The sequence below is a fragment of the Lissotriton vulgaris genome, chromosome 1_2 (assembly GCF_964263255.1).
Source record: "Lissotriton vulgaris chromosome 1_2, aLisVul1.2, whole genome shotgun sequence".
Lineage (NCBI taxonomy): Eukaryota > Metazoa > Chordata > Amphibia > Caudata > Salamandridae > Lissotriton > Lissotriton vulgaris.
In genome coordinates, this window is record NC_141686.1 from 312,580,494 (window position 1) to 312,724,672 (window position 144,179).

Consider the following 144,179-nt stretch of genomic DNA (forward strand, 5'->3'; position numbering starts at 1 on the left):
TGTCCCCAGCTTTGTTCGAGAGAGGTTATCTCACACCACCCAGACATACAGTCTGGCCCCTGTATCCAGCTCTGAGACAGAAGAGAACTCAAGCCTGGCAGAAGACCACACAGCATCAATCCCAAGTTCTGTGAGAGAAAGAAATGCCACCTGGCCTCTATCCCTAGGTCTGCTCCTGCAAAACAGACCTCTCAGTTAGGCCACCAGGCCTTTGTCCCTGGCTGTGGGAGAAAGAGGTCACCTGAAGTCTGCCACATAGGCCACCTGGCTTCTGTCCCCATCTCCATCAGATCGTAAATCATTCAAGCCTAACAAACAGGACTCTGGGACTGGAAGATGGTGCTGCAGTGCTCCAATCCTTATTCTCTGAGAGAAATTGAAGATAAGGCCTAGAAGATAGGAATCCTGTGCTCCAATTCTTGCTATAAGGTACTTGTGATCTCAGAAGAAATAGGGGATACTTATGGGATCTGATCTTGGCAATAAAACCAAGATAAGATCATAACAATCGCTACAAAACCCTAGGCGTTCAATGGAGTCTCTACGAAACATGCGAGCTTGGAAGAAAAAGTGGGGACCAAGCTCTTATTACAGTTCTGAGACAGACTACATAAGAAGTCAAGGGCCTTGGAGTCTAACCCAAGCCAGCTCTCTAAGAGGGAGATGAGATTTCTGTTCTAGCAAGTATGGTTCATAGGCTCCGACTCAGGTCTTTGAAACACGGAAGCTCACTTCTGAGAAAGTGTAGAAATCAAACCTAGAAGATATGCTTGGGAGCCAAGGCTTAGACCTTTGAAGTTAAGTGCCGAAGGACTTGCCAACTGTACACAAAGAGTCAAGTCCGCCACACTACAGGCTAGATGTACAAGTATTCACTTTAGTGAGTCACAAATTGCACCGAATTGCGACTTGCAATTTGCGACTCGCTAAAGTGAATGTACAACAGTGTCTCAGACACAGTTTGTGATTCCCAATGGGGTCGCAAATTGCATGCTTCATCAATATTTATGAGCCAAGTGCAATTTGCGACTACATTGGGAATGGCTAGCCCTCACAGGGATGGTGGCCCGCTGGGGTGAGCAGACCACTAGGTCTGTGACTGCTTTTTGAATAAATACGTTTTTTTCCCCAAATGCAGCCCATTTTCCTTCCAAAAAAACGGGATGCATTTTGAAAAGAAAAAGGAAACTTTTCAGTTTCATTTTTTAAGGGCAGGCTGTGGTCCCTGGGACCACTGCCTGCTGTTAAAAACATTTTTGGCACCCATCCACAAAAGAGAAGGGGTCCCCAGAGAACCTCTTCCCATTTGTGAGTGGCTTACCACCTACTTGAAGCAGATGGTAAACTGCAAGTGTTTGGCAACCGCAAATGCATTCGCAAAACAATCATACATTGCCGTGAGATTCACTATTAGGAAGGGATGCCCTTGGAACACCCCTTCCTAATAGCGGGTCGCAAACCATATTTTAAGAATCAGTAATAAGTTACTGACTCGCAAAATATGGTTTGTGCATGGGGCAGACCGAATTCTGCAGGCGCCAAGGGGCCGAATTCCCGTTTGCACCTGCAAAAACGGTCGTACATCTGCCTCATACATCTTAGCCTAAACAGAACTCTGTAGTAGAGTCGGGGATCTCAGACAATTAACATAAAGCATTCTGTAAGGCCTATGACCACACTTCAAATGTCCATCTTCTCATTCGGTCTGTCCTCGTGTCTTTATTCATTTCAAATGCCTCCTCCCAGCCCAGCTGGCTCACAGCAGAGCAATCATGTCCAAGACACAGTGGGTGCCAATTCCATCAAATGCAGCTGGATCATGAGGCCCTCTCCAGCATTTAGAGTTGTGTGCATATACACATGTGCGAAGGTTAAACTAACAGTCTTTGTCATTAGGAGTTGGTTATCCACTGAGTGTTAGTATCTCCAAGCAAAGCCAGGTACATTGCATATATGCAAGGATGAGAAGGGCGCCCTTTCCTGATCAGGGCTTGGTATGGTAAACCTCTGTGCTGATTAAAACAGACTTTAGGTTTTCCGTATAATTTCTGTACTCTACTGCTAAAACCGCACCTTGTTTACAAAGTGTGGTAGCAAGGCCACTACAAGTAAAATATCGTCCTTGAAGCAGTGTTATTCCCACATTTGGAGAACGGAAGTGTTAGATGCAAGAATACTACTAATGCAAGACACCTAAACAGTGCTTGGTCGGTTCTTCGCGGAGACTCCAGGCTTTGCTTATTGTGGAGATGGAAGTTCAAGTATTAAAAATGCACCTCAGTTACAGCCTCTATGGCATGTTGCTATGCTTTCTTGATCAGGGTATGTATGCTCAGCACATTTACTGTCCTGTGGGATACCGGGGCCATCCAGTGCTGCTGGGCATGGAAGGCTGCAGCGGATATCCAGGGGAAGGGCCTGGATACTGGGGATAGGGAGGCTGCGGGGGGCCGGGGTATCTCTGCATCTGTGGCTGAGTGGGATACGGGCACTGAGACTGGCTGGCTGGGGAGTATGTTGGATAGGGAGGCTGACCACTAGTAGGACACTGGGGATACCCAGGACCCGGACCTCCTGGTGGAGGATAACCCGGCCCTCCTACCCGAGGGTATGAATAACTGGAGGCCACAGGTGGAGAGTAGCCGGGTACTGGGTGGCCTACAGTGTAACTCGAAGCCCCAGGATGAGGATAGGAGAAGTTGGAACCCCCTGGTCGAGGGTGGCCTACAGCCGGAGGAGTCCCCTGAGGAAATGTTCTTTGAGGGCTTGACTGTGAGCTTTGTGGCCCCATATATCCTGGAAACACAGCTGGAACCAAGTTCCCATGAGCAATTGGTCCTGTAGGCATTGGTTGATCCTGGAGAGGGGGGCTTGGGGAGTACGGTAAAGCGAAGGGGGGAGATGAACGGCTGGCAGGTGGCCCTTGAATTGTTAGTGGTTCCACCAACGGTGGCCCTGGGGCTGGATGGATGAAAGGCTGGGTCTGGCTTTCCGACTGCTGCATACTGGGCTGGGCTCCTGTGTCCCGCATCTTCAACAGCTCTTGAAGCTTTTCAACTCTGACTCGACGTTGGTGGGACAGTCGTCTCTTAGAAGAGAAATCCTCCAGAAATGACTCTAGAGAGACGAGGCCTTCTAGAAACTTCTCCGCCATTTCCTACAACAAGAAACATCACAATAAGGAATGGCTAACATGGTAGTCAGAGTTCAAGAAAATACAGAACTGCTAGCATATAGCAAATTCGATCAAAACATTTGATGATAAACTGTGATGAAACTAACAGCAGGTGAACTCTGACACCAGCCCCACACTACTAAAACAAACACCGTCAGTCCAAGAAGAAATGTTTACAGGTTAGACTCAACAAAATTAAACATGGAAGTAATTACTCAGATTCTACAATGTGGCATCGCAATTGCAAATTCAGTACCTCAAAAGGAAGATTTACTAAAACCTAAAGTCAGAACCTGCATTTTTTAGTTAACTTTACATTTCATAGGGAAAAGGATTCTATTTAACAGCATTTAAAAAAAAAACTTTATCAGCGTAATTTCTTACGGTATAATTCCCAGTTTTTCCACTTGACCGCTAAAATCATAGTATTGCGTCAGTGATGATTGATAGCGATTCTCATTGTATGACAAAGGTAGGGGTAAAATGTCTGACTCTGGTGCGAGGTACACTGAGTCTGGAAGAGTAGATGCATATGTATTGAAGTGTTGTAAAGAATCGGATTTCAAGAAAATGAAAGGAAGAGAACTGAGGATGCAGGAAATTTTGGAAAGGGAGGTGGGTTTAAGGGAGGGAGCAGTCTTGCAAAGGTATAGTGGCCAGGAATGGGGGTGGTTTAGTGGGACAGCACCAACAATGGGCATAAGTCTTAATCCCAAGCAAGCAATGTGTGTGCAGAATCAAGCGGTCAATGACATGGGTAAAAGCAGACACCACACAATAAGATTGTAAAGCATACCATTACACTAAATGAGGGAAAGGTTCCCAAGATACATAAAGTTAGGCTGGTGCCACTGGTATTAAGAAAGAAGCTGAAGCAAGAGCTAGTACAGTTATTTCTTGGCTATTGCGGGTATAACAGAAATCATAGACGCTGGGAGTGCATGGCTGCAAGTCCTCTGGCGTTGAAGGTTTGAGCCAAATAAGATGGGTAAATATGAGACACCTTAATCAATTCATGCAGCTGTATCCCCTACTGAACATCAATACGTTATTTGGAATATGAGGCGAGTGCATTTTCAACTTCTCACGAAATAGCTTCAAATGAACAGTGTAAACCTGTGATGTCATTTATCATGCCTGAGGAAGGGTATAGATTATATTGCATGCCGTTTGAGCTGGCATCGTCCTCAGCCATATTTCGGATTGAAGTGCACCAAATTCTTTAAACATGTAAGATTACATATTTTCTCCAAAACACTAATTTATGGAAAGCCCTGCAAGAAGTACAATGAAACTTTAAAGGTGGTGTTTAAAATCTTACGGTAAAGAGGGTTTACCGAGGAGGAGCCAAGCCAGCGTCCAAGATGGCTGCATAGACGCTCGGCTCCGTGAGCCCTCTCACCCCGCACATATATCCTGGCAATTATCCTGAGCCGTAACGGCATATTTAAGTGGGCTAAGGAGAGCTTTCACTTACCGTCTGCTCCGGGGGCTTCTACGAGCGGCAGACCCGGAGAAATGTCCCCAACTGTTCTGAGGCCCTCGCGGTGCTGGGACCGGGGTGTCGAGTGATGGGTGCAGCCGGCCGCGACTGCGACAACAGCGTCCACTGGTTGTGTGAGGAGTCGGCCGGAGGGCGCCGGTGAATTGACGGGCCGATGGCGACAGTGTCGACCCAGTCCACCTAGCGGAGTGCCTCGTGAGGCTGCGTGGCAAAGCAGGGTTGAGGGGAGTGCACAATATCAGCCCCCCCTTCCCAGTTCTGTGTCCGGGCATATTCAAGGATTGCCCCCGGAATCGGCGGGCGGATCCCGGGGAGCGGCAGGGATTTTGTTTAGCCCTTTGCTGACTCTTCTCTGGGGAGCCCGCCCTACATTTCTGAGTCCCGGCTGTGAATCCTGTAACGCCCTAGCTCAGGGCCCGGTCTCTGAGGTGAGGTGAAGGGCGAGGCCGGATCAGCTAAGATGGCGGCTGGCGCCATCCTCCGCGGGCCACATCCAGGTCGAACAGTTGCCGTGCAGATGAGATCAGGGGACTGGTGGCGTGAGAAGGAGCCCTCGTCCAAAGATATATTGGCTGCTCGAACGACCTTGCATGAGACCCTGCTCTGTAATGCCCGGGACTTGGGAAGAAGGATGGCCACCGTTCCATGCGGGCACAGCTCGATCTCAACGGAATGCCGACGTGCCTGCCTCTAGGTCCGTGGAGGGTGCTCCAGCTACACCCAGTTTCCTGGAGCCGCTGAAAGACCCGGCTCATGTGATCGCCCTGGATAGCTCTGTTGTACATGAGAGTGTCTCTTCGGGGCACGTGTCTCATTGGCGGCTGGGGAAACAACGCCGATTAACTTCTTGGGCTGCCCCGGCGACGACTCGGTGCCTGCCGGAATGTGTGCCTCTCCCTCCTTGGATGGTGAGACTGTGTTCGGACTTGGAGATGTCTTCCGGGTCAATATTGACACAAACGGATTTCCGCCATACATGTTCGGATGGGTTTGGGTTGCTGAAGTCCTATGAAGCGATAACTCGGCCTGGCCCGTCCGGATCACTTGGACCCTCCACGCCGCTCTGCATACCGATTGATAAGTGGACGTATGTTGGTTCCATTGATAGACAAGGTCAGGGATGATATCGTCCAAAGTCCACTGGACTTATTGTTTGACTGCGGTGCTTGGGGGACATTCGGCCGGGATTATGTTGTTGGTGTGGTCGGTGATTGATGTTCTCCATGGATATTCTGATCTTGCTTATGGGATGTCTCCTGGGTGCAGGGGTGAGAGGTGGGGCTGGGTGGCAAGATCAAGGGCCTTCCTCCACTTTTCTCTTTTCTTTATCTTTCTCTTCCTTTTCTATATTTCGGGTCTCCATTAGGGCGACAGGCACGCTGCGGGGGGGGGAGGTAGGCCGTGGCCTTCTGCAGGGGTGCAGGGTGGGGGGTAGGGGGGCGGGGTTTGTCAAATTGTTCGTTATTTGTTTCTATGGCCCTTTAGTCTTCTTTCCCTTTTTAGTGTTGTCGTTCTTCATGCCTCCTGCAATATGTTTCGTTTTGAGGGGTGGGGTTCAGCTTTGCTACTGAACGGGTTTGTGCTTACATTTATCCTGATTTGCGTACTTTACCCCCAAGACTTCACTTGTATTTGTACTATTTGCGGATATCCTGATTTATGCTCGTAATTGTAGGACCATGTATGACCGTATGACACCTCTTATTTAGTTATTCCTTATTGTAAAATGAACCTTCATAATCCTGAACTCAGACCTGTGCGCTTGCATATGACTCCTGTCCTATACATTTGTAGGACCCCGGTTTTCGAACTGTTATTACTTTCCACATTGCTCTGCTGTTCTTCTGTTTTGACTAGCAGCCGGCCGGGGTGGTTGTAGGCCCATACCTGTAACTGCTTTAAGTAATAATAAAAGTTCTCAACAAAAAAAAAAATTATAAAAAAAAGAGCGTTTACCATAAAGAAAGAAAAGTGTAAATTCGGTAAAAAAGGAGAGGGGCAGGACTATTTAGGACATCATAAGAGTAGTGAAGGAATACGGTCAAAGTAAAGTCAAGTAAGAGATTATATTGGAGTCCTACAGCCCAGGAACAAGGAGCAGGTATGCTCATTCATTGAGGTCTGAAATTCATGCAGTTTACTGTACAACTTATGAAGGAGGTCAACAGATATATATATATATATATATATATATATATTTCCCAATAAATATACGCGGCGAGGCTCTGCCGCCGAGTACGCACCGGATTGAGATGCGCCCATGGTCTGTGTAACAGCGAGCCAGTCTTAAACGCTTTTGATGCAAAAAGTCACTGTGTCATAATTCAAGGTAGAGGTGAAAGGTTACTGCGACTCATAAGTAGTGAGGGGAACGAAGTCTAAATATTTTCTTGGTAGCTCAACGCTCATACATGTGTGAGATCACCTTTAAAGTGTAGACTGGCCACAGGCTACTAGCAAAACTTGTTGCCACAAAAGGGGCTGGTTGGGCAACAGCTGGCACTGCAGTGTATATTCAGGTTGCAAGAGTAAGTGTCCATAGTGGAATAGGTTGCAAGGGTAGAGACAGTCACGTTTGACTGACTGTCATGCTTGCCACTGAAGGACGGTAAGGGTGATAAGAGAAGTGTGTAGAGGCAGAGGTGAGTGATGTACAAAGATACATTTCTGAGTTGAATAAGTCAAATGTGCTGAATAGGATTGTGTGCTTAGTAAGAAAGACTTCTGATCATACCAAATGGCCCGCCCAAGAAGGATACGCTTGGAGAGTGGGAGAAAAATTAAAATGTCATTTGGGAGTTGAAGTGGCACACAGTTTTAAAAAGTAGGGATTTGTTGGTGTGCATGACTATCTGATGAAGAGGTTTCTGGAAATGGCAGAGGAGGGACACATTGGAATGAGTGTGTTGAAAAGGCATTTAGTTAAGAGAATGATGTGGAAAACATGGTGCCTGGAGCAACTGGTTGCCAAAGACTAATTTATGTCCCCTCAAGAAGCAGTTGCACTGACAAAACGTGGTAAAACATAGCTTGATATTTCTGGTCTATTCTGTATCCAGAGTCCTGAACTGTGTATGTCTTGGTTGATATTGTTCACATTAGCCAAAGGTGGCATTTGAGACACCTGTAGAGAGGAGTAGTAATAAAGTTCTTAGAAGCAATTTCTTCACAGTTGCTGACCAATGATGGAGTGAAGTTGGCATTTGGTTATATGAGGATTTTCCTAGCGTACATCAAGTGAACAGCTTGATGTACCAACCACAGAGCAACGGGTTAGAGGAGAGGTGTAACAGAGCACAGAAAGTAGGTTTGGAACTGTGATTGTTTGAATGGGGGAGTCATGAAGAGGTTAGCATGGCTTACAGTTTTAAATCAAATATGGCAATGGGAGCCACACCGTATAAATTGATGTGCAGAGGTTTAGGGATGCTGAAATGGGTCTCAGAAAGGCTAACTTGTGGCCAACTAATGGACAACAGAGACATCAAAAGAAATCAACGTGATGCAGTTGTGGGGGAAGAAACTGTGTGATCACATACTTTGAGAGGTACTTTATGTGTTGAGCCATTATGTGAGGTAATGTTCATGCAGTGTAATGTATTATCGTTTGTTTTCTTAGTTACATTTGTTCCATGTGTAGGGGAATTAGGTTTACCAGTCCATATGATGATGCTTGGTTTGACTGTATTTTCATTCTAGAATTCTGACGCTGTTGTGGTCTGGTTTTTCAGGGCAGAAGCTGCTGGCAGATGATGCTCTGTGTAAGAACGTTCCCTACTTCATTACATAGTATTCAATCATTTCAAAGTTGAATTCCTTTGTTTCACACACCTACTCCAGCTGATTAGGGGGAACAGCCTTTACGACGCGGCTGTTACACCACGTGCCTTTACAACGCAGTATTTTCAACGAAAGTCGTTACCACGACTTGCGCTGGAGGGCGCTACAGGACAAGGAATTTTTTAATTTACTATCCAACACCTTCCCTACTGTACGTAGGCTGGTGTTGGAATAGTAAATTAAAAAATTCCTAAGTCCGCACCCCCTCCAACGCAAGTCGCGGTAACGACTTGCATTGAAAAAAACCGCGTTGTAACGGCACGCGGTGTAATAGCACGCGTTGTAAACCCGTACATCCACTGATTAGGTGCCTTTTCTCCTTTCATCACCCTTCTGTCAGGCTTATCAATTATCTTTTACACTCTAAAGAAGTATAAAGGTTACAAGCAGCACACTATAAAACTCTAAATTAAGTAAATTAAGTAAATAAGTTGCACTTAAAAATCATCCCAGCTCTTCTCCCTCTTGACTGTATAGCTTCTTGTAAAAATTCTGAAATACTAAACAGATTTCTTTTGGATTTTTAACTACCGCCCCTCCCTCCGTGGCCATTTCTGTTATCTGCCCCCTGGTAGCTGCCGTCCGAGTTCTTATCGCCAAAATCCGTCCAACTTGTTCCCTATATTCATATTGCTCTTCCCTCCTTGCTAAGAAAATTCCTGCTGCTTTTGCGCTATATACTTCACTTACTGCTACTGCGGCTTTAGCCAGGGCTACATTTTGAGTCACCCCCGTCACATCCCCTTTGGCTCCTACAACCTTTACCAGATCTTCCTCCAGACTCACCACAGCCTTAATCTTCTTCTCTACTAGTTCTTTTTGAAGTTTATTACGCCTGAGTGAGTAACTTAAGGTTTCTCCCCTTATGCCAGCCTTCATCCCATCCCAGACAATTGAAGGTCGTGCCGTGCCCCTATTGTGCCCCAAAAAATCTTTTAGCCTATTTTCCATAAGGGCAACATATTCAGCATCTTGTAATAGTGCTCTCTCAAATGACCAAGAGGTTGAATTTATCCGTGCATTTACCAGAGCGACCTCCGGAGCTAGTGGGTTGTGGTCTGACATCAGTCTCGGTAGCTTTTTGACCTTAACTATCGGTAACAACGAGGGGGAGATCAAAAAATAATCAAGCCGAGCTAATATTTTGTGGGGGGCAGAATAGTATGTGCTACCTCCCCCTCCCATAAGCTGCTCCCAAGTATTGATTAAACCGTTATCTACCATAAGATTGACCAATGCTCTATGACTTTTTTTCTTTCTTCCTTTAAACCTGCCCGGATCATCCTTCCACAACCCATCGAGACCATTTATATTAAAGTCGCCACACATTATAATCGGGAGCGGCCAATTAGGCAGCTGTGAATTTATATGGATGAGAGGCTCAGGATCATCGACCATAGGCGCATAAATAGAGCATATGGTGAAAATAAAATTTTGCATTTGAAGTTCGGCCAAGACCCATCGACCATACTTATCTACCTGCTGTTTTTTCAACTTGACAGTGTGTCCTCGTGCCAATATCGCTACCCCACGTGTCCTCGTACCCTGAGTCGTACAGGCCAGTAACATGTAACCCAGTTGTTCCAGTAAAAACTTAAGCGAAAACTCCTTGCAAACAGATTAAATCAGCTTTCAGTGTTTTAAAATATTCTTTCAGCTCTCTTCTTTTTCTGACAGTCATTTAAACCACAAACGTTAACTGTGACTAATACGCATAAAACTTAGATTTTTTATCCCTATTCAGTTTAATAAACCATCTCCATTTTCCCTCTAGCATCTGCAATCCTCTCAAGCCACAGCAATACATAGATCTCCTCTTTTTCTGATGATGAATTTTTCCCCCTTTTTTCCTCCTGCAACAACCAACCCCTCCCCCCCCGCCTCCACCCCCCCCCCGCTTCCCTCCCCCTCAACAAGGCAAGTAGGCTTAAGGCCTCTGTGATAGTGTCTGGCAGTTGCGTTCCCACGTCACCGAGAGTAGAAAAAAGCAAGAAAAAAAAAGGTATACAATCAAGAGGGAGAAGAGCCAGGAGCGGGGGAAATAGAGAGGTATCTGGAAGCGGCCTTAGTAGATAAAATTACTGAGGAAGATAGGAATCGCCTGGAGGCAAAATTCACTCGAGAAGAAATGCAATTGGCCTTGAATGGCCTTCCGTCAGGGAAAGCTGTAGGACCTGATCTTATACCTTTAGAATTGTATAGGAAATTCTTTTCAATATTAGAGGGGGACATCAACATACTTATGGTTTCGATTGAGGATGGAGCTGAGCCGCCTGGATCCTGGGGTGAAGCATCAATGGTGGTTTTCTTTTTTTTTTTTTTTTTAATTTTTGAAAACCTTTATTGTGCATAGCAAGCGTACAATTACGGGCCTACAACCATACAGGCCGGCCTCGAAAGCAATCAATAGCACAAAAAGTACGGATATTGCAACTCAGCAGTCCCAATGAATGTACAAACGATAATTGTCTGAGACGTGGCCAAACTGAAGTGGGACCACCAGGCACAGGATGAATAAGGTTAATTTTTAAAGTTTTGAAGAAAAATTAGGATCAGGTGCATTCAATCCACTAAAAGAAATGGCAGGCAACGAGCCAGCGAGTCATGAGCACGACGAGAAGTAAAATTAACAGCACCAAAGGATAGTGACCCTCAGGATACTAGCACAAGAAAACAGTACATGCTGGCCATCGCCCGCCCCACGGACTCGGAACACCCAAATCCACAAAGATGACAGCAGCGACAGCGGAGAGAATAGGTAACACTACCCCGAAGCACCTGACAACCCGAAAGGAGAGAGAAAGGAGAAAGAAAAGGAAGAGGTAAAGAAGAGAAAAACACAAGAAAAAGGCCCATAGAAACCGAAACTAAAACAAAACCCCTACCCCCTACCCCCCACCCCCCACCCTGCACGTAAGCGGAGGCTACGGCCTACCCCCCCCCCCCAAGCTGCGTGCCTGTCGCCCACAAACCGAACCCGAAGTTTAGAGTAGAGAGAGAAAAAGAAAGGTAAAAGAAAAACGTAATTCACAGAAGAACGGAGGAGGGCCATCGAATATACCCAAAGCACTATACAGTTTCATTCCGGCCGCCCGGTCCCAGACCCCGCGACCAATACAATACCCATAGTTGATATCCCCGGCAGTCCTTCAGTGACCCAGCAGCACAAGTAAAACAGTCCCGACATGACGGGGGGGCACACTCAACCCTGCCCCCTGCGATATGGGGCAACGACGTAGTCCGGCCTCACGGTAGACATCTTGCAGGAGGAAAGCGATCCAAGCATCACGATCCGGGCGGGGGGACGATCAATGTAGTCCATCCGATAGACCGCGGTGTAGGAGTCCGCAGCAGAATCCAGGATAACGCACAACCAAGTTTCTCCGGGATTGGAAGAACCAGTCAGTAGGAGTGGATTCAGGATGAGGAATCGAGACACGCCAGGGTCCTTAGGAGGAGAAACTAGATATGACTTCCAGCTACAGTGCTCTTGCCACACTACATGTCCCGTAACTGCAGCCAGTCCCCAGAATAATTCAGCCGACATCTTGACTGCGCTTGGGTCCCGCACCTGTTGTGTGCCCGTGATGGCCGGAGGGGAGGAACAACAGAGGGCAGCATCAGTAGGAGACACCGTGTCCTGCTCCCGGGAGCGTCCATGTTCAGGCAGCGGTGCAACAGAGGAAATCAAAGCCAGCCGATCTCCCAATACACGAGCAGCAGAATGAAGAGCTGCTCTCACAGTATCCAGGGCGCACATCACATCACTGAGCGACACTGATGCGCCGGAATGAGAGGGTTGAGCAGTCCTTAGCAAGCAGGGCGAACAAAGGCAGCACTGTCCGTCTAGCCATCCACCATTGCCATCCATGGCCAGCAGAGCACAGCCGATATCCAGGCAACAGCACAATCAGTCTTGAGGCACAGGGAAGGCACACGACATGGGAGCAGAGTAGTAATGTGGTATGGCTGGACAGCTGTATCTTCGGTAGCAGCCCAGGGTCCGCTGCTACAGAAAGGGAGATTAGCTTGCAAGATGGCGCCCAGCCCGGCGCGTAGGGAGACAAAGTAGCTGCTAATGTTGCAACCGGGTGAAAAACACGATACAAAGTGTTTTCAGTATCTGCGATGTGCGCGTCCCTGAAAAGCAAGAAAGCACACCGCAGGGAGCAGGACGAGGCTGAAACCGCCGGAGATGGTCCACCGGCCACAGCGGCTGTTGTAATGAGCGAAGCCGACCCCAGGCAGAGAACAAAGACCCAGCCGTAGCCGCGCAGCACGAGGCAGGGGAGAAGTTGTTTCAGTAGAAGCGCCGCCGGGATCCAGACAGAAAGCACACCAATAGATCCGGGGTCTCTTCCCGTTTCCGCCGATGTCGCGTAGTGCAGGATAGGTCGCAGGATGAGGCGGAAAACGGGAGAAAAGCAAGAGGGTCGGCGGAGCCGAGAGATCAGGCGGCCATCATGGTCGCTGGTTAGGCTCCTCCTCTCAATGGTGGTTTTCTTAAAGAAGAATAACATTTCCATTGATCCCGGGTCATACAGACCGATTAGCTTGATGAATAGCGATACTAAGGCTTATTCTAAACTAAAGTATTGGCTAATAGGCTGAACTCGGTAATCTCGCCCCGTCAGCACGGGTTCATTCCAGGCAGGGGTACAGCTGACCATATTAGAAGGGTAATCACCTTGTTTTGACGGAACAACAGCCTCGCGAGTCCCTATATCCCTAAAACTCTTGGACGCAGAAAAAGCTTTCGATAGGGTCTCGTGGGGTTTTCTTTGGGCAACAATGAGTAAACTCAACTTTGGGAAAAGGTGTGTAGGGGGACTGAAAGCTTGATACAGATGCCCGGTTGTAAGGGTGAGAGTAGTGGGGGAACAGAGCGAAAATATTAACATCGAGCGTGGAACCAGGCAGGGGTGCCCTTGCTCACTATTGCTCTTTGCCTGTTATATTGACTCTTTTTTAAGACCCATAGAAATAAACAGGCATATTTGTCCTATTATTTTGAATGGCCTCGAGACTAAAATTTTGGGTTACGCAGATGACCTGGCAATTATGTCACCAGCTCCAGTAACAGAGTCAGCGGAAATAGAAAAAGAGGCAAAAAAATATGGGCTTTTGTATGGGTATAAATTGAACCAGACTAAAACACAAATAGTTATTAACCAATTTGCCACGATAAATGATGAAAGGGTTACAGATTCAGCTGTCTACTTGGGCATTACAATAACATCTAATTCATCCAAGCTGTTTGAGGAAAATTTGACTCCTGTGATTAGGAAGGCCAAACTAGATATGGATAGGATGGATAACCTGCATCTTACAATAATTGTATGCTGCAATGTAATTAAGATGTTATTTCTTCCCAAAATTTTATATTTTTTTCGAACAAATCCTCCAATATTTAATAATAATTGGTTTAAGGACATTGAGTGGGTCTGCAACCAATTTATATGGGCAAAGGGCAAAACCCGGAGGGCCATAAAATTGCTGGCGCTTTCTAAGGAAAAGGGAGGTTTGGCTGTCCCAGATTTTAAGGGATATTATTTGGCAGCAGCCTTGCAGTATCTTAGAGGACTTCTAGGAGGAAACACTAACTATATCTGGCGGGAGGGCATTGGTATACCAGACATATTTGATTTAATGGTTCGAGATTCTAATAAGGGATTACTTACATTCAAGGAGCTAAATTTACTACAAAAGAAAAAAGTTTAAGGTCTTCGCTGCTGCTATATGGTGGTCTATGGTTCGGAAAAAATGAAGCTAGGACGAATGAATTTCTACACACCTTTATATAAGAATGAGCTTCTCCCAGATGTGTTTCATGATCAAGTTATGAAAAGATGGGATAATTCTGGGGTGGGCACAATAGGAGATATTATGGATGACTCTGGTATAATTTCTTTTGAAAGAGCATGTATTATATACGCTAGATCGCAGAGATTTTTTAAAAATATTTACAGATTAGATCAGTAATACAAAGGAAATTGTTAGGGGTTAATTTTAAAAGAGGATTTGATGGAACACATTCAAGATGAGAAGGGCTGCTCAATTTCACAACTATATGGGACGCTGCGTCAATGCAAAGAGGATGATAGGATTAAAGTGGAGAATGAAGCTAAATTTAGTGGGAAATGAGGGGGGGGAGGGGAAATCGCTGCAGTTTACAAACTCTATTGTCAAGGGTGCTAATCTGCAGGCACAATGTTACAAAACTTTTTAGGAATTGTATTACACACCGCACAGAAATGCAATTTTGGAGGGGGGGGTGACCAGCGGGATATCCTGTCCGTATAGCGTACAGGCTGACACAATTCATATGTTAGCTTAACAAATGAGATCATGATTTTGAGTGTTGGAAGAGAAATGCAGGATATTCCGCACCAAGAATTCATATTTATTGCAATGGCCATAATCCGACTTTGCATAGCAACCCTGTGGAAGGATCCTAATCCTCCGTCATATCACCAATGGCTCTCAAGAATCTTATCAATGTATACCCTGGAGAAATATCTATATGAAAAAAAAAGGACGCAAAGCGATGCAGTCCGGTAAACGGATCTGGGCACCGGTAGAGCATTTGAAATTAAGAGTAGAGGGCTAAAAGATAGAAAAATTGCCTGTAAGACGCTAACGGGGGGTGCACCTATAGTATTATAATAATTTTTTTTTTCTCTGTTATCTGTTTTTCTTGATTGTTTTCTGTAATGATTTACTTGCTTTGAGATTTCTCATTGTTTAATGATGAGCATCTGTTGTATGGAATATGTATATGGAACGGGATAACTGTTTGGAATTGTACCATTTGATGATGAATAATAGAAAAAAAAAATTTTTAAATCATCCCACAATGCAAGACTCACATCAGACTCTTCTTCGATGATTCTCAGTTGTTCCTGGAGAGTAGGCAGCATTAATTTGGGATCTACAGTGGCTGCAAAGGAGTCTATATGGAGAGAGAGAGAGATGACGTGAGCGTAAGAGAGACAGGGAATGGGCACGTCAACAAGCACTGAAATTTTGCAAAAATGTTAAAGCAATAGGAGACAATAGTTTCTAGGTGGAGTATTCACACAGGAGCAACTAAATGTCAGAATTATAATTACTGTAGCAGTTTCCTCAAGCAAATGGGTCAAGATCCCAGTAGCGTCAACATAACAGTAGTATTCATGAGCCACAATCTAATGAGCAAAACTGATGAAGTCAGAACTGACACACATTTGGCACATTAATGAAATGTATGAGAAACTACATAATAGATACTGCAACCTCCATCACAAAGGAACAACCCCTACCCCCGAGATGCCCACTGGGCATTGTACAGAGAGACTCAGAATGAAATCCCTGCAGTTTCACAAGACGCCCAGAACGTAATCTGCCCCTGGCATATTAAGAGTTGCATCTGCTATCACACAGCATCTCTTGCACTGTGTAATGCAGCTGGGAGTACCAAGGGATTGACATTTAAAGCCAAGGAGATGAGTATACTTCAACCTATGCCACGGTCTACACTACTCGGAGAATTGCATCAAAATCATGGAATCTGTGGTACTGGTCCTGCTTCTTACCCACAGTAATGATGCTTAAACCTCCTCTAAATCCACATGCTGGGTTTTAACTATTGGTTGGGTCCAAAAAGAACTTTGGTGTCCTTAAACCTACCCTAGTACATAGTCGCTCTCTTTCCATTTTTTACGCCTTGCATGATTGACGTTTTCAGTTTTTTTTTTAAGTTCCATTATTCTTATTTATTAACTTCGGTTTATCGATTTATTTATTTAATAATAGGCTGGCGAGGTAAGAGGCATATGTGGGATGATTTGATCTACGACCTCTCGAACTCGCATACCAATTTTCTAGTACTGGGTGATTTCAACCTCTGGCCTTCTGGCCCCCATGACTTGGCCTTCCGAGAACTGTGTCAAGCCTGTAGCAATATCCAACTTGCTCAACTGGTTCAGGTACCCACCCATGATAGGGGACATATACTAGACTTGGTATTTGCAGATAAGAACTTGGTTGTGGTAGATAAGGTCGAGGCCCAGGGTTGGACCGATCATTCCTTGATTGTTTTGTCCCTTCTTATGCCTGCCCCATGGAGACCCAATAAACCGACCAGCAGGAAGTTGAATCGGCAATGGAGTCGTCTCCTTAGGGAACCGATTCGACCCACACTCCTACCGGGAACCTTTCAGATGGAGGAGAATGTGGACAAGAGCTATGCTTCTCTCTGCCGGCATATTGTATCATCTCTTGATGACCTGGCCCCCTTACGTAAGGTAAGAGACAGGCCCAGGGGCCTAAACGCCTGGTTCAGCGAAGAATTGGGGCACTCCAAACTTCGCTGTAAACAGGCGGAGCGTACATGGAGGAGAGGATACAGGGAGCAGGATAAGGCAGCTTATAAAGCAGCCTTGCACGAATACAAGGCCCAGTTAAGAGCCGCAAAAGCCACGTTTTTGGAAGACACTTTGGCGAAGGCCTCTAACAAATCTCAGACCCTGTTTAGATTGGTCAAGACTTTGTCTGACCCGCCTTGCACGGCGTCTACTATCCCGGCCTCGCAGGCACTGTGCGACTCGCTGGCCCTTGCATTTGAGGAGAAAATCAGGACTATTCTGACTGGACTCAAAAATTCTGAACAATCTGTAACATCCGCAGTCTCTCCTTTGGACCCGTCTGACAACCTGAACTCCAATTGGGCACCTAACAAGGAAGGTATGCCTCAGCTGTCCAGCTTTCCCGTTCCCTCGTTAGAGGAATTTGTTATCCTGGCAAGCAGTGTATCGTCAGGATCACCGCTGGACCCAATGCCTCATAAGATCTGGAAGGCCTTTCAAGATGAGCTTTTCCCTCCGCTGCACTCCATCTGCTGTCAATCATTGACCACAGCGTCAGTCCCAGACAGCTGGAAGTTGGCTATTGTAACACCTCTGTTGAAAAAGGCTTCTCTGGACCCTCTCTGCTCGGCTAATTACAGGCCAATTTCGCTACTACCATTTGCGATTAAAGTCCTCGAAAGATGGGTCACAAGAGCCTTATCCAACTTCCTAGAAACAAATCTGTGTCTGGATGCTGCACAATTTGGCTTTAGGCCAGCGCACGGCACCGAGACGGCCTTGGTCACCGTGTTGGATGATCTGCGAGCGCGAGTCGACAAGGGCAAGTCTGCATTCTTGGTGCTACTTGACATGTCGGCCGCGTTCGACACGGTGGACCATGAAGTTCTACTTGGCCGTCTTCGGAGTGCGGGAGTGTGCGGCCTGGCCCTAGACTGGCTCACGTCCTATTTGGACAACCGACAACAAGCCGTGGCATTACCACCTTTTCGATCAGCCACTAGGCGGGTGAAACAGGGAGTCCCTCAAGGATCGGCAATTAGCCCGATCCTATTTAATATATATCTCCGTCCCTTGATAGCACTGATAAAGTCATTCGGCATATCTGTTGTCAACTATGCCGATGACACTCAGTTGATTTTTTCATTTGAGGGTTCAGAGACTATTTCAAGGGATGTCTTTCACCGTTGTATGGCAGCCACAGCAGCATGGCTGCGAGCCAATGCGTTGCAATTCAACGGGTCAAAAACGGAGGTACTCCACTGCTCCTTGGACCGAACTCCCCGTACACTACCGGCAGATTTCTGGCCAGTGTCCATCCCGGGCTCGGTGGAGGCGGCAGAGTCAGCTCGCAACCTGGGAGTTCTATTCGAACCCAATTTGCAGCTTGATGCCTCCGTAAACAAAACGGCAGCAACATGTATGGGTCTGCTCCGTGCTCTACGGAAAATCTTGCCACTTCTTCCACGGGGCTCCAGAGCTGAGGTAGTCCGTAGTTCCATTCTCAGTAGGATTGACTACTGCAACGCACTACTTCTGGGTGCCCCGAAGATTCTGGTCCTAAAGCTCCAAAGGATACAGAATATGGCCGCTAAACTGGCCTTGTCTCGACCACGGTCCGCCTCTTCATCGGCAGCTTTGGCCGATTTGCACTGGCTCCCAGTCCAGCAGAGAATTGCGTTTAAGGCTCTCTGCCTTGTTTTTAGGGCCCTGCATGGACTGGGACCAATACCTCTTCAGACTCTCTTCCTCTGGTATCAGGCAGCCAGACTTTTAAGATCATCTTCGGCGTTCTTGGCAAAAGTCCCTAAAATTAATAGAACAAGAATGGGTGGTCGCGCTTTTAGTTTTGCGGCTGCCACGCTGTGGAACACTCTCCCCCTGGCATTAAGGAGCTGCCCTGATCTGCTCACTTTTAAAAAGAGCCTTAAAACTTACCTGTTTCCCAGAGTAATGTAGCTTTTTAATAGATGCACGGTTAGGTCTCAGCGCCAGGATACCCTTTGGGTGACAGCTGCGCTCAATAAGCAATAAATACATACATACATACATACATGTGAATTTCGAGGCGCTTTAAACTAAAAAAGGAATAGGTTACCTGCTACTTACCTGTAAGCATCCGTATGTGGCACGCAGTGCTGTAGATTCAGTAGGGTCCCTTTAAAACCCAGGACTTTAAACAAAAAAACGTCAATTTTGCAACAGAGTACAAAACCAGCAAAAAGAATCTGAAGATAAAGACTACATAGAGGCGAATTTTGGGGCTATGATCAACATCATAGTGAATGATCAAAACTCCTCCTACGGCTGATGTCCAGAAGATGTTGTAGGGTGGGCTGGAAGTGGTTCCAATTGGCATTCACTCTATGGCTTCTTTCAACAGGAGCACCTGAACCTCTTGTGAAGCAGCGCGAGATGTTCTGGGCTGAGGGTCTGGGTGAGGGGAATGTTTGGTGGGGTGGCAAGAAGGTCCAGGCAGTAGGTCAGAGGTGATCTCCTTCCTATTTGAGGTTTTCCCTGCCCACGATTGCCTCCATTTAGTGTGTTGAATTGTGAGATTTGCAGTCCAACCTCTGCAGTTTGTCCCTCTCATTCCTTGGTGACAAATCTGTTTTCCCTCCAAATTTCTCCTTTGCTCTGTGCTTAGACCTGTGTGCTAAAACAGTGCACCCCCAGCCACCACTTTGTGTTCACAAGCCAGTGAGGCCAGCCCCCCTGTCTCCGCCCCTCCTCCTCCAGCAATAGGGATTTTCTACATCCGAGGGTGCTTCTGTGAGCTGTTTAATCTGTATTTACTGGAGCCTGTGCACTTCGTTTTTTGGCCAGCAGGGAGAGTAAAGCTTTATTCAAACAGTATTGTTGGATTTCGAGTTAGTGAAGCCTTTACCTGTAGAAGTCCAAAGTTGTGGATTGAGCCCGTCTGTCTCCTAGGAGATTCTGAACAGGAGAAGCAGCTGCCCAGGCCAGCAGACCATTGGCTATTCAGCTACCAGGCAAGTCTGAGCCCTCCTTTCCCACCTGCCCAGGCCCCTTAAGGCCTTGCTGGGTGCACCCCAAATCATTCTCCTCCATCTTGTGAGTTGCAGCCTACATGTGCCCCAGATTGCAGTGAGCTGAGTCCAGGAAGTGCCTCTATCAATATATTTAATCTAAATATACTTACTTCCTTTATGTATCTATATACTTTCAATGTACTTATGGATCTATATATTTATCACTTTCTTCTAATTTAGCATTTTCAATGCACTAGCCTATTTCTCAGCCTATACTTCGCTCAATACATCTTCTAGCCCAACCTTCTGACTCATCTCAAACTTCTTTCTACTACTCCTTCTAAGGCACTACCCTATCTCTCATCTTATACATCTATCAATATATCCTCAACATCCACTCTCTCATTTATCCCAAACCCCATACCACTACTATGATCGCCAAAATAAACCTTTCTAGACTCTCTCCTGCTCTACCCCTCCCCTCTGACTCCTTCCCTCCAAAACTCCTTTTTACTCATCCAAACGCCTCTTCCTACTGCTAAGACCTAAAAAAAAAAAAATCCTTCACTCTTTTAGCCCTCCACTATCTTTTTCAATCAAAATTAACAGACTAACATGTTCACTCCTCCAATTCCATATTCAACTATACTAATATACTGCCCAAATAACTGAATAACATATCTACTACTGAAATTACTTCATATTTATACTATACTAATTTTCAACACTAATCCTTTATGGGTTCCGGAGTGGCGTGCTACTCGCCAGAAAAGCGCTTCAACACCCATCAGGGGTAACAAGTGCTATATAAATGCAAATCTTTCTTCCACTTTTATCCCTCCGCTATCCTTCTCACTCCAAGTAACAGACTAATATCCACCACTGAAATTACCTCATATTTCACCATATTAATTCACCACTAATCCTTTATAGGCTTCCTGAATAGCGTGCGTCAACAAGCGGGCGATAAATAAATACAAACCTTTGTCCTCCTCTATCCTTCTGCTATCCTTCCAAATCCAAATAACTGACTAACCTATCCACCACTTAAAATGCACTTGCATGTTTCACTATACTAATTCAACACGAATCCTCTATGGGTCCCGGAGTAGTGTGCTACCCGCCGAAAAAGCGCTTTGACGCCTCGTCAGGGGTAGTAAGCGCTATATAAATGCAATTACAATACAATACCCCTGAGAGCTTTTCCCTTTAAAAGAGCCTTGTGTGAAACATCCGCCACCCAGCTGGTTATAGCCCTGTTGCCTCCTCTTGTAGGACTTGGGAGGTTCCGGGGAAGTAGCTTTTGAGGCCCATCTGGACTGTTGCCACCGAAAGGACATGCCTTGTTCGTCGGTGTCTTTTTAATTTTTTTCAAGCACTGTCAACACCTGCGGTCCGAAGAGGTGCCCCCCATCGAATGGCAGGTTGAGGAGGATCTGCTGTACCTCTGGCATAAAAATCAGACACGTGAGCCAGGAGTGGCGAAGTAGGATACAGAATTATCACTCCTCTGCCCGTGGTATCAGCAGTATCCATAGCAGGCTAAATGATGGCACTGGGAAGGCCCTGCTTTATTGAACCAGCTATTAGCCCTCTTTGAAGCTTGTCTGGGAGGTGCTTTAAGAGCCCCTCCATCTCCTCCTCCTCCCTGTGGGCCCCGTCATACTTTGAAAGGAGGCCTAATAAATTGGTGATGCGATATGCACGGTCCCACCCACTGCTACTCTTTTCCCCACAGCATCGATCTTGCTCTCCTTGTCAAGAGGCAGTACATCCCCGGTGGCCGGGCTGTAGTGACCACCATGGAGTTAGGTAAGACATTACATGACTCAGCGCAGTGCCAACCGGCGACGTCCGTACAAAGAAAAAGTGTTAGAAACACAAAATACAGATTACTTAGCTTCGGTAATGCACACTTTGGTGGTATCTCTATTTAACTGCAGATATCTCACCCCTAGAATAGTCCCAGGCACTATACTGGATCTGGAGATCTTCATAGCAATCACTCCAACTTGCCACTGGGTGGCGTCATCTGACTGCACAACAACCTCGCATGGCACTCGAAGTGAGAGTGGAACAAGTCATCACCCCGGCGAGCTGATGTTAGCTTCTGCGTTGTTGTTCTGCACTCCGACACCTGTAATTTGAGTTGATCTAGGATCAGAGAGCTCAGAAATCCAACCTTTTTAACAATGTGCATATGTCCACTCCACAAAACAGGGAAGGGCGTGGGGGAGGGGAGTAGGCAAGCAATCTGTGGTTAGAGTATCCACCAAAAAGACTGTTATTGAGGTAAGTTTATCTTGTGATGGCTACGTCCAACTGCAGATTCCACACTTGGATGCCCAAGCAGAATGTCCCAAAATGTAGAGGGTCTGAGGAGTGCACTGAAACCAAAAAGCAGGGCATGTAAACGTTCTCAATCTGCAGATCTAATTGTCAAGGCAGCAGTGTTTGATGAATACCTGCTCCAATGTCCATGTAGGAGTCTGATAGATTTACTCCCCTTGCAAATGCTCGGAATGCTTTAGCTGTAGGGGAATGGGCTACAAGACACTTACTTGGCCAGAGCACAGCAGGTTTTAATACACCGGATAATCCACCTCAGAGTCATCTTCTGTACCGCTGTGAGACCTGTCAGCCTTAGGGTAGTTTTCCCCCCAACATTTTGCATTTCTCCTCCATTTTTTGCTGAACTCGTTTTTGCTGGCCTTGGGACTGCGCTCAATATCACTGCTAACCAGTGCTAAAGTCCCTGTGTTCACCCCTTAAATCATGGTAACATTGTCTTATACCCAATTGGCATATTTTATGTACTTGTAAGTCCTTAGTAAAGTGGTACATGTACCCAAGGTGTGTAAATTAAATGCTCCAAGCGCCCTGCAGCACTTATTGTGCCACCCATTTTAGTAGCTCTCTAAACATTGCCATTGCTGCCTTTGTGTGCAGTTTTAATAACTGCCCTTTCGACCTGGCAAATTAAACCCTTTGAAACACACAAAAGAGGCCATCGCTAGTGGCAGCATCCCAACCCATTGCGTTTTTGCTCACCATGCCATCTCAGCTTGGACCCAACCATATGCAAATCAGTCTCGACCCTGCTCCTCAAGTAACAGTCAAGCCCGAACTGCCAAGCCAGGTCCTCCCTGAACCAAACATCTAACCATCTAACCAATAGAAGCTTCTCCCCACTTCAAAAGGTTCAATTGGGTACTGGATCTCAAACACCACCACGTCAGTATGATTCTGGACCTGTGGATACTCTGCCAAGAAGGACTGCTAAGCTGCTGAAGGACTGACTGCCTGCCGTTGCCCTGAGAAACTACTGCCTTGCTGTGCTAACATGCTGCGCTTTTTCCTGGGTAAGAAGTATTGGACCTGCATATCTTGACTCCAGAGGGACTCCATGGGCGAGATGGCTGGCATTCTGACTTCAGCCTCAGGAACAGAACGCTCCAACAAACTTGCTCTTGCACCTGGACTTAGCCATCTCAGAGTTTACCCTGCCAAGTGGTACCATCCCTGTTCTAGACCCATGGAATTGGGCCTAAGGTGCTCTGCCAGCCTCTGTGGATCCAGTGGAAGCATCGAATCTCTTCTACTGCGTAGCACAACCCTGAGCAGAAACGGTGTATTGCCACTGCTGAGTGAATCGGAAGCGCCGCAAAGACCCCCATTGCACCACAGTGAACCGTTGCATTACAACTACCCGCTGCGCAATGCATCTTCAGTGCAGGTCCTTGCGTCCCTCGTCAGACGAAACATCGAGAAGGACGCCGGACTGCGCATTGCCCCGACTGCACGATGCATCCTCGACTCCGGACTTCGCATTGCAAGCCCTGGTCGATGGGATCTTCGACGTCGACACATCAGGACCTTGCACGGCAGCCTCGCCGCATCCCAGAACCGACATCACTTCAGCTGCACTGCACATCTTGGACGTTGATCCTCGCAATGCCAGGATTTAAGGTACTCTGTTCAGCGGGCCTAATTGGGTCCGTGATACCAGCGCGTGTTTTATCATGGTTGGCCAGAAGTTGTGGCTTGGTCTTAGAATGGCGAGACCAGATATCCACAGTTGTCGCATTACACCCTTTTTGTGCTATTTTCACAAAAATTGAATAGCTCTACTAATTGGATTTTTATAACTTTGGTCTTGTTTTATTCATTAAAAAATGTCTAACTCTGTTGTGGCCTCCTTTTGTGGTGTGCGGTCACTGTGTTACGGTTTGAAGCGCTTTACAAATACTTAGAACATTGCCTCAGAGTTAAGCCGGACTGCTCTGCGCCAAGCTATCAGAGGGTTGAGCCCAGGTTAATTAAGGGGTTTGCTTGTGGCTTCACCCTGAGCAGAATTGTGGTTGATGCTCGAGAAGGGTTTCAACCCCTTCAACTAGTAACCCAATTTCTTACAACCGCCTTTTCCTTTTTGGCAAAGGCAAACTCCATGAACAGCGGATTGTCAACACAATACTCTGTGCACTCGATTGAGAAGCTTAAGGCTCTCTTGAGCTAGAGTTGCAGAAGCCTTTTCTCTTTTGAGGGTCGCAGTGAAGTGCAAAATGGCAATAGGATAGACTTACATGAAAGAGCAATGACACTTTGAGGAAGAAAAAGGTAGCACAGGTCCTCTTCATCAATTTATCAGGGACGAGAGTGGAGTACTTCAGAGCCTATAGCTCACTGACAGCACACAGAAGTGATTGCAGTAAGGAAGACCTGCATAATGGTCAAGGGCTGCAAGGAAGAATAATGTATAGGCTCGAACACCATGCAAATGAGAACCGCAGAAGACGTTAAGGCATCACAGAGAGAATATACAGTGTTCCAGTAGAAACATTTGCGTTATGCCCTTTGGAAAAACTCTTCGCAACAGGTGACTTAACGTGAGAAGGCTAGTCTGGCAAACATTGAAAAAAAAGCTGAAAGGGACCGCATGCTACTTTTAACTGTGCCCACTAGAAAACCTTATTGGCTTGCTATGCCAAACTGCAAATCCTTGTTTACACACCAAACAAAAACATCTGATAAGACTATCTGGATGGCAGAGCAATGACTAATTCTCAAAGGATCGGGCACTACACTTCTGGCCCAACTGAGGGCCGTCAAGACGACCTGGGTCTTCTCTGTTCGATTTTTCTTCAGGATCCTAGGCATGTGAGATAGTGGGGCGTACATGAAATGGAGTCCTGTGTCCGATCAGATAATAAATGAGTCTTGTGGTGGAAACTCCAGCGTTCAGTCTCAATACTGTGTTCTCAGGTGTGGCAAAAAGTTCAAGCCAGGGAATGTCCCACTGGTTGAAGAGGTCTTAAACCACCACAGGATGAAAACTCCATTTGTGATCCACCAGCTGTCGTCTACTCAGTTCATCGGGTATGGCACTCGGAGACCCGAACAAGTGATTCCTCGCAAGAAAAATGCCCGGTTGATCTGGCCACCTCCAAACGTGTAAGATGTCCTGGAATAGGGTCAAAGTCTTCTCTCTGCCCTGCTTGTTCAATTACGACATGGTGGTAGTATTGTCTGTGGAAACCTACACCACCAGCATTAATGTAATGAGCAGTAGGAAGTGTAGGATCTGCTTTCATGGTTACTCCCACTTCTTGCTGGTGTAATTATGTTTTTCTGACTAGTCTGATTGGGATCCTGCTAATCTGTACACCAGTCTCTGTGTCTCTTCCCTAAATTGGATCATATTGTTACTTGTAGGACGCTGGTATTCTGTAGCAGTAACCACCCACTTTTTGCCAGACTACTGATGCACTTTGACTTGATGTGCCCTGGGTCCCTGCAAAACAGGTGCCCAGGGCCAGTGTTCGTTCCCAAAACTGTACTTTGTACCCCCAGTTGGCACCGCTCTTGTCACATGTCAGCCCCTTGTGAAAGGTACTATGGGTACCAAGGGCACTGTGGACAGGGAAGGGCTCTAAGGGCTGCAGCACTTACAGGGCCTCTAAGGGTGGCACAATACCTTTACACACAGTGCCACTGCAGGCTTCGTGTTTTGGTGCAGATCATAGTGAAGAGTCGACATGGCACACGTGTGCCATGCCTACAACCCACGGCCCTGGCATAGAACAGTCACCCCTCTAGCTGGGTGCACTATACCAGTGGTTAGGATACATGGGCATGAGCCCTAAATTCCTACAGTGTCTAAGCCAATTTGTAGACATTGTAAGTGCAGTAATGCCGTTAAGAGTATATGGTGCTGGGAGTTTGTCAGTACGACCTCCACAGCATCGTAATGGCTTTACTAAAAACTGGGAAGTTTGGTATCAAACTTCTCAGCACATTAAACATAATGAAAAATGCACTCAGAGGGCATCTTAGAGATGCCCCTGAAAAACTACCGAGCAATCTGTGGCAGGGGAGCTTCAAAGGCCTTGCCGCCTTTGTAACCCACCCCCAGCCTCTCCTATTAGGAGCAGGACCTCCTCCTGTCTCACCTCCTTTTCGGCAGGAAGACAGGCAGGAAAAATCAGCACAGCCCAGAAGGTGTGCTCACCTCTGCCAACCCCGCCCCTCAGGTGGGGGAGGCGAGGTGAAGCCCACTCTTCAGTGCCCGCCATCTTGCAGATGGCAGGCACACTCCAATCAGGATTAGGGATTGTGCCCACTCACTCACGTGGGGCAAGCACATCAAGGGTGTAGTCACCCTAAAGTCAATAGCCCATTGGCTACTGACCTCGAGACCCCAAAAACGCCCCCTAAATACAGTATATAGGGGGCAGCCCGGAACCTAGAAGGCAGATTCCCGCAACCTAAAAAGAAGGACAAAAGAAGACCCCCAGCAGAGGAGACTGCAGAGAAGAACTGACTTGGCCCCAGCCCTACCGGCCAGTCTGCAGTATCCAGAGATCTGCATCAAATGTGGCTTGGGAGGACTGACTGTCAGTCATCAATAAAGACCGGTTCTGAACAGCAGATCTGTTTAAAAGAAACAGCCAAGAAAGACTCAGAGCACGCTGAAGACAAAGAAACCAGACGCCTGGAACGACCACTGCATCAGACACCTACGGCACGAGTGGCCCACCGGTCCAAGCGAGGTCCCCCAGCACTCCAGAGTCCAAGTCCACCATGAGTTGACTCCTCCAGGACTCCCCAACCTCACCTCCAGCCTCTGCACAGCGACCCCGCCCCCGGTAAACAACCTTTAGAACTAAACTTTTTGTCCGCAGGTCGATACAACGACCGCGTTGTGATTCCATATACCATTACTCCACAAGTCGGAACAACGACTTGCGCGGGGGGGGGTGGGGGGGGGGGGGGGGAGGGTTGGATTTAAAATCCAACACCTTCTCTACTGTCTGCACACATTGGAGTTGGAATAGTAAATTAATTATACTATTCCCAACATCCAGCGCCCCCACTCCGCAAGTCGTTGTTACGACTTCCGCATACCATTACTACGCAGTCGTTGTTACAACCACGTTGTGATTCCCTGCGGACAAAAAGATTGCGGGATAAGGAGGCATATTCCCGCCCCCCCCAACCGGAAGTGGCCCGGTAAGGTGACATCTGACCTCAAAAGACATCCCTGCATCCAGCCGCCCTGTGCCCAGGAGAAGAGATTCAGAGGTGCACCTATGTCCCGAGCCCTCCAACTTACCTGCCCAGCTGTTGGTTCCTCCTGGACGACTTCCTGGACAGAGCCTGCAGCTTAAAACCAAAACCGGCAATCTCCATTGAAAACAGGGCACCCATCGCCAAAACAGTACCCTGAACCTAGTGCCCTGCACCTCTGCGGGTGTACTTTGGGTGCTAACTCTGATCCCCCTTTGCGATCCCCCTTTGCCCTGAGCCTTACACCAGGAGGTTTGCTTCCACAACCTTGTGGCCTGCGCGTGAGCAGCCACCAACTGGAGGCACACTATCCCCCATTGGATAACATTGGGCCTCAGCACTCTCCACCCAGCCGCCCTAGTGCCGCTGAGGGTGTTTCAAGAGTGTAACCTTAACCCTGGGGTAACCCTGATTCTAACCTCAGAATACCAGCTCCCACAAGCAAGTACTCACCTGTTAACCAATAACCACATTTTCTCCATAGGAATACATTGACTTTTTCCTTGAAAATGGTTTCAAGCGTGGAGTTGGTTTTTGTATATGAACTGCTAATATCTAAAAACTACTTTACTTACCTTTTCTCTAGGAAATGTCCCAGTGTGATATCTAGGCATATCATACGGAGTAGAAAAAGTAATCTATAAAATAATCTAAAAAGTAATCAAAAGTAATCTAACAGTAATTTCCATTGTATTCAGAAGTATTTACATACCTGTAACAAAGTCATTTTTATTCAGCTTGCTTGTATTGTTCAACTTGCCTTGAAAAGTACCATTTACACTTACCTGTACCAGTCTAGCTTGGTTGTAGAGACTAAATAGAATTAATAATATTTATTTATTGTTAGAAATGGGATCCCTGGCTGGCCAGGGCTTGCGCCAAAGTCAGTCAGAGACCACCACTCCTAAGTCAGGGCAAGGGAGTTACACGCCAAGATAACCCCAGCTCACCCTCTAGGTAACGTGGCGCGAGCAGCAAGGCTAAACTTGGAGGCGATATGAGTTAAGTATTTGCGCACGCACCCCAGCAACAACACCCAGGGCCCACCACAAAGGAAACTCCACACAAGGTTATATAAAAACAGCCTTTGTATTACACCAAAACACATTAGATAAAACACACTTTACAATGTGCCAGAGGCACGGGCAGAATTTACAGGGGATATTTACAAGACAGGGCCACCTGGACCACTGTCAGGAATCAGCACTTTTATAAGTTAGCACTTTTAGCACATAGAATTAAAACTGTAGCACAAAAATCACATATAGCCCACAACCAGTCACTACTGGTACCAGGTGAGCACCACCTATGCAACCCTCACTACCTTAGGAGATTACACTAGGGAACCTGGGCTCTGCTAGCACCACCTGTACTAGCAAGAAGGAAACCACCTAAGTATCACAATACCTGTAGGGGTGTAAGAACATAACATTCATTCAGAGGTGTAAGGAGGGAAAACACATGATGCATCGCAATACATTCAGAGGTGTAGGCAAAAACACACAGTTGCGCAAAACTCAGATAAGTCACCACCTGTGACAGTCCCTGTGTCCCAATGTCAGGGCCTAAACGTGGCAGTTGCCCACAAAGTGCTGGGCAACTGGTGCAGGGAAAGTTAGAGCAACGTTGGAGCCTCGTGGGCTCAAGAACCACCACCTCTCTGGGCTCCTGGACAAGAAATGGCGCCCTGAGCCTCTCTCAGGCTCTTCAACACGAAATGGGCACTCGAGCCTCGTGGCTCGCAAACAGAAAATGCCCCTGAGCCTCGCAGGCTCTGAACACCGGGGGGGGGGGTTCACGGGCACCGACAATGTGCCCCGACAAGGTAGAGCCTCTCCGGCTCTAAACAACTGCCCCCTGAGCCTCTCTGGGCTCCTTCATCAAACAATTGCTGCCTCTTCGATGGAGCCCCCCCTCCTGGGGACTCAAAGCAGCTCTAACCCCCAAGAGCCTCTGGGCTCGAACAGAATGCAGCCTGAGCCTCCCCTTGCCCGTGCACACTCACCGGGCTCTCAGGCAGAGGCTCCTCGGTTCCTCTGCTCCCGTCGGGTGGGGAACTCCTCCCTTTCGTGCTCCGCCCTGGGCACATGTCCAGGCTCCTCGGCGGGACACCCCGGGGCTCTCTCTCGGTCCCGGGAGCCCTGTGAAGGCAGGCGCCCTTCTCACTCGCGCCGGAGCTCTTCTTCACCGGCACTTCCGGTTGTCCGCTTGTCCCGCCCCCGGCCTGCCTTCCGGGTCGCGGCTGCGGCCAATCGCAGCGCGGCCCTGGGGTCGGGAGGCGGGACAGCGCTTCCTAATCTCCGCCCGGGCCGGCGGCGGTGAAACAGGGGCAATGCCGGGTGGGCACAGGCCTCCAAGTTAAATTTAGAAAGCTATGGTGGGCACTCGCAAATTCAGATTCTATACACAGCAAATTCCGCAAATGCCGGGTGGGCACCGGCTTGGCAGCCCAAAGCGCTCTAAAGCGCCATAAGCAAAATAAAGCGCTTCCAAGCGCTAGGGGTCAAAGAGAAGCGCTTTCAGCGCTAGAAGATAAACAAAGCGCTCCCAGGCGCTAGAAGGGAATCCACAGCGCTCCTAGCGCTAGCAACAATATCCAGCGCTTCCAGGGGCTTCAGGGAGGGTCCAAAGTGCTCCCAGGTGCTGTGAGCACAGCACAGCGCTCCCAGGTGCCCCCAGCAGGGCAGAGTCCCTGCAAAGTTCCTTGTAGGCAGACAGGGGGCAAGGCTGGGCCCAAAGCCAGCACACTGGGTCTCCAAGCAGGGAGACACTCCAAGTGGCGGTCCTCTGGCCCAGCGAAAGCAGCAGCAGCCCCCTCAGGATCCTGGAAGAGAACCATTTCAGTGGGGACACAGCCCCATTTTTATACACCAAATCCTTTGTTCTGGCACAGGGTGGGGGCAGACCCAGTCGCAGCTGGTCCTTGAGTACCCTTGATGGCCCAACCACCCCTTCCTTTCACTGGCAGGGCTAGGGTCATCAGTCACACCACAGGGGGGCGGAGCCAGCATTGTCTGGGGAAAACCCAGCCTCATTCAGGCCACAGGTACACTCCTCCCCAGCCATCAGCATGCTAATCTCCCACTCACCACCGGGCAGACCCATCCAGCCTTCCTGGAGCCAGGCTCACCAGCCAGCTCCAGCCAATCACACGGCAGGCATATTTTACTCTAACATGCCAACTCCCAGAAGTGGCACTTCTACATATGACACACTCATGCAACGCACACCATTGCGAAGCATTCACTCTCACGAGTTCGCACATACCAAACTCGAGAAGGCACGCCTCACACATCAGGAACTACCAGGGACACAGACATTCCCCATGCATTCCTATGGGAGGGCAGGCCAGCCATACTACACGCACGCACTTTCACTCTGGGACCCAGGGAAACGTGCGCAGGGACCCAAAAATCACTAACACAGGGTCACCATTACAAGCAAAAAAGTCTAGGGGTGAACCTGCCATAAGGGCCAAGTCCAACATTTATACAAACAAATTGGTCTGAGTTCAGTCTTTGAGTGTGTGACATCATTTGCTGGCTGAGTGTGTACAACAAAAGCTTAGCACTACCCTCCGATAAAACCTTACTGCTCGACTACACTACCACAAATAGAGAGTAAGGTGTCTACTTTTACCTGTGCCTACCTTTAGGGTTCCACAAGACTCTATGTACACTATACCTCATTTTGGTATAGTATATACAGAGCCAGCTTCCTACAGTAATTAGGTACACCCCAGATTGGCTACTGGTGTACCCTTGTAAGTCCCTAGTATATGGTAATAAGGTACTGGGCATAGGTACACCAGGGGTCCCCCATGGGCTAAAGCATGTATTATGCCACCCATGGGAGACCACCCAAATTGTGACTACAGGCCGGCCATAGCATCCTGTGTAAGCTGTCGCTAGCACCACTTACAACCGATATAAGTTTCCTTATATCGGAGGTCATTGCACTTAAAACCTGTAAGTCACCCTTAAGGCAGACCTTTCAATCCTGAAATCAAGGTGCTCCGTTATAAGTGTGAGGGTGCCCCTGCATGAGCAGGGCACCCCTACAATCCCCAGAGTCCATTCTTTGGGGTTGTAAGTGCATCAACCATTACAATACATAGAGAGGCCATGCTTCATTACGCGATGGATAACTCTAAACTGGCGTTAAGGAACCCTGGCATGTTTGGTATCAAACATGTTGGAATCATACCACCAACACCATATATGGTTTGGAGGTAGGATTCCATGCACCGTATTGCCCCTTGAGGAAGCCATCAGTGCTCCCGGTACCAATCTTCCAGAACCAGACAACATACTATGGTTCCTGCCGACCAGAGACACGAGTGTGCTCTCCTGCTGCTGAGCCAAGTTCGAGCAGGGGAAGGCAGGTCAATAGGTTCCCTGTTACAGGGAGGTGTGACTACCTTCCAGACAGGATCGAGTGTACTGGGCCTAGGTGGGGGTGCTTGCCAGCACCACTAGACTGCTTTGAAGGGCACATTTGTTGCACTCCTTGCACACTCCAGTTCGAACCAGTTTAGGGAGCCGTTGGCTCCCAATCTTGTGTGAAAATAGACAAAAGGGCATGTCCAGCCCCTTCTGTGGGAGGGAGTCCAGAATCATCACAAACTCTTTACTTAGGATACTTAAGGTCTTACCTTTGGGTAGTTCCTTAGATTCGCTGTGGGAAAAGATTCAGATAAGAAACAACTTCATCTTCAACCATCTGTGCACTTTGGACTGCGCTGGACTTTGCTTTGAGAACCGAGACTGCAACTGGGAAGACTCCTGCTGCTCCTGGTCCTGTCGTCCTGCCAGTCTTCTGAGTCGTTTGTGCCTGTCCTCCATACAAGTTCTTTTACGGGCCTCTGGACATCCAAGACACCCAAAGGAATATCCCTTGGAGTGAAAGAGTCACTCACCTGCATCTGCAGGAACCACAACGAAGCTGACCGGTCAGCTGTTCCTGAGCTCCCAAAGACTCTAAAAGGGTCAGCAATACAGGTGGTGGTTCTGCAACTCCCTTGAGGACTGCACTGTCTTCACAGCACGTTTGAAGCCAGTATCCCTCGCAGGAGCAGTACCCTTGTGCACTACGTCGACCTGCCATTGCCAACCCAAGGCTTGTTGACTCTCCTCCAGAGATCTTTGGGCTCCAAGAAGCTCTATTCTCAAGCATCTCCTGCTACCACAATCTTTGTCCTCACTGCACCCTCTACACCGTGGGCCTTCATAATTGGTGAGCTGCTTTAAGTCCTCTTGCTACTCTTATACCATCGGCCCGTGGGTCCTCGTGAGGGTCTTCTTTGGCGCCAGTGGGCTCTCCTGCTTGCTCGGGGCCTGCTCTGACTTACCTGCTTGTGGTGAGCCACTTGGACCTTGCTGGTCCTGACACAGCATCTTTTTCGTCAACTACATTTGCCATTACTACTATTGCCATTGCCAAGGCTTTTTGGTGCTCCCGACTGACACCGAACCCCTGGCTCTTGACATCCTACTTGGGAGAGCTCGTGCATGGCTCCTGGTCTTCCACAGCATCACCTGGTCCACACAGCTGCAGCTCCAAGGTCACTGTCAACTCCCCTGCATCTACGACATCAGTGGGCGTTGGTCTTCTGTGCCTGGTCACTCCTAAGTGTCATAGATACTGTCCCCTCTGCTTTCCGGTACCTCTCATCTTGAATCCACCTTTGGGTTCCATCAGACTATTTCACCTTTTTTGCTAGTGGCATAGGCACTGAAGTCCTCCATAGTGGTCTACAGCGGTTTATGTCGTCACTTAGCACCGGGAACACCGGCTTCCCAGGTTAGGTATCCTGGTTTCCTGGGTATCTGTGAGTTCCATCTTCCACGGGGTTTCGTCAGGGTCCCCTGGAAAGGGTTCTTCTTAAAAACTGCAACCACCACTTACCCATCGACTTGTATTGAGCACGCAGTTGTGTTCACAGTCTGCACACGGCCTCCGTGTGGTTCCTGGGTACTTATCTTGGGTGGTTTCTTGGGTCCCCGGCTCTTCAACGTCTTCTGGGTCCAGTCTCGACTTTGATCGTGGTTCGCATTCCACTTTTAGTATATGGTTTGGTGTCCCCCTGGAGACCACTGTGTATTTGTGCTACGTACGTGGTGTGTATTGTGGTTATATCTCCTGGTAGGAGATACTGTAATATGCTAGTGAGTGTTTATAATAAATACACATTTTTATAACTACACGGTGTGCTTCTTTTTCACTTAGCCTACACTATATAATTAGCACTTGTAAAATAAACTGCTTTAGACTCCTTCTGGACTAAGCCTGATTGCTGGTCTCCACAGCTACCACTTAGCGATCTTTCCATGGTTGTCTAAGACCACTAAAATCACCATAAGGGTTGTCTAGATTAGTGCAGTGTGCTTCACTTGAATACATGTGCACCATAAACTAAGCCAGCCTCCTACAGGAAGCTGGATGGCTCAAAGCTCCAACAGACTTATGTGGATTTTGTGCGGGAGGCCACAGTCTTCTGATTTCCATCTCTCCAAGGTGACCCGGCCCCTACAAGACAGAGATGATGCTTCTGTCACTAATGTGATCTCTGGATGGGGTAAGAAGAGTGGCCAGCCACAAGTCAGGTTTGTGTCTGTTTACCATAACTGAAGATCCTGGCCAGTCTCCTCTGTAATACAGATAGGTTCAGCTTCTGCCTATTGAAGTAATGGGGCACTGAGGCCTGCAGTGCCATGTGCCCTTAAAAGTGTATGTTTATTTGGCGTGTACAAAAAAAAGGCACAAGTTAACTTACTTATAAGACATAGTATATGACACCAGGAGAACCCAGGGCCGGTAATTTAAAAGGTCACATCACTTATTGTGCCACCACGAGTGCGACAAAGTAAAAGCATGTCTCCCAGCCTGCCACTGCAGACTAGCAGAGCAGTTTTGAACCACCAACTCAACATGGCAATGGGGGCGTGTTTCTCTCCCAGCTATGCGTGCTTGCACGTTGGCTGGTGGGAGAAACACGTCCTCATGCAATCTCACAAGGATGACTTTTCTGAACACGTCATCAGATGGTGGCGTTTCATTGATGACGTGTTCGTCATATGGAAAGGCACAAAGGAATCAGCTCTGGATTTTGTCAGTAAGATCAATAGCAACTCCCTGAACTTGGAATTTACAGCACAAGTCAGTGATTTGAAGGTAGAATTTTTAGATGTGGAGGTTTTTGTGGATCATATGAATATTTGCACTAAACTACATCGCAAAGTAACTGCTGGAAATTCCATCCTTCATGCCAGCAGTGCTCACCCTAGGCACCTCATAAAAAGTATTCCTTACGGTGAGTTTTTACGTATTAAGAGGATTTGCAATAGGAAAGAGGATTTAGACATCTATTTGTACGAATCTAGGGAAAGATTCTTAAAATCGAGGATATAAGGCTAAAGATCTGCAATGGGCGCTCGATAAACTGAATATTTGTGTTCCATTAGAGGTTAGCGAAGTAACTGATGTGAATCCTGTTGAAATAACCGTTCCACCACCAGTAAGGTTAATAACTACTTTTAGTAGTCAAGAGCAGGCCATTAGGAAAATTGTCAGTAAACATTGGCCCATCTTACATACTGACATTACTTTATCTCCGGAACTTCTCAATCAGCCCACTATCACTTTTAGAAGAGCACCATATATGCGAGATGCATTAGTTAAAACTAATCCTGAAGTGATTGATAAAAGAAATTGGCTGACTGACAAGAGGGGCTTTGTAAAATGCTTCTCTTGTCGTGCATGTAAGTTCGGAATAAACAAACGGTCCTTTCAGGATCCCTTTTCAGGTTCATTAAATAAGATTAATGGACATTACACCTGTAAAACTGACTGTGAGGTATAGGTTTTAGAATGTACTTTTCATCTTTCATATATCGGTAGTACCAAGCTCCCTGTATTCAATAGGATCCTCCAGCACCTGCGGGCAATCGTGAATTCTGATCAATCATATCCGGTTGCCCGCCATTTTAAACTTGTGCACCAAAATAAATTGGAGGACCTCAAATACTATGTAATTGACTCTGTGCCGAAATCAATAAGGGGTGGAGACAGAGAGAAGAAACTCCGCCAGTTAGAGAGTCAATACATAGTTAGACTTAATACCAAGATACCCAATGGTCTCAATACAGGGGAAGATTTGGTCCATTTTCTATGATTACACCAGCAGTGTTGGTTATATATAAATATTGAATTGTCCCTATATTTGATGTTGGGCTCAACATCAGGTTCCTATCCTCCTTGTTCTGATTTATATTTATGAGATGTTTATCCTTGATTAATCATGGTCTTCTAATGCAAATTGAATGTGTATGTGTGTATATATATGTGAATTTAGGTTTTATATTATGGGTATTATATTTATTGACTGTAATCAATTTTAACATGAGTTTTTATTGATGTTAATTTTATTGATCTTCTAGCTTGTTCTAGTCTGACCAATTGACCTTCTGGCAGAGGATTATCAGTTTTCTGCTAATCTCTGTATATACCATTTATATTGTTGTACTCAATAATGATCCCACTGAGAAAGCCGTATTTTAAAATTCACATATATATATATATATATTGAAAAGCAAAAGCCCTTGAGCTTCAAGAAGGCTGCCTGCACTGTTCTGCCATCCAGCCTGTTAGTGCCTCTGCAGTGCTCACATCTTTCTCTCCTTCACACTGATGTCCACATATTCTTCCGACGCGTTTCGAGGCTGAAAACGCCTCTTCTTCTGGGAATTCATGACGTGAAAGACTGCACATACACCGTGGACATTCAAATGCAATTTATTTGAATCTGGCGCCTCCCTAAGTGGGCGTGGCAATGTTCGTGTCTCCGAGCAGCATTCTGGTCGGCGTAGTTTAGCACGGTGTATTGTAAATTAAAACCTTCAGTAGGCACAGTCTTTAAGTACTGGTTGAATGTCTAATCAAAAAACCTTCAATTTAGGCAGGCGAGAAAGGTGCAGCGCTGGTGATTTCGATGAACAGCGCCCTGCAGAGCCAAGGGATGATACCTCGGCGCAGCTTCTCCCACATACTGTGGAGAAGTGTGGCTCACTGGTTAGTGGAGAAGTGTGGCTCACTGGTTAGTGGAGAAGTGTGGCTCACTGGTTAGAGGAGGCATACCCTGAAGCAGAGGTCAGACCCGGGACCAGGGTTCAATTCCCGACGCGGCAGGGTCTTGAGGCCAATTGTCCACGGACTCGATAATTCTCGCTTCGGTCCCCACTCTAATCACGGGTTCACACTCTGCAACTCTGGGCATTAGCTTGCTTAATCTCCACAACGGCCCCCCCGCGGCGGGATGCCTGGCTTTCAACTTGGGGATGCCCAGTACGGGTTATCTCACAGGGAAAAGCCAGGACGGTTCCCAAGGCAAGCGCCGAGATGCCCTAGGGTAAGTCGAGCGCTATATAAGATCACACATACATACATACATACATGCATACTGCTTCCATCTGTGTGGGACGAATGGAGCCCTTCTTCACGGCCAGGGCAGCCGTGTAGAATGATTTTGAAAAGCAAAAGCCCTTGAGCTTCAAGAAGGCTGCCTGCGCTGTTCTGCCATCCAGCCTGTTAGTGCCTCTGCAGTGCTCACATCTTTCTCTCCTTCACACTGATGTCCACATATTCTTCAGACGCGTTTCGAGGCTGAAAACGCCTCTTCTTCTGGGAATTCATGATGTGAAAGACTGCACATACACCGTGGACATTCAAATGCAATTTATTTGAATCTGGCGCCTCCCTAAGTGGGCGTGGCAATGTTCGTGTCTCCGAGCAGCATTCTGGTCGGCGTAGTTTAGCACGGTGTATTGTAAATTAAAACCTTCAGTAGGCACAGTCTTTAAGTACTGGTTGAATGTCTAATGAAAAAACTTAAATTTAGGCAGGCGAGAAAGGTGCAGCGCTGGCGATTTCGATGAACAGCGCCCTGCAGAGCCAAGGGATGATACCTCGGCGCAGCTTCTCCCACATACTGCTTCCATCTGTGTGGGACGAATGGAGCCCTTCTTCACGGCCAGGGCAGCCGTGTGGAATGATTTTGAAAAGCAAAAGCCCTTGAGCTTCAAGAAGGCTGCCTGCGCTGTTCTGCCATCCAGCCTGTTAGTGCCTCTGCAGTGCTCACATCTTTCTCTCCTTCACACTGATGTCCACATATTCTTCCGACGCGTTTCGAGGCTGAAAACGCCTCTTCTTCTGGGAATTCATGATGTGAAAGACTGCACATACACCGTGGACATTCAAATGCAATTTATTTGAATCTGGCGCTTCCCTAAGTGCATTTGAATGTCCACGGTGTATGTGCAGTCTTTCACGTCATGAATTCCCAGAAGAAGAGGCGTTTTCAGCCTCGAAACGCGTCGGAAGAATATGTGGACATCAGTGTGAAGGAGAGAAAGATGTGAGCACTGCAGAGGCACTAACAGGCTGGATGGCAGAACAGCGCAGGCAGCCTTCTATTTTGCTTCTATATGACTTGCTTAATGAATGCACCCCATGATCATTTGATTTTAATCAATAATAATGTATGGCTAACAATAGCCACATTTCACGATTTGCACATTGGGTATTTTACTATGATCAATTGATTGTTGCTATTAGGATTTGGGCACTTGCCCGGCATTTTTTTCTTGATTAGGATTACAAAATATCCGTAAATTCCTTTCCAATTATTTTTAGCAATATGTCAACTTTGCTTAGCACCTTAGCAGCTATGGAACGTCCAGCTCCAGTGCTGAACGTTCCATTGCGCAGGTGAGGTTCGAACGTCCAACGGCCAACGGCAGCACTCCTGAGGTAGTGGTGCCGTCGGCCGTTGGACTAGGCGCAGCACTTATGAAGTTAAACAATGTTTAATATGAATTGTTGAACCATTGTTTTTCTAAATGAAAATTATTGGACTTATTTTTGCACATATGCATTATGCACTTTATATATGACTTAGTCTGTTTTCCCTCTCTATGTGAAAGATGGGAGGGTCCAAATTGTTTCATGGTATTTATGGGTGGTATTTTTCCTGACACGTCATATGATCAAGGCCGGGGAAACTCGGCTGAAACGAGTCATGTTGTGTGAAGGCTTGAACAAACTGCACTAAGAAAACTTTAAACCTTTTGTGGTGGTCCGTTCCTGGTGAAGCAGTTCGCTGTTAAGGAGTTTGCTTTTCTTTCCAGGATTTGATATAGATATATATATATATATATATATATATATATATATATATATATATATTACCTACTGGCGGTCGCCAGTAGGTATATATAGTTAGGATTTTTTTTAATAGGGATTTCTGAAAATTTTATGTTGAATAACTTTGGCGTTGATGGACGGAATTGGCTGAAATTTTCAGGAAAATGGCACATTTTGTTTGAGCGTCCCCTGAAAGTTTGGGGGGTGAAGGGGGTTCGTCAAGCGGGGGCCGAGAAAAAAGGGGGGTCCCAAAACGTGTTTGTAACATTGAGTTTTCCACACGGCGGTTGGACTCACGTTTAGCCCGAACGGCTGAATGGATTTCCACCAAACTTGGCAAAATTGTAGGGACTGGTACCCCGATGTGCCTTTGCTATGTCTCAAGATATATGCTCCAGTGGTTTTTCCGAAAATTAACTTTAAAAAATATATATTGGGCTATATATATGTTCGAGCCCAAATGTAGCCCAAAGATGGCCACCAGAGACAAAAAAAAACAAATGTAGCCCAAATATCAGCCAGATGTAGCTCAACTATAGCCCAATGACAGAATGTCCCAGAGTGTTCTAAAGAACAACTAGAACGCTAACAGTCTTACTTATGACAAAAGTATGGCACACCTGAAGTCATCTTGATTGGAATAAAGTGGTAACACTTAATACATTTAATTTGAAAAAGAACAAAATGAGGGGTTTCATTTTGCCATAGAAATGATGAATATATATATTTATATTATATATATATATATATATATATATATATATATATATATATATATATATATATATATATATATATATATATATATATATATATATATATATTTTCACTGAAAAAACCATAGGTTATAGACCATATATAGTTAGGAATTAGCATTTACAAAACCTTGAAAATTCACTGAAAAAACCATAGGTTATAGACCATATATAGTTAGGAATTAGCATTTACAAAACCTTATTTTACTCACACAAAACCATTGAAATTCGCATATATAGTTAGTTGCACTAACTATATATCGCGCACCCCCAATCCACTGCTGATGATGTCACATATTACATCATTCATGACATGGTCAGTGACATCACTGATGACATCTCAAATGACATCACTGATGACATCACTGTTGACAACATCCAGTGACTGTATGTTTCTGTAAAGTTAAAATATGTCTTACATATTGAAGAATGAGTGGATGTATAAGTGTCTGGATGAAGGATTTAGTAGGTGCATGACTGACTGTATGAGTGAGTGATTAAATGTGTCTCACTGAGTGCATGGGTTAGTGACTAAACTGTCTTAATTTGTGCATCATTATGTCTGTTGTTCTGTAAACTGCTGCATGTGTTGATCAGTAGCTATATGAGTAACTATATGGGTTATTGATTGGTTGCCCAAGTATTTGTATGGGAGACCGAGTGTGTGTGTGGGTGGCTGGGAGGTGTATGACTCTGTGCATAGATGTGTGAGCAGTTGATTCACTAGATGTATGGGTTCAAAAGTGCATGTGGAAACAGCTGTATGGGCGGTTGACTGTGTGCATGAGTGTATTGGTGAGTGAATGGATATCTCAGTGCTACATGTCAAAGTAAGTACATATGTAAAACACAGTACATGTGAGAGTTGACATATATAAATAACTGTGCATAAGAGCCAGTGAATGTGTGAGTGGCTGTATGGATCATTGTGAACTTGTATCAGGGATTGTACAAGAGAGTAAATATGTGTTAGTATAGGTTTGAATAAGTAAGGTGTGTATAACTGTATAGTTGAGGAAATGGGAGGTGTGATTGATTCTTTGCATGACTGACAAGGTGTGTGAGTAACTCCATGGATGAGTGACAGTCTGTGAGTGTCTGTTTACACTGATTGTATCTAAGGTTATATTAGAGTCTGAAGAGGTTCATCGTATTATCACATGAATGATATCATCAGTAATGTCAAATGAGATGTCATCAGTGATGTCAAATGAGATGTCATCAGTAATGTCAAATGAGATGTCATCAGTGATGTCATCAGTGATGTCATTTGAGATGTCATCAGTGATGTCATGAATGATGTAATATGTGACATCATCAGCAGTGGATTGCGGGTGCGCGATATATAGTTAGTTCAACTAACTATATATGCGAATTTCAATGGTTTTGTGCGAGTAAAATAAGGTTTTGTAAATGCTAATTCCTAACTATATATGGTCTATAACCTATGGTTTTTTCAGTGAATATATATCTCCACAACTCCTCCCACCAGGGAAACAACGGGTCGCACAACCAACTGGAGTTTTAACAGCAATCTCCTTTATTTTCAAAAAACACAGGGCAAATAGCGCATTTGCCCTGTGTTTTTTGAAAATAAAGGAGATTGCTGTTAAAACTCCAGTTGGTTGTGCGACCCGTTGTTTCCCTGGTGGGAAGAGTTGTGGAGAGATTGAGCGGCGTGGTTCAGCCGCAGGATAACGCACATGCACGAGCGCTGCACAAAATCCCGAGCAGGAACCATTGTGAAGGTGATATATATTTATATTTATATATATATATATATATATATATATATATATCTGCTAAGGTAGGTCTGTCGAGCCCCGCGGCAGGGTGCTGTATACTAAAAAGTAAGATGCAATTTCATATGTCCTAACAGTAAAAACCCCAAATTGTCATTGTTACTGTAGAATAGAAAGTGGCACCATTGGCAAGCACAGGATATACGCGGACAGCTCAGCTAACTTCAGCGTGACACTCCTAACCTAAAGGCATCAAAAGAATGGTTTCATTAATCCTGAATTAATGCCCAAGTCGAATTTAATGTAACTTTTGAGTAAAAAGGCAACTTTAAAAGTTGCCACTCTGTTGCCCAAGTTTTCAAGTGGCCATTTACAGTTGCTGACCACAAGAGCAACTATAAACGGCACTGCCCTTCTGGGCAGATGTGTGAAGGACTCCCAGGAAAGGACACTATCTATAGTGAGGTGTTACCTCTTCCTGGCAAGAAGCCACACTAGGAGAGAGACCAAAAGGTGAGCTTCAAAGGGGAAGTCACCTTTGAGAGGCAAGTAGTAGACACAAACGAGAGAGGCTGCTCTTTTGCTGGTAGACAGGTTGGCGTTGTGGACAGAGAGGGGAAACAGTTTCCAAACCGTTTTTTCTGTGGGCGTGTAGCCCCCAGTATGACCCCAGGGACTAGCTCCCCACCAGTGGTGAGTGCCAAAAGCAGGCTGGAGTGCCTGAATACAATTTTATAAAAAGTGTTCACATTTTTAATAGTTAACACTAACCAAAGAAGTTGCCAATGCTTTTTGCATTTTGGTCGAAAAGCAGTGATTTATGATTTACTCAATAATGTGTATCTCTAGAACCTGCAATGGATGTTTGTTTGGGTGTCTAAAAATGCATACAAATTAGGGTTACTTTTTATAAATTTGTGTTCCATTTCGTTTGTGTCATGTTTCTTTCATTTTCAATTGTTTGGTACTTCTAAATGCTTTGCCCTTGTACCTTTATTAAAGACAGACTACTCGAAGCCACAGCTACTTAGGGTTGAGCCGACTGGACCCAAGAGGGTTTAATGAGTTTATTAACCTATGATGGGATGACGACAAATTGGAAGTGTTCTGTTGCTACAGTGACATACAGCTAAGATTTGTGCAACTGCAGGAAGGCTATAAGAAAATACAAGTACTACTATTGCAAGGGCACAACCCTATCTTCTTGGTCCACAGCAGAAAGAAAGAACCAGAACCAGAGGCACCAGTTTGATTTTGCTTTCCTGTGAAAAGGTGGTCAAATGTCTAAGATGAGTCGGCATTTTCCACCCTTCTTGGGTATGAGGAAATAAATAGTAGGATTAATACTCCTCACCTACTCTCTCGATGACGCCACAGGCCAGGAGCAGATTGGCCTCTGGTAGACCGACCAAAGCATGGTCTATCGAAACTTGAGCAGAGTCAGGGTGAGGGGCAGATGTGTAAAAAGTAAGCCACAGTACCTTTAAAACATCTGCATAGATCAGGCTAGCTGAAGAGAACAATTTATTTCCAGATGTGTCAATATACTTGAATTCTCTGTCCGACAAGTCAAAACTGAAAGGTATATGGATTAATCTTACGGCTTCACCCTTGCGCTACAAGGGTTTTCAGAGTTCAGTACAGAGTGAGGAATAATGGGTCAAAAGTAGCTGGTCTATGTTGCTTAGCCACAGATTGAGTAACTGGAAGGTTTAGCATGGCTTAAATCAATGATTTAATCACGCTTCAGGGACTTATTTTCTGTTATCTGTTATCTTATCTTCCGGTTCTGCGAAGGAGGCACAACAGGTCCCACGCTGGTGCTGGCCAGAAATCCTGGCCTCACCCTGCCACTTCAATAACCTTGGAGCAAAAAACAAGCATTGAAAGCGTGATCTTGAGAAGGGAATCCCCCCTCTCACAGTTAGATACACTTTAGGGCGTGTAGACACATAGACTACACTACACAACCCCTATTTTAACCCACACATTTTATTGTCCTGGAGAAAGCCAGATTAGTATAAGGCACTGGCTGAAACATGTTGACAATTTAAGGACGTAGGAGGTCGTAACCCGCCTCTAACGTCCCACAGCCTTATTTTTAACCGCTGACGGAGGCCCTTTTAATAAAGTATCCTCACCCCAGGGACCATCCGCCAAGCCGTTTTAATTTCACATACCTTAACACCCTGCACCGCACACACAGTGACATACCTGCTCCGCTGTAATCAGGCGTCGAAGCACACCCGGGACACGCTAGGTGTCACTGGGTGGGCCCGATGATGAAGCATGCCACCAACTAGGTTGGTGGGTGAGGGCTTTCTAAAGACACCCAACAGGTGCCACTGCCACTTGGCAAGACAATACTGAGTCGCTATGTAATTAATAGTAATCTACCATATTAATGTTAGATTAACCCATTCTAGAGCTAGTCTCCTTTTGATATCCATACTTATTTTCTGTAAACATAGAGGAAATTTTGCTTAATTAATTGCGAGCTGGTCTATGGTGACGCCATTAACAACGGCGTATATAGATTTATATGATTTATAATGTGCATTATCTTATTACTCACAACTAGTCACCAAGTCACCATACACCCGGTTACATGTTTATAGCACTCATGAAGTTAAAACAACGTCTTGCGCAGTACTGTTTCTCTCGGAGATTCACATGTGTACCATAAAGTTTGAAATATCTCAATATCGTCGGGTTAACAGTTTCACTGCTTTACCCGTTTTCATTCTCTATACGCCGCTGTTAATGGTGACAGACTTAAACACTTGATGATTGTCCATCCTTTCTTTGTTTTGAACCATCACGCAGATTTGCCTCACAGGCCAGTCTTCTATTTTTGTTACCACGTGATCTGGGTTAATGTATGTAAATTGAGCCACGCTTTCCAAACGGGATTCATTCCGGGAAACTGATTGTACACTCGGAGATGGAATAACAGTTCCCATGAACTTTTTTTTAAAAAAGGGGAGACATTGACCTCGCAACGGATTATATTCTCGTACGTATATTATGAAAGTAGACTGACAGTGTGTTTACTTTTGTTAAACCCACTGAGTTTAATTCAGCATATGAAAGGCGACTGTTTGTGTAAACGAACTGCATTATGGTCGTTTTTCTAAAACATTCGTAAAATCCTTAAAGCATGCGCACCAAATCACGGAGTCAATATTTGCGTGATCTTTGACCGATGCACGTTTACTTTGTGTAGTACCACAGCACGTCTGTGTTTGCTTAAACCACCAACCAATGCACGTTTACTTTCCGTAATTAAAATAACTTGTTATCACAAAAACACATATTTACAAAAGAGGGTCCTAGGGAAATATTATTTTAACGACCCAATAGTCTCCGATCCCCAACTAATACTAAAACAACAAAAGAGGGGACTACCGGTCAGCAAACATCGAGACAAGAGAGATTGGATGGCAAAGTCGTGAAACACAAAGCAATTCATGTTCAGCCTCACTGAGTTAGATGAATCCCATCAGCCCCCCTCACTGGCGGAGCATCGTCATCTGGGAGTGAAAATGGTTATACGAATGAGTGCAGCTCACACCTCTCAAGGGGGAACCACGTTGCACTTATTTCACAACCAGTGATCGGTCTGGCCAAAATGAAATCTCAAACAGTGGTGCTAATGATTTGCAGTGCACAGAAAAAGTGAAAAGTTAAAAATTACTACTAGGACACACAAGTAAAAAAATGTAATAGAAACTATTCTAGTGTCAAGATTAAAAACACAAGCCGATAGTTTGAAAAAATAACTATCTATAGCAATAGGACAAGGGTCGTCATGTTTCAGCTTTATAGGTGGTACTAACCTAGCTTTCGTCAGGACCAGGAGAAATTAACGCTACTGCAATAATTGTTACAAAATTATATAAAAGTTACGCTACACTCTACCAGAACCTGTTTTTCACAGATACATATTAGTATTCTCTCTCACCGGAGGTGTATTTTTCTTGCCAGCTTTATGTGGGAGTATGCCTCACCTCACCCGGCAACTGCTCGGTAAATGAGGCCCCGCTCTGTCCAACAGGTACCTCCGGCAGGAACCAAGCGTTCGTGCTTATTCACCCCACATGACATTAAGGTATCAAGCATCCACCATTGAAATGTTTTTCTTTTTCTTCTTTGAGTTCACTGATTGTCACCATAGACCAGCTCGCAATTAAATAAGCAATGGTACTAACATCAAAGCCAACCAATCAGGCATGGGTATATAATGAATAAGCACAAAAGTGCTATGACAAAATATAATAATTATTTTTTTTGACGATGTACGTACACGGTACTATACCAAAAATGTCCTATGTTTACAGAAAATAATCCCCTGATGAAGGGCAGAGCCGGAAATGCATTGGGCATGAGAAATCTTGAAAAAATAATTAATAGAATATAATGTACATCACTGAAGAAAATTATGACAGAAATTATTAAAGAAAACAATGACTAAAAATTCATGTGAAACACAAATTTTGAAGCGTGATTAAATCATTGAAAATTAAAGAGTACAATTGGAGAAGTCCTCCTGCCTAGGGAGCAATGCAAATCAAGCATCAAACTGGTCCTTTAACTCAGGAGGATTTACCAATTAGCACCAACCACCAATAAACAACGTGAATAATTTACACACCAGGAGTGTGACGTCCTTTTCCATTTGTATGCAACATGGCTTAGTCAAAGCAGCCATTAAAGTATCCGCAAGTGCCTCAGTGAAGGGCAAGATAGGTCCTAATGAAGCCATCTCTGGTTGGAGAATTTCAGTGAGTAAACTGGATTTTGCTTCTACTGTGGACATCTGTAGGTCAAGGGTCAACACCGCCCTATACACTACAATTATAAAAGAAGCACTTTTGCGGGTTGCTGTACCAGCTGGAGATTCAAATTCTTTTTCTTGAGAGGTAGCCAACTCACTGCCATTTTTTTTAGGTTCAGACAGAGTACTGCATCAGTTCAATGGGGGAAAATAAGTTGTCGGCTTCTCATCCACATCATCATGGGGAGCGTTTTACAGTTTTTGGGCTATGCCAGAGTCTGTGCCAGTTATTTACTTCCTATAATCATGGCACAGCTTGAATTCTGTTATTTGAGTGGAGGGTGAAGTTGGACAGGTGACATTTTTCTTCTGTGGCAGTCTTGTGTTTTTAGAATCGTCAGCAGACAGACAAAGTGGAAAGAGAGCTCTAGATGTTCATTGTAGGGCATGTGAAGGAACAGACATCAGCATGGAGGGGTGGCACCTACATGAGATTACGCATCATCAGTTCCAGGGAGGTGCAAGGTCAGAGCAGAGTCAGATGGCGACAACTAGCAGGGCACAGAAGCTATTGCTTTGAAGATCTCTGGATCGAGTCTGCTGGGAATATTCTAAGGTCAGAAATCTGCAGTTAGAAGTAGCTATCAGAAAGAATGCCCCAGACCCAAATGCTAAAGACAGGATAAAGCACTGCATGTGAATCGAAAGCAGGATAGTGTCTCTTACACCAGCTGTTCCGGTAGGACTGTGTGAGGGTTCTTGAACTACTTAAAATATCAAGATTACATTTTTGGGATGATTCAGCTTGCACCCCAGGATCCCAGTCTGAATCAGCTATTGTGAAGAAACTCTCCTCACCCAGCTTGGCCTTCTGCTGTTTGTAGTGTGCTGCAGCTTCCCCAAGGGCCTCGTATTTCTCCTGCAGGAGGAGACGGCCTGTGTCCAAGCGTGGCTGGAACGCAAGGTTCTCCTCTGCTTGCCTACGGTTCAACGCCAGGTACATCTCCTTCTCCAGCTGCAGGCTCTGAAGCTGAATGAGAAATAAGAGATCAGCCAGAGATGAAGAAATGACAAACTGTAAGAACTCTATTACCTTGCTCAGTCCCACTTTCCCTCTAGGGTATTTATTCACTTCTTTTCACCCCCTCTACTTCAGTAACAAACCTCTCACCCAAAAGCTCTCTGAACAGCTATTGTCACTATAATTTACACACCATCTGAGCCGTGAATTAATCAGAGATCTCTCTTGATATCACTCTCTCTCACTCTCTGGTTCGATCCCTGGTGCATACCAATACTTGTCACACCCACATGCTAGCTCCCTCAATATTGTTACATTAGAACAACTCTACATAGAGATATTAAGTACATTCATTAAACAATTCGCAATGTCGAACAAGTTACTCACCTTTGGTAATCATCTTTATGTTGGATACGTAAACGATCTGAACATTCTTCACCTCCATCATAAGAGGAGGGCAGTGGGACAAGTTGAGATCACAGTACCATATGCTCCGCAGCCATTAAGATTATATGTGGGTGGTCTTAATCGCAGAACCCAAGGAATTAGCGGAAGCGAGTAGTGGAGAGAGAAGACCCACAGACGTGGAATGATATTCCAAGATGACAGAGCAGATATGGGGAATGGAGGTGGTATTTCCTGAAATGAAATGTCAGCCTTCCTCAGCAAAACTGAAGCCCCCCACAGTTCAGAGTGATAGACTGCTAGCAAGATGAACCTTGCCTCCCGAGAGACTGGCTGCGAGGCAAGGTGAACTCATGAATGAATAGTGAAGCCCCCTGAAATTAAGACCTAACTGCCTCTATCCCTCTTTGCTTTGATTCTCTGCCCATATGGCTAAAAAAAAAAAAAAAAAAAAAAAAGAGCCATGTCCCGTTTCAAGGAAGTAAATTCCTATATCACAAAACTCTCCGGAAGGGGATGCGCAGTCAAAACTTTTGGGGCTCCTGGAGCAGAACAAAGGCAAAGGGTGGCCTGGTGGCTCACCACAGGAGTAGAAGCTGGCTTGCTCCACGTAACCAGAATGCACCATTAAATGGGAGCATAGTTTCAAATGAGGCAATGCCAGGTGTAGGATTTCTTAAGGAGGTACTCCTTGCTCTTATCCACAGGCAAAGGCAACTCAAGGACAGCTGTAAATGAGGCAATTTCTATGCGAGCCCCAGAAGGATATTCAGGACCACTGGCCTTCTGCCAGGCCAGGTTGTCACAAGCATCTGTCCCAGTGGGAGTCGGCTTATACTTACCCAGCACACTGCGGTCACTATTATTGTAGTAAACTATGTTCAGCATTTGACTGGGGTATGAATCGGAGCCAAACAGTCACTCTAGCCTGCGAAAGTATTTATGACGAGGCAAGGACCTGTAGGGAGGTTCCTTTTAGATCAAATGTTTTGCTGTGCAGTGGTATCAGACTAAAATGGACTTAATCTATGGAAAAATGGCTATGTTTTGTAGCAGATGTAAAGTCAGTGGTAGTGGAGTCGGGAACAGTGCTGGAAAAACCAGCAAGGTATTCTGCGAAAGAGGAGGGTCAGCCATTGCTGGAATGGCACCAGAAAGAGTGGGAATTGGTTGACAGGCACCGGGGAAAGAGTCATTGGTGTAAATCGAGATGGAAGCCGCCACAACAGATTCTTGGGGACCGCATGTATAACTAAGGAACCAGGGTGGGTATAAGAGGTCCAGCATCAATTGTGTGAAAGCAGCGAGTGACAGGGTTTAAAGCCGAAATTCAGGGAAGACATCCCAGAAAACAAAGTAAATGTAAGTACTTGGTAGAAATAATGTTTTGTGTAACTTCTAATCATTGAAAGGAGTTTAAAAAAAATAAAGGAACCAACAGCACGCCATGGTGATGCTTTATGCCATTTTTGTGATGCCATATGTGGTGGGTAGATCTCACTGCCGAGCTGGAACTATAGCGCCACCTAATGACACAGTAGCACTATTTCAAGTTTCCAGATCCATTCTGACATCTACAGGAGTGCCATGGGGCAAGAAATCTGTGGAATCATCCATCATGAAATGCTGTTTTCTCCCTCATCATTGGGTTTATTTACAAAGACAATTTTCATCCAGGTATGAACATTTTTGGCCACATTGTACTGTGGGACAATTAATGGCCTGGAGAAGCTCACCACAATTTGGTCACGATGATCAGTGAACTGCTTCAGAAAACCTGGGTAAGGTTTATAATGAAGAAGCCGTCCTCCAACACTCGACTGATATGGTACATTCGAAGTCTACGACATGTTTTATTGCCCCTCAAGCTTTGAGTAAGAGCAATACTCATTTATTGGATTGCAACCTACATTTTCCGCACAGATATTTGTAGACCATAAAGCTAGGTACAGAGCAAGGTGGTCTTATCGTGTAGACACATATTCTCAAATCAAAGGGTCATTCATTTTTTTAAACATCGTTTTATTGAGGTTTCTTTGTTGCTTTAAGACATAAAAGATGTGTACAACAGGATAAAGTGACAACAGTACAGATATGCAGTTGTGGTGGTCACAAAGTCTGATCAAGAGAAAAATAAATGAGAGATGGTGCAAATGTGTGAAAGTTCCCCTGTCCTGGGCAGACCAAGCCACCCCCTGCAAGGGCCAGGTGGGACACGCAAGCAAGGAGGAAGGGAGGACTGGACCAGATTCAGCACTTGGGGGAGGGGAATGAGGAGGGGCCCGGGAAGCGGCATCTGCTGTGGCTGTGGAAACTAAAATGATCACCCTTGAGAATGAAAGGGGACAAGCGCCTCGATTTTAGAGGGATTTGGGGGGCAGCAGTGGTAAGCAAGTATCATTCATGAACCCAAATTTCCCTGATCCTTGTGTTTATTATGCTAATATTGTGCCATTCGATCGAACTACAATATGATTACAGGAGTTTCTTGCTACCCTGGACTGCTACGCAACATGCAAAACGGCCATGTATACATTTAAAAACAGGCCTCGGCTTAAGGAAGAAAATGCATTGATTCAGAGAGGAAGTTGGTTTATTATCCCGAGTACACTGATGATGGTTTAGGACTATTGGAATATTGGAATTCAAATAAAAGTTTATCAAAAATCAGCACTTGTGAATTACAAAAGACACTTTCACGTTCTCCTTTCTTCTTCATCACACTCTTGCTTCTCCTGTTTTACTATTACTATTTTATGTGAAGCATTATCTGTTACTAGGTCTACACTATGCAAATACATGGAGTAACTTATACGTCACATCTATTTTCTTTCGTATGTACTTTTTTTGTAAAGCAAGATTATAAAGTGTAAATTGAGTTTTAATTCACTATTTGTATACTGCTCTTAAAACAATAGCAGCCAGATTCATCATTGTTCCATTTTGCGAGTCCTTAATAGCGATTATTAAGGAATCGCTATTATGGACTTGCAAAATGGGATTCATGTAGGAATCGCAAAATAAATTGCGATTCCTACAGATTCCTTATTTGCGATTAGCAAATTGCTAATCGCAAATAAGGAATAACTCCCCATTCATTCCTATGGGCCTTTAGCAATTTGCTAATCGCAAATAAGGATGCGATTTCAAGGGTGCCCGGGGTGTCCAAGTACACCCTGTAGCACCCCTGAAATGAAAATGTAGACTGATTTTGCGCACACACATGTCCAAAGGACATGCGAGTGTGTAACATACAACTTAGAAAAATGCACTAAAGTGCATTTTTCTAAGTTCTCTATTTACCGCGAAGTCAGACTTCGCGGTAAATAGCGGCCAAAAATTGCAAATTCGCAAATAAAAAAATGATTAATGAATTGCATTTAAGGAATCTCAAATAGAGATTCCTTAAATGCAATTCCTCGCAATTTAGCGATTTTGCTATTAGCAATTATTGCATTTGCAAATGCTCTTCCTGGAGTCAAGAGTAAAGAGCAATTACCTTCACTTAAAGATCTAGCAAGGATGCAAATGCACTGCTAGGGAGAAGACTAGATCTGCCTTTATGAGTATCAAGAACAATCTTTTTGGTGACTTGTGGTCCATACTACCCCAGTCCGGGCCATAGTCTTGTCGCCTAATCAAAGTGTTCTAACAACAACGTTTTGATGGACTTCTGTATGTAGAGGGTGCTGAAAAACATATACAAATTTTCACTCTTCTGGTCACTTGCTGTATCACACAAAGTTTGAACTCAAAATTTACCACCAGGTTCTTTAGTGGTGGCCATGGATTTTGGGGAGGGAAAACTCCCAGTCAAAGTCCTAGTGTTTCAGTCCACTGATCAAGACTAGGATCCATGTGCTACTTCTACCACATGATTGGTGTTTTCAATTATTTTATTTTTAGGAAATTATATACGTCCAATAGTGAATCTACATTATTCACTACGTGATGCCCCAACTTGGTATGTCTGAGGTGTAGGAGTTTTTTTGAAGTTTTTTTTTTTTACATCAGATAAGTTTAATCGCCATCATTTTAAATCAAGACTTTGCATCATGTTGGCCTAATATAGCCTAGGAATCTGAAGTATAGAGAAAAAAAAATAAGATACCTCAGAGTTTCAGTTCTTTGTGCTGGACGTTAGTGTGCCTGGGTACTGTCCAGGACATAGGTTTTAATAAAGAATAAACAGTTGCAAAGGGTTATCGCCACTTGTTTAAGTGTGTTTACAGGATATAGAAGACTTTAGCTACAACGCATACTAGCAAGAGTTATCCAAAAAAAAGAGGGAATTTGTAAGGGATTGGACAACCTACCCTTCTCTTCATTCAACACCTTACATTTAAAGAAAAGTTTGAGCATTAATTGCTCAAAACTAGTGAGCAGATTTACACCAAGACACAAAAAGCACTCTTTTTTGCAAAAGATTTAGCTCTCAAATTTGGAGTAACTCTGTTAAGCAGTTTAGGCAGTAGCTGTGTCCAAAGTTCCTATGGTAAAATGAATGAGGAAAATAGGTCTTGGGACCCGCCTTATTCTTGGCCCTCGCTTGACGGATCAGCCTGAAACTTTCTATGTACAAACGAGTCAATAAATAGAACGTTTTAGGAAAGTTTCGCGGAGATTCTCCTAACGGTGCCAAAGTTATTAGCAACGCAGAATAATGCATTTCCTATGGAAACATGATCCTAACAGTAACTACCCAATGGAAACCGCCACTGGGATGGATGCAGATATATATCATGCATTGCCTTTAAAACACATGCCCTTAGAGGAGGAGCCAAGATGGCCGCGGAGACGGACGTGTAGTCTCCCGGCTCCCGAAGCCTTTATCTCCCGCACAGCCATCCTGTCCACTATCCTGCTATTTCGTACCAGCGGGATGTTTGGAAACGTTTCCTGACTCTACTGGTGTTCCTCCGATGTCCCTGCCTACTTGCTAACCTGGGGTTTCGTCGAGATATACGCCGACCCCTCTCCTAGCCCTGGACCCGGGACCTGAGATACTGCGCACCTCCTGTGTCTACTGCAGCTGCGGGGGCCGATCGCTCTGGAACGGTGCTGACATCCTGTGTTGGTCGGATGGCTATGTGGTCGTTTACACCGGACGCATGTGTGGAGGACACTGCTGGCCGGCTGGGAGTCTATTTCATCGCCTCATCTGTGGGACTCTGAAGGTGAGCCGCGCTTTGCTCTCTCCAGTGTTGGAGGTGCCCCCGGCTGCCGGGGCTCCTTCCTTGCCTCGCCTCTGCCTGTGTCGAGCGTAGAGGGACGCCTCGGTGTGAGCCGTCCACGACTGCGGACTTGTCCTGCTCCGAAGAGATTGATTATTGCACCACGGCGCTGACCTCGCCGATTATCCTTTGTTGTCCCTGGAGGCAGGATCGAGACGGCTGGCTCCCCAACAACTATGGCGGACGGCGCTTCGGCTCCTACCCGGTGTGCCCAGCTCGTACCCGATTGGGAAGCGGACCTGCCTACTGCGCCTCGCACCGAGGGGGTAATGAATGATCAAAAGACGTTTACCCACACTTCTGTGCTTTGTGCCCTTACTCGACTGCGGAATGAGTGGCGTGCAAACTCGAGACTGTTAAGGGAGAAACTGGATGGGTTTGTGACTGGATCATGCTATACTTTGCCTGGTTTCTCTTCTTGCGACGTCTATCAGCCTCCGCTGATCCCTGTCAATGATACACTGTTGCCGCGGGAGTGTGTGACTAAACAGCAACTTCGCGAGGATACAAAGTGTGAGCTGCGATTTAACTGCCCTGGCGCTGATACAGTGTCTCTTTCCCCGGTGCGACACTCAACCTTGCCCACGGAGTCCACGGGGCTGCTGCTACAACATCCGACTATCCTTATACATTGTGCCTCTTCAATGGAGACATCTACGCCTTCTGCAATGCAAAGAGTTATTTTATTGAGAATGCAGCTCCTTCTATGTGTCGGCTCTGGTTGGTACTGGCGACGTCCATTTTGTCCCTGGACATTTCTTCGTCATCGAGTGCGGCCATTTTGCCTCTTTGTTCTCACTGGGGCGGGCTTTCTCCTTTTCTCCTACGGTTGTGGCCTCTCACGGGGGGTGGGTACGTGGGGTCACCCAAGATCGGGCCAGGGCTAGGTGATTTCTTTAGTATGATGGATGCATTGTTGGGCGGGGACTAGGATGGGACTGTGTTTTGTCTGGTTTACTTGCACATCTGTAAATAACTCTCCCCACCTACAGTTCTGCTTGCTATTTTTGTCGTGCTGATGGTACTTGGGGTGGGGGATGCTTACGGGGCCGATGGGGACCGGGAGTATGTTGACTTTCCTCCTCCCGCCTTTTCTGAGAGTTGGAGATTGGGATCGTTCTTTCTCACTCTCTATACTCTCTTTCCCACTTGGGGGTTCTCTTGGGGCGACAGGCATGCCTATTGGGGGGGGGGGGGTGGGCCGTGGCCTTCCGCTGGTATGCAGGGTGGGGGGGATGGGATGTGTTTTATGTTTTCTCTTTGTTTCTATGGCCCTCTTTCTTTTTCTTCTCTTCTTCTGTTTCCTTTTCTTTTACACCTCTTCGCTTCCTTTGGGGTTGGGGTTCCATGTTATTAGGGAGTTTATGATATTCTATCATTATGCGACATAGCGGTTGGTCCTGGTTCTTTGATAGTGGTCAAATTACTTTCTGATAAATGCCTTCCTCTATTACGCCTCCTTCCCGGTGCTCCTTGAATGATGATAGCTATCCTGGTCAATGATTAGCTTCGACTCTTTTCGTAGTTTTATAAATCGTACTCAACAAAATTATAAAATTAAACCTTTTTCTATCCTCATGTTATGGTTCTATGCTCCACACGATACTCTTCGCTCAGGGACTGCTTTAACGGCGTTCTGTCCTGATGGTTCTTTTTTATCCTTTTCCCATATGTCATAGCGGCCGGCCCCGAGGGGTTGTAGGCAGACGCTGTGTATTGTGCACTCTATAAATAAAGGTTTTTAAAAAAAAATAAAAAAAACACACATGCCCTTACCACGAACATGCATTTACTGTGTATTCCTTTACAATGCAAGTTAGGTATATTTAAGGTAATTGTACCAAAATACTTACCTTAAATATACTTAACTTGCATTGTAAAGGTATACATGGAAAATGTATATTCATGGTAAAGGCATGCGTTTTAAAAGCAATGCATGGTAAAGGAAAGTGGTCTTGGTAAGGTCATTGTCTGGCAATGGCATTGCATGGTTAAGGCTGCTTCATCCACTATGCCAACAGGAAGTACCTATCTGAGATATTGTAAATATATTTACCACCATCTCTACAGCATTATCCCAATACTACATAGTCTTCTTTAAAGGATAATTATTTATTTACAGCAACTATATTACTGAATGTATGCAATTACAACCATTACCATAGTCTTAAAATTATATTTAGTTTAATGTAATTACAAATTAAGTAATCTTTGTCGACCCTAAACCTACTGCTCAATTGATTTAAATAAAACGAAATTTAAAAAACAATAAAACTAAATCCAAACCCTCAATTATTTTAGATTAAATATCTTTCAAGAAGCAATTCATGATAAAATTGCTAAACCTTATGGGCAAATAAAATAATTATCCATAACCTTACCAAAATACTAACCGAGATTCCAAATGAATTTAGATGAATTTAAATCAAAGAAAATTTAAACACATAATTTTTTCAAACAAAATCTAAAAATAAATGCTAAATTAAAATAAATAATTTAACCTAGCCATATTAATTTAAATCCTTATATACAATCAATTAAAATTACCCTTAATGCAAAGCCTGATCTATATTTAAATTAAACTAAGCATTAGTGTGCTTTATTTTAATTATTAACTTTAAATGAATCCTTAAATGAAATAACTTTTTAAATTAAATTTATGTGTTGCTGGATCGATGTAATGGTAATATGTGTAGTTGCTACGTTGATGTAGTAGATGTCTATCCTGCTGGGACTCGACAAACAATATTTCAATTTGTTTAGAAATGCCAAAGTTACATTGGGGTTGTCATAGCACTTTTGTGGGTTCTGTTTCCTGTTATTTCATGAATCTTCTCAACGTCGTGGCCGTCTCTTCACCAGCTCCTACAAGTTACCCTCTACGTTTTTAAGTTTGAGCCTCTAGTTCTCTGTGACACATAAGGGTTTTACTTTACCTCCTGGGACTCCTGGGTGAGGTGCTCCATGCGCTCTGGATCGTCCTGCATATCCCGCAGCTCCTCCACACTCATGTTCCGTAGAGATTCCATGCTTTATCAGATGATCCTGGAAGACGGGAGAAAAACAAAGATTCCCTTTCAGAAATGCCATTTCTTGAATTGAAAACCCGGTCATTCCCAGTGCCCTCTTGCATGTTTTTGTCCTTACCACTGGCTGCCCTCACTTCACAAATAGAAGCCCATGCCCTTCCCCTCTAACATGGTTGTAGGTTGTTGCCATGGTCACGCTTTTTCTTCAGTGAATAGGTTTTTACCATCAACATGTACTTCATTCACACCAAGTACCTCGCTCATCCCAAAGATGACGCTAGTATGCACCAATCCATTAAGAGTTGCAATTAAGTGTCTTAGGGATCGCAAATGCCACAAATGGGTGTTCAGATGTGTGTCATCAAGGTGAAAAGCTTCGTCATCAAGGTGAAAGCTTCAGTAGAACCAGTTACTTCACACTCCTAAAAGCGGTTTTCATTATTTTTATGCTACTACTAGACTTAAGGAAGCACAGAGGGTTTGACGAGAAACAGCTTGGATACCAACGAGGAACAACAGAAGCAAGAATACGCTTGTCCTGCTGCTCCAACTGCTCTGCGGTACCACAAACAATGACCTCTCACACTGTCGTTCCAATGTCCAAGCTAAACGTTCAAGTGGATAGTGCCAATCTGTCACATGCAGCCAAATGACAGATCACAAACACGAGTTGAAGCTGGTGGCCCTGGCTCCACTACCCAAATCCAAATACGAACAGGTTCCTAAACTCAAGAAAAGTGAAGGTGGAACAAAAAAACACATACCGAAAAACTCACAGCAGGCATCTCCTTTTTCATAGATGCTAATTAATTAAGTTTGAAAAAGGAACAAGCAATTGCAACAATGTGCCAATAAGAGCTGGCTCATTCCTGAAACCACAAGTGAAAAAACATGCACATGCAACGTCCACCTTAAATTTCTAATGGCACTAGCAGGGTGTGTAATTTAGTGCAGTTGCAGAACTTTCTACCAAGTCACCTGTGACCCACGTTGATTGTGAGCATAAATCAACATTGGGAAATGACTTGGATGCCAACCAAGGTGGAGCCTTAGACTTGAAACTAATCCACACAAGGATGTAACTTCTACTTATCCCATCATTTGGAGAATTAAACCAATATAATTACTGCAAAGGCATCGAAACAAATGTTGATTGAGTTACAGCTGCTTGGAAAATAAAAAGTAATGCAGTGAGGGAAACTACTGAAAGGTTGAAGATACCAAGCGTCAGGAAATGGATTAAGTGCCATAATCTGTGCCAGATAACAAATGTATCAGTGAGAATAAACCCAAACAATAGAAACTATATGAAAAGACAGATGCCAAGCAGTCCGAAGCATTGGCAAAGCGAACAGGTTTCACTTTGTAGGCCCATTAGTTATGGCAATGCAGTGCAACATTGGCCTCCCCCTATAATAAACACAAAAAAAGTGTTGTGGTTGCAAGTCGCATCACTCTGTAGGTCAAACATGCATCACCACACATGCGCACAACTGCAGAATGACGCAGGGACGATTTTCTTTTTTTAATTGTACAATGTAAAATGGCGTAAAGCACTTAGCTAGGCAAATAAAAATAAACACAATTTTGAGCGCACAAATGTGCCTTTCTTGTAGGTGAACGTCCAGCAGCAAATGGTAATTTTAAATTAAATGGCTAAGAGGGGTGGACCACACCTAAGGAGCAAGTGGAGGGAAGCAACAGTGAGTGTGGGTGGTGACAACAAAATAAAGTTGGATTGGGGAAAAGAGTACAAGCAGCAAATGGGAGAGAAAGAGTGCAACATTGAGCGTGGGACGTTTGGAGGGGGAGAAGCACACTAGAGAAAGGGCAGCACAAGGGAGAAAGCAATACAAAGAAGGGGGTGGTATCTGATGGGGAAGAGGCACGCAAGGAGAGAGCGAGAAAAAACATCCACTCAGTACTTCACAAAAATGTAAATAAGCAGTTACCTGTAAGTGAGCAGAAATCTGACCCGGAGGGCGAGACATGCAAGAGCATCTTTAGCCAACTGCATATCTTTACGACATATTATAAAATATTCTATACAACACACAGACAACGACCACTAGATCTCAAAAGCATACTTCGAAGATATTGCCTTGGCATGGTTGGGAGATACCCAAAGGAAATCTAGGGAGCAGAATTAGAGGTTGATAAGATCACGGCAGCGATCATGCAAATGATATCGGGCCGCGCGCCAGAGTCTGATGGACTGCTAATTGAATTTTATTAGACATATCTGACACAGCTGGTCCCCATTTTAAAAGCAGTTTTCTATGAGGCAAAAGAGGAGGGACGACTCCCGACCACGATGATAGAGGCTATAGTCACTTCCCTATTGAATACAGGCAAACCTTCCAATCAATGTGAATCTTCCCGCTCGCTCTCACTGATTAATTGCGATACAAAAATCATTGCTACGGTCCTATCCAAGAGGTTGAACCTGTTAATGGAGAGATTGGTACTGCCGGACCAGTCCAGGTTTATCCCTGGCCAAGCAACGTCCAATAATCTTAGAACCTTCTTTGCAGTACTCCAAGATATCGACCCTTACTGTGCCGCAGTGGCGGTGTTCCTCGATGCCACTAAGGAATTTGATTCTGTAGAATGGAATTCTCTTAGGCACTTTGAGATATATAGGCAAGCCCCCAGAATTCCTGGGATGGGTAGAAGTATTGTACCGCCAACCCACTGCCACTCTTCTTCACAACTGGGTGCGTTCTCCCCTCCCCCCCTTCACCATCACAACAGGCACACGTCAGGCTGTCCCTTATCCCCATATTATTTGCTCTAGCTGTAGAACCGCTCGCTGCTAAAATACAGCAACACCATAAAGAACACACTCTGATATACCCGTCCAGGCAACTTTTAATTTTGCTTTACACAGACGACATCACACTATCTCAGGGATCCACAAAATAATTTAAACCCATTGCTGCTGGAAATTACAAAATGTGGCGAATATTTAGGCATAAATATTAACTGGGCCAAATCATCAATTTTTCCGTTGACTGAAGCGACCGTGCCATACACAGTAGACTACCCACTGACATGGAGAAGTGAGGGGGTAAAATACCTAGGGGTCAAAGTCTCAGGGATAGGGAAGTATTAATGCGCTCCAATTACAGAGATACGCTAGAAACAGTTACAAACAATCACACGGTGGACGGCCATGCCTCAGGGCAGGGCGGATCTCCCTGGTAAAAATTATATTGCTGCCTGAGTTACTCTACCTCTTCATTAACATACATTACTACCTAGGGAAATCTTCTTTAGCGCACTAAAAACACAGACCATCCATTTGGTGTGGGGTGGTAAACAAGCCAGGCTCCGAAGGGATACCTTGAGACTACCTTTTTCACAGGGCGGTTATGAAGTTCCAGATTTCGAACTTTACTATCACTGAGCACATGGGCACTATGCTGCATACTGGTTTCACCCGCCCCCTTTTAAGCTGCACTTGGCGGTTGAGATGCGCTACATAGCTCCTGCCCCCCTATCAGACTTACTATTCATCCCCACTAAGATGCGAGATCAAGATCCCACAACAGTTGCATACACCAATTCAGCTTGGAGGAAAATTGCCACCAAACTGGATAAATCAATGCTATATTCTCCCAAATTACCACTGGTTTACCATCCAGAGCTCCAAGTCACTTATGAACAGCAGTGTCCGTCAATGCTGGAAAAAGCCCAGATAAATACATGGGGGAACCTATATGCAGTGGGCCACTTCCAGTCCAGGGAGTAATTCTTCAGTACTGCCACACCTACTACCATGGACTTATTCATGTTTGTTCGACTTCAACAAAGTGTAAGGGCGGCCACACCAACGTTCCCACAGGAACCCCCATTCTCCCACCACTTCATGTGCTCCTACAAGCTAAGCCTCCCTAACATGTTACCTCGCTCATCTATCATCATACACAAAAGGCAGCTAAGGCACGCGCGCTGACAGCCCACTCGGAGTGGGAGCCTGATTTGGGAGCACAGCTGACAGACAAACAATGGGAGTTCTGCTGCACGCAAACAGAGGCTCTCACAGCAAATAGTAGGCTGCGACTGATCCATTATAAGTTTTTACATAGATTATACTATACCCTGGTCAAACTCTGCAAATTCAAGCTCAGGGAGGATGATAAATGCGCCAGGTGCAGCTGTGAGGGTCCCGACTTCCTCCACTTGGCCTGGCAGTGCCCAGCGATTTTTGATTAGTGGCAAAAGGTATTTGCACGGGGGTTACTGATTGCCAAGCGCAAAGTGGCCTGAAGGTGGGGACGGGTTTGCGCCCCCAAATTTAAGGACTGGCTGCATGACATTACAACTTGGCAGGAGCAGTCATTCAATTATGCTGAACTGCTTCCGCCTGCCTCCAGCCAAGGGACATATGGGGCACCCTGAAATCATACCTCCTTTCCTCAACGGGAAACGCAGCAGCCACCCCAGATGCACCCAAGAGTGTTGTAATGGGAGGAGGCGAGAACAGACCCCGAATAAAAACCAATAGATAACCTGGTGCCCCACCCGCAGGAGATAGAGGCAGAAGATTGTTGTAGGAGTCAAGGTATTGTTGGTCATAAATATCTGTAAATACTTATCCTGTGACCTGTACAGCTAATGTATATATAGAATAATTGGACCTGGGCAGGTGTTCAAGATTTACATTACACACTGTAAACTGGTATTGCATACTGTAATACATGTATATCTTCGGGGAAAACAGCACTGTGTATGGCAGGGGTTTGATTCCCCGGGCTGAGGGGGGAGTTTCTTTTCCTCTTCTATGTATCGTCAAATAAACGAAATAGAAAGTTTAAATAAGAAAACAAGACCTGCGTGTGGGGCATAGCCTATTTCCTGTACTAGGTGAGCCAGAAGAAAGTGAAATATTGCAATATCCTGAACTCGCTGTTGCACAGATTGTTAACGTCACTGCTTTTTGCAACTGAGAAAATGTTTAATAAAAATAAAATTCCACACATAAAAAAACTAGGCACTAGGAAAAGTAATAAGATCTGAGATAATTGTTGAAAGCAAATTAAGCAACATAACAGATATTACCAGGATTCAGAGACAATGAGAAGTAGGATTTTCTCTCATTTTTATAAACACCTTTATATATCTATGAGATCAAGTCAACAAGTGCAGTCCTAGACAACTCCAAGAACATGTCTAACATTAAAAGACAATGTTACTGCATCACAGTGAATGCAGCAAAAACACTTAGCTAATCAGCAGACACATTGTCTTAATAATCGAAAAAGAAAGCCCCAGCAAAAGCTCGTCTCCCAGACAAATTTACAAGAACAGATGTTTCTAGAACTGTCTTCCACACTCAAGAAAAATACAAGTCCTAGGAGCTATTTCGTCTAAGTGCTCATTATCTTAATCCCAAAACCTGGCATAACAATTAAAAAATATTTTAATCCCATTTCACTCAATGCTTACTGCAACATTTAACCAAAACGCCAAAAGCAACAGAAATGTGTGCACGTCATCAGGCCAGCAAATCACTAAGTTATACAAAGGCTAGATACAACTCTTAGTTATGAGACCTAGAAAAACAAGTTCTCTTAAGGAACAACAGTTGAGAACTAATATGTGCATCTCTAAATAACTTTTAGTCATATTGACTCATTAAACAAGTCTTACTAAGGTGCCTAAATTGTTTTCGATTGTCTCAAACTATCTTTTGTTCTTGTTGCAAAGTCTAAACCCAGATTTCAATGATCATGTTAAAACATCGTAAAGATATCCAAAAGCCAGGGTGCTGCCAATGGAATTAGTTTCATTTATATGACGTTCCATTAGAAGCAGATAAGGATGCCTCCCTTTCTTCTCTGTTACTTATACTTGCTCAATAATACTTATTGAAAACATTTTAAACAAATGTAAAGATTTTGTGATTGATTCACCTCTTACCTTGTGCATATCTTAATTCAACTTTGTTTACCTTGCTCATGATATGGCCAAAACAATTGCCAGAATTCATTGCATTTAGATATTTTCTACTGCATTTGCCCTCCATACATAAAGTAACAAATCACATACCTAAAGTAGTCCATATTACACAAATGTACAACTTACCATAACCCAATGTACCACTTAACAGCATCATTAAGTTAGAAAAACATGACTTCTCTAAGTATTGATACATTTCAGAATAGAGGAATTTAATTAGGATGGGAGGGTAGGGTAGGATTGGAATTTAAAAAGCGCGCTAAACCAAAAAGGTGTCAAGCGGGATGAAGGGGAAGCAAGCATTGGCCGACTACAAGGTGAAATGCCAGGTCTTTAAGATCTTCTTAAAAGATGCAAGTGAGTTTGCCGTAGTGATAGAGAGGCAAAGCGTTCCAAAGTTTGTCAGCTGCCACAGATAAGGAGCGGCCACCCCACCTGGATCGACGAAATCTAGGCGAGACAAGTTTCTTCTGATTGGAGGATCTCCAGGTTCTGCCTGGGGTGTACCAGTGGAATAAGGTTGCAAGGTGAGATGATCCTGTGTCATGCATGGCCTTGTGCACCAAATTAAGAGCTCAATCTCTTTGTTATCTTGAAATTGTTCTCCTTCTCGTCTGAAGAAACTTCTGCCATCCTTCTCAAATTAGATTCATACAACCCACTTACCCAGTCACGCAGTCTCTACTCTTTTGATGCTTTATCTCCATAATAACCCTCCCCCCTACTGTATTGGTTACTTCTATGAGCACTCTCTAGGGCTGTAGTAGGATGTCTACGTTGTACCTACAGGCATATTAAGCATTTAAACCATTCAAACCAATTCTTCATTTAAATGATAAGAAGTCTTTTTACCGCATTGTTAACTCAGTGAGAAATTAGATGCTCGCTGGGGTCTCTTTTCAATATACTAAATGGCAACCAAAAAACAATATCCTGCTAAGTGGCATCTATATTCATTTCCAAGTACATCCTCCCATGCCCCAGTCATTTAAAAACACAATCAGCCAGGTAGGAAAAATGCTGCATCATCTGACACTCTGTTGGAACATGTGGGGAAAGGACTGTTGGCCCCAATTCATCTTTAAGTTGTCAAGTCACCTTTACTCAAATTCTCGTCAATGAGCAATAAAGAAAATGTTTATCTCATGACTACTATTGTAATGTGTACCTGATCGCAAAGCTCACCTATCACAGTAAACATCCCAATGTATCTCATGCAACATTAGATGCACATAAATCATAAGCTCACAGTGAAATACTAAAACATTCCTACTGGGATAGACCCAGTGAAAGAAGGTACATCTGAAACTATGAACATTATATTCGACTGATCTATGCTTCCCTGGACCTCACACTAGAATAAGGAACTTCAGAGTCTGCAATGCTCTCAATGGACCACATTTACATTGCTGGCTAGATCAGATCGGATCTGATGGACTCTCCCTTCTGGCAGGCCCTGTGCTTTTATGCCACAAGAAATTAACACTAAAGAGGTGCCAAAAAAGTGTGTGTTGTGCAATGACAACTATGTTTTAACCAATTCCAAGCTTTGAACTAATTACAAGAACTTTCCAGAACAAGATCCGCTCAATCTTTGTATACTATGCTGCAACCAAGAAAGTAATTTTCCTAGCTCAGATGCTGCCTTTACTTCCTTTTACCTGGTATCTGTTGATGCTGGACTGTGATCGGTGTAAGTCAGTTGCTTCTCTCCAATCTACCTCAGATGGGGATGAAACATGTTGTTCGTTCTGCCACACACTGTGAGGTGTGATTTGCTTCTTTGCCTTTAGATTGCTATGGTGCCAGATAGACTATATTCCGAGGAAATGAGTAAAAACAGACATCCAATCTGAAACAAGAACACCTTACTTAAACACTTCATGATAATAATGTTGGTACAGTTGAAATAAGGCATTAGCTCATTCAAATTCACTATTATTTCAATAAGTAGCATCTACAAAATTATATACAGACATATCAGATAGAATTATTTTAAAATGTGCATTCAAAAATTGCAAATTTAATTAACTAAGGAAAACAAACATTACTCCCTGCATCCAAACAACAATCAATCACTTGTCACGGCTTGTATAAACAATTAATAAATAAAACCTAAGCACCGCAGAAGAGACATTCCATACCTGATGAACCAGAGTGCCATCAAAGATGTGGCATCATGAGGTCTTTAAATTACTTCACAGGAAGAAAAACAACTCACAAACAAAGGGCTGCATTAATGTAAAGAAAAATGTTTTTTTTTAATTGCTACAATAACTTATAAAAACTAGTAATTAACACAATACTTTAGAAATTCAGATAAAAGACCCGAGTATCAAAGCATGCCATGTAATAATGTCTCTGCCACTAGGCAGCTAATTACATCCATTAAGTCTCCTGAGGTATTCGCTGTTATGACAGCAGCTTCAGTAACTAATACGAGGTTCAGTAAGTCAGCAAAGAGTAAGAAATGGGCTAATTATTAAAGTATATGCAATGACGGTAAAGTCTGGTCAGGACCGTCAGTTCTCTTCATAATCACCCTATCACCACTGAGTTACTATCAGGCTCTACTCTGTTGGTAGGGGTTTATGAGAGCTACAGAGAGCAGAGTGAGGACTACGTGAGAACTAGGGAGGGTGAATTGGTAAGAGCTAGAGAGAGAGAGGGGTTGTGGGAACTAGAGAGAGAGTAAAGGATGATAGAGAGGTTGGTGAGACCCAGAGAGAGAGTGAGGGGTTTGTGGGAACTAGAGAGAGGGGAGGGGTTTGTGGAACTAGAGAGACTGAGAAGTGTGTGAGAACTAGAGAGACTGAGAAGTGTCTGAGAACTAGAGAGACTGAGAAGTGTGTGAGAACTAGAGAGACTGAGAAGTGTGTGAGAACTAGAGAGACTGAGAAGTGTGTGAGAACTAGAGAGACTGAGAAGTGTGTGAGAACTAGAGAGACTGAGAAGTGTGTGAGAACTAGAGAGACTGAGAAGTGTGTCAGAACTAGAGAGACTGAGAAGTGTGTGAGAACTAGAGAGACTGAGAAGTGTGTGAGAACTAGAGAGACTGAGAAGTGTGTGAGAACTAGAGAGACTGAGAAGTGTGTGAGAACTAGAGAGACTGAGAAGTGTGTGAGAACTAGAGAGACTGAGAAGTGTGTGAGAACTAGAGAGAGACTGAGAAGTGTGTGAGAACTAGAGAGACTGAGAAGTGTGTGAGAACTAGAGAGACTGAGAAGTGTGTGAGAACTAGAGAGACTGAGAAGTGTGTGAGAACTAGTGAGACTGAGAAGTGTGTGAGAACTAGTGAGACTGAGAGGTTTGTGAGAACTAGAGAGACTGAGAGGTTTGTGAGAACTAGAGAGACTGAGAGGTTTGTGAGAACTAGAGAGACTGAGGTTTGTGAGAACTAGAGAGACTGAGAAGTGTGTGAGAACTAGAGAGACTGAGAAGTGTGTGAGAACTAGAGAGACTGAGAAGTGTGTGAGAACTAGAGAGACTGAGAAGTGTGTGAGAACTAGAGAGACTGAGAAGTGTGTGAGAACTAGAGAGACTGAGAAGTGTGTGAGAACTAGAGAGACTGAGAAGTGTGTGAGAACTAGAGAGACTGAGAAGTGTGTGAGAACTAGAGAGACTGAGAAGTGTGTGAGAACTAGAGAGACTGAGAAGTGTGTGAGAACTAGAGAGACTGAGAAGTGTGTGAGAACTAGAGAGACTGAGAAGTGTGTGAGAACTAGTGAGACTGAGAAGTGTGTGAGAACTAGTGAGACTGAGAAGTGTGTGAGAACTAGTGAGACTGAGAAGTAGTTTCTGAGAGTGAGAGCTATAGGAGAAATGTGGCTCACTGGTTAGAGCAGGCAAACCCTGAAGCAGAGGTCAGACCCGGGACCAGGGTTCAATTCCCGACGCGGCAGGGTCTTGAGCTCAAATGTCCATGGACTCGATAATTCTCGCTTCGGTGCCTGACCTAATCATGGGTTCACACTCTGCAACTCTGGGCATTAAGCTTGCTTAATCTCCACAACGGCCCCCCGCGGCGGGATGCCTGGATTTCACCTTGGGGATCCCCTGTAGGGGCTATCTCACAGGGAAAAGCCAGGACGCGTTCCCAAGGCAAGCGCGGAGATACCCCTTTGGGGGTCGATTCATGCGCTATATAAGAAACGTAATAAGAAGAAGAACGTGAGGGGTTTGCGAGAACTAGAGACTGAGGGGGTTGGGTGATTAGGAGTGAGTAGCAAGATAGTAAGGGGTTTGTGAGTCCGAGTGAGGTGGTAGTGAGAGGGACAGACAATGTGAGGGGTTTGAGACAGCTACAGAGATAGTGAGGAAGCCATGATAGGTCCAGTGACAGAAAATGAAGGTTTCTAGGCGCTGGAGTGAGGAGTGTGTGACAGCCTGAGAGGGAGGAGGTTCAGGAGCCCCAGGGACAGTCCTGAAGGGAGGTTTCTAGGCGCTGGGGTGTGTGACAGCCTCAGAGAGAGGGAGGAGGTTCAGGAGCCCCAGGGACAGTCCTGAAGGGTGGTTTCTAGGCGCTGGAGTGAGGGGTGTGAGACAGCCTCAGAGAGAGGGAGGAGGTTCAGGAGCCCCAGGGACAGTCCTGAAGGGAGGTTTCTAGGCGCTGGAGTGAGGGGTGTGTGTCAGCCTCAGAGAGAGGGAGGAGGTTCAGGAGCCCCAGGGACAGTCCTGAAGGGAGGTTTCTAGGCGCTGGAGTGAGGGGTGTGAGAGAGCCTCAGAGAGGGAGAAGGTTCAGGAGCCCCAGGGACAGTCCTGAAGGGAGGTTTCTAGGCGCTGGAGTGAGGGTTGTGAGACAGCCTCAGAGAGAGAGGGGAGGTTCAGGAGCCCCAGGGACAGTCCTGAAGGGAGGTTTCTAGGCGCTGCAGGGAGGGAGGGGTGTGTGACAGCCTCAGAGAGAGTGAGGTGTTCTGGAGCCCCAGGGACAGTCCTGAAGGGAGGTTTCTAGGCGCTGGAGTGAGGGGTGTGTGACAGCTACAGTGAGGTGGTTCTGGAGCCCCAGGGACAGTCCTGAAGGGAGGTTTCTAGGCGCTGGAGTGAGGGGTGTGTGACAGCTACAGTGAGGTGGTTCTGGAGCCCCAGGGACAGTCCTGAAGGGAGGTTTCTAGGCGCTGGAGTGAGGGGTGTGTGACAGCCTCAGAGAGTGAGAGGAGGTTCAGGAGCCCAAGGGACAGTCCTGAAGGGAGGTTTCTAGGCGCTGGAGTGAGGGGTGTGTGACAGCTACAGTGAGGTGGTTCTGGAGCCCCAGGGACAGTCCTGAAGGGAGGTTTCTAGGCGCTGGAGTGAGGGGTGTGTGACAGCCTCAGAGAGAGGGAGGAGGTTCAGGAGCCCCAGGGACAGTCCTGAAGGGAGGTTTCTAGGCGCTGGAGTGAGGGGTGTGTGACAGCTACAGTGAGGTGGTTCTGGAGCCCAAGGGACAGTCCTGAAGGGAGGTTTCTAGGCGCTGGAGTGAGGGTGTGTGACAGCCTGAGAGGGAGGAGGTTCAGGAGCCCCAGGGACAGTCCTGAAGGGAGGTTTCTAGGCGCTGGAGTGAGGGGCGTGTGACAGCCTCAGAGAGAGGGAGGAGGTTCAGGAGCCCCAGGGACAGTCCTGAAGGGAGGTTTCTAGGCGCTGGAGTGAGGGGTGTGTGACAGCCTCGGAGAGAGTGAGGTGTTCTGGAGCCCCAGGAACAGTCCTGAAGGGAGGTTTCTAGGCGCTGGAGTGAGGGGGTGTGAGACAGCCTCAGAGAGAGTGAGGTGGTTCTGGAGCCCCAGGGACAGTCCTGAAGGGTGGCTTCTAGGCGCTGGAGTGAGGGGTGTGAGACAGCCTCAGAGAGAGTGAGGTGGTTCTGGAGCCCCAGGGACAGTCCTGAAGGGAGGTTTCTAGGCGCTGGAGTGAGGGGTGTGAGACAGCCTCAGAGAGAGGGAGGAGGTTCAGGAGCCCCAGGGACAGTCCTGAAGGGAGGTTTCTAGGCGCTGGAGTGAGGGCGTGTGACAGCCTCAGAGAGAGGGAGGAGGTTCTGGAGCCCCAGGGACAGTCCTGAAGGGAGGTTTCTAGGCGCTGGAGTGAGGGTTGTGAGACAGCCTCAGAGAGAGGGAGGAGGTTCAGGAGCCCCAGGGACAGTCCTGAAGGGAGGTTTCTAGGCGCTGGAGTGAGGGGTGTGTGACAGCCTCAGAGAGAGAGGGGAGGTTCAGGAGCCCCAGGGACAGTCCTGAAGGGAGGTTTCTAGGCGCTGGAGTGAGGGGTGTGTGACAGCCTAAGAGAGAGGAGGTTCAGGAGCCCCAGGGACAGTCCTGAAGGGAGGTTTCTAGGCGCTGGAGTGAGGGGTGTGTGGCAGCCTCAGAGAGAGGGCGGGGGTTCAGGAGCCCCAGGGACAGTCCTAAAGGGAGGTTTCTAGGCGCTGCAGGGAGGGAGGGGTGTGAGACAGCCTCAGAGAGAGGGAGGAGGTTCAGGAGCCCCAGGGACAGTCCTGAAGGGAGGTTTCTAGGCGCTGGAGTGAGGGGTGTGTGACAGCCTAAGAGAGAGGAGGTTCAGGAGCCCCAGGGACAGTCCTGAAGGGAGGTTTCTAGGCGCTGGAGTGTGTGACAGCCTCAGAGAGAGGGAGGAGGTTCAGGAGCCCCAAACAGTCCTGAAGGGAGGTTTCTAGGCGCTGGAGTGAGGGGTGTGTGACAGCTACAGTGAGGTGGTTCTGGAGCCCCAAACAGTCCTGAAGGGAGGTTTCTAGGCGCTGCAGTGAGGGGTGTGTGACAGCTACAGTGAGGTGGTTCTGAAGCTCCAGTATCAGCCTCCACAGGGAGTGTCTGCTCTGGGCTCTCTTCCTGTCAGCTGTCTCAGCAGCAGTGAGGCTCCTACGCTCCTGGAAGTGGCGCACCCCCCCTGGGCAGGGCCCTGGGCCCGTGGGTGGGGGGTGGGGCGCAGCACACAGCCCCTGCCCTGACCCCCCCTAGGGCAAGGCCGGGCTTCCGGCGCCGCTCGGGTCCGGGTACTCACCGCCTCCACCCTCGGCTCTTCCTGTCATTCGGTGGCGCGCTGCGATGAGGCGGCCGATGCGCCGCCGACGAGAGCCGCCCGGGCCGTACATGACGTCAGGGCGCGTCAACTCATGCGACCCCTCTCGCAGCGGGTCTGTAGACTGTTGAGAAACTTTCCACCCACAAACGCCACCCGGCCCGTACGTACGTCACGTGCGCGTCCCCTATGAACGCCACGCTGACGCGAGGGCCGTGCTGCGTCACTGCTAATGAGAGCACGCGCTGCTCCGCAGGGGCGCGTTGTACACATTTTGTTTGTTTTAGTTACTTGCACAAGTGCCTCCATTGCCTACGTAACGTTTGTTCTTGTGATGGAGTGTCTGCCTTTTATTGCAATTTTATACTTCTACTTGTATTTTGTACATTTTTGTAACCTGCACCAATTTCACTTTTTTCTCCTTTAGTGCACCGATTGCTACCTCATGTATTTTGGTTGCTCACTAGTGTCACTTTTGATCCATGTAACCTATTGTCTGCATTTGTATTTTGTTCCTGTATGTCATTTTTGGTCCTTTTGTGAAGCGCTCTGACACCTTCGGGTAAGGTCCGCGCTATATAAAATTGCATAAATAAATACATAAATAAATGTACTGCTCTTCAGCTCTCTGTGCTGGGGGTCTTTTTACCCTGGGGGTGGGGTGGGGTGGGGGACGACGACTTTACCCTCCCTGGGGTAGGGGGACCACAATGAAGTAGGACCTCTGGCACTACCAGGCGGGAAACTAGAGCCAAATTTCGAGAGGGAGGGGCTAATTCTTCCAACCATAGACAGAGTGGCTGTAAAAAGGGGTGAACACACAACAAAAGCCTTGTTTACTACTAATGGTCTTTTAAAGACCTATTAAGTGATCGGGTGCGACTGCACTTAGATGCTCGCCAGCCCGCGAAGCTGTCTCCGCCCAGGCTGACACACGGGGTGAAGCCCTGTGAGCCCAATGGGTGTTGCGTGCCTGGGCACTACCTCCTCTACGCACATTGTTCCTTCAGGGTGGGACTACGCTGCCTGTCACCGCCCAGGGTGGAGCTAAACTGGTGTGTTGTGTTTATCTCATATCTTATTTGCATTTTGTTCTGTAAGTTACATCACGGATGACACTTGGAATCCCCTGCTTGGTGCAGCTGTGCGTAGCTGCTTATGCTGTGCTGGCTTCTTTTCCTGGAACTTAATAAATACAGACAGCAGGACTCTGCATCACCTTTTTAGGTCTCGCTGAAGCAATGCGTAAGCATTGTTTTCGGCGAGATTATAGTAAGCGGTTTTCAAAACTCTACCCACTGCGGATTACATACAGTTCATGTGAGAGCCAGGCGCTTGCACAGGAATTCGCTCCTCCCACAAAGCAAGACGAGAACATCAATGCTTATTGCCAGCAGCCACTTCACGCGCTCCGCAGGTCATAAACAGGACCAACTGCGCGTGAATCGGAATGCTTACATGGTTGCCCAGCCCCCCTCCCAGCGCTGACTTTCCTCTGCTCAGCTTCAACTTGTGCCAAATGGAGAAACTATTGCATCCGTTCACACCACCATAGACTTCTTGTTTTACTTCTCGCATTTTTTTTTTCTGTTCTATACGGCCCGGCCGCGCGGCCAATGCTTGCAGCGGGGGCACATTAATGATCCTTTCCTAGGTAAGCAAAACCTCATAAAGAACATTGATATGACTAATTGTTTTTTTTCAATACTACCCGTATGCTCATTTATTCTCAGAGGTGGGTTTCACGGTATTGAGTCACTTCACATTCTCCAGTTACGTTGCAGATAGGGAGGAACGGCTCATTATTTGAACGTAACACTTAGGAGAGTGTCTCAAGGGCTTCCACGCCTTTCATCTTCATAAGGGCTCGAACATTTCATTGGAATTTATTTTCTGCAGTCTAATATTTAACGCCCCCACCTGAAAGTCTTTATCCTGCAGCTGTATACCAAGCCCCATTTTAATGAGTTTTTTTTATTGCTGTCAGACGAATCAGGTTTTCATACCTGTTGTGTTCTATCAATTTGGCAAATTATTGCTAATATGTTCTGAAACAAAAGACATGTTTTATTGGTTTCCCTTTCAGTTGTTTTTCTCATACCTCATCACATGCTTGCTTGTAAAGTTAACCCAGACAGACATTGTCTGCTTGGCGTCATGGAATTGGACCTTCAATAATGTTAACTAGTGGTTCAATGCTCAGTTTATTTTTTTCTCGACCCAGGTTTGCAAGAAAGGTGTTTCTAACTGTAGCCAGGGGGTCTGTCATTTAAGTGGCCTTTTTTTATTTTTTACAAACAGTCTATTGTAGCCAGGGGGTCTTTCATTTAAGTGGCCTTTTTTATTTTTTACAAACTGTCTGTTGTTAATAAAAGATATTGCGCATACTAGAGTAGAAATGTTATCCAGATCTGTTTAATATACAAAATGGAGGGTGCATAGAAAAAAGAGCAGTTGCCACCCAACATGTGCACTCATGTCAAATAGAACCTCTGGTACAAAGTACATCATCATGAAGTTGACAATTGGAGTTTGTGGTCGGGAGGAGTAACATGCCTTTATGTATTGGGGTGTAGAGGAATGACTTGGCAAACTAGATGACTAGCTTATTGCAAGAGACTGAGTGGTTCAAGGTTTACATCACTCTACCGCCCTCACTCTACCACTCTACCTCCCTCACTCTACCGCTCTCACTCTACCACTCAACCGCCCTCACTCTACATCTCTACCGCCCTCACTCTACCACTCTACCGCCCTCACACTACCACACTACCACCCTTACTCTACCGCCCTCACTCTACCACTCTACTGCCCTCACTCTACCGCTCTCACTCCACCACTCTACCGCCCTCATGCCCTCACTCTACAGCCCTCACTCTACCACTCTACTGCCTTCACTCTACCAACCACACGCCCTCACTCTACCGCCTTCACTCAACCGCCCTCACTCTACCGCCCTCACTCTACTGACCTCGCTCTACTGCCCTCACTCTACCGCCCTCACTCTACCACCCTCACTCTACCGGCTTCACTCTACCACTCTACCGCCCTCACTCATTCTATCGCCCTCTATCGCCCTCACTTTATCGCCCTCCCTCACTCTATCTATTGCCCACCCTCACTCTATCTATCACCCTCCCTGTATCGCGCACCCTCTATCTATCCCCCTCCTTCTATCTATCGCCCTCCCTCTATCTATCTATCGCCCTCCCTCTATCTATCACTCTCACTCTATCGCCCTCACTCTATCGCCCTCCCTCCCTCTATCTATCGACCTCCCTCTATTCCACCCACCTCCTTCTCTAACTCCCTGTTCTCTTCCCTTCTCCTGTGCTGATCTGCTGCTCGCTTCCAACTTGCCTCCTTCTCTAACTCCGTTCTCTTCTCTACTCCTGTGCTGATCTGCTGCTCTCTTCAACCCCGCCTCCTTCTTTAACTCCCTGTTTTCTTCTCCTGTGCTGATCTGCTGCTCTCTTCCACCCGCCTCCTTCTTTAACTCCATGTTCTCTTCTGCTGCGTTGTTATGCTGCTCTCTTCCACCCACCTCCTTCTTTAACTCCCTGTTCTCTTCTCTTCTCCTGTGCTGATCTACTGCTCTCTTCAACCCCTCCCCCTTCTTAAACTCCCTGTTTTCTTCTCCTGTGTGTGCTGATCTGCTGCTCTCTTCTACCCCACCTCCTTCTTTAACTCCCTGTTCTCTTCTCCTGTGCTGATCTGCTGCTCTCTTCCATCCACCTCCTTCTTTAACTCCCTGTTCTCTTCTCCCGTGCTGATCTGCTGCTCTCTTCCATCCACCTCCTTCTTTAACTCCCTGTTCTCTTCTCCCGTGCTGATCTGCTGCTCTCTTCCACCCCGCCTCCTTCTTTAACTCCATGTTCTCTTCACCTGTGCTGATCTGCTGCTCTCTACCACCCGCCTCCTTCTTTAACTCCATGTTCTCTTCTGCTGTGTTGTTATGCTGCTCTCTTCCACCCACCTCCTTCTCTAACTCCCTGTTCACTTCTCTTCTCCAGAGCTGATCTGCTGCTCTCTTCAACCCGCCTTCTTCTCTACCTCCCTGTTCTCTTCTCCAGTGCTGTTCTGCTGCTCTCTTCCACCCCACCTCCTTCTTTAACTCCCTGTTCTCTTCTCCTATGCTAATCTGCTGCTCTCTTCCACCCCACTTCCTTCTTTAACTCCCTGTTCTCTTCTTTTCTCCCTCTGCTGATCTGCTGCTCTCTTCCACCGCCTCCTTCTTTAACTCCCTGTTCTCTTCTCTTCTCCTGTGCTGATCTACTGCTCTCTTCAACCGCCCTCACTCATTCTATCGCCCTCACTCATTCTATCGCCCTCACTTTATCGCCCTCCCTCACTCTATCTATTGCCCTCCCTCACTCTATCTATCACCCTCCCTGTATCGCGCTCCCTCTATCTATCCCCCTCCTTCTATCTATCGCCCTCCCTCTATCTATCTATCGCCCTCCCTCTATCTATCACTCTCACTCTATCGCCCTCACTCTATCGCCCTCCCTCCCTCTATCTATCGACCTCCCTCTATTCCACCCACCTCCTTCTCTAACTCCCTGTTCTCTTCCCTTCTCCTGTGCTGATCTGCTGCTCGCTTCCAACTTGCCTCCTTCTCTAACTCCGTTCTCTTCTCTACTCCTGTGCTGATCTGCTGCTCTCTTCAACCCCGCCTCCTTCTTTAACTCCCTGTTTTCTTCTCCTGTGCTGATCTGCTGCTCTCTTCCACCCGCCTCCTTCTTTAACTCCATGTTCTCTTCTGCTGCGTTGTTATGCTGCTCTCTTCCACCCACCTCCTTCTTTAACTCCCTGTTCTCTTCTCATGTGCTGATCTACTGCTCTCTTCAACCCCTCCTCCTTCTTAAACTCCCTGTTTTCTTCTCCTGTGCTGATCTGCTGCTCTCTTCTACCCCACCTCCTTCTTTAACTCCCTGTTCTCTTCTCCTGTGCTGATCTGCTGCTCTCTTCCATCCACCTCCTTCTTTAACTCCCTGTTCTCTTCTCCCGTGCTGATCTGCTGCTCTCTACCACCCGCCTCCTTCTTTAACTCCATGTTCTCTTCTGCTGTGTTGTTATGCTGCTCTCTTCCACCCACCTCCTTCTCTAACTCCCTGTTCACTTCTCTTCTCCAGAGCTGATCTGCTGCTCTCTTCAACCCGCCTCCTTCTCTACCTCCCTGTTCTCTTCTCCAGTGCTGTTCTGCTGCTCTCTTCCACCCGCCTCCTTCTGTGACTCCTGGTTCTTCTCCAGTGCTGTTCTGCTGCTCTCTTCCACCCACCTCCTTCTTTAACTCCCTGTTCTCTTCTCCTGTGCTAATCTGCTGCTCTCTTCCACCCCACTTCCTTCTTTAACTCCCTATTCTCTTTTGCTGTGCTGATCTGCTGCTCTTTTCCACCCACCTCCTTCTTTAACTCCCTGTTCTCTTCTTTTCTCCCTCTGCTGATCTGCTGCTCTCTTCCACAGCCTCCTTCTTTAACTCCCTGTTCTCTTCTCTTCTCCTGTGCTGATCTACTGCTCTCTTCAACCCCTCCTCTTTCTTTAACTCCCTGTTTTCTTCTCCTGTGCTGATCTACTGCTCTCTTCTACCCCACCTCCTTCTTTAACTCCCTGTTCTCTTCTCTTCTCCTGTGCTGATCTGCTGCTCTATTCCACCCACCTCCTTTTTAAACTCCATGTTCTCTTCTGCTGTGCTGTTATGCTGCTCTCTTCCACCCCACCTCCTACTTTAAATCCCTGTTCTCTTCTCTTCTCCTGTGCTGATCTGCTACTCTCTTCCACCTGCCTCCTTCTTTATCTCCCTGTTCTGTTCTCCCGTGCTGATCTGCTGCTCTCTTCCACCCGCCCCCTTCTGTAACTCCCTTTTCTCTTCTCCGGTGCTGATCTGCTGTTCTCTTTCACCCCACCTCCTTCTCTAACTCCCTGTTCTCTTCTCCTGTACTGATCTGCTGTTCTTTTCCAACGCCTCCTTCTGTGACTCCCGGTTCTCTTCTCCTGTGCCGATCTGCTGTTCTCTTCCACCTTGGCTCCTTCTCTAACTCCCTGTTCTCTTCTCCCGTGCCAATCTGCTGCTCTCTTCCACCCCACCTCCTTCTTTAACTCCCTAATCTCTTCTGCTGTGCTGATCTGCTCCTCTCTTCCACCCACCTCCTTCTCTAACTCCCTGTTCTCTTCTCTTCTCCCATGCTGATCTGCTGCTCTCTTCCACTCTGCCTCCTTCTCTTACTCCCTGTTCTCTTCTCTTCTCCTATGCTGATCTGCTGCTCTCTTCCACCCCTCCTCCTTCTTTAACTCCCGGTTCTCTTCTCCTGTGCTGATCTGCTGTTCTCTTCCACCCGCTTCCTTCCTTAACTCCCTGTTCTCTTCTCCTGTGCTGATCTGCTGCTCTCTTCCACCCCGCCTCCTTCTTTAACTCTGTTCTTTTCTCCTGTGCTGATCTACTGTTCTCTTCCACCCACCTCCTTATTTAACTCCCTGTTCTCTTCTCCTGTGCTGAACTGCTGCTCTCTTCCACCCCACCTCCTACTTTAACTCCCTGTTCTCTTCTCTTCTCCTGTGCTGAACTGCTACTCTCTTCCACCTGCCTCCTTCTTTATTTCCCTGTTCTGTTCTCCCGTGCTGACCTGCTGCTCTCTTCTACCCGCCCCCTTCTCTAACTCCCTGTTCTCTTCTCCTGTGCTGATCTGCTCTTATCTTCCACCCCGCCTCCTCTAACTCCATGTTCTCTTCACCTGTGCTGATCTGCTGGTCTCTTCCACCCGCCTCCTTCTTTAACTCTGTTCTTTTCTCCTGTGCTGATCTGCTGTTCTCCTCCACCCACCTCCTTATTTAACTCCCTGTTCTCTTATCCTGTGCTGAACTGCTGCTCTCTTCCACCCGCCCCCTTCTGTAACTCCCTTTTCTCTTCTCCAGTGCTGATCTGCTGTTCTCTTTCACCCCACCTCCTTCTCTAACTCCCTGTTCTCTTCTCCTGTACTGATCTGCTGTTCTTTTCCACCGCCTCCTTCTGTGACTCCCGTTCTCTTCTCCTGTGCCGATCTGCTGTTCTCTTCCACCTTGGCTCCTTCTCTAACTCCCTGTTCTCTTCTCCCGTGCCAATCTGCTGCTCTCTTCCACCCCACCTCCTTCTTTAACTCCCTATTCTCTTCTGCTGTGCTGATCTGCTCCTCTCTTCCACCCACCTCCTTCTCTAACTCCCTGTTCTCTTCTCTTCTCCCATGCTGATCTGCTGCTCTCTTCCACTCTGCCTCCTTCTCTAACTCCCTGTTCTCTTCTCTTCTCCTATGCTGATCTGCTGCTCTCTTCCACCCCTCCTCCTTCTTTAACTCCCGGTTCTCTTCTCCTGTGCTGATCTGCTGTTCTCTTCCACCCCACCTCCTTCTTTAACTCCATGTTCTCTTCACCTGTGCTGATCTGCTCCTCTCTTCCACCCCGCCTCCTTCTTTAACTCTGTTCTTTTCTCCTGTGCTGATCTGCTGTTCTCTTCCACCCACCTCCTTATTTAACTCCCTGTTCTCTTCACCTGTGCTGATCTGCTGGTCTCTTCCACCCACCTCCTTATTTAACTCCCTGTTCTCTTATCCTGTGCTGAACTGCTGCTCTCTTCCACCCCACCTCCTACTTTAACTCCCTGTTCTCTTCTCCTGTGCTGAACTGCTACTCTCTTCCACCCGCCTCCTTCTTTATCTCCCTGTTCTGTTCTCCCGTGCTAATCTGCTGCTCTCTTCTACCCGCCCGCTTCTCTACCTCCCTGTTCTCTTCTTCTGTGCTGATCTGCTCTTATCTTCAACCCCGCCTCATTCTCTAACTCCTTGTTGCCTTCTCCTGTGATGATCTTTTTGCTCTCTTCAATCCGCCTCCTTCTCTAACTCCCTTTTCTCTTCTCCGGTGCTGATCTGCTGTTCTCTTTCACCCGCCTCCTTCTCTAACTCCCTGTTCTCTTCTCCTGTACTGATCTGCTGTTCTTTTCCACGCCTCCTTCTGTGACTCCTGGTTCTCTTCTCCTGTGCCGATCTGCTGTTCTCTTCCACCCCGCCTCCTTCTTTAACTCCCTGTTCTCTTCTCATGTGCTGATCTGCTGCTCTCATCCACCCACCTCCTTCTTTAACTACCTGTTCTCTTCTCTCGTGCTGATCTGCTGTTCTCTTCCACTCCACCTCCTTCTCTACCTCCCTGTTCTCTTCTCCCGTGCAGTTCTGCTGCTCTCTTCCACCCCACCTCCTTGTTTAACTCCCTGTTCTCTTCTGCTGTGCTAATCTGCTGCTCTCTTCCCCCTCACCTCCTTCTATAACTCACTGTTTTCTTCTCTTCTCCTGTGCTGATCTGCTGCTCTCTTTCACCAGCCTCCTTCTTTAACTCCCTGTTAACTTCTGCTGATCTGCTGCTCTCTTCCACCCCACCTCCTTCTTTATTTCCCTGTTCTCTTCTGCTGTGCTGATCTGTTCCTCTCTTCCACCCACCTCCTTCTCTAACTCCCTGTTCTCTTCTCCTGTACTGATCTGCTGTTCTTTTCCACGCCTCCTTCTGTGACTCCTGGTTCTCTTCTCCTGTACTGATCTGCTGTTCTCTTCCACCCCGCCTCCTTCTTTAACTCCCTGTTCTCTTCTCTTGTGCTGATCTGCTGCTCTGTTCCACCCTGCCTCCTTCTCTAACTCCCTGTTCTCTTCTCTTCTCCTGTGCTGATCTGCTGCTCTCTTCCACCCGCCTACTTCTTTAACTCGCTTTTCTCTTGTCCTGTGCTAATCTGCTGTTCTTTTCCACCCGCCTCTTTCTCTAAATCCCCGTTCTCTTCTCCTGTGCCGATCTGCTGTTCTCTTCCACCGCCTCCTTCTTTAACTCCCGGTTCTCTTCTCCTGTGCTGATCTGCTGCTCTCTTCCACCCCGCCTCCTTCTTTAACTCCCTGTTCTTTTCTACAGTGCTGATCTGCTGCTCTCTTCCACCCGCCCCCTTCTCCAACTCCCTGTTCACTTCTCCCGTGCTGATCCGCTGTTCCCTTCCACCGCCTCCTTCTCTAACTCCCTGTTTTCTTCTTCCGTGCTGATCTGTTGCTCTCTTCCACCCACCTCTTTCTCTTGTGGTTCTGAAAAATTATGGGCCCTGCTATAATATGATATCGAGGTCCAACACCCGTGTCAGAAAATATCATCCTACCATGACGAATTTGGTATTGGCAGACCGGTAATGATCAGGTCGTTATGCCTGTGCATTTGCGTCACGATTGAGTGACGCGAACACCCCTAAATCGCACTCCCTGTGTTGAACCCTCGGGTTCCATTTTGTGAGCGGCATCCATCTTGTGGATTGCCCTTACATAGTCAATTGATCCAGGCCGAATTTGATCTGAAAGGACACGTCCACCTTCGCTGACTTCCCCATGACCTGGCCGAGCTGCTTCCACTGCCTCCAGCCAAACCTGTTGGGGCGGTTCCTCGCCCAGTGGCCGAGTAAGATAGCATCAAGGCACAACATGTCATAAACCATTCACTGCATACAAACCATGCTCTATCATACACACACCTGTCCCTATTTCTTGTTTATGACTAGTTTTACAATGAGGAGGTGCCCGATTTTATTGGGGTTTCATCGATATCTGATGGGAGTTCTGGGCCTGGCTGGGTAATCCATCACGAACTGGACATACAAAATGTGGGTTTGCCATCATGACTTCGCTTTTTCATTGTTTTGGAAATATGTATATGACCATACTGTAAAGTAAGGAATTCTTGCCCGCAGCTAATATTTTTGTATAAAAGGACAAGGCTGGTTCTGTAAAAACGAACAGTCTCCTGAGAATATACGACCCGTGCTGTTGTACTTCTAGGACGCTTGTTACCTGGTTGCAGCCAATAAAACTCGATCTTTGACATCACCTAGAAGACTCTGTGTTTCTGTGGTCCAGAACAGGAAGAACCAAGAGGTCTCTGGGTGTTCTTCCCCTGGCACCACCGGGTTCCTAAAAACCCGGTACCTCAATCTAACTCCCTGTTCTCTTCTCCTGTGCTGATCTGCTGCTCTCCTCCACGACCTCCTTCTTTAACTCCCTGTTCTCTTCTGCTGTGCTGATCTGCTGCTCTCTTGCACATACATCATTCTCTAACTGCACACACACATACATAGAACCACGCACACACACACATACAACCACACAAACACACACAACCACACCACACACACAAACACACACAACCACACCACACACACAATTGCACACACAACCACACACACAACCACACAATCACACACAACCACACACACATACGACCACACACACAACCACACACACACACAACCACACACACACACAACCACACACATCTATCGCCCTCACTCTATCTATCTATATATCTGTCGCCCTCACTCTATCTATCTATCGCCCTCACTCTATCTATCTGTCACCCTCACTCTATCTATCTATCGCCCTCACTCTATCTATCTATCGCCCTCACTCTATCTATCTATCGCCCTCACTCTATCTATCTGTCACCCTCACTCTATCTATCTATCGCCCTCACTCTATCTATCTATCTATCGCCCTCACTCTATCTATCTATCGCCCTCACTCTATCTATCTATCTATCTATCTATCTATCTATCTATCTATCTATCTATCTATCTATCTATCTATCTATCTATCTATCTATCTATCTATCTATCTATCTATCTATCTATCTATCTATCTATCTATCTACCTATCTATCTATCTATCTATCTATCTATCTATCTATCTATCTATCTATCTATCTATCTATCTATCTATCTATCGCCCTCACTCTATCTATCACCTTCACTCTATCTATCTATCTATCAATCGCCCTCTATCTATCTATCTATCTATCTATCTATCTATCTATCTATCTATCTATCTATCTATCTATCTATCTATCTATCTATCTATCTATCTATCTATCTATCTATCTATCCCACAGCATCACTCAGGGGCACCACAGCATCACTCAGGGGCACCACAGCATCAATTTGTGCAACTATTCAACAACAACTGGTTCAAATATGTTCTCTCAATGTTTCAAGCTTTATTACAAATGTCACAAAAAGATGTTAATATTTCACTTCTGTTCTTGGATTTTCGTCACAATAAAATACACTGAACATAATCTTCACAAAAGTTATTTACTAAAGTTTAAGCTATTGCCATTATAAATTACAATAACTTTTATTTAAGTATTCATTATTTTAAAAAGTTAAAAGCCATTGTTATTTGTAATATCAATACAGCTAAGTCACGTAAATACAAAACATGTTGCATTACGAATGCTATAGTAGAAACCGTCCTGCTACCAGCAGAAACGGCCGCTCCACCCGCTGCTCCTGACCGGTATCGTAGCGTTTCGCGCCTTGCACTGCCTCAGCCTGCTTAACTGATTGATTGTTCGCCTCAGCCTGCTATACTGCTGCATCGAATAGAAATTGATTATCTGCATAATTATTGGCTTAACTGGATAGCGAGAGATTGCCCCGCCTGCCCATTAATATATAAATATTAGCGGAGGCACCTTCGAAAGTAGCGCTAGACTGCAATTCTTTGACTCGCGCTGTTGTGCTGCCTGCAGATTTCCTTTGCCCGATTGCCAACTCCACTGCCATTTGTTTTAGAAGCACTGCCGATCGGACCCCAGTCCTGTTTAATTATCCGATTGCCGCCATTTTGTTTGTTTGTTATTGTTTGTGCCTCCCTGCCCTGAGCTCCACCCCGCTCCCGCCTCCCAGCTGACCCCCCCTCGCCCCTCCCCCTCCACCATCCATATATGACAGATGTCTTTGCGCGCAGCGGTCACGCTCAGCGGTCACGCGCAGCGGTCGCGCCTCTTGCGTGCCGAAGGTGCGCCAAAGGTAAGCCCGTCTACGCCCGTCCGCGCCTGGATCGCGCACAGCGCCAGACCCCCTGTCCCCCGCAAACCGCACTCCACCCGCATTAAGTATGATGCAGCCACCCTCCTAGCCTTTAACCCCGGACGCACGCCCCAATGCTACGAAGCTGCCCCGAGACGTACCCGCGGGCCCTTCGCCTGCCACTCCTGCAAATTTACCAGCATCAAGACCCATACCACATCCACTAACCCCAAACACAGCTCCGACTCTAACCACCTGAAGTGCATCCTGCTGAACACCCGCTCGGTCCACAGACACGCTACCGAACTCTGGGATCTACTCGACGCTACATCACCAGACGTCGCCTTCCTTACTGAAACATGGATGAACACATCATCAACACCCGACATCGCCATAGCCATCCCGGACAACTACAAGATCATCCGAAAAGACCGCACCGTCCAAACAGGAGGAGGCATTGCCATCGTCCATAAGAACACCATCAAAATCACGACCAGCGGGGGGTGGAGCTAAGACAGCAAGCAAGATGGCCGCATAGCTTCCCGGCTCCGCTGACCCCCGTCTTTCGCTCAAAGTTCCTGTCGTATATCCTGATTTCTCGCCCCATATCCGGGTGCATGAACTACTCTGCGGACTGATGGTGCAATCCCGAGATTTTTGCGACATGGTGGAGTGGAGTTATGTCGAGGTTTAATTTGAGACCTAGCCCAGTCTGGAAGCCGGGGTCTCAAGTGTTGGACTAGCCGGGTCCTAGTTGAACAACAGCGGACCGGAGTGAGCGGCAGGGTCCGGTCCATGGAACTTCCGACATCTTTATGATTGCTTGGCTGCCGATTTGCTGCCTGGAACTGTACCGGAGGTGAGGACACGAGTGACGCCCGAGGTGGTGTGTGTGGGGGTCCGAGACCTGGGGGCCTGGCGTTCGTAGCGCCGGTGCCGTTGGATCGGAGACTTGGTGCGCACTAACGCCTATTGATGATCGGTCCCTCACGGCTCATTCCTGCTCCGCCTAATCTTACCCCGGGGAAGGCACCTCTCCGTGGGGGTCAATATGCTTGATGCTATGCGAAACCCTGCAGAGCGGGTTCAGTGCGGCCCGTCATTACGGTCAGTGATGGCGGCCCTTGAGGCACTTCAGGCGACTATGAAGACCCAGGCCTGGAATCTGATGTTGGCGGCGGACGGAATTAGAGGATCAGGACCGGACTCTGATTTGCTGCCCGAGACCCGGTGGCCAGTTCCTTTTCCTATTGCTACCCCAGCGATGCAATTTGACCCGGTGCTTGGAGCTTTCCATGCCCCTACAGAAGTGGAACGGTTCGAACATGTGGAGATTGGCGATGCACATACAAAGTCGGAATCTTTGGAACTGCAATTGGCGGAACATTTCACTGCTTTTCCCGATTTGGAGACATTTGCTCGTATTTGTGATCTGTGTGGAACTGTGTCGCACCCCCTTCCCAGCTGGTCCATCAAGATGGCGGATGGGATAGTGCCTGGTCTTAAAGTCGGGAAGGGGCATCGTTGGACTCGAGCGTCTACTTTGGGACTTGCCATCCTTTCTTCGACTTATGGACTATGTTTCGGCAACTTCTGTTTGACCTTTGACAATTTTACGGTGGGGCTCTCTTTATCGGAGGGGGTCAGCAAATTTGATCGACTGGGCCAAGGCTGAGACTGTTGTTTGAGGTTTCTCAATATTGATTTATTGGTAACGGGACTGCTTTATTTGGTTAACGGAGTCCGGGGCGGGATTTCTAGTTTCCTCTGATGTACTGTTTTATTGTGGTCTGCTTGATCGTGTTAGCATTGCGGGAGATTCTCGTTAAGACGGGGGGGAGAGTCCGGGAATGCGTATGACATAGCCCTCCTCCATTTCTCCTCTTTGGGCAGGGTTTTGGTCCCTTCTTTCTTTCCCTTTTCTTTTTTTTCCCTTTATTTTTCTACATTTCGGGTTCATTTACGGGGCGACAGGCACGCTGCTAGGGGGGTAGGCCGTAGTCATCTGCAGGGGTGCAGGGTGGGGGGTTGGAGGGGGGAATTTTGTTTTTACTATTTCTTTCTATGGCCCTTTTTTTCTTCTTCTCTTTCTTCGCCTTTCCTTTTGTTTCTTCTTTTTCGGGTCAGCGTAGTGGGTCTATTCTTTTGTCAATTGTCGACTTTTTATCCGTGCCTATACTTTCACGGTACTTCAGTACCATCGGGCGGGCGCTCCACTGGTGCGAACATTAATTGTATGCTTGTTTATCCTGAATGGTATGCCTCAGCGCCACTGTTTTGAATGATATCGAACTAACTGTGGACCTCCTGCTGTTTTGCCCGCCCTTTATGCATCTTTGTGATATTGTATGGCACCTGATCCTTCTATCTTATATTATAAAATGGAACCTTTATTATCCTGCTATTCGTATAATATGCTATGCGGCCAGTTTTAATTGCAATCGTGCTGTATTCGCCTCCCGGGAGGCCGAGTCTGGTTCCAATTGCTTGGTTGAAATGATATTGTTTAGCGGCCAGCCCTGGTGGTTGTAGGCCCATACTTGTAACTGGTTGAAGTATCAATAAAGGTTTAAAAAAAAAAAAAAAATCACGACCAGCTCCGACAATAACCTTACAACCGCCGAACACCTTCACTTCCAGGTCCACACTGACCCCAGGACCACACTCAGAGGCACCCTCATCTACAGGCCTCCAGGTACACGTAAACAATTCAGCAAGGACATCACTGACTTCATCAGTCCACATGCCCTCGCCTCCGAGAACTACATTCTACTAGGAGACCTCAATTTCCACATGGAAAAGAAAAACGACAGCAACACAACCACCCTTCTGGACAACCTGGACAATCTCGGACTCAAACAACTTGTTGACACCCCCACCCATGTAGCCGGACATACGCTCGACCCAATCTTCACTTCCAGCAAACACATCTCCTTCGATCGCACAACAGCTCTCCATTGGACGGACCACAGTTGTGTTCACTTCAGCTACAGAACCACCTCGACCCACAACCCCCCACAACCTATTCCCCGAAGAAAATGGAACAAAATCACCACCGACCAACTCCTCACATCGCTCAACCAAAAACCACCCGCCCTCGCATTGGACCAAACCAAGCTGCCATCAAATTCAAACAATGGATCACTCACAGCGCTGACGAATTAGCACCCTTGAAAAACCATCACACCAAACAAGACAGCAAAAAGGCCCCCTGGTTCAACGATGACCTTAAGAAATCCAAGAAGCTATGCCGTACTCTCGAGAAAACATGGAGAAAAAACCCAACCACCGACAACTTGACCACCTTCAAGGCAGCCACCCGCAAACACCACCAGCTGATTCGATCCACCAGGGAAATCAGCATTCAAGAATCGACTCGACAACAATGCCCATAACAGCAAGGAACTATTCAACATCGTCAAAGAATTTACCAACCCCACTGCAGCCTCAAACGACATCACTCCCTCCCAAGACCTCTGCGATTCGTTATCCTCCTTTTTCTACAACAAAATTGCCGACATACATAAAAGCTTCGAAAACAGTTCCAACGAACAATCCTCTCTACCCCCCTCAGAACCTAAACCGCCCTCTAACAATCTCAGCCCCTGGAATCCAGTCACCACTGAAGACACCATCCGCCTAATGAATTCCATCCACTCTGGCTCACCAACCGACCCATGTCCCCACCACATCTTCAACAAAGCAGACTCTATCATCGCACCCCATCTCAGTGATATCATCAACTGCTCCTTCAACTCTGCTACCTTCCCAGAAATCTGGAAACATGCCGAAGTCAGCGCCCTCCTGAAGAAACCCACAGCAGACCCCTCTGAACTCAAAAACTACCGCCCCATATCCCTCCTCCCTTTCCCGGCAAAAGTCATTGAGAAAGCCGTCAATAGCCAACTCGCCGCCATCCTCGAATCCAACAACTCCCTCAATCCCTCACAATCCGGCTTTCGAGCCAAACACAGCACCGAGACCGCTCTCATTGCAGCTACAGACGACATCCGAACACTTCTGGACAACGGAGAAACAGTGGCCCTCATCCTACTCGACCTCTCAGCCGCCTTCGATACAGTCTGTCATAGCACCCTCATACAATGCCTCAACAACATCGGAATACAAGGAAAAGCATTGGACTGGATCTTGCCGGAAGAACCCAGAAAGTCCGACTTCCCCCATTCAAATCAGAGGCTACCGAAGTCATCTGCGGTGTACCACAAGGATCATCACTCAGTCCCACCCTCTTCAACGTCTACATGAGTCCACTCGCATCCATCGCGCGTCAACACAACCTTAACATCATCTCCTACGCTGACGACACCCAGCTGATCCTTTCCCTCACCAAAGACCCTAACTCCGCCAAAACCAATCTTCACGAAGGCATGAAAGAAGTAGCCGAATGGATGAAAAAACAGCCGCCTAAAACTTAACTCAGACAAAACGGAGGTGCTCATCCAAGGATCATACCCCTCTGCCTGGGACGAATCATGGTGGCCTTCGGCTCTGGGCACAGCACCCATACCCACAGATCACGCACGCAACCTGGGCTTCATCCTAGACTCCTCCCTCTTGATGACCAGACAAGTCAACGCGTCTCATCCTCCTGCTTCAACGTACTTCGTATGCTCAAAAAAATCTTCCGTTGGATCCCCTCCGAGACAAGAAAGACTGTCACCCACGCACTAGTCACGAGTCGACTGGACTACGGAAACACCCTCTACGCCGGAATTACAGCCAAATTACAGAAAAAACTACAACGCATCCAAAACGCATCAGCGAGACTCATTTTGGACATCCCTCGCCAAGATCACATTACCGGCCACCTGAAAGACCTCCACTGGCTTCCCGTCAACAAGAGAATTACATTCCGTCTCCTCACCCACGCACACAAGACCCTCTACAAACTAGGGCCCGAATGCCTCAACACTCGACTATCCTTCTACACTCCCACCCGCCAACTAAGATTCTCCAATCTAGGCCTCGCCGCAGTTCCGCGTATCCAAAGATCCACCATGGGAGGTAGATCCTTCTCCTACTTGGCGGCCAAGACCTGGAACACACTCCCCACTCACCTCCGCCTTACACAGAACCACATCTGCTTCAGAAAAGAACTTAAAACCTGGCTATTCGATAAATAATGAACCCCATCCCCATGCGCCTTGAGACCCTCTGGGTGAGTAGTGCGCTATATAAATTCTTGAACTTGAACTTGTCACATTTGCAAAAGTTAAAAGTATTGGCATTGTAAATGACAAAACTATTCATTTTGCTATTTTCAAAACCAACACATAAATAAAATATTTGTCATTTACAAGACCAATAGCTCAAACTTTCCTAATGCGAGACCTATTGCATTGCAAATGCTTGTTACCAGGTCCAGCCGCGACGACCTATTAAAGTTCTTTAAGTTCATGAGGCCAGGTCCTTTTTAATTCACCTACCCTTATTCACTACAGACCCTTCCTCAAGCTACCCCATCTCCACACATACTATTGTTAGAACGGTGCTCCCGCGTAGTCGTAGGTTGTAGCACGCCCGTCCCGCCGCGGGGCAGGAAGACCCCTATTGTGAGAAGTTGGCCTGGCATATGCTGTCCACTATTCTAGTGGGCACCTTGCACCAACCCAAACAACCCTTTATTGATGGTAGGTTAACAACAACCTTATAGAAATCTATCCTAGTGGTAGCTGTGAAGAACAGCCTTCAGGCTAAGTCTTGAAGGGGTGTAAAGCAGGTTGGTTTACCAGATTATAACCTCTTGAATGTCTAAAAGAAAGGAGAACCACACCAGGTATATATAAAATATATGTATTTATTCTAAACACATCCCCCTTGTTTCTTTATTAGGCTAGTGGCTAAAGTACACAAGTAAACTTATTTAGCACACAGTAAATTAGCACAATATATGGTCAGCCCCAGGGGTGTCACAACCATATACTAATAAAGTAGTATAAGAACCACGACTGACATACAAGGTCTAGAGCCTTTAGAACCGCAGGGTGCACCAGCAACCACCCAAGGTAGTGACACGGGACCCACGGGGACGTGTCTAAACACAGCCGTGAATCGCTATTAACTTCTATGGGGAAAGGCGCGGTTGGAAGGGCCCCTAGGCAGTTCTAGAGTCAATACCCACGGGAGCACCGGAGTACTCGTGTTAACTCACCCAGAGAAGCCGGGTGCATAGGTGTCTTTTCGTGTCGGGTTTCGTCGTCGTTTCCTATGGCGAGCTGCGAAGAAGTGCTGCAGGGGACCAAGTGGAAAGTGTCCGGATGGATCCAAGGGTGGTTCGAAGATCTGAAGAACCTGAAAGCAGAGGGGACAGAGTCTGGGTCATTAGCCAGTGACCAGGAAGGCAAGGGGAAGATGCCAACCAATGTCGGGTGATTTAAGGTGAATAAGGTGAAGCTTGACTCTTCAGCCACGAGGACCAGGAGGCGTCAACGTTGACCAGGAGCTGGATTTGAGCTGTCTCATGAGAAGGATGTCGAGTGCTGCAGCGTCAGTATCTGGATTGGACCCAACAAGCGTTGGCAACAGCAACCCACACAGAAAGCAAAGATTGGCTTTGGTATAGACCACCAAGGTATGAGGGATTCACCCTATGGAGGGGAGTCAGGGTACGTCTGGAGCAACCAGGAAAGCCCAAGAAACATAAGAGTTACCTTCGTGGGGACCCACCAGTCGACGGACAAGGGATCGCAATCGAGCTGAAATGCTAGAAGTGGGCCCACGGAACACTCGTGGAGTGTAGGCCCACAATATTCGGTGCAAGTGGATCTCGGGGCTTGGACTACAAGTAGCCCAGTGCACAACTTTGGGAAGGCTCGGGTAGTCAATGAACTAGCAAATGCGTACGGTATCCAGGGATTCTGGTTCCACATCTCGTGACGGCTGCGGGTCTCAGTTTTGCTGTGATCTCATGTTGGCCTCGGTGATGTCTGGAAGTCTGGGTCCTGTGTCGCAAATCATTCGGGATCCGGCAGGAGCCTTGGAAATGCAGACCGGCAAGATGCTTCTTTGGTGCCTGTTTGAACAGGGGAGTCACTCCTTGACCCCAAGGGAGATTCTTCCATCTTCTAGTCGAAATAGAATGTCGAAGTTCCAGGATATATGTTGCAGAGTTTCGTCCAGGGTAATCTGAAGTCCTAAGGACTGGGTTCCTATACTTATACTAAGTTTAAGGGTTGGACTTACTCTAGGGTCCCACCTATGGGAGGATGCAGGGTGGGGGTGGTTACACCCCTTTCCCTTTGTCTAGTTTCGCGCCAGAGCAGGGGCTGAGTGCCTCTGCAAACGGTTCGAACTGGGGTATACACAGGGACACCAAGTGTGCCCCCAACTCTGTCTGAAAAAGCATTCTATGAATGCACCCATCCAGCCCCAATACACTAAAGCCTTTCTTGGAGGTGGTTACACCTCCCTGTGACAGGAAACCTATTGTGCAGGCCTCCCCTGCCGGAGTTGCGTTTAGCAGCAGAAGGTCAGATATATGTCTGGCATTCATTTTGTGATGCCAGGGCTCTTTTAAACTGTTACCGTTTAAGTAAGTGTGCACATGTCTTCTCCCTCAAGAAGGGTGGAATTCTACCCCTGCCGCCAGAACTGGGGGGGGGGGGGTGGAGGTAGGATTCCAAAGTGTTTGACACCAAACAAGACATGTTTCCATGCAGCCATTCCAAAGTTAGCATTAACCCCCAGGTTATAATGCACTTAAGAGTATATGGTCTGGCTGCATCACAGAACAGCTACAGAGAAGTGATTCTGAAAGCTGCAGAGGGGCTTAGCTCACACAAAACTAAGCACTCTGCCTTCAGGATTGTTAAAAACACAGTTGATGAACAGAATGCAGAACAATGTCTTACATTCACCCCAGTACAAAGATCTGGGCCTAAATCCATTGTTATTTGCACTCCACACCACCCTAGGTCAGACAATGGCTATATGCAAATCAGCCTTGACCCTGTGCCTCATAGGAACAGTCCAGCCCGAACTACCAAGCCATGTCTTTCCTAGACCGGACTCAAGCATCCAAGGACCGGTTTCTGGCTATCAACCTTCTTCAGCCTGGATAGCTTGACTCCAGTGATGTGGAGTGCCTGGGACTCACGTCTGAGCATACCCAGCCCACTCGGGGTGAAAATTGCAAAAAACACAGTTGATGGACAGAATGCAGAACAATGTCTTACATTCACCCCAGTACAAAGATCTGGGCCTAAATCCATCGTTTTTTTGCACTCCACACCACCCTAGGCCAGACAATGGCTATATGCAAATCAGCCTTGACCCTGTGCCTCATGGGAACAGTCCAGCCCGAACTACCAAGCCATGTCTTTCCTAGACCGGAATCAAGCATCCAAGGACCGGTTTCTGGCTATCAGCCTTCTTCAGCCTGGGTAGCTTGACTCCAGTGATGTGGAGTGCCTGGGACTCACGTCTGAGCATACCCAGCCCACTCGGGGTGAAAAGTGCAAAAAACACAGTTGATGGACAGAATGCAGAACAATGTCTTACATTCACCCCAGTACAAAGATCTGGGCCTAAATCCATTGTTTTTCTGCACTCCACACCACCCTAGGTCAGACAATGGCTATATGCAAATCAGCCTTGACCCTGTGCCTCATGGGAACAGTCCAGCCCGAACTACCAAGCCATGTCTTTCCTAGACCGGAATCAAGCATCCAAGGACCGGTTTCTGGCTATCAGCCTGGATAGCTTGACTCCAGTGATGTGGAGTGCCTGGGACTCACGTCTGAGCATGCCCAGCTCACTTGGGGTGAAAATTGCAAAAAACACAGTTGATGGACAGAATGCAGAACAATGTATTACATTCACCCCAATATAAAGATCTGGGCCTAAATCCATAGTTTTTTTGTACTCCACACCACCCTAGGTCAGACAATGGCTATATGCACCACCACCCCATTTTTTTACCACTTTTGTCCACCATAAGTGTGGCAGGGTATGCTCAGACGTGAGTCCCTTGCTCACTTTGCCACCCAATTCAAGTAAGCCGGGCTAAAGACGGCTGGAATGCCAGAAACCGGTCCTCGGAAGCTTGTTTCCGGTCCAGCGAAGACATGGCTTGGCAGTTCGGGCTGGACTGTTCCCATGAGGCAGAGGATCAGACTGATTTGCATATAGCCATGTCTGAACTGGGGTGGCAGAGTGGGCTAAAGAACGGTGATGGATTAAACCCAGATCTTTTGACTGGCTGTGAGTGTTTGATTGATTCAGATGCTCCGTCCATCACCATCCCCCTTTTGTACCGCTTTTGGCCGCCATAAGTGTGGCAGGATATGCTCAGACGTGAGTCCCTTGCTCACTTTGCCACTGGATTCAAGCAAGCTGGGCTGAAGACGGCTGGATTGCCAGAAACCGGTCCTCGGAAGCTTGTTTCCGGTCCAGCGAAGACATGGCTTGGCAGTTCGGGCTGGACTGTTCCCATGAGGCACAGGGTGAGACTGATTTGCATATAGCCATGTCTGAACTGGGTTGGCAGAGTGGGCTAAAGAACGGTGATGGATGAAACCCAGATCTTTTGACTGGGTGTGAGTGTTTGATTGATTCAGATGCTCCGTCCATCACCACCCCCCTTTTGTACCGCTTTTGGCCGCCATAAGTGTGGATGGGTATGCTCAGACGTGAGTCCCTTGCTCACTTTGCCACTGGATTCAAGCAAGCCGGGCTGAAGACGGCTTTAATGCCAGAAACCGGTCTTCGGAAGCTTGTTTCCGGTCCAGCGAAGACATGGCTTGGCAGTTCGGGCTGGACTGTTCCCATGAGGCACAGGGTCAGACTGATTTGCATATAGCCATGTGTGAACTGGGGTGGCAGAGTGGGCTAAAGAACGGTGATGGATTAAAGCCAGATCTTTTGACTGGGTGTGAGTGTTTGATTGATTCAGATGCTCCGTCCATCACCACCCCCCTTTTGTACCGCTTTTGGCCGCCATAAGTGTGGCAGGGTATGCTCAGACATGAGTCCCTTGCTCACTTTGCCACTGGATTCAAGCAAGCCGGGCTGAAGTTGGCTGGAATGCCAGAAACCGGTCCTCGGAAGCTTGTTTCCGGTCCAGCAAAGACATGGCTTGGCAGTTCGGGCTGGGCTGTTCCCATGAGGCACAGGGTCAGACTGGTTTGCATATAGCCATGTCTGAACTGGGGTGGCAGAGTGGGCTAAAGAACGGTGATGGATTAAACCCAGATCTTTTGACTGGCTGTGAGTGTTTGATTGATTCAGATGCTCCGTCCATCATCACCCCTTTCTTGTACCGCTTCAGGATTGTTAAGGCCTGCCATAGGAGTGACTTATAGGCTTATATGTGTCAGTGATATAAGGTAGATATAGGTAGCCTATATCTTAGTAAGGGGTGCTTGCACCACTTTACCCAGGCTGCAGTAGCAGACCTGTGGTGCCATTTTGGAAGGCTTCCCAGAGGTAGCATAATACATGCTTCAGCCCCTGGTAGGCCTTTGGGGTACCTTTGCTTTTAGTACCTAAGGTACCATCTACTAGGGACTCACAAGGGTAACCCAGTAACCAATCTGAAGTGTACCTAAAGTACATGCAACCATTTTGGAGAGGAAGCAGCTAGGCTGGGGTCCTGAATAGCAGGGCCCCAGCCACACTAAAGTCGAATAACAGTGAAACACCAGCAAATAGTAGGAGTAACATGGTAAGCAGATCGTACTCTCTACACAACCCCCCCCCCCAAACGCAGTCACATTAAACTAACCTTGACCAGTTGAGTCTTCATGTTCTAAGTGGAAATATCGGGAGAGTCCATCTGTATTGGCACGGTTACTCCCAGGTCTATGTTCCACTGTATAGTCCATCCCCTATAGGGAAATGGACCACCTCAAAAGTTTGGGGTTTTCAGCCTTCATCTGTTTTAGCCATAAGAGGGGCTTATGGTCAGTCTGAACAGTGAGGTGGGTGCCAAACAAGTATGGCCTCAGCTTCTTTAGAGCCCAAACCACAGCAAAGGCCTCCCCCTCAATAGCTGACCAACGTTTCTCTTTAGGGGTCAGCCTTTTGCTAATAAAAGCTACTGGCTGGTCCTGACCTTCATCATTCAATTGTGATAGCACAGCCCCTACCCCAACTCAGATGCATCGGTTTGGACAATGAACTCTTTGGAGTAGTTAGGACTTTGCAGAATTGGTGCAGTGCACATGGCTGCTTCAGGTCATCAAATGCCATTTAACAGCTTACTGTCCACTGAACTTTATTAAGCATTCTTTTAGAAGTTAAGTCATTCAGAGGTGTCACTATGGAACCATACCCCTTGACAAATCTCCACTAGTACCCAGTCAGGCCCAAGAAAGCTCTGACCTGAGTCTGGGTAGTTGGAGCAACCCATTCCATGATGGTTTGAATTTTGCTCTGCAATGGTTGAACCTACAAGGTGGCCCAAGTACATAACCTGACTCTGCCCTATCTGGCACTTAGTAGCCTTGATAGTTAGGCCTGCTTTCTGCAGGGCCTCCAAAAACATTTCTCAGGTGGACCAGGTGATCCTCCCAGGTGGAGCTAAAGACAGCAATATCATCTAGATATGCTGCATGTTAGACCTGGCATCATTGGCGTGAGTCTTCCTTCCATTTTTTACGGATTGCCTCCTCTGTTTTGATATGTTTTTGCTGGATTTATGCTTTGGGCACTGTGCCACTGCTAATCAGTGCCACAGTGCAAGTGCTCCCTATGTTAAATTGAGATACTGATTGGATTCCATGATTGGGTTATTTGATTTACCTGTCAGCCCCTAGTACAGTGCACCATGTGCGCCCAGGGCTTGTAAATCAAATGCTGCTGGTGGGCTTGCAGCACTGGTTGGGCCACCCACAGAAGCAGCTTGTAAAGTGTGCCTCAGGCCTGCCATTGCAATGCCTGTGTGCAGTCTAGCACTGCCATGTCGACTTGGCCAAGTGCACCCACTTGCAAGTCCCTAAACCTTCCCTTTGCTTCATATTAGACACCGCTATGGTAGACCGAAGGGCAGGGTGCATTGTAAGTACAAGGTAAGACATGCTCTGATGTGTGTAGCATGTTCTAATAGTGAATTACAGCCATTTTCGTTTTTCACAATTGAAGGCTACCTATTCTGATAGGCCAGAATAGGCAGTTAAGATTGTTACATTCTTACAATCCTAACTGACTCAGGGAACATGGTAGAAATTCAAATTGAGTATGCCTGAACTCCGAATAATAAAAGACATCTTTTAGTAAAGTCTATTTTAATATGCTGTGTTTGCAAATACCACTTTTAGAAAGCAGGTATTTGCTTGCCTAACCATTTGAGCCTGCCTCTGCTGAGTTGTGTATTCCTTGTCTGTGTTTGTGAGTGACAGGGCTGGGGAATTCTAGGAAACAGGCTGGGACAGCCCAGTGGTGAATAGGTGCACTCCTCCCTCCCAGATGGGAGGGAGGAGTGCACCTAGGACCTGAATAGTGCTGGGCCTTTCCTCTACAATGTTGGCTCCACCTCCTGTGGCTTGTCTGATGTCTCTGCCCTGCACTGTGAAAGGAGAGGAGGAATCATATCAACGGAGTGCTCTAGAGCTGTATCTTCCCTCCCTGTGCTGGCTCCACCTCCTGTGGGGCGTCTGATGTCTCTGCCCTGCACAGAAGAGAGTTATGTAAACAAAGTGCTCAGGAACTGGTTTGGACTAGGCAGAGGCCTCTCTGCCTTCAGAGAACAAAGGATTTGGGGGTATAAATATTGGGACCCTGATCTCAAGAAATTAGATCACTTCTGGAACAAGAAACCTTTCTGCCAAGAAGAAGAAACAAGGAAGCTGCAGGAGTTTGGACTGCCCCTCTGCCAGTGTGCTGTTTGCTGGGTTGGCCTGCAGTGGTTTCTTCATTGCCAAGGGAAAGGAGAAGGAACTTTGTAAGGACTTTCATCTTCAGAATATTCTCCAAGGGCTTGAACTGTGCTTGCCTCCTGCTGAAGTCTCAGGTCCAAAAGACTTCACCTCCAGCTCCCTCCTGAATTTCCTTGCTGGGAATTCTGACTCCAGTCACTTGCGTGCCTCTGGGAGCTGGAAGCGTGACGCATCGAGAAGAAGCGTGTCGCCGCCGCAGCTGAAATCATCGCAACGCCGGAGAAGCGAGCCTTCGTCTCATCTCCCTGGAAGCGTGTGTTCATCAAAGCTGTCTGCTGTCGCATCACTGGAGAAGCGTGACGCCATCGAGAGAGATGCCATCGCATCGTCGGAGAAGCGCATCTCAGGGCCTGTCGCGGCTCCAAAGTACAGAGTCGTCGCAAGGCTGCCTGGGCGTCATCGCATCGCCGCATAAAGGACGCCATCTTCTCGCATCGCAACTGGATCATCGCATCAAGGCGCCATCTTGCGCACCGCAACAGGCCCGCAAGCCGAGAATCTACGCATCACCTTCGCTCCGGTAAGGCTCACGACGAGTCCCCTACTCTACGCAAGCATTGAGGAAGGACGCAACCGTTCCCCCGGATCACGGAACCAACGCATCTCCCCTTTTGCGAGCCTTTTGTTTACTTTGCGTTACGCATCCAGGTACTTTGTTGAGGACTTTGTCACATTTACCAACAACTTGAATTAAGAGACTTTAATCCTCTTTTAGTCAAGTCAAGTCAAGTCAAGAAATTTATATAGCGCGCTACATACCCATAGGGTCTCAAGGCGCTTGAGGAAGGGTGGGGAATTACTTGTCGAATATCCAAGTTTTAAGTTGCTTTCTGAATGCTAGGTGGTTCTGGGTAAGGCGAAGGTGAGTGGGAAGTGAGTTCCAGGTTTTAGCTGCGAGGTAGGAGAAGGATCTACCTCCCATGGTGGTTTTGTTGATGCGAGGTACAGTGGCAAGGGCTTGGTTGGAGGATCGTAGCTGACGGGAGGGGGTGTAGAAGGACAGTCGTGTGTTGAGGCATTCGAGTCCAAGTTCGTAAAGTGCTCTGTGTGCGTGGGTTAGGAGGCGGAAAGTAATCCTCTTATTTACGGGGAGCCAGTGGAGGTTTTTCAGGTGACCAGAGATGTGTTCTTTACACGGAATGTCTAATATGAGCCTGGCTGAAGCGTTCTGGATGCGTTGGAGTTTTTTCTGGAGTTTTGCGGTGGTACCGGCGTATAGGGTGTTTCCGTAGTCCAGGCGGCTCGTGACCAGTGCGTGGGTGACCGTTTTTCTAGTTTCGGTGGGGATCCAGCGAATTTTTTTTTGAGCATGCGAAGAATGTTGAAGCAAAATGATGAAACGGCGTTGACTTGTCTGGTCATCGAGAGTGAGGAGTCCAGGATGACGCCCAGGTTCCGTGCCTGGTCCGTCGGGATGGGTGCTTTTCCAAGGGCTTCTGGCCACCAAGAGTCATCCCAGGCAGATGGGGAGGTGCCTAAGATGAGGACTTCTGTTTTGTCTGAGTTCAGTTTCAGACGGCTGTGCTTCATCCACTCGGCTACTTCTTTCATTCCTTCGTGTAAGTTGGTTTTGGCTGTGTTAGGGTCTTTGGTGAGTGAGAGGATCAGTTGAGTGTCGTCAGCGTAGGAGATGATGTTGAGATTGTGTTGGCGAGCGATGGCCGCAAGGGGGCTCATGTATACGTTGAAGAGGGTGGGGCTGAGTGACGATCCTTGTGGCATGCCGCAGATGACTTCAGAGGCCTCTGACTTGAATGGTGGGAGGCGGACTCTCTGGGTTCTTCCGGTGAGGAATGAGGTGATCCATTCCAGTGCTTTTCCTTGGATTCCGACGTTTCTGAGGCGCTGTAGAAGGGTGCTATGACAGACTGTGTCGAAGGCAGCGGAGAGGTCGAGGAGGATGAGGGCGACTGTGTCTCCATTGTCCAGTAGAGTTTGAATGTCGTCTGTTGCTGCGATAAGTGCGGTCTCAGTGCTGTGTTTGGCTCGGAAGCCGGACTGTGAGGGGTCGAGGGATTTGTTGGTTTCGAGGAAGGTTGCGAGCTGGTTGTTGACAGCTTTCTCGATGACTTTGGCCGGGAATGGAAGAAGCAAGATGGGGCGGTAGTTTTTGAGTTCGGTGGGGTCAGCTGTGGGTTTTTTCAGAAGGGCGCTGAGTTCTGCGTGTTTCCAGCTTTCCGGGAAGGTGGCGGAGTTAAGGGAGCAGTTGATGACATCTCGGAGGTGTGGTGCTATGATGGAGTCTGCTTTGTTGAAGATGTGGTGAGGGCATGGGTCAGTTGGGGATCCTGAGTGGATGGAGTTCATCAGGCGGATGGTGTCCTCAGTGGAGATTGGGTTCCAGTCGTTAAGGATGTTCAAGGCGGGTGAAGGTTCTGCAGAAGGTTGGGTGGGTTGGTCTCCGGGTCGGTTGTCGAAGCTGTTGTGGATGTCTGCGATTTTTGTTGTGGAAGAAGGAAGCTAGGGAGTCGCAGAGGGCTTGAGAGGGGGTGATGTCGTTGGAGTTGGCTGATGGGTTGGTAAAATCTTTGACGATGTTGAATAATTCTTTGCTGTTGTGGGCGTTGTTATCTAGTCGGTCTTTGAATGCAGCTTTCTTGGCAGACCGGATTAGTTGGTGGTGTATGCGGGTGGCGTTTTTGAAGGCGTCCCTGGTGCTGGTGTTTGGGTCTTTTTTCCAGGCCTTCTCGAGGGAGCGACAGAGTTTCTTCGATTTCTTAAGATCATCGTTGAACCAGGAGGCGTTTTTGCTGCCTAGTTTGCTTTGACGTTTTTTCAACGGTGCTAGGATGTCGGCACTGTTGGATAGCCATTGGGTGAGGTTGATGGCTGCTTAGTAATCTTAAGTGTACTATTGTGGATTTTTGTCGTTTGTGGTCTTGTGTTTAAGTCTATATAAAGAATACTTATTTTGATAAAACCTGTGTTGTGTCCATCTGTAGTGTTATCACTGTATTACTGTGTATATTCACAAATGCTTAACACACTGCCTCTGAGATAAGCTTGTCTGCTCATGCCAAGCTACCAAGGGGGTGAGCAGGGGTTATTAAGGAGTGTAATTCCCTTATCCTGACTTAGAAGTAAGGATCCCTATTTGGACAAAGGTGATAACCATTGCAAACTAGAGACCCCCAGATCTAATAATGCACTATAGTCTTCCAGGCCTGTTAGGACTTTGTTCACCAACCTTTAAAAAGTGGCAGGTGCCATCTTCAGACCAAAGGGTATTACCACAAATTGATAGTGCCCACTAGGGGTTGGGAATGCTGTTTTTGGCTTTGCATCATCAGCTAATCTGATCTGCCAGTAGCCAGCTGTAAGATCAAATGTGCTCAGAAATTTGGCAGAGGCCAACATATCTATGAGATCATCTGCCCTTGGGATTGGATGGGCATCAGTCCTAGTGACTGCATTGAGACCTCTGTAGTCAACACAAAACCTCATCTCTCTCTTACCACCCTGGGTGTGAGGTTTGTGTACCAAGACTACTGGACTAGCCCAAGGGCTATCTGAGGGTTTAATAACTCCAACATCCAACAGTTAAACAGTCCTTTTCCGAAGGTATGAAGGCTGTCGCACAGTGAATGGCCTTGAATTTCCTACAATGCAATGTGAGAAAACCGGAGGTCATGCTTTTTGGGGAGGCCAAAATGTTGTGGACCCCTGACTGGTGGCCTTCCGTTTTGGGTCCTGTTCCCAGTCCTAAGCAGGTGGTGAAGAACCTGGGGGTCAGATTGGACCAAGATTTGTCCCTGAAGGACCACGCAAATAAATGCCCCTCCCAGATCCCCCTCACGCCCTCTGCTGGAGAGACTACACTGGCTGCCAATTCGTCAAAGGGTCAAATTTAAAACTTGCTGTACGGTCCACGTACCCCACAAACCAGCTACCTATACCAGGGACAGGGCATGGGCCAGACTCTCGGCGGAGGACTGGACCAGAGCCCTAAACTCAACAACCCCTAGTCTTCCGGATGATCCGGCCACTGCCGACAAACAGTTCAGGGAGTGGATTTCCACCTCCCTCGACTCCATCCTCCCCATAAAAACTCGTGAGGAGAAAAACTGGAAAATTGGCTCTGCCCCTTGGTACAGCCCTGAACTCAGATCTCTCCGCAAAGAGTGCAAAAAAGCAGAGAGACTGTGGAGAAAGGACTGGCTCCATGCCAGTAAGGACGCCTACCGCAGGTCGGTGAGAATCTATAAATCCACCTTGAAGCTTGCTAAAGCCTCCTACTATGACGCCAGAATAAAAAATTCCACCAACTCAGTGAGAGAATCTTACCTCATCGCCAAAGAACTGCTTAAAATACCAGTGTCACCTTCTTCGCACCCACCCCCTCCGGACAGAAGTAACGAACTGGCAACCTACTTTGATTGCAAAATTGCCCGGATACTAGCCTCCCTCCCACCTCCTAGTCCATCCAACCACACGGACAAAGAGGCGGCCACTAATCCTATAGGTAACAGCTTACATCCTCAGCTGTCCACATTTAGAGCAATATCTCTGGACGAAGTAGTTTCAACACTGGCTAAGATGAAAAGCGGCTCTCCTCTTGACCCGGCCCCTGTCAGATTCTTAAAAACAGTGTCCCCTACCATAGCTCCCACTATCATGGAACTAATCAACATCTCTCTATCGCAAGGCTCTGTTCCTCCGAGCTGGAAGAGCGCTGTTGTCAAGGCTCTTCTCAAAAAACCGCAACTGGACCCCGCGGACATGGCCAACTACAGACCGATCTCGCTTCTCCCATGCATTAGCAAGATGGCTGAGAAATTGGTTAATGTGCAACTATCCCAGTACCTCGAAGCCAACAATCTCCTGCGTCGGTCTCAAACTGGATTCCGCCCCGGCCATGGCACGAACACCGCACTCCTCACTGTCATCGAGGAGGCAAGGTGCATTCTGGATTCAGGAGGGTCAGTGGCTGTGATCCACCTGGACCTCAGTGCAGCCTTTGATACGGTGGACCACCGTGTCCTTCTCCATCGGCTGGCCAGGGCAGGAATCGCGGGCGCTGCGCTCGCTTGGATAGACTCTTTTCTATCAGGACGCTCATTCCAGGTTTGGGACGGCAACTCACACTCTGCCCCTCTTCCACTCTCAAGCGGAGTCCCCCAGGGGTCTTCGCTTAGTCCCACCCTGTTTAATGTTTACATGGCCCCCTTGAGGATGTCGTTGCCCCTTTCAGGATAAAAATAGTGAGCTATGCGGACGACACGCAACTGGTCGTTTCACTATCTCACCTTGACAACCACTCAGATAACCTATTGAACTGCCTCCAGGACATTCACAACTGGATGTGCGAGTCCTCTCTAAAGCTCAACGGAGCGAAAACTGAAATCATACTCATGGGCAAGAAATGGACAACCATTCCCCCTTCGGTCTGGCCAGACGTTTTCGGTGAGGTGCCAACCCCGAAAAAAGAAATCAAGACACTGGGAGTCTGGCTGGAACCTGAGCTGACCATGAAGACCCAGGCAGCCAAAACAGCAGGAATCTGTTTTGGACTCATGCGATCCATCCGCAAGATCCTTCCACTTCTTCCTCCCTTATCAAGGAAACTACTGGTTCAAGGTCTCATTCTTGCCCGGCTAGACTACAGCAACGCCGTATACCTCGGTGCCCCTGAATCCACCATGGCTAAACTCCAACGCACTAAAAATGCGGCGGCGCGGCTCATTATGAGTCTCCCCCCCAGAGCCTCGGCCAGACCTGCCCTCAAGGCCCTACACTGGCTTCCAGTGCGTCAGAGGGTAGAATTCAAGGCTCTGTGCACTGCCCATAAACTCATCAACGGTTTAGGCCCCGCTGTCCTGAAAGACATGGTCACCCCCTACAAAGCCCCCAGACTCCTGCGCTTGGACAACGAACGCTTGGCCATTGTCCCTAGATTCAGGAAAGTACGCACCGGTGGTCGACGCTTTGCGGTAAAAGCATCCTCAGGATGGAACTCACTCCCCCGCAGCCTGCGTCTGGAATCCTATCATCTCCTCTTCCGTAAAAGACTGAAAACTTTTCTTTTCCCCAAATAGTACCCCTCCCCCTCCCCTCCGGTCTCCACTAATTTCACAGCGCGGGGATGCCTCCGGGTCATCAGGCGCTCTATAAATCGCTAAATAAATAAATAAATAAAGGCCTACACGGGCTGGTTCCCTCTTACTTGGCCAAAAAATGTATCCCCTACAATCCTGTTCGCTCACTTCGATCAAGCAATCAGTTGCTTCTTCAAACTCCTGTCGTAAAAAAAGCAAGAAAGGGTGGTAAAGCCCTATCTTTTATTGGTCCTGCACTATGGAATAAACTTCCCATCTTACTTAGGCAGTGCACGGACCATCTGACCTTTAGAAAGATGCTGAAAACATTTCTATTCCAGTCTTTGCACCTTAATTAGTAGCCTCAGCTCTCCTTTTCCATCTGTCCACTGGCGTTGGGCGCAGAGATATTCTTACAGGATTTTATTCTAGCGTGATATAAACCCACAAATAAATAAATAAATAAACATAGTAATGCCAGCACCAGAACGCTTGGCTCTCCCAAAGGTTTGCATTACATTGTTGTCACAAAGCTACCCTCGGTTTTGACCTAAGTTGATGTAACTGTTGTAAAACCAGCCGTTGCATGTGTATAGCAATTTTCTTCTCAGATTCGTGTTTAGTGGAACGAGTTTAAAGTTTACAAAAATGGACTTTGGAATTTATATGAGCAGCCAGTATAATAGTTGTCTCTAATGCAAAAAGCTAATTTGATGTGTGAGACCAACACATGATATATATATATATATATATATATATATATATATATATATATATATATATATATATATATATATATATATATATATATATATATATATATATATATATATATATATATATATATATATATATATATATATATATATATATATATATCATGTGTTGGTCTCACACATCAAATTAGCTTTTATATATTTCATATATATCTATATATAAATCATGTGTTGGTCTCACACATCAAATTAGCTTATATATATTTCATATATATCTATATATATATCATGTGTTGGTCTCACACATCAAATTAGCTTTTTGCATTAGAGAGAACAGCACTGTCTGCTTGCACAAGTTTATATATATATATATATTTATTTATATAATTCAGTTTTTGCACTAGTTGGAGATTAAGTCATTGTGGTTCCTATATTGTTTTGTATATGCTCGTTGATGATTGATTTTTTGCAGCACTTGTTGGGTAATTTCAAGGATACATAAAATTCAATGATACACTACAGGGTATTTTGAAGATAGCTCAAGGCATACTTACAAGGTGATTCTACACTGAGGCAGAACACAATCGAAGTAAATGAATATCTGTATTTATGAGACAAAAATAAGTCATCATATAGGAGTTAAACCACGTTTTTGTAGATAATTCCTTCGTAGCATACATTTTAATAATCATGGTTCAATGAAAGGCCTTTTTATTCTCATAGGCATTTTAGAATATTGACTAAGGATTAAGGATTTATGTTTAGATGTTTTCAATAAAAGAAGGTGGTTAAGTTACAACAAAATAGGTCCAAAGAATAAAGAAAATGAGTCCCAAAAATAAAGGATTGTGATTTTTTGTAAATAGCAGGGTAATGTTTGCGCTATATAAAATCGCATTAAATAAATAAATACAAAAATATGTATATCAATTACAAGGGACCCATGACCTATGTTGTAGACTTTGGTTCAGAAAGAAAATTTGAAAATGTGCAAGGAATCCTCATAGGGAAACGATTTTTATTACGTTTGCAATATTTCTAAACAAATACATGTTCAGAAGATGTGGTGAATCTGCAAAAGTGTATCTGTGGCATTGGTGCTGTGGCTAGGAGGTAGTGTTTTTAATCTTGATGTGTCCGTATCCCTAAGCAAATAAGGTAAGCACGCTACATTGTGCAAACTACTTCTTAACAGAGGGACTAGTAGATTTGTAAGCAATAAAATAACTTTGGTGTGTCCTACTGACAAAAAGCAAGGTTCTACTCGTGAAAGGAAAATCCAAAATTAAGCACTTGAGATTTAAAGTGTTTCCTTGTCGCTTACAGTGAAATCCCACTGCTATCTCCCAGGCCAGAACAATCAAACGAAAATAGCTTTTCAGCAAGTTTTATATGGTTTAATAGCCTTGTGCAATAAAGACCTTGTCATCTGTACGTTTTGCTTTAACAGTGGTGAAAATGTATTGTTTCAAAATAAACAAAAACTATCTTCATCCATATATACATTTAGTAACAAGGCATAGCTGCCAAGGTTTCAGATTGCCATGTGTGACATTTTTAAAATTTCAGTGAAATTGAGTGACATTCGAACGACTATGAGTGACACTTTCTTGCGAGCGAAAATCATGCAATGATGACAAGGGAAACTTATAAATATCAGAAAATACAGCCATTTGAGCAACAAGAAACTCCAATAACTTCTTGAAACTGCTGCAGAGCACCATACATGGAAGGACACTAGTGGCAAAACACGCACCGGCACCCGTAGTCTAAAGATAATACCTCTGCCTCAAGTGAAGTACTCTGGTTCCCAAGGATGACTAGCAAACAATATTATTTACAACGTTGCTTACTATTCAGCAACATTTGACAGTTTGCAAATCATCTTTATACACCAATTCAGAGTTTGCTAACAAATTAATGCAACACATTGTCCTATACAATGCCAACAGCTCAAACTTTAATGCTGCGAGACCTATTGCATTGTAAATGCTTGTTATATAATCTTCTTGAAATCTTTTGAAAAATTTTAAGTTTAAGAGAATATAATTTCTTTTAATATTTTATGGTTTTTATTAACTGAGACAATATAGATTTTTACACTTGCCCGTGTGTCCCTGTAGGCCAAGGCCTCTTTTTTATTTATTAAACGCTGTTGTCTGTACTTGCTCAGATTACTGGGACTTACAGAGGAGGGTATAAAATGTAGATTGGGATGGTTTGAGAAAATACCATCTAAAGTGTGTCCTGCCAGGTGTGTGGGGCTCGTCACCTGTTGGATCAGGTCAGCGCTCGTCATCAAATCTGTGAGGGCTACTGTGTCAGAGTCCTCCGATACCTATAGATGGTAATTGAAATCCCCTAGGATGGTGAAAGAGTCTGAGTTCATCCCCTCTTCCAGTAGGTTCTCAAAAGAAGATGTGGCAGAGCGTCTGGGTCCTGGAGGTCTATATACCAGGATGCCCTTTAACGTATGATGGTTTGTTATTTGGAAACCGAAGGCCAGTGCCTCGCAGGCCGAGTTTGAGGCTATATGGAAGGTGGCTTTATTTGAAGCAAGATATATTATAGCCAGACCCCCTCCTTTTTTATGAGGCCTATTAAGGAGGTGACAGAGGTAGCCTGGAGGTGTGACTTTTACAATGTCAGGACCAGAACTAATATCGGTCCATGTTTCTGATATGAAGGCGATTTGAATATTCTTCTCTTCTATTAGCGAGGCACATTCAACACTGTGCTTCACCAATGACCTAGCATTCAGTAGAAAACACTTAAACACAGAAATATTGTCAGTAGATTTAGTTTTCACCACTCCAGCCTTAGTAGATCTAATTGGCATGTAGGTGAGCCTGGGGAGTGTAGTGTTACAATTGGGGCATGTGATCAATCCAGCCCTAGGACTTACATTAAAAATGAGACACAAACAGCCTGGCCTCTTACCAACTGGTCTTAGTTTCATGAGTTGGGCCCTCGTGTATCCCTGGAGGACCGAACTTTCTATGTTACAACTTGCAGGGGTGCTGGCGCTGTGCGCGGAAGGAGCGTGGACGGGCGCAGACGGGCTTGCGCACCAGCGGAGCGCCCGCTGCGTGCGTCCCCTTCGCGGTCGTGCCATTTTCCCCTTTTATAGTCTATCTAGACTAGTCTGCTGACCGAATTTCCTCCAAGATGGCGTCCCGACTACACACGAGTCTCGTAAGTGCTCACGGTAAAAATCTGATGATTTGCGCATGTTTTTAAGCTGCCCATTGTACATCATTTCTGGTCCGATGTAAGTGAAGACATCAATGCAATGCTTGGGGTGGACTTAAGCTTAAGTCTGGTATTTTTCGGGGTTATGCCAAATTATGAATCTATGCCACCAGATAAAAATAAGCTATTGTTTTATCTGATTTTACTTGTTAATATTGGATTAAAACACATCCCCTGACTGTCTTAGATTGGATTAACTCTGTTAAACATATGATGAAGTTTGATAGGGCATCACTGAATAAATAAAGTAAGAAAAAAGGCTTCTGCTTCTGTATAGATTGGCTAGATTGGCTTGAAAATGGCGTGAGCATAGTCCAATGATTATGCCTCTTCAGTGGGATACTTCACTCAGAGAGAGGGCCAGAACGATCCAAGTATGAAAAGGAGAGGTTCTGTGTAAAGTGCATCCATTTGGATTCAGAGCTCTCTGGCTGGCGCCAATCAAAAAGGGGGCCACGGAGAAACCCAAAATATATTTGTGTACATCCAATGGCGAATGGCAAAGGACAAAAAAAAATTTGCAAAGTTTAACAATATGAGGCTACGTGGTATACACTCAAAATATCGAGTTTTTATTATCGATTTGCATTAATATCGAATTAAAAATATAGAATTGACACAATATCGAATGGACAGAATATAGACTACAAAAATATCGAATAGAATAGCAGTAATATCGAATTCAAAATATAGAATGGACAAAATATCGAATGGACAGAATATAGACAACAAAAATATGGAATGGACAGAATATAGACAACAAAAATTGAGGTAAGTAAGTTAATATCAATTTTTTAATAATATTTATTTTTTAAGTGAATTTTTATGTTAGTATATGTTTGAAAAGTGTACATTTATTTTATAATTTATTTTAATTAATTAATTATATGGTATTTAATTTTTGCGTATTATAATTCTGTAGCGGGTTGTGGGTTTATAGGGGAATAGGGTGGGAAGTAATTTAATTATAATTAATTAAATATGTTGATTTATTTTTTGGTATTTATTTTGAATTAATTGTTAATTAATTGTTAATTGGTAATTAATTAAAATATCATTGGTAATTAATTGTAATTAATTGATTAATTGATAATTATGTTACTTTTATTAATTTATTTTCTGTAGCGGGTTGTGGGTTAGTAGGGGAATAGGGTGGAAAGTAATTTAATTATAAACAATTTAATTTTTGAATTTATTGATTGGTATTTATTTTGAATTAATTGTTTTTTAAATGTTTAATTGGTAATTAATTAAAATATAATTGGTAATTAATTTTATTTAATTGATTAATTGATAATCATGTTAATTTTATTAATTTATTTTCTGTTGCGGGTTGTGTGTTTATAGGGGATTAGGGTGGGAAGTAATTTAATTGTAATTAATTGAATATTTTAATGTATTTATTGGTTTTTAATTGTTAATTCAGTAATTGTTAATTGGTAAATAATTTGTATTACTAGGTAATAATGTTTTTAATAATTAATTTGTATTTGTATTTTTAATTAATTAATTATTATATTATATCCAATTGTTAATTACTTTTTCAATTAATTTGTAATTGGTATTAATATTTAATTTTTTTAATTCATATATGAAGTATTTACTTTCCCTACTGTTGCACTCTTTGGAGTGGGAATAGTAGTTTTTACCCTTACGCTATCCAACGCTTTCCCTACTGTTGCACTCACTGGAGTGGGAATAGTAATTTTTACCCTACCGCTATCCAACGCTTTCCCTACTGTTGCACTCACTGGAGTGGGAATAGTAATTTTACCTCTACATTATCCAACGCTTTCCCTACTGTTGCACTCTCTGGAGTGGGAATAGTATTTTTTGCTCTCCCACTATCCAATGATTTCCATAATGTTGCACTCACTGGAGTGGGAATAGTAAATGTTATGTCTACGCTATCCAACGCTTTCCCTACTGTTGCACTCTCTGGAGTGGGAATAGTAATTTTTACCCCTACGCTATCCAACGCTTTCCCTACTGTTGCACTCACTGGAGTGGGAATAGTAATTTTTACCCCTACGCTATCCAACGCTTTCCCTACTGTTGCACTCACTGGAGTGGGAATAGTAATTTGTACCCTCACGCTATCCAACGCTTTCCCTACTGTTGCACTCACTGTAGTGGGAATAGTAATTTTTACCTCTACACTATCCAACGCTTTCCCTACTGTTGCACTCTCTGGAGTGGGAATAGTAATTTTTACCCTCCCGCTATCCAATGCTTTCCCTACTGTTGCACTCATTGGAGTGGGAATAGTACATTTTATATCTACGCTATCCAACGTTTTCCATACTGTTGCACTCTATGGAGTGGGAATAGTAATTCTTACCCCTACGCTATCCAACACTTTCCCTACTGTTGCACTCAATGGAGTGGGAATAGTAATTTTTACCCCTACGCTATCCAACGCTTTCCCTACTGTTGCACTCACTGGAGTGGGAATAATAATTTTTACCCTCTTGCTATCCAACGCTTTCCCTACTGTTGCACTCACTGGAGTGGGAATAGTAATTTTATCCCCGCCGTTATGCAATGTTTTCACTATTGTTATATTTAATGTACTGTAAAATATTAATTAAAAAATATATTTTTAATGTTTTAACTTATTATAAATAATGTATTTGTATATTTGTATTATAGGTTTATTTATATATATATGTAATTATATTTTAAAATATGTTTTAACCTTTTCAAATTATCAATAATTACTTTTTAATATTAAATTAATATATATATATATTATAAACATTAAAATGTATTTATTTTTTTAGATTACATGTTTTATTTATTATTGTGACCTTTTTGAAGTAATTTTGAGTATGTTTCACTTTATTATATTTATTATTTAATTAATGTTATATTACTTTTAAGACATTTAAAAAATTCGATATTTTAGCATTCTATATTTTTAACATCGATATTTTTTATTCAATATTTTTGCTCTTACCCGTTTGTAGATAGGGAGTCGATATTCTGTCATTCTATATTTTTACCTCGATATTCTGGTAAATCGATATTCTTGTATTCTATATTCTGTCAGTGATCCAAGGCCATGTATATGAGGCTACGAGAGCACTTTCTGATTGGATGCATATATTTGCAGAAGCTTGAAAGCAAGATTGACGATTCTTTGCTTTCATAATAAAATGCTCACGAAAAAATGCAACTAGGAAACAAAAAACGTTTTGGTGGGGGAGGAGCCTAGCACGGGACCAAGATGGCCGATAGCTCCGTAAGACCCGTCCCTCCGTTTGTCTATCCTGCAAGTTATCCTGTGACCCGAGGACCGCATCTGACGAGGGAATAGCACTGCTGCGCCCTGGTGAAATTGCGGCTCGAAAGGTGCAATTTTACCTTCCCGGATCGTCGTCTGAAGTTTTGGGCCTTTCCGTCGCCTGGACCACGGACTATGGTGTCAGATGTGGCCGGGCACTAATGCGACAACAGCGGCTGTGTCGACCAGAAGTGGTGCCTCCCCCTGGAACCGTTACCAGGAACTATCTCTAACTGCTAGGCGCTTTGAGGGGGCCTTCCCTGCACGACTTGACTGCTCTTGGTTTGGCTCCTGGAGCGCGGAGGAGGTGTGAAGTGTTGTCGGAGGTGTGAACTTGTGCGACATCGACTGGTTGATTGAGGCCTCCTCAGTCACCCTCCATGGCGGCGAGGTCGGAGACCGAGAAACCTCCCCCCAAAGCTGGGAGAGTGCAGAAACCTGTCCTGTCCAATAAACTGGACAGGTATACGCTTTCTAAGGGATCTCCGAGCGACCAGAGGCAACACCCCGTGACCAGAACTACCTCCCCGAGTGGCGGCTCTGAGCCTTCTCTGAAAGACATAATGAAGGTCGTCACTAGGATTGAGGCATCTATGGGGACTAGGATGGATGCGCCTGATACCAAATTGGACTCGGTTAAGATCGATGTTAACCTTCTGCGCACAGATCATGCTAAGACTAGTGAAAAAGTGAAGTCCCTGGACATCAAAACGTCGAGCCTGGTGGATGACGTCGCTGAATTGCAGAGAGAAGTCCGGGTCTTGCAAGCGGCACGGGAGGAGACCCGACGGCTGCTTGATGACTATGAGGGCCGTAATCGGCGCAACAACGTTCGCATCCAGGGTGTACCAGAAAAGGCGAAAGATCATACACCTGATCTCTTTATAGAAGACTTGATCCTTAAACATCTGAAGCCTAAGGGACTCAGCAAGTTTTTTACAGTGGAGAGGGCTCATAGGGTTCCGGGCGGGCCACCGAAAGTGGGGGCGCCAGCTAGGCCCATGATCGCGAGGGTCCTGAATTTTCGAGACCGTGATGTCATACTTCAGGCCTCACGGACGGATGGCCCGCTACAGTACGAGAATACCACTGTGTCCTTCTTTCCGGACTTTACACAAGCTGTACAGAGGATGCGTCAGAGTTTCCTCCAAGTCAAGCGGAGGATGAGAGACAAAGGGATGAAATACTCAATGCTATATCCTGCTAAGCTACGAGTCGAAGCGAATGGGAGGACCTGGTTTTTTGACAATGCGGAGGTCGCATCGGACTGGTTGGACACTGTGATGGCGGATGGTGCTGAAGAACAAGGGGCTGAGGACGAGCGGCAGGGCCCGGAATGAGAGACCTCTGCACTGAACGTTTAATTGGTTTTTGAACGCGGGGGGGAGATATGACCTTTTCTTATTGTGTAACTGTACTGATTTGGGCTAATACGTCTGTTCCTTGGGCATGATTCTTGTAGGGGGATGGGTTTGGGGCTATGCGGCAGGCGCCTCCTCTTCCTACTTTTAGTTGCCATTGTTGGGTGGGGCGACAGGCACACTGCGAGTTGGGATTTGGGCGTTGTTTTAATGCAGGGGTGCAGGGAGGGTAGAGGGATTCTGAGTGAGGGAGGGGGTTTGTTTGTTATTTTTTGGTTTCTGTTCCGTTTTGACTTGCATTGGGTGTTGGCGGATGTGAATGTGCATGGGGGAGTGGGGTGAATGTCTTGCCATAATCAGGGATCGGGGATTCGGGTGTTGAGTTGGAACGTGAATGGTTTGGGGGACAAAATTAAGAGGGGTATGGTTGGCTAGCTTATCAGGCGCCATTCACCAGAGGTGGTGCTTCTGCAGGAGACGCATCTTGTGGGTAATCGTTGTATGGCCCTTCATAGCGGGGGTTATAAACTGATCGCACATGCGGGGTTCACTACTGGCTCTAGGGGAGTTGGAATCTTGGTAAAGAAGGCTCTTCCGTTTAAGGTGCAAGCTACGTGGTCCGATCAGCGGGGCAGATATGTGGGTGTGTCTGGGAGGATCGGGGGCAAAGCTGTCACCTTTCTCTCTATCCATGTTCACCCGGGCCTCCAATCTGACACCTTTAAAGATCTTGCCAAGGTTTTTTTCTCGCTCCCACCTGGTCTTCTGGTTCTTGGTGGTGACTTTAATACCGTTGTTGATGGTAACTTGGACTGTACCCCACCGAGACCGCTTCCCTCGTCGCGTCAGTGGCTCCCCGAATTTTTGGACTCTTTGGGTCTGGTTGATGTGTGGCATCTTTTGAATCCTGGGCTACAGAGCTATACACATCTCTCAGCGGCGCATGGCTCTATGTCGCGACTTGACTACATCCTGTTGCCTGGGGCTATGGCGGACACTGTTAGGGAGGCGCGTCATTTGGGTAGGGGGGTCTCCGATCACTCCCCAGTTTGGGTTCGAGATTGGATAGCCTACGGTAGGTAGAGTTGCGCCCATTAACGCCTGGCATCTGGCATCTTCGGGACCCCGTCCTTAGGAAAGAAATATGTAGGGCTTCGGAACAGTATTTCCAGCATAATCAGGGTACGGTGGATTCGGCGCAGATGCTGTGGGAGGCCTATAAAGTTGTACGCGGGGAGGCTTTGTCTCTCATCGCGGGTAAGAAAAAGAGATGTCAGGCGGAAATGAATGCTGTTGAGGCAGAGGTTATCTACTTGGAAGAGCAATTTGCTGGTGGGGCGTCTGCCGAGAACCAGCATCAGCTACACCTCAAGCAGGACGAGTACCATAGGCTGTCTAGGGACTCTGCGGTGACGCAACATAATGAGGTCCAGAGTAGGATATATGAGCATGGCGATAGGGCTGGTAAGCTCATAGCGTGGCTAGACCGTGGAGAGCGCGCCTCTCGGTTGGTACCGGAGCTTGAGAGTGGCGGTCCTGAGTCTCTCACTGATCCGCAGATGATTGCGGATTCCTTTGGCTGCTACTATAGGAGTGTCTATGCTTCTTCTAACACATTTACCGGCGCTGAACAGACTGCGATGATTAGGGATATTATTATGCCTAGGCTGTCTGAGGAAGATCGGAAATATATGGATTCCGCTGTTACGGATGACGAAATAGTGGGAGCCATCAAGAGCATTAAATCAGGGAAGGCGACAGGCCCCAATGGTATTCCGATTGAGCTCTATAAATTGAATGCTCACAAAATTGCGCCACATATTAAAGCCATGTTTATTGAGAGTAAAGAGTTTGGCAGCCTCCCCTATGACCAGCGGATGGCGAATATCGTCGTGATCCACAAGCCAGGTAAGCCCTGAACTTCCCCCTCTTCTTATAGACCTATTTCTTTGCTCAATGCGGAAACCAAGATTTTGGCTAAAATACTGGCTATCAGGTTGGTCAAGGTTTTCTCCACTTTGGTGCACCCAGATCAGTCGGGCTTTATGCCACGCCGCAACACTGCATTGAATCTTCAACGTTTACACGGAGTGCTGGGTAGGGCCTGTGATTTGTTGCAACCCGCTGTGTTGGTGTCCCTGGATGCCACCATGGCCTTTGATCGTGTCGAATGGTCGTACCTATTCGCGGTGTTGGAGAAGCTGGGCTTCGGACCTGAGTTTATTGGATGGGTGCGCCTGCTATACACTGCCCCTTTGGCTCGCTTCGTTGTGAACAATTGTCAATCCGGTGATTTTGAATTGGAGAGATGGACGCGGCAGAGATGTCCTCTGTCGCCCCTTCTGTTTGCGCTGGTGCTGGAGCCTTTGGCGGCTTGGGTTAGATGGGACAGGTCTATACGTGGGCTGCGGTGGTCCCCGGATTGGGAAGACAAGATTTCGCTTTATGCTGATGATGTGCTTTTCTATCTCACTTCGCCTAGGTCCTCGTTGATTGTCTTTCTCGACATTCTCAGAGTGTTTGGTGAGTACTCGGGCTTTGCTATTAATTGGGCGAAGACCGTATTGTTAGTATTGTCGGGAGACCCGCCGGTGATTCCGCAGGCCTGCCCCCTCCAAGTTGCTACTACGGGATTTGTGTGTCTGGGAATCTATATTGCCCTAGACGCCAGGACAAGATACGCAGAGAACTTGTTGCCGCTGCTAGTTAGACTTCGTGCTGATGTTGAGCGTTGGAAGGCGCTGCCTCTGTGTCTTCTGGGCAGAGCGGTGTTGTTTATAATGTTGGCGCTTCCTTGATTTTTATACGCTCTCCAGACAGCTATGGATCCTGTGCCCGCTAAATACATCAAGGAAATAGAGGCACTTCAGAGGCTACTTTTATGGGATGGTAGGCCCCGCATCGCTTATGCTAAACTCACCCTGGCCTGGTATGATGGAGGTATCCGGCTTCCCGACTTGAAGAAATATTATTGGGCCTCCCAGTTGGCGGCTATTAATCAGATAGTGTATGGCTTGCCAGGGGACCCTGGGTATACCATGGATCGTAGTCACTCGCCCGGGGGAGACTTCCTTTGGGCCTTGTATAATCGGCCGGGTCGGTTTTCGCTCGCGTGTCCCATCTTACATGCGGTGAGGGTCTGGCATGCGGCTAACAGGAGTCTGGGATGGGAAGGGAGATTGACTCTCGCGACCCCTCTCTTTAGCTCTGCCAAATTGGGCAGTCTGTGGACCACCAAAGGATTCGACAAGTGGGAGTTGATTGGCATTGGTCAAATTAAGGATGTCTGGGGGAAAGGGGAAGCACTGTCCTTCGAGGCGCTCCGGCAGAGACATCACTTTCATAGTAATGAGCGTTTTCATTACCTGCAGGTCAGGCATGCCCTCCTCTCCCATGTGTTACCGGGGGACACCCTCCCTGGGGCCTCCCCTCTTGAAGATCCTGTATTGGATGGGCATATACCAGAGAAAACCATCTCATTGATTTACCGAAAGTTGATCAATCGCATGGAAGACCCATTGGGGTCTATCAGGGAGGCGTGGGTTGCGGATGGTTTGGAGATGGACGATGAGGATTGGGTTGAGGCTGTGTCCTCCCCTAGGGTAGTGGCGATACAGATGAGGTTGCGTCTGGTGCAATTGAAGATCCTACATAGATCGTATGTTACGGGTCCGGGCCTGGTGAGGATGGGATGGAGTACGAATGGTGAATGCAAGAGAGGATGTGGAGAGATTGCGACGTTTCTACACATACTGTGGCACTGCGATATAGTTCAGAGTTATTGGCGTGCCACTCATGAGACACTGAAGGAGGTCCTGGGCTGTGAGGTGCGATTGGAAGGGCGCAGATGCCTTTTGAATGTTTGGGAACCCACGGATCTTAATCAATATTTAAAGCAATGGGTTACACTGGCCTGTATGATTGCAAAGCGCAATATAGCACAGCTCTGGGGAGCTACTCAACCGCCGCAGCACACCAAATGGGTCCAAGATATGGACTGGTGTATGTTCAGAGAGCGTGCTGTGTATGTTGCGAGGGGCTGCCCTGAAAAGTGGACAAAGGTTTGGGGGCCGTGGAATGTTTCCGGGGTGACATTTGTGCTCCCCCAGCCAGGCGGACTGATTTGGACACTCAGGACTTCCCTTGATTCCAAGATCTTACTATTCTGTGTATTACATTCTGTTTGCGAGACTTCCTCTGCTCCGAGCACTGCTGAAATAATGTTGATGTACCCCCAATGCAACTTTTATTTTTGTTTTCATTGTTTATTATATATTAATAAAAAGAAATAAAAAAAAAACGTTTTGGTAAGTACTGAGAAATTTGGGGAGCATTTCTTTGAAGCATCTGGCACCCCTCTCTCACTCCTGCTCACGCAATGCTGATGAAACTCAAATAAAAATGATGGCCAAATCTCAGAAGCAAGGAGACAAACCTTTCTTTGCAATGTCACAAAGAGGACAAACGGCACAGAAACAAGAACGGGAATTGTGAAGCTGAATCAAGAAGATAGAATTCTGGGTGCGAGGAAGATGTGTGTGCTGTATGGAGGTGCTAGCATATTTACGAAATATATATCCTTATTGGATGATATTAATACATCCAATCAGGTCATCTACGAATGATTTAGCACCGGGTGCCCCACAAACATGGGGTGCACTAAGGGCGATGGAGGCGGCCCCCTTCCATCCACGCTCCGGTCCCCAAGCGAGCGGCTCTACGCACCGGACCCCCGAGAGAGGCCGGATATCCTTACGTCCTTGTCCCAGTCATTAAACACGAGGCATACCAAAGATGCAGGTAACATAACATGAATAAATAATATCTTCTCACAGATAATCCTCCAAAAACAAATCACCAAAATGTATTGAAGCACTATTTATCCAAAGCTGAGGTTCAAGAGCTTCTGACCAAAGAGATTCTCACCCAGCCAACACCTTTATTCCTACAATGATCAACCAAAGTATGTGTTGAGGCCCAAGGTGGCCACCCTACAAATCTCATTCAGAGTAATCCCCTGAACCTCTGTCCAGGAAGCAGAGACACTTCTGGTAGACCTTCCTTGTCGGCCATAGACATGGTGATCTGCATCCATCTGCGGATGGAAACATTAGAAGCCTTGTGACCCGGGTCTTTGCTCCCAAAGTTTATGAACAAATGGTCTGACTTTCGGAAATTGCTGAACCTTTTTTAAGTAGACATAAACCTCCCTTTTAACATTCAACAGATGCCACAATCCTACCTCCTTAGAAGAATGATTAGAGAAAAAACTATTTACCCTCCTGCAGCACATGACATTTTGAAATCACCTTGGAAAAAGGCAGAAATTGCACTTAAAATAATCTCATCTTCCATAATTCTAAGAAAAGGAGGTTTACACTGTAAATCTGCCAACTCCCAAGTTCTCCTTGTGGAAGACCTTGTCACTAGAAATACTACCTTCATAGTCAGGTATTTTAAGTCAACCAAAGTCAATGGTTCAAACCCTTTAAAGGGCCTTTAAAACCAAATGGTGCAGGTGCTGGTTTGTGCCACATTCAGATTAAAATGGCTTTTGCCATACCCAGTGCAGAATGTTGCACAAACCAGCACCTGCACCATTTGTATTTTTTTTTGTCTCACTACAGGTCCCAGTGGTGGATTCCTGAACACACGAATCTCTGGTTCAGTATACACTTACCGTCTTGTTTTCCACATTTCACATGTTGCAGTTGCTGTTTTTTTCTGATCCTGATGAAGGCTGAGACACTTTTTAAAGGTCACTAAAGGCCGAAACATGTTTATCTCTTTAATGTAGCTGTCTTGAATCCTGACAGTCTCATTATTCAGCTTATTGTTTTTTTTTTTTTTTTTTTAAGTTTGAAGTTTATTAAGGCATAAAGAGAAAAAGACAGGGCATGAAGAAACAATCAGAGGTTATAAAAAACAATAAAACTCTCTTACATCAAAAGAATATTTGAACAATAAAGGATGTGAAACAAAAAACAATGAAATTTGAAATTGCAGAAATATTGAGGGAGGGAAGAAAAACATGAGAGGCATACATCATATGGGTGATAACAAAGAATCAGAAATTAGGATGCATTAATAAATTTACAAATACTAAGATAAAAACAATTCACGGTGGTTTTTGAACTTCAACAGAACGTGGTGGAGAAAGGGGGGAAGGTCTGGCAATTTTAGATAAATATTCGGTGAGGGGGAGCCATAGAAGATCACGTTTAATTGCTAAAGAAATAGGGGAGATAAAATTAGTGTCTAGGCGATGATTGAAACAAACTGCGTTCCACCATGCAGAGAAAGAAACATCTTTAGCCTGTTTCCAATGTGTTGTAATATGATGGAAAGCAATGGCTATCAGGAGATCAAGTAATCTGTGCTTATGGTGGGATCCAGAAAGGTCAGAGGAGAGGGAGCCTAGGAAAATCTGAAGGACAGAAAAGGGGATAGTGAGTTGAAAAAGTTTTTGTATTTGGGACCAAACGAGATGCCAGAAATGGAGAATGGGAGGGCATTCAAAGAGCATGTGTTTCAGATCAGCCAGAGGGCAGGGACAGGACCAACAAGTGGGAGAAGTGTCTGGAGAGAAAGAGGATAAAATTACGGGAGTGTATAATGTACGGTTATAGATAAAAAATAAGGTTTGGGTAGTGTTGGCAGCTCTAGATGTGCTCTGAAGTTTAGACCAAATTTTATCCCAAAAACTAGGGAGCCAATTTTGAGACAAATCACCCTCCCATGCCAACTCAACTTTGGATTTAGTGCGATCAATAGATGTTTGAAGGGATTTATAAAGGAAAGATGCAGAAGGGGATTGGTCGAGAGCATTTGAAATGGAAGAATGAAGTTTAGGAATAGTATTGGTGGCAGGGAGAGAGGAAAGATACTGGGTAAGGGAGGGAAGAAGAGATAGATATTGTTTTCGAGAAGAGGAAGGTAATGAAAATTGAGTTTGAAGTAAGTGGAAGGAGAGAGGGGAAGAGTCAGAGATGAGTTGAGATATCCATTTTAAACCACGGGAGTGCCAAGTTTTCCAGTAGATTGAACGATTTTTAATTTTAAGAAGTTTATTATGCCAAATAGGTTGGGAAGAAGTAGAAGAAGTGGAGGGGTAGGTGGATATCAAATATGGCTGAAGAATAGAGCGGGTATGAGAAATGATGGGAGATCGAAGAGAAGTGACGTTAGAGGAAAAGGAAAGAACTTCATTGAATTCATAAGGGTGAAGGAAAGATGATTCCAATGTCAACCACAGCGGAGGATAATATGGAAGATCCGAAGAAATCCAACGGAGAGCTTGTTTCAAGGAAAAAGCAGTATGATATGACTTAAAATTGGGGAATTTAACTCCGCCTAAAGATTTGTCTTTCTTTAAAGCAGAGAGGGCGATTCTGGATTTCTTGTCTTTCCATAAAAATTTCAGTAAGATAGAATCTATTGATTTAAAATGATGATTGGGGATGCGAATGGGAATCATAGAAATAGTGTATAGGACCAGCTTATTGTTTTTAATCCTGTCACTGGGTAGCTAAATAACGTTTTTGACAGCTAGCTCTGTAGGCAGTTTTAACTCACTTTCACATTCACGTTAACACTGCACAATACATTCATTCACACATCACGCTCACATAGGGTTCTTAGTACAACCCGTGTGCTCATATTGAAAAAACATCAAAGAGGGTTGTAGCCTGTGCCAGGACTAGGTTCCTGACGCAAGGAGGCACCCCTATAATGAAGCATGACACCTAAGGTGTGTGAGGGCAACCGTCCTTAAAAAGGTATACCTTCCCCGTACCAATCGGTTTCTATTTTGGTGTCTGGCATATTCCACGTATTCAGTAGTTTTACATTTGGACCTGTGGGCTCTTTGTGAGTTGAAGCTACAGAATCTACAAATGCAGAGTTGACTTGATTTGAGATGTAACTGGAATTTTCTCCTCCAGATCCATGTACGCAGGCTTCCAATATTTGAGCAGGTTTTATTACTCTGGGTCTCAGGTGCAGCTGAGCCCACGGGACTAAATCAGACCCCTGGAGCCCTGCAACCCTGAACATGGAGCCAGAATCTCACCGAAGCCTTGTTGCTGTCCGGAAGGTGTTGCACCAGCAGCCTCAGCCTTTTGGATCTCTCTTCTGGCAGAAAAACCATGCCCAAGTCCCTCATGAACTTGGCTCCTATGAAGAGCCTGTTCTGAGCCAGAAAAACCCGACACTTCTCATGAATGATTGAATACATTGAGGACTTGTAAAGCTCCCTGCCACTCTCAAAGAGCATCCTGGTGCTGATGCTTTATGAGGAACCCATGCTCCTGCTGACAATGAAGCACCACCGAACCCTTGTGAGCTTCCTCATTGAGCCAATCTGAAGCAGCCAATCAATCATATATAGATACATCTCCCATCCCTCCAGATGAAGAGAGGCCACCATGGGTGTGATCATCTTCATAAATCCCATTGGGGCAGACCTTATTTTGAAGGGAAAAACCTGGAAGTGGAAGTCATGACCCCAAAGGTAGAATTTCAGGAACTTCTGAGAAGACACATGAAAGTATGCATCCTCCAAATCTACTGTGATAAAATCTCATTTCATGATTAGAGGGATGACATTCTGGAGAGTATCCATCTTGAATGCAATTTTTCTGATGGACTTGTTGACCCCCTTTAGGTCGATAATCATTCAGTATTTTACGGACCATATCATAACTAAGAAGACTATAGAATAGCATTCTTCTCCCTCCTCGTCTTTGGGAACTAGTGCTATAGCCTTCTTCAGCAGAAGAGTTTGTACAGCTTGCCACATTGCTTCTTTCTTGACCTTGTCTAAGTAACAGGGAGTAATTATTATGCCAGTTATGGGAGAGAGCAAGGAAAACTCTATCATGTAGCCCTCCTTCCTATTTCCTTTGCCCAGGCACCTGAAGGTGATCTTTCACAGACTGGAATAAAACATCTTAACCGATGTCCCACTGGAAAGGTCCCTCTTTCGCCATAGTCAGGACCGCTGCTCCTTGTTTGACGACATGGTCTTGGATTTTGGGTCTGACGAACTCTTGAAGTTCTTGCTCCACTGCCTCCTAGAGTATCCTAAATATTGCTGTAGTACTCCCTTGGAGGTTTGATAAAAGCGTGACTTCCATGTAGGGTGTAAGTTTTTAGAGGGCGTCAAAGGGTGCCTAAAAGAGGAAGAATGATTTTCCTCCCTAAAAAGGCGATGACATGTGTCTTCAAGCTCTGCTCTGTATTCATTCACACATTCAAAGTAAAGGATATTAGAGAAAGTAATGATTAAACATGTATAACTTTTACACAGTTCCTGGCTGTATGCCAAGGCAATTGAATGCTACCTCACCAAATTGCTTGCGATGGCTCAAGGCCAATCTTTTTTCTGCAGCCACACACTCCTGTGGCCCAGTCTGTGTGCTCTGCTGCCTCCCATGATCAGGCCTCTGAGGCAGAAGCATGTCTGGAACTGCGCCTTCTGCATTCAGTAACTGGTACTGTGATACTACTTAGGCTTGACGCCTCCTCACTATCCTCCCGCTCCCAGTAAATTGCTACCACCAACAGTAGCAGTCTGTAACTGTTCGACAGCATTTGTGACCTGAATCAGACCCCTGGCCACATCACCTCTACAATTTGCCATTTCCACATGCACGGTCACTGCGCGTTGAGACAGGAGTGCTGTAGTGTTACTCGTGCAGTTGATGGCCTTAGTGCAGCCATCTAAACGGCCAAGTAATTGGTGGTGCTTTCTGCGGTGGGACACATGGTCTTCCTTCAGGACATTGCAGAGTTCGATGTCGGCATCCGTCAAGTGCCTGAAGTTGTCTGTACTTCCTCTCTGCCTTTCCGCCACTGCTGTACTGAACTATGTTATGCTGTCCTTCATTTCTGAAATGTTACTTTTGATGGAAACAAGCTGTGCCTGCATTGACCGCATGTGCTTACATTGCAGGCACTGCACTTTAAACATTGCTGACTCCAGGCCACCATAGACTGAAGAGCTGTTGCCTTCCTCCTCTTCCAACTGTGCCATTGCCCTGTGCCGCCTGCTTGGGATGTTGTGGCACCGCAAGTTGACCTGGACACCAGAGTCAGGTTGTGGTGGCACTGGCTTCCTGAGCCTTGTAGGTGCAGATGTTGGGGATGAGGGGGCCTCTGTTCATCTCCTGACTGTTCCTGAATCTCCAGAGGGTCAGTGGATGGACTTCCTTCTCGCTCTTGCGCTGGGGTATCTGTGACATTAAACAGCACTTGTTAAGTGTAAATTTTAGTTTACTACTGTGTCACATTTCACATTATTTTTGCCATTGTTTTGGGCATTAAAGTGTGCTCAGAATCACCCAGTGTGTGTTGTCACTTGCTTGGATTACTTACATGCACATATGCTGCTTGGTCATACCTCCTTGCCTCCCCTCTTGTGTCCACTGACTACTACTGCTACCAAAATGCATTGCTGTGTTGCAACAATATGTGGACTGGAGTGGCATTAGCAGCTATCTGCCCGCATTCCCAAATTAGGTAATTTGTAACACATAACATGCACTTGTACTTTCAAGTTCATCTTACTTTGGGAGGTACTGGTTCCCACAGCGGCGTCTATCTCTGTCATTCCTATGAAAGCTTCAGGCTGGGAGATAGACTCAACCATGTCCCCCAAGGGTGTGGAACCAGTTTGAGTGGGTGGGCCTCCTCCTGTCATCTTTGCCTATGTAAGCCTTGCAGCCACCTTTTCCTTTGCTTTGCTGCACAGATCATACCATCGGTTGCAAAGATCCTCTATTGAGCAAAGTGTGACCCCCACTGCATTGATTTTTCTTTGTGTATCCAGCCATATGTTCTTCTCATGCTCAGGGACATGGAGTGACTTCTTCCCAAAATGTTTGTTATGATGCATAACCATATCCTCAGAAAGAACTTCTAACTTAATCTTATTTTTCTTTTGCTCATTGCTGGCCCCTTCCCACTGTCTATAGATGCCATGGTTGCTGGATTCCACTAGTCAACTCTCCGAACAGGCTCCCAGGTACTGTGCTACCACAGTCTGACTCCTCCTCTCACTCAGAACACACTTGTGTGAGCATGGAAAAACTCACTTCCTGGTTGTTTGGTCATCATGCTACATCGAAAATAGTAGATTTGCAAATGTGCAATTCCTTAAATTGCGTATTCGCTATTTGGGAATCGCAAATTGGGAATCTGTATTTGTGAATGCAAATTTTACAGATTCTATATTTTTTCCCAATTTTTAAAATAGATAGCATTTTGCAATTACTAAATAGCGATGCAATATAAATCTCTATTTGGAAATTGCAAAAGGCTTGATATCTCTGGCTCATAGATGCCTGCTTTCATTGATAAATGTAGCCCAGCATAACTCTTTATTAGCCTTGAGTCAATCTTTGTATCAGTTTGCTCCTTCAAGATCAACTCTTCAGTAATAGCAAGGTTGGCAACCATTGGGTCCACTCCCATTGTCTCAGGTAACTTCTTCTCAGCATCCTCCAGATCATAAAGTTTGGACATAAATCTAGGGATGTGATTTTATCCGCATCTTTCTCCTTAGGCATGAGGACATCTAATACTGGTGGACAGGCAAGTCTACGGACCATATTTTAACAAACCACCTGCGAACTGTATCTGCAGATGATAAGTGCAGCTCTTTCTCGGGGAATCCATTGTTTCTGCGGATTGTGGCCAGGAGATAAGGCAACGTCTCCTCATTAGTGTACTCCTAGGGAGGTTTGCCTGTCCTCTGAATTAGAAACAGAGTAGACAGCAGTGACGAAACCTTAGGCTTAGAAGGAGGCCGACCACCAGACATAGACTCCATTCCAATGCGCCGAATTCTATCTTCCAAGTCCTTCTCCTTGCCCCTGGGAGGTTTTTAGGCAGAGGAGAGCAGGAACCAGAAGGGGAAACATCCTTAGTATTATGCCTTCTAGCTGAATGTTTCCCCATGAGGTGGCCAACAGCAGGAACAGCCAACAGTCAACAGTCAACAGCATCCAGGAAGCAGAAACTCACAGACAGACTGAGAAAGTTACAAAGTAACAAAGCTTAAACTTTGAAAAGGTGTTTAAAAACTCATGTTAATTATTAAATGTTGACCATCTGCATATCCGCCTTGGCTTGGATAGTCATACCAATGTGCATGTGCATGTGTAGAGACCAGCCAAAGGCGTATGCGCATAAAACTGAGAAAGCAAGCGCCGCACACTCCCAGAAACAAGCCCCTTACCCCCCAGGAAGAGCAAGGCACAAGAAACCAAGCACCTGTGGAGGCCGCACACGTCAGGCTTCAGCCTCCAGCGTAAAGAGGTACGCAAGCGGAGGACCCACTGAGATCCGCGGCTCCACTCTCCCAATACAAGAGACAGGGTGGAAATGCTTGAAGTCCTTTGATTAAAAAAACACTCATGTTAACATGGAAACAAACCTGTGTCTGCTGCGGGAGCACTGCATCCCGACAACTAACATGTTCACTTCTCTAATTCCACTATACTAATTCACCACTAATCCTTATGGTTTCCAGAGTAGCGTGCTACTCGCCAACAAAGCGTTTCAACACCTCCTCAGGGTTACAAGTGCTATATAAATGCAAACCTTTCTCCCTTTTATACCCCTTCTCAATCCAAATAACTGGCTAACATATCCACCACTCAAATTACTTCATATTTCACAATACTAATTATCAACACTAATCCTTTATGGGTTCCGGAATAGCCTGGTACTCGCCAGAAAAGCGCTTCAACACCGCATCAGGGGTAACAGGCGCTATATGAATGCAAACCTTTCTTTCCCTTCTATCCCTCCGCTATCCTTCTCACTCCAAATACCTGACAAATATCCACCACTCAAATTACTTTCGTATTTCACCATACTAATTCGCCACTAATCCTTTATGGGTTTCCGGAGTAGTGTGCTACTTACCAAAAAAAAGACCTTCAGCACCACATCGGGTAAGAAGCGCTATATAAATACAAACCTTTTTTCCTCTTCTATCCTTCTGCATCCAAATAACTGACTAACATATCCACCACTTAAAATGTACTTACATGTTTCACTATACTAATTCAACACTAATCCTCTATGGGTCCCGGAGTAGAGTGCTACTCGCCGAAAAGCGCTTAGACGCCTCGTCAGGGGTAGTAAGCGCTATACAAATGCAATTACAATACAATACAATACCCCTCAGGACTTGTAGCTCATACTACCGGAATCAGCTGTCCAGAATATTCCTATTCATGACAACAATATTCTGCCTCCTACCCTCCATGCCATGCACAGAAGGTAACTGGGGGCACTGTGCGATGCCCCTGCCCAGCGGGGACCCCAACTTACTGTCCCAGTCAGGACATGAGAAAATACAAGAAGTGCAGTTACGCATTCCACCCATACAGGGCTTTCGGTGGGTAATCGTAATTGTAAATGTAATTGCATTTATATAGCTCTTACTACCACTGATGAAGCAATGAAGCGCTGTATGGCAGATAGCGGGCCACTCAGGAATCCATAGTTGTGATTAATACAGCGGTTATTCTTAATTATTGGGATTAGTCATGTTCGCTAAACAAAAATGTACATGCATTTACTCCAGTTACTTTGTGATAGATGATATTGATACCACTTAGTGGGGCTAGTAGGTTTCAGGTGACTGGTCGGTGAGATAGGCTGGAGGGGATTAGTGTTAAGTTGCAGGGATAGGGTTTTAAAGAAGGAGAGGCTGTGCTCTATGAAATGAGGTATCAGTCCTCAGCAGAATTACAATAAGAGAGATTAAAGCAGACATGCATGAGACTAAGAGGAGGCTATACTAAGAAATAGAAGGCACGCGGAGCATGGAAGATAAGAAGAAGGCCACTCAGAAGACAAAAGCAGAGGAATCAAGGGGAATGACGTCTAGGTCAATTTGGTGGAGCCGTAGTTGAAACTTCCTGTTCTTTCTCATGTCAGAGGTGGAAAAGTACCTCATTTAATGACTGGGACAAGGATGTAGGACTTAGAAACAGTGCCTTTTCCATTGAAATTGAAACCATCTTACAACATCCAATTGACGTTTGCATTTACAAAGCCTTACCTGCCATTTGGTTTCCCATCACCCCTCCTCTACATTTATGGGAGGAAACACCTACCCCCTTTTATTTCCTTCTGCCCCATGTGTGGGACCTCTTTCTTCCTTTTATTTTTCTTTGCACATCAACTGGCCCTGTGTTGTGTTTTGAAGGACAGAGTCCACTTGTAGTTTCAAAGATCCATAGAATGTTGCAGGTTCAATCAAAGAAGTTTGCAGTCGGTTATGTGCCGAAGGTGCAGTTCACCATTGCAGAGTAAGCACTGGAAGAGATAACTTAAGACATGGTCTCTCCAATTCTGTTACCCTGACTAGTATCTTGTTGAACAGCTGGAGTTGTGATATTTTATCAAATTAGGCCCTGATTGCGAGGTTCTTGGCGTGTTCCAACACCTGCATAAAACCCATATTATTCCCCCAAAACTCACAATATGTGCTTTTTATTGCACCAGATACATATTGCACTCCAGGATATCGTTATTTATCAGGTGCAATTAATACCACATAGATTCCAACACATTTGGAATCAGTGCCTCGGACTTTGATAAAGGGGTGCTTGTCATAGCAAGCAACATGAAAGCAAACGTGACGCAACAGATATGCGTCCCCGCCGCACATTACCCCTTCCAAAAGACTGCTTACAATACAGTGGTAACAAGCATTGGAAATGCAATAGGTCTCGGATTTATTTGAGTTAGAGCTAATGGCATTGTAAATGGCAATGTCTTTAAACCATGTGTTATGGGCTGTATGCATGTGGTGTGTAATGGAATTATGTGGTTTGGATTGGAATTGTTCACCCTGCACGCTCACACACTGTTCACCCTGCGCACTCACACACTGTTCACCCTGCACTCACCACTCTGCACTCACCACTCTGCACTCACCACTCTGCACTCACCACTCACTACTCTGCACTCACTACTCTGCACTCACTACTCGGCACTCACTACTCACTACTCTGTACTCACTACTCACTACTCTGCTCTCACTACTCACTACTCTGCACTCACTACTCTGCACTCACTACTCACTACTCTGCACTCACTACTCTGCACTCACTACTCACTACTCTGCACTCACTACTCAATACTCTGCACTCACTACTCACTACTCTGCACTCACTACTCACTACTCTGCACTCACTACTCTGCACTCACTACTCTACACTCACTACTCACTACTCTGCACTCACTACTCTGCACTCACTACTCTGCACTCACTACTCACTACTCTGCACTCACTACTCACTACTCTGCACTCACTACTCACTACTCTGCACTCACTACTCTGCACTCACTACTCTACACTCACTACTCACTACTCTGCACTCACTACTCACTACTCTGCACTCACTACTCTGCACTCACTACTCACTACTCTGCACTCACTACTCTGCAATCCCTACTCTGCACTCACTACTCTGCACTCACTACTCTACGCTCACTACTCTGCACTCACTACTCACTACTCTGCACTCACTACTCTGCACTCACTACTCACTACTCTGCACTCACTACTCACTACTCTGCACTCACTACTCTGCACTCACTACTCACTACTCACTACTCTGCACTCACTACTCACTACTCTGCACTCACTACTCTGCACTCACTACTCTGCACTCACTACTCACTACTCTGCACTCATTAGTCACTACTCTGCACTCACTACTCTGCACTCACTACTCGCTACTCTGCACTCACTACTCACTACTCTGAACTCACTACTCTGCACTCACTACTCTGCACTGACTACTCACTACTCTGCACTCACTACTCACTACTCTGCACTCACTACTCACTACTCTGCACTCAATTCTCTGCCCTCACTACTCACTACTCTGCACTCACTACTCACTACTCTGCACTCACTACTCTGCACTCACTACTCACTACTCTGCACTCACTACTCACTACTCTGCACTCACTACTCACTACTCTGCACTCACTACTCACTACTCTGCACTCACTACTCTGCCCTCACTACTCACTACTCTGCACTCACTACTCACTACTCTGCACTCACTACTCTGCACTCACTACTCTGCCCTCACTACTCACTACTCTGCACTCACTACTCACTACTCTGCACTCACTACTCACTACTCTGCACTCACTACTCACTACTCTGCACTCACTACTCTGCACTCACTACTCTACACTCACTACTCACTACTCTCCACTCACTACTCTGCACTCACTACTCTGCACTCACTACTCACTACTCTGCACTCACTACTCTGCACTCCCTACTCTGCACTCACTACTCTGCAGTCACTACTCTACGCTCACTACTCTGCACTCACTACTCACTACTCTGCACTCACTACTCTGCACTCACTACTCACTACTCTGCACTCACTACTCACTACTCTGCACTCACTACTCTGCACTCACTACTCACTACTCTGAACTCACTACTCACTACTCTGCACTCACTACTCACTACTCTGCACTCACTACTCTGCACTCACTACTCACTACTCTGCACTCATTAGTCACTACTCTGCACTCACTACTCTGCACTCACTACTCGCTACTCTGCACTCACTACTCTGCACTCACTACTCTGCACTCACTACTCTGCACTCACTACTCACTACTCTGCACTCACTACTCACTACTCTGCACTCACTACTCACTACTCTGCACTCACTACTCTGCCCTCACTACTCACTACTCTGCACTCACTACTCACTACTCTGCACTCACTGCTCTGCACTCACTATTCTGCACTCACTACTCTGCACTCACTACTCACTACTCTGCACTCACTACTCACTACTCTGCACTCACTACTCACTACTCTGCACTCACTACTCTGCCCTCACTACTCACTACTCTGCACTCACTACTCTGCACTCACTACTCTGCACTCACTACTCTGCACTCACTACTCACTACTCTGCACTCACTACTCACTACTCTGCACTCACTACTCTGCACTCACTACTCTGCACTCACTACTCACTACTCTGCACTCAATACTCACTACTCTGCACTCACTACTCTGCACTCGCTACTCACTACTCTGCACTCGCTACTCACTACTCTGCACTCACTACTCACTACTCTGCACTCACTACTCACTACTCTGCACTCACTACTCTGCACTCACTACTCTGCACACACTACTCACTACTCTGCACTCACTACTCTGCACTCACTACTCACTATTCTGCACTCACTACTCTGCACTCACTACTCTGCACTCACTACTCTACGCTCACTACTCTGCACTCACTACTCACTACTCTGCACTCACTACTCTGCACTCACTACTCACTACTCTGCACTCACTACTCTGCACTCACTACTCTGCACTCACTACTCACTACTCTGCACTCACTGCTCACTACTCTGCACTCACTACTCACTACTCTGCACTCACTACTCTGCACTCACTACTCTTCACTCACTACTCTGCACTCACTACTCACTACTCTGCACTCATTACTCACTACTCTGCACTCACTACTCTGCACTCACTACTCGCTACTCTGCACTCACTACTCACTACCCTGCACTCACTACTCTGCACTCACTACTCTGCACTCACTACTCTGCACTCACTACTCTGCACTCACTACTCACTACTCTGCACTCACTACTCTGCACTCACTACTCTGCACTCACTACTCTGCACTCACTACTCACTACTCTGCACTCACTACTCACTACTCTGCTCTCACTACTCACTACTCTGCACTCACTACTCTGCACTCACTACTCACTACTCTGCACTCACTACTCTGCCCTCACTACTCACTACTCTGCACTCACTACTCACTACTCTGCACTCACTACTCACTACTCTGCACTCACTACTCTGCACTCACTACTCACTACTCTGCACTCACTACTCTGCACTCACTACTCACTACTCTGCACTCGCTACTCACTACTCTGCACTCACTACTCACTACTCTGCACTCACTACTCACTACTCTGCACTCACTACTTTGCACTCACTACTCTGCACTCACTACTCACTACTCAGCACTCACTACTCACTACTCTGCACTCACTACTCACTACTCTGCACTCACTACTCTGCACTCACTACTCTGCACTCACTACTCACTACTCTGCACTCACTACTCTGCACTCACTACTCACTACTCTGCACTCACTACTCTGCACTCACTACTCTGCACTCACTACTCTGCACACACTACTCACTACTCTGCACTCACTACTCTGCACTCACTACTCACTACTCTGCACTCACTACTCTGCCCTCACTACTCACTACTCTGCACTCACTACTCACTACTCTGCACTCACTACTCTGCACTCACTACTCTGCACTCACTACTCACTACTCTGCACTCACTACTCACTACTCTGGATTCACTAATCTGCACTCACTACTCTGCACTCACTACTCTGCACTCACTACTCACTACTCTGCACTCACTACTCACTACTCTGCACTCGCTACTCACTACTCTGCACTCGCTACTCACTACTCTGCACTCACTACTCTGCACTCACTACTTTGCAGTCACTACTCTGCACTCACTACTCAGCACTCACTACTCACTACTCTGCACTCACTACTCACTACTCTGCACTCACTACTCTGCACTCACTACTCTGCACTCACTACTCACTACTCTGCACTCACTACTCTGCACTCACTACTCTGCACTCACTACTCTGCACTCACTACTCTGCACACACTACTCACCACTCTGCACTCACTACTCTGCACTCACTACTCTGCACTCTGCACTGACTACTCTGCACTCACTACTCACTACTCTGCACTCACTACTCTGCACTCACTACTCACTACTTTGCACGCACTACTCTGCACTCACTACTCCGCACTCACTACTCACTACTCTGCACTCACCACTCTGCACTCACTACTCTGCACTCACTACTCTGCACTCACTACTCACTACTCTGCACTCACTACTCTGCACTCACTGCTCTGCACTCACTACTCTGCACTCACTACTCACTACTCAGCACTCACTACTCACTACTCTGCACTCACTACTCACTGCTCTGCACTCACTACTCTGCACTCACTACTCTGCACTCACTACTCACTACTCTGCACTCACTACTCACTACTCTGCACTCACTACTCACTACTCTGCACTCACTACTCTGCACTCACTACTCACTACTCTGCACTCACTACTCTGCACTCACTACTCACTATTCTGCACTCACTACTCTGCACTCACTACTCTGCACTCACTTTTCTGCACTCACTACTCTACGCTCACTACTCTGCACTCACTACTCACTACTCTGCACTCACTACTCTGCACTCACTACTGACTACTCTGCACTCACTACTCACTACTCTGCACTCACTACTCTGCACTCACTACTCACTACTCTGCACTCACTGCTCACTACTCTGCACTCACTACTCACTACTCTGCACTCACTACTCTGCACTCACTACTCTGCACTCACTACTCACTACTCTGCACTTATTACTCACTACTCTGCACTCACTACTCTGCACTCACTACTCGCTACTCTGCACTCACTATTCACTACTCTGCACTCACTACTCTGCACTCACTACTCTGCACTCACTTCTCTGCACTCACTACTCTGCACTCACTACTCTGCACTCACTACTCACTACTCTGCACTCACTACTCACTACTCTGCTCTCACTACTCACTACTCTGCACTCACTACTCTGCACTCACTACTCACTACTCTGCACTCACTACTCTGCCCTCACTACTCACTACTCTGCACTCACTACTCACTACTCTGCACTCACTACTCTGCACTCACTACTCTGCACTCACTACTCACTACTCTGCACTCACTACTCACTACTCTGCACTCGCTACTCACTACTCTGCACTCGCTACTCACTACTCTGCACTCACTACTCACTACTCTGCACTCACTACTCTGCACTCACTACTCATTACTCTGCACTCCCTACTCACTACTCTGCACTCACTACTCTGCACTCTGCACTCACCACTCTGCATTCACCACTCTGCACTCACCACAATGCACTCACCACTCTGCACTCACTACTCTGCACTCACCACTCTGCACTTACCACTCACTACTCACCACTCACTACTCTGCACTCACTACTCACTACTCTGAAAGCAGGCAAGGCTACCGACTAATTTTACACTGGTCACAGTTAACACTCTTTTCTAGAAGAGAATAGACACGTTTATCTTGGTGGTTTGAATTTAAAAAAACACATGGCGCACCCTGGTGTCCAATAAAGAATAGGTGATCAGTAACGTGCACGCTCAGAGAGCAGACTGTACTGAATGTTTTGTGTACATTCGCAGAATCCTTCAAAGCACATCTGACATCATTCTTTGCTCCCGCCATTCCGGTACTTTACACTGCAAACACTCCTGCAAGTCCATGCAATTAGAGGACATAACATTCTGAACAAGCACCTACCTCTCAGTGCCCTCACTGCGTGAAACTTCTCGATGCCGGCCAGGAAGAGAGCAGTGATCGGCGCGCGGCGGGGACGCTGGCGCCGTGAGCGTGCGCGCGACTGAATCCGCGCTTGGCCAGCACTTGTCGCACCTCTCCCATTGAGAATGCTGGGCGCGTGCCCAGCTCTTGTCTCCTTTTGTCGGCTTTGGAGACTGAAACGATTACAATAGTTCTCTGCCGAGAACGCGCTTCGCGCGTCTCTAGGCCAAGACCTAAAAAGTGATTGCATCAAACAGTACCTTAATTAACCACTAGGGGCATTAAATAACTCTAGTCAAAACATTTTGTGATCCGACTTTACACCTCTCTTTGTAGCTTTCCGGTGTATACCCTGGCTTGCAACCAGGCTCTTGCAAACAGAGATACCAGCCCTACACAAGGTGAACAAGCATCCCAAATATGTTTGCTAAGCAGAAGACGCGTGAACACAATGCTCCACCCGCCACGTGGCGATAACTCTACAGCACTGACCCACAGCACCAGCGAATGCTTGTCGAACAAAGATAAACACATGACACATTTAGGTTCACATCAGAAGCCACTTATATAATTCCTATATGTGTGGTACCTGCTTTTACTACATATATCTGAATTATGAGCTGTGCGTAGTTTATCACACCTGTTAATAATGGGTTCCATAAAACCTGCCTCCCCCGAATACATTTTAGCAGGTTAAACCTACTTATTTTTATGGGGGTAAATTCCCAGAAAATACTGAGACATGCAAATTGTGGTGTGGCATTCACCAAAATCAAGGCAATGCTCCATTTTGCGGGTAAAAACAGTGATAGGCGATAACTGTTGCAAATTCCGCACCTGAGTTTCAGGTGCCATAATTACCACACTAGAAAATGGGCTACTTTCAATGCAGGCCTTAGCAGAGAAAAAGCTACACTTGAAACACATAGAGCCACACCCTGTTAAATTGAGAAGCAAAGCCCAAAGAGAGGCGGCATAGAAAACACAACAAGTAATGAAGAGCCTGAAAAAGACACGTGAGCACAAGCACGATAAAGATAAGATTGAAAAGTGGGTGGAGATCTATTAATGATGACAAAAGCTTACAAAGAAGCTGAAAGTTGTGCTCATGTACAACAAGCAAAATCTATTAACACAAGAGCAAGGCACAATAATAAACAAAGCACCGTGGAGGAACAGACGCAGGAACTGTTAATATTGTTAAATACGATGTCGATATACACCATGATACATGTACGTATAATACTGAACTTGCAACGCCATTGTTGAAGTCACCCGATATGACCTCCCCCTCAACCCGAGTCATAAATACGTGGTCAGGCAGCCCCTACGGACAAGGCCTGAAGCAACTGATTGACAGATCTCAGGTGGGGGACACACTGTAACCCTTAGACAAACGCACGAACAGGAAAACCCAGATTGATCCCACAGATAGGCAGCGACACCACAATGGTCGCAGTAGATTGGCCCCCAATGAAGTTAAGTGCACAGTCAGGGGAGAAATCATTAAAATCAGAACGGCAATGAATAGGGAATACAACAGCAGCCTTGAAAAACTAGAACAAGAAAAAGCCGTACTTGAAGGGAAACATATTATCTCTAGAGATAGCTCACTCCTAAATGAAATGGTGGAAAAGAAATATGAATATAATAGGATAGTCAGTGACAGAGCTGGTGTATGGTTAAACAAACAAAAAAGCACCAAACTATGTGAGTCTAATAGGGCAGGGAAGAGCCTTGCTTCGTACCTAAAATTTAAACTGCAGAAAAATACAATTCAGAATATTACAGACCAGACGGGGCTAGTTCACTCTGACCCAGACAAAATTGCAGACACTTTCAAAGACTTTTATAGCACCCTATACAGCAGAAACCGGGATCTTGACTGCTCTAGGACACAAGACTACTTAGACAAATGCACGCTTCCAGCACTATCAGACCAGGAACAGGCAGAACTCAACAGACCAATCGCTCCCCATGAAATAAATGCTGCGATCAAGTCCCTAAAACTTGGGAAAGCCCCCGGCCCGGATGGGTTTAATGCAAAGTTTTACAAATGCTTCTCATCAGTCCTAACCCTTCCTCTATTAATTCTACACTTCTAGCCAAATTAACGGTACTCCTGCAGAAGCCATCTAAATAAGACCTTTCACATCCTCCCCCCTAGGGACTTTTCCTATATCCTACTAGGTATACTGGATCCTAGGATCAAGGACTTGCAGGATCGCTACCCTACTGAAAACTGTGATGAGTGGAAATGTGTTGCCGGGAAGACATTCCGGGACAGGCAGTAGAGTATCTAGGAGGAGTGCGTCGTCAAAGGAGTATGAGGACAGGAGGGAGGAGAGGCGATTGAGATAGGGAAAATAGAGAGTTTGCAATGGAAGAAGAGAGGTTAGCAATGGAGGAGAGGAAGCTGGCACACGAGCTTCAGCTTAAGGAGTTGGAGCTGAGAGCCTTACAATTAGGTGCGCCAAGAACTCCTAATGGTGGCAGCCTACCCGAGGTTTGGGGGAGTGATCCTGAAGGGAGTGGTGCAGGGATTGTCAGGAACAGCCAAGGCGCCTGCCTAAAAGGTAAAATAACTACATCTCCCATAAGTCCTGGAGGTGGGCGTGGTCCTATATAAGGCTGGGTGGGACCATTCCTCACTGTTCGTGATTTGTGACAAACAGTGCATTTGGATTTCAGTCGTTTGGTTACTGCAATCGTCTTCTCCCTGTTCTTGCAGAGGGAAGCTCTAGACGTTCCTTGGTTTGCTACTGGCGTGTGGAGGAGCCGCGCTTCTGTTTACTTTCTGCTGACTCGGGGTTTACCGAGTAGCGTTTGTGTTCATGGGCGTCTTGCAGCAAAGTCCAAGAATCGTTCCTGGTAGACGCTGTGAGTCGGCATGTGGAGGAGCGGAGATCGAGAGTGAGAGCGGACCCTTGACAGCATATTCAAGTCCTGTAAGTTACAGGCAGCGCGTGGCTTAACGCGCTACCTGTGTGTATTTGATATTACTCTTGCCAAAGTGAAAGAGAAAGGCTTCGGATTTAGAGACTGACACGGCAGTGTTCAGCAATTGTGTATTTTGGAGACAGAGAGAGCGGAGTGTAGTGGAGATACCATATCTACACGCTACCGCTACGAAGAAAGGCACTAGTGTCTCGTGGTTTAAGTGCCAAAGCGGAAGGTAGTGGGGTTCTACACCTTGCCGTGTTTGGAGTATGTTTCATTGAGGATCCTGTGAATTACTATTTTGTAGAGCGGAGGACAGTAGTAGGATGCTACGTCTTGCCGTGTCTAATTAGGAACCTTTTTTGTACATTTCAAAGAAATACTTTCAGCTTTCACGTAACAGTTATTTGGATTGGATTCACTTGGGATTGTGGTGTGATGCACATTTACCTTATGGATATGAACTAACACAAGGCGGGGTACGTTACAAGCAAAACTAAGAAATTCCAATAGGTGTTCTCTATGGTATATGAGTTTAACCTGATATTTGTATTCCTTAGGGACCAGAGGTTCTGTTATTCGATACATGATACAACAGGGAAGAGGTGGAGTACACTTTCTTCACAAAGGTGAATCATTTGATCAGTTTAGCGAGAATGAAATGAGTGTAGGGTTAAGCTGTGAACATTTGTAACCGTGTATTCATTTTCTTGTCTTTCAGCTATCCCTTCCCTGCAGTCCCTTTCCGTCCCCTCCTTGTTCTGTTTATTTTCCCTCGCCCTATCCCTCGAGCACACTGTGTTTTAAGCAACAGTGTGTTGGTGAGGTCGGGAGGTGGAGTTTTATGTGCATCAACCGGATCCTGCAGCGTGGAGTCTGACAGGGATCTTCCGACCCAGCGAGGCGGGAGAGGTGAGGAGTAGCCCAGCTAGGTCCCAGGATAGTGAGAGCGTTGTAGGGCCTCACATCCCATCTATAGGAGGGAGTGAGACGGGGAGGTGTCCCGAGGTGCCCCAACCGCAGTCACAGGGCCTGGAGAGTTCCATAAGGGGACCCCAGGTTGGGCGCCTAGGCTGTCCTGTTGTGCCTTCCAGTAAAAGGGATCCCCTCGTGTCAGGAGAACCCGGAGCATCAGTATCCGGAGCTCCAGTGGTTCAGGGTTCTGACCAGTCGCAGGGTTTAGATCTTGGACTGGGGTTTCAGGTTCAGGAGTTGTCTGACCTGGAGAATGGGGTACCTGTAACCAAGGTCCCTACCAGTTTGACTTCCAGGGGTACTGGGGGGGGTGCGGAACTCTGGGAGGGGGTGCGGAGGGAGGAAGGACTCTCCTCTGTCACCGGCTCAGCCACAGGGCGCAGATCCCGGGTTGGGTGGCCAGGTTGAGGGTTTGCCGGACCTGGCGGGTGGGACCTCTGTACCCAGAGTCCCCCCGGATTTGACTCTCAGGGGTACTACTCGGGTTAGGAGGGTGCGGAAATCTGGGAAGGGGTGCAGGGGGAGGGAGGACTCACCCCTGTCACCGGTTCAACCTAAGGGTCTAGACTCTAGGTTGGGGAGAGAGTGGTGTTCTGAGGATGTCCCGCTTAGGAGGAATGGGCGGAACCCCAGAAGGAGAGGTAGGGGGAGGAGAGCCTCGCCCCTGGTGGCTGGTCAGCCTGAGGGTTCGGACTCCAGGTGGGATGACCAGTGGCCGTTTGGAGCTGCAAGGAGGAGAAGGAGAGTGGTCAAATCGTACTACGGGCCGGGGGATACTGACCCCCACTCTGTGAGAGAGCTAGGGCCAGAGACTTTTGGATTGTCTAGAGGCCAGTCCTGGCCACATCCCGCTAGGGAACACCAGTGGGGTGGTTTGAATGGTGAAGAGCTGGTAGATGCCATTGAAGTTAGGGGCCTACGTCCACCTTTTCCCACCCCAAGCAGGGAAGTCCATTAAGGTGATGATTGGTCTACCCTAGCTTTTGGCTGGGCTGGAGTTGTGTTGGACTTGGCCCTTTTTCCTGAAATTTTTCGCTTTTCGCTCCCCTAATTCTGGATGTCCCCCCTCGTAATAAAGTTGTATAGGCCCTGTGTAGTTGAGATGCCCTGTGTAGTGTTAAAATCAATGTTAAGGTGCAGGTGCTCTCTTCCCCTAACATGGCTGCCAATGACCCCTGCTACTGCGGCACAGTCTTTTTAGACACACTTTAGTAGCCAGGAGCTGTCTGGAACCCTTAAACAATGTTGCGATACCCACCTGCCAGCCTGCCCATAGCTAGAATGATGGAAGCTCCTGGAACCTTCTAGAACAGGGGAGGTGACACCAACTGCCACTGCCAACTTTCAACTGTCGCTATATAAGGAAAGGAAGGGAAACTTTCCAGTCAGTTGGGGCATAACTGACCTGGAGGACCCACGCAGGAGATTTAGGAGGTAGGGCCTAGTCAGGGGCCTATGTCACTGGGAGTGACAGGGCTTAGGTGCTGCCTTCCAAGTAGAGTGAGGAACCCTGAACTAGCCCACTGATCTGGCCCGGCGGGAGGGGAACCCAGGGACCATCTACAGTGACCTGCTGAGGATTCCTGTCAGCAGCCCTCAACTCAACCCCCCTTCAAGAAACAAGGAACTATCCACAAGGGCGCCAACACCTTCCAGCGCCAAGAAGAAAGCTAACTACCACAGGACTGCTGGGGATCAACCAGGTACTGAGCTGTGTTACTTCTGCGCCCCCTAATCCTGTCCTGGACCCCCTTTGCTGATTTGCCACTGTCGTGTGGCCTGTCCTGCTTGAATTGCCCGGACTGTTAACTGTCCTGCCCTACCTACCCAGCGCTCTCCTGCTGTATCCCTGAGAAGCGCTGTACACTGCCAGAATTGTTGTGCCCTTAAAAGTGCTGTACTTGTTCCCAGAGCGCTAGTCTGGCCAGAACTGCTGTAACTGCCTGAAGCGCTGTTGCCCCTGGGAAGCGCTGGGTCCCCAGAGACCACAGCTGCTCACGAAGCGATGTGCCTGTGCCCCGCAGCGCGACCTCCTTTGAGGCGCTGACTAGCCCCCACTCACCGCCGCAGCTCGGAGACTCACTGGCGCTGCCTTGAGGCGCCGACATCACCATCAATCCCCCTCGGCGGCCCCCGGTACCAGGAGAGGACCGCCGCCAATGCTGTCGACTGGTATCACCGCCTCGGCCCGGCGCCTATCTGCGGGAGGCCCCCGCTGAGGAAATCGTTGCGGCGGCCCCCAGGTGTCAGGAGAGGGCCGCCGGACTGTGGAGTAGGCCTCGCTAGGCCTTGACGCCTGCCTCTCAGCTCACGTGACGGGGGCGCCGTGTCACCGGCCGCGCCCATGTCTTTGCCACACTGTGATTGGCCACTCCAGCCGCAAACCCCTCGTCGGCGGCCGTGCTGTGATTGGCGGTCGGCGTAGTGTAAGGCAGAGCTTCCCCGGACTGGGCTCAACGCCGGGGAAAGCTCAGGAACCCCCCAAGGACCTCGGGAGGACCGGGATCCTTCCGCCGCCTTGCAGGGGTAGGCCGCGCAGGGCCCCGAAGTCACTCTGCCTGCCTCACGTGAGGGGGGCGTCGGAAGAGACTCCGCCCCCGCCGCGCTGCTATTGGAGAGGGTCGCCGCGCCCCGCGGGCCGCGCTGCCATTGGCGGCCGCGAGGCGTGCCCCTGATCTAGCTGCTCCTGATTGGTCCTGGGCCCGGGAAGAGCTGGGAGGCCTGGGACCTGGGGAGAAACACGCTTAGGGGCTCAGGAGGAGCCTGAGAGCCCCTCACTAGCCGCCACCAGCCCCCTCAGCCTATGCAAGGGCCCCGAGCGGCCGAAGAGGAAAAGGTAAACCCCGGGGAGGAGGGCAGAAGGCCACAGTAGGCCCCAAGTTCGCCCCTCCCCGGGGGAACACTGTAATCAGGGAAAGGTTCAGACTGACCCAATGAGATGTTATCTCTGGTACATGAAGTATTTTTGCCTAAAGAGAGGTCATGCCTGATACCTAATGAAATGTTTAGTACTGAAAAAGGAGCTGTTCGTTCTTGCATAGGGAGATGTTGATTACTTGCCCCAAATGACCTAATGCCATGTTTATTCCAGCTGGATGAATTGGTTATTCTTGCCTGGTGAAAGTATTAATTTTACCTAATGAAATGCTCCTTCTCACCTTAGGCATGGTTTATTCCAGATTAATGAGATGCTTATTTTAGCCGGGATGATGATCTTGTCTTAATGGAATGGGGAATTTGCCTGATCATTTATAGAAAGCTCATTCCTGTTCAAAGAGATTGTTACTCCTATTTGAGGAGATGTTTATTCCTGATTAAGAAAACGTAGTACCTATGCCTAGGAGGTGGTTCTTCCTAACGGTTGAAGGGGTTATCTCTACCTAATGAGTTTAAGGACATGTTTTTATTCCTGTCGAATGAGATGCCTACAGATACCTGTTCTAACGTTTACACTGAGGTCCCCAGCCATGTTTGAGGCCTGTTAAATGAAATGGTGATTACTTCATGCCTAATGAATGTTGTCATTTTACCTAATGAAATGTTAGGCCTGATTACTAGGGGTAATGCACGGCTTATTCAGGCATCAGGTAATGTGATGGTTTTACCCTAAGGAAATGTTTTTATTCCCACCTGATGAAAGGTATATTCTTACCAGATGAAAAGTTTCCATTCCTATCTAAAGTCCAGTTTATTCCTGCTAAGGAGTTTAATGAAATGTTCACCCTTGCTTGGTGAGAAGTTAATTGATTTGCCTACTGCACAGGTTATTTACCTGATGACATGTGGACTCTTGCTACATGATATGCTCATCCTTGCCTGATGAGCTGGTTGTCCATGCTTAATGAGAGGCTCACCTTCGCGGGGTGCCTTGGTATTTAATGCCTAATGAAATGTTTTACCCTGGTTTACTGTGAAGTAATGAGATGCTAATCCTTTAATGAAATGTTTATTGTGACGTGTTAAATTGGATATTGACCTGCTCCCTTTTCTCCCATCTGATGAAATGCTTTGATGAGTAATTGATACTGTGATTTTTGACTACCCTGAACCTTGATCTTATATAAAAGCATATTGTTGTTAAATCAAACTCACTGGTGTGGACTCAGTCATTGCGTGCATTTTATTGTCTCAGTGGATGTGTGTGCTGTGTAGTCACTTAACACCTAAGCTTTCAGGTGCCTACCTGCTCGTGCCAGGCTACCCCCGGGGAACTGGTGACTAAGCATGGGCGGAAAATCCGTTACGCTCGCGGATTTTCGGTAAATTCACAATCCGCGAGATTCGCGAATTTCCCGCAAAATCTGCAAATTCGCACGCAGCTGATTTTTTTTCTTTGCGGTGTAAGTTCGCAATTGCGAACATGTAGGTGCGGCGGGCAGCAACAATCTCGCACTCGCGAAATTACAAAAATTGCAATTCTGCACAAGCAATCTACTAGCAAGCAGCATAGACCTTCTGAAAATGATGATTTTTATCAGAATAACTCCTCAGGTTGACATTTGCCTGCACTTTTTTGGATTTGAGGCCTTTTGATTTTATTTGGATAACTTTTGGATTAGAAATCAACTTTCTCATATAAGCTTGGGGGGGCATTACAGTTGCTGTAATGCTGTTCTGCAGAAAAACGAGTTTTGCAAAAGTGAAAGCAGGTTCAAAAGTTCAAACTCATCATTAGTAACCGTTCCCTGTAGTGCTTCCTGACAAGGGCCCCTCCAGAGTTCAGTTGCTAGTTGCAACAATTGTATGACCCTGCTCTGACCCTCACAGCAGGCTCATAGAATAGCTACAAGTAGACCACAAAGGTCCTGGAAAAAAAAATTGCACTGCAACAGAAAGCAAATTACAGATAAGGAAGCAGGTGCCAGACTGGAATTTTAAAACAGTGACACATTAATAAATCAACCCCAAATTAATTCATGTCAGTTGAAGCAGGCAGGTGTGCTTGCTTTTTCCCCCCATAATCTACAGTGATGATGAACCAGAGGGTGACATAAGGCATTGATGTACCAGAGGGTGGCATGGTTGAAACAGAGGGTGGCAGGGGTGAAACAGAGGGTGCTGGGAACCTGTGATGATGAACCAGACGTAGAAACAACATAATCGTGACTGTTGCGAGCCGACATGTAAGTTCGCAATTGCGAACTGTTACAAAACCCTCGCGAACTGTCAGAAATCCTTGCGAACTGGCAGAAATCCTTGCGAACACAAAAAAAGAAATCCGCAAATTCGCGAGAATTCGCGGATTTTGCGGATTGCGAGTTCGCAAATTCGCAAAATTCGCGAACGCCTTACTGGTGACCCCAGTTCTTACAGTTTGGCTTACTCAATGAACAGAATAGGTTGCTGTTCAGAGATACCCAGAAGACACAGACTCAGGACTGGACAGACTTTGTAGACTGTGCTACTAAGGCTCTGGAGGGCTGGTTACTGGGCAGCAAAGTACAAAGACTATACAGGATTGTATAATTTGATTATGAGGGAGCAGATCCTTAATAATTGTCCACACCAGCTTCTACATCAGCACCTGGTGGACTCTGATCTGACCTCTCCCCAAGAATTGGGCAAGAAGGCAGATAAATGGGTCAGAACCAGACTGAGGCCTAAAACACAGAGTGGTGACCAGAGGAAATATTCTACCAAGCCACAAGAGAAAGGTGAGGATAAATCCAAAGATACGTCCACGACAGGGCCCCAAAAATACTCTGAAGGGGGTGGGCCCCAAACTTCTTCCTCTACTGTCAAGAAACCTTATTGCCATGTATATAAGCAACCTGGCCATTGGAAAACTGACAGCAGTTGCCCAAAAGCCAGCAATAAGGAAAATATTCCTCCAAGTAATACTCCAACACCTCCTGTTACTGCTAGTAGTAATCCCCCAGGTGGTGGGAGTACCCCCAAAAATGTGGTTGGGTTTTCTTGGGGAACTCAGGTGGACTTTGGCCTAACCAAGTCCCCTAATACAGCAACTCTAGTCTGTGATGGTGGCATGGGGTTTGCCAACTTCACTGCTTGTCCAAACACCTTGGGCAAGTACAATCAGGAGCCCCACATCAATGGTCAGAAAGCTGAGATCTATAGGGACGCAGGGGCTAGATTTACTATGGTGACTGAGTGACTAGTCCCCTCAGAACAGTGCTTTTACCTGGGTTCACATACCAGGTGACCAATATTGATGGAGTGCAGAAAGATCATGCCATAGCAGTAGTAAATCCCAGCTGGGGTGGTGTCACTGGCCTAAAGAGAGTGGCAGTGTCTACAAACTTGCCTGTAGATTGTTTACTGGGCAATGATCTTGAGATCTCAGCCTGGGCTGAGATACAAAGAGAAATCCATTCCAAAATGGTAGGCCTTCCTGAAAAGGTTGGTAGGGCTGTAATGGTCACAGCCCAAACTCAGACAGATTTTAGTGTTGTGAAGCCTGAAACTATGGATCACTCCACACAGACAGAGAGTATTGGGTAGGAAGAAAAGTCTGCCTCCCACCAGACTTTAGGTGAAGGTCAGCCTCTTCAGGGAACTGACCCTAACCCTTGTGAAGGAACTGCCCCAGAGGTAGCCAGGCCTGGCCTGACAGAGCCCCTGATGTCAGTGGACCCTTCCAAGGTGGTACCCAGTCTGGAGCAGGTAACCGGCCCCTCTCTACCCTGCCTCAGTCAGCCCAGGGCTGCAGAGGTCAGGGAGGCCAGTGGACCACAAAGGGCCCCCTGTCCAGAGGAACCCCCCATCAGCAGATTAGGGGCACCCAGTCTAGCAGCCATAGCCAGGTGAAAAATCCTCAAACCTCTGAGGGATCTCCCTTACCCTTGTGTAGGAACCTCCCCCAGATGGGCTCTGTTGGGCACAGGCAAACCTGGGACCCAATGGCCCCAAACCTGACCTGTCCCACCAGTGGTCCAACCAAAGGGACCCAGCCTCCAGATGTAGGCAGCCAGAGGTTGACCCTGAGAGCACAGTGCAACTCAGTCATGGAAAGAAAAGCATGCATGGTGGATGGTGATTGGAGCAAGCTGAGCCCAACCTTAGTAGGGCCTCACTTCAGTACTCAATCCCAGCACCAGCCTTTTACTATGCCAAAACACACCACTGGTAGTTATTCCCTATGGTAGAGACCCTCTGATACCCCTAGGGTGAGGGATTGCTTAGTGGCCCATAAGCCAGGGGGTTAGCATGCTAGTGCAGGTACTTCCTTATATGGCCACTTAGTCAATATAGGCTGACCTGGACAAGGATAGCCTTGTCTCCTTTCTTTTGGGGGTTGTGTAGGAAGGTGGATATCTGACTATATGGTTACCCCAACGTTTTGCCTGGTGTTTTGCTGGTTTTCGAATTAGTTGGCCTGGGATCCTGCAATTCAGTGCTCCAGGCTATCTGCTCTCACTGTACAATGGACTCCATGTACTTTTGGTACATACCAGATTGGGTATTGGGTCACATTTATAAATAAATAAATAAATAAATACCTTTGTGAGCCCCTGTATAGTGTACGACAGGTACCCAGGGCATAGGTGCATCCAAGGCCTACCAGGGGCTGCAGCATGTATTATGCCACCCCTGGCTGGCCCTCCAAACTGACACCACAGGTCTGTTCACACAGCCTGGGTAAGGTGGTGTAATCACCCCTTACTTAAATATAGTATACCTATATCTACCTTATATATAGACACATAGTAACCTATAAGTCACTCCTATGGCAGGCCTTATTAATCCTGGAGGCAGAGTGCTTGCTTTTATGTGAGAGGGTGCCCTGGCATGAGCTGAGCCCCTCTGCAGCTTTTGGAACCATGTCCTTATAGCTGTTCTATGATATAGCCATACCATATACTCTTAAGTGCATTATAATCCTCGCGGTTAATGCTAACTTTAGTTTGGCTTTATCAAAATATGTTGTGTAAGGTGTCAAACACTTTGGAATACTACCCCCCCCCCCCAAAAGTACTGGTGGCGGGGGTAGCATTCCACCCTCCTAGAGGGAGAAGACCTGTAGTTAATGGTAAACCTGGTTAAAGTTAAACAGAGCCTCAGCATCACAAAATGTATGCTGCTGCCACAGACACTAGTCTGACCTCCTGCTGCTGGACGAAACTCCGGCAGGGGAGGCCTTGACAATAGGTTTCCTGTCAGGGGAGGTGCTGGCACTACCCCAGACAGGCTTTAGTGTATTGGGGCAGGGAGGGCTGCATTCAGAAATGCTTTTCCAGACACTGCCTGGGGCACACTAGGTGCTCCATGCATAGCCCGGTTCAAACCAGTTGCTGGGGCAGTTGCTGGGACAAAGGGAAAGGGGTGTAACCACGTCCTTCTCAGGTCCACCCATAGGAGGGACCTAGTCAGGTAGTCCAGCCCCTAACCTTAGAATAAGTATAGGAGCTATGTCCCTAGGACTTCAGATTACCCTGGACGAATCTTCACAAGACATATCCCGGACCTTCGATGTTCCATTTCAACTGGAAGATGGAAGACATCTCCCTTGTGGTCAAGGAGTGACCACCCTGTGCAAACAGGCACCACCAGTAACTTGCCGGTCTGCATTGTCGAAGCTCCCGCCGGAACTCGAAGACTCTGCGACACAGGACACGGACTTCCAGACATCTCTGACCCTGCTCGACGACTCCAGGAAAGCTGAGACCCGTAGCGGACACGAGAGACGTGGGACTGGAACTCATGGGCATCCTGCATTTTGCTAACTGCTCGACTCCCGAGGTACCCCCGCAGTTGTGCATTGGGGTACGAGAAGCCCCCGACCCGAGCACCATTTGCACCGAAGCCCTGCCCTCCACACTTTACGAGTGCCGCGTAGGGCCTGCTCTTGTATTTCAGCTCGATGCGTCTTCCCGGTTCCTAGCCCGTTGGCTAGTGAGCCCTCCGAAGACTTTCTTTTGTTGCTGAACTGCTTTCCTGGTTGCTCCAGGCTTTCTTCAGCTTCCCTGCAAAGGAGAAGCGCCACAGACCTGGCTGGTCGGCACCGAAAGAAAAAACTGGTGGTCTAACAAGGAAAAAGGTCACAGAGCACAGGAAATGGCAAATCATATACTTAAATGACAGCTAATCGTGGTGAGATGATCCTGACACAAGTACAACTCCATGACAGAAGAAACCCTGAGGAGGGGAGACAGAAAATGAAGATTTCCATCAACTGCCCTTCGTGGCCAGTGTCATCATGTAATGATTGAAAGCAGCGCAAGAATCGCATGCGCCACTAACCTTAATGCAATGCCCAGCAGGAACGATGGGATGACTGTCCTTGCCACCTCCCACTGCACGTTACCCAACAATGGGAAAGACACCGCTGTTAGAGCAAGCACAGCCGGAGGCCGCAAGGGGAAAATGACGAGGTGGAGGAATGTGGGAGTCTCGGGTCTCTTCAGTTCAATTTCTAGGGTCAGCGGCTTTACTGGGAAGACCTCCCTGGAGGTGGGTGAGAAGAGAGAGAGAGAGAATAATGTGACTCTGTCCTGCTTGAACCACCCCACTTCCCTTGTGTTCCGGGACTTACCCCTGGTATGAATGGATACTCCGTGGATGAAAGCTACCGCTTCTACGGAAGTCTTCGTAGCTGTCAACAGGTTGCGAAGAGTTCCTTCACTCTCCGCTCCAGAATCACTCACGGAAAAGACTTTCCCCAATAATATTCTCGGCAAGGTGCTGCTAGAAGATCCCCAAAATACTCCTTTTGGGTGATAGTCTCACAACAATAGCTCTGCAGTCACAATGCTGCCTGATCTCCAAGGACTCCAACGTACAACAAAAAAGAACGATGCAATCGGTAATGTTCCACTGGGGTGAAACGAATAACTAGAAGAAAACACAAAGGTAACGGGAGAGAGCGAGCCCGCTCTCCTCTATTTGTACAACAAGCGCGGTTCTGTTAAACTCACAGGGATGCGCTGGGTATCCGTCGATCTGACCTCGCTGGCACTTCGTCGTCGCGGCGGGTGTTTGATCACTGGCCTCGCTGGCACTTCGTCGTCGCGGCGGGTGTTTGATCACTGGCCTCGCTGGCACTTCGTCGTCGCGGCGGGTGTTGACACAAAGAAAGAAATGGCTTGAACATGAACCTCCACGGTAGAACTCTAGATGAAACAACAAACAGGGAACGAACCAGGAACAGGATTGACAAGCCCCGTTCTGCTCAAGGGGTGGAGCTTAAATAAGGTCTTCCCATTTTGCCTGATCCCGGCGTCGCTTGGCCTTCTGGGACTGGTAGTTTTTCCTGAGATGACGTACATGACGCAGTCTGCAGCAACTTGCTGTTCTGCCTAGGGTGATCGCTACAGAACCCCCTCTCGAGGACTGCCGTCCCGGCGGTCGTCCTGGCTTCCCAGGGTAACGTTCGTGAAAAAGGGCCACCAAATCGGGACAATGTAAGTGATCTGTAGGCTCCCAGGAGCGATCTTCGGGGCCGTAGCCTTTCCATTCAACTAGGTACTGAACCCGACCCCGTACTACACGGGAGTCCAGGATGGCTCCTACTTCATACTCCTCTTGCCCTTCCACTTCCACAGGGCCAGGGCGCTCTGGCAACCTGACACTAGGTAGGCAAGGCCGTAGTAGGGATACATGGAAGACTGGATGTATGGACCAAGACACAGGCAAAGAGAGTTTCATGGCCACGGTGTTGATCACCTCACAGATACCATACGGACCGACGTATTTGGGTTTCAATTTGTTCGCACCTTTCAAGTGCAGGTTACGTGTAGAGAGCCAAACCTTGTCGCCCACCTTATACTCGGGCTCCGGAGACCTTCGTTTGTCGGCGAATGTTTTCTGGGCATTCTGAGCCGTTCTCAAACTGGTCCTGGCCTCTATCAAGATCGCTCTAAGATGAGCATGGTGTTCCTGAATAGCGGGTACGAGGGAATGAACCGGCCATTCAAAGGGAAGCATGTTCGGATGGTATCCGTGAAGACAGAAGAAAGGAGAACATCCCAGGGTGGAGTGGACTGCATTATTGTATGCGAATTCCGCTAACCATAGAAGAGTGGTCCAATCAGTGGTGTTTTGCAAGGTGAAACAGCGAAGATATTGTTCTAGGGTTTGGTTCAACCGCTCCGTCTTACCATCCGTTTGCGGATGATAACTGGAAGATAAGCGTGCATCTATCTGCAGGGTGTTACAAAGAGCTTTCCAGAAATGTGAGGTGAATTGTGTACCGCGATCTGTTATCACTACACTTGGTAGTCCATGTAGACGTACAATGTTCTGCAAGAATACCTTCGCCAATTCTCCGGAGGTAGGCAAACCGGGTAGGGAGATGAAGTGTCCCATTTTTGTGAGATGATCGACCACTACTAAAATGACGGTTTGTTTCTCACAGGGAGGCATTTCTACTATAAAATCCATGGACAAGGTATGCCAGGGTTTGGGCGGAATAGGTAAGGGGTGTAACAGACCTACTGGTTTAGCATGGCTAGATTTTCCTTGCGCACAAACCGCACAGTTCTTTACATAATCCTTCACATCCTTTCGGAGACTGGGCCACCAAAAGGAGCGTTCCACATTAGCGATCGTTTTGTACTCACCCATATGTCCTCCCAATACTGAGTCATGGGCCCATTCCATCACTGTCTTTTGCAATTCAAGTCGAGGGACGAATAATGCATGGTGATGATACGCCAATTGTTCCCTTTCACAACGATGATCGGGCTCTTCAAGGATCCATGTGGGGATGTCAAGATCTGTGAGGGCTATTTTGACGTCCTCCAAAAAGTCATCAGAGGTGATCAAAGCGATGGATGCCTCGGCGTTCTCAATGCCTTGGAGGATGGAAGGGGTTTCCACTGGTCGCACGGTCTCCTCCTCCCCCAATCGGGA

General features: G+C 46.6%; 1 protein-coding gene across 1 annotated transcript; it reads right to left on the reverse strand.

Annotated features, from left to right (window-relative positions):
* Positions 1-1,693: 1,693 nt before the first annotated feature.
* On the reverse strand, positions 1,694-68,742 carry VPS37C (VPS37C subunit of ESCRT-I). Its single transcript, XM_086953339.1, has 6 exons — positions 68,522-68,742; positions 63,211-63,401; positions 55,493-55,601; positions 46,755-46,926; positions 15,389-15,471; positions 1,694-3,157 (listed from the first exon to the last, which is right to left on the reverse strand). The coding sequence occupies exons 3-6, from the start codon at positions 55,583-55,585 to the stop codon at positions 2,342-2,344; spliced, it is 1,164 nt and encodes a 387-aa protein (XP_086809465.1). The 5' UTR covers positions 55,586-55,601; positions 63,211-63,401; positions 68,522-68,742; the 3' UTR covers positions 1,694-2,341.
* Between the last annotated feature and the right edge of the window lie 75,437 nt (positions 68,743-144,179).

Excerpts from the sequence above, each read along its gene's own strand:
- VPS37C (XM_086953339.1), bottom strand. The coding sequence starts at position 55,585 with ATGGAATCTCTACGGAACATGAGTGTGGAGGAGCTGCGGGATATGCAG. Across the intron at positions 46,927-55,492 it reads TCACCCAGGAGTCCCAGGAG|CTTCAGAGCCTGCAGCTGGA; the intron begins GTAAAGTAAAAC and ends TTTCTCATTCAG. Across the intron at positions 3,158-15,388 it reads TCATCGAAGAAGAGTCTGAT|GAAATGGCGGAGAAGTTTCT; the intron begins GTGAGTCTTGCA and ends TTCTTGTTGTAG.